Source organism: Dermacentor variabilis, chromosome 3, assembly GCF_050947875.1.
Source record: "Dermacentor variabilis isolate Ectoservices chromosome 3, ASM5094787v1, whole genome shotgun sequence".
Classification (NCBI taxonomy): domain Eukaryota; kingdom Metazoa; phylum Arthropoda; class Arachnida; order Ixodida; family Ixodidae; genus Dermacentor; species Dermacentor variabilis.
This window is the reverse complement of record NC_134570.1, coordinates 131,015,733-131,159,911: the sequence shown is the minus strand read 5'-3', so window position 1 is coordinate 131,159,911 and position 144,179 is coordinate 131,015,733. Positions and strand designations below refer to the sequence as shown.

The 144,179-nt window shown below is 46.2% G+C and overlaps 3 protein-coding genes across 3 annotated transcripts; 2 read left to right on the top strand and 1 right to left on the bottom strand.

Annotated features, from left to right (window-relative positions):
- The first annotated feature begins 44,846 nt into the window (after positions 1-44,846).
- LOC142574758 (signal peptide peptidase-like 2B) lies at positions 44,847-81,169 on the top strand. Its single transcript, XM_075683776.1, has 12 exons — positions 44,847-45,009; positions 47,654-47,788; positions 57,130-57,309; positions 59,466-59,546; positions 62,220-62,371; positions 64,299-64,391; positions 75,778-75,950; positions 76,473-76,569; positions 77,036-77,234; positions 78,492-78,566; positions 79,625-79,781; positions 81,102-81,169. The coding sequence occupies exons 1-12, from the start codon at positions 44,947-44,949 to the stop codon at positions 81,167-81,169; spliced, it is 1,473 nt and encodes a 490-aa protein (XP_075539891.1). The 5' UTR covers positions 44,847-44,946.
- Positions 80,151-86,406, top strand: LOC142574186 (uncharacterized). Its single transcript, XM_075683335.1, has 4 exons — positions 80,151-80,225; positions 81,320-81,474; positions 85,094-85,292; positions 86,014-86,406. The coding sequence occupies exons 2-4, from the start codon at positions 81,328-81,330 to the stop codon at positions 86,397-86,399; spliced, it is 732 nt and encodes a 243-aa protein (XP_075539450.1). The 5' UTR covers positions 80,151-80,225; positions 81,320-81,327; the 3' UTR covers positions 86,400-86,406.
- A 10,208-nt stretch (positions 86,407-96,614) lies between these two features.
- On the bottom strand, positions 96,615-140,373 carry LOC142574185 (signal peptide peptidase-like 2B). The gene is made up of 15 exons (XM_075683334.1): positions 140,264-140,373; positions 137,355-137,483; positions 131,803-131,982; positions 130,128-130,208; positions 127,266-127,414; positions 126,286-126,372; positions 124,093-124,262; positions 121,510-121,606; positions 119,022-119,220; positions 118,397-118,471; positions 117,347-117,503; positions 116,841-116,918; positions 111,145-111,299; positions 101,181-101,376; positions 96,615-97,284 (listed from the first exon to the last, which is right to left on the bottom strand). The coding sequence occupies exons 1-15, from the start codon at positions 140,324-140,326 to the stop codon at positions 96,989-96,991; spliced, it is 2,112 nt and encodes a 703-aa protein (XP_075539449.1). The 5' UTR covers positions 140,327-140,373; the 3' UTR covers positions 96,615-96,988.
- Between the last annotated feature and the right edge of the window lie 3,806 nt (positions 140,374-144,179).

The following is a 144,179-nucleotide window of genomic DNA, read 5'->3' as shown; positions in this document are numbered from 1 at the left end:
TCGGAAAGGGGCAGCCTCCGGCTATTCAGAAGAAAATTCAGTTTTGTTCAGCCTAATAATGCATCTTTAACGCGTACGCGTCTCTTTGAAGCGGTAAGTTTTGCAGTTTTGTGACGTCGCGTTAGAGGCAGGTGAAGTGGGTGCAGTCCGAAAACGTTTGACCAATATCCAAGGGCTAATGACAAAAAGGCGTTGAATAATAAATAACTATTTTTGTTTTGTTCGGTCAAATTATGCATAATCAGTGTGTACACGTCATATCAGAGGGGGAACTATCGCGGTTTTCGTGATGTCGCGTGACAGACAGGTAAAGGGGGGTGGTCCAAAAATGTTTTTGACCAATTGCGGTGGGTTGATTGCAGAATTGGAATAGAAAAGTTTGGAATAGTTTTACGTTATAGCGCCCTTTTTCTGCATCGAAGCTTTCAGAGTATTTGCCTTCCAGCAAACAAAAACCGATACGGAGGGAATATATATCCTTAAAATGTCGCAAAGTAATTCTTGGCAATGTTTTAAAAGCAATGGATGCCGCACAGACTTCAGGTATGATACGTGTTCGCACATGTTCAACCACGCGGCCACGCTCTCACTTTCCTACCAAGACAATATTCCCGATATCAAAGCACACACAGTAAAACCACTAACAGCTATTAGACTTGCCACTTCCAAGGTACTATTTAAAGGCTATGGGCGTCTTGCGCTGGAGTTCGAGGCATAGTAGCGGCGCCTGGTGGCTGCGCACGAAACGTTATCTGGGTAGTACCGGCTTGGGTAGTATTGAGCCCTGGCTGTGGCGAGGCACGTTTGTAGCCCGAGTTTTGCGTCGATTCGCACTTTTTCCTGCCCTTTTGCGAATGTGAAAATGCTCGTCACTTCTCGCAGACCACGCCGACCACGCTGGGAACTAGCCGCAGCCTATAGTTCACCGAAAACGGACTCTCAGAGAGACGTAATGCTGGAAGCAGAAGGAATCGGCGACGCCGATCCGGAGAGACCTAGCTCAGCGTCAAAAAAGCGTCACCGTCCTTACTTCTGCGTCGTGGGCTGCCATGAACAAGAAGGCCTGAATCCCAAGATCAGATTATGCCATTTTCCTTCAAGGCCTCACGAAGCGGAGCGTCGGGCGCGCTGGATAGCTGCAGTTCGTTGCGCTGGGTAAGCGAAACTTTGCACCATGCTGACTGCTTAGCCTGTCTTGACCCGCCGTGGTTGCTCAGTGGCTATGGTGTTAGGCTGCTGAGCACGAGGTCGCGGGATCGAATCCCGGCCACGGCGGCCGCATTTCGATGGGGGCGAAATGCGAAAACACCCGTGTACTTAGATTTAGGTGCACGTTAAAGAACCCCAGGTGGTCGAAACTTCCGGAGTCCTCCACTACGGCATGCCTCATAATCAGAAAGTGGTTTTGGCACGTAAAACCCCATAATTTTTTTTTCGCCTGTCTTGAAGTTTGCTTGATTATCTGCGTTCTAAAGTTCGGCATTTTGCACCTACAGTCCCGACGGCAGACCGACATAGCAGCAGGCATGGTTGGTGATTCACGATTCCAGACCCGCCCTCAGCGACAATTAACCATTCGACTGGTGCGAAGTGATGAAGTGACCAGGTGTGTGCAAATGACCACAAATGGTCGGGCTGATTCGGTAAGAATTACGAACTACGAATTACCCACTACGAACAGCACAGATTAGAGAGTTAAATGTGCTCATCCTTGACCTCATGCCAGCACGTTGAGGCAGCGCAACAAGGTAGTATTGATTGCAACACATCGATGTTCGAGCGCTGTCATTAAAAGCTACATCAAGCGAGCAGCGCACGAGCTCGCGCTGCAGCGTGATTCGCACATATACGTTACTGCGTGCTCATATGCATTGCATCAGTTACTTATCTGTTGCTAAGGGGACAGACGGGCGCTACTACAGTGCATGCATAACTACTTGTCTAGCGGCATGCAGTCAATAAAGATTGCAGGAGGCCCGCCGTTTCGCGGCATATCGAAAGACCGCTGCCGTCGCAGCGCGTACCGTCGTGCGCTCGAGCAATTCCGTACACATGATGTCTGCTTATCGCTGCTGTGAATTCATTTATAGCAAGCATTTGCTCGCGCTTGTGCGCCTAAATCTAGTAACGTACAAACCTTACCTGAAGTTCAGTTTCGTACGCGACTCGCTTCACTTGCGATTGACACCGCGCTAAAACTTCGCCGCTTATTTCTTGAACGGCGTACACGTATTCGGCGTTGCATAATTTATGGCCTTTCCGCAGCGTGCCACCCCTAAAATAATGTTCGGCGCCCGATATTCGCTGCAAACCCTGGAAAAACAAAACTGAAAGTGGCGGGTCCACATTGTAAACGTGCTTTGCGAAGCAGACGACCGAGCTTGGTACTACCCAGTTCAGGACAGAGGGCGCTGTTTAGCTCCATTTTCGCAGCGCCCCCTGGGCATTGCAAAAGCCCCATAAAGACTTAACGTCCCAGCCGGTTGCATGTGCCCCCCCCCACACACACGCACGCACACTCACACACACGCACACACACACACACACACACGCGCACGCATACACAGACACGCACACTTTCAACATGAAACTTCAACATTTAATGCTGGCTCAGGGAAATAGCTCTAGAAAACATTTTCTTTTAATTCAATGGTGGCACATTTCATGGATTCCTTGTTTCCCTTTTCCTTTCATCTAGCCATTCAGTATGCGCAACTGGGAATGTGCCCGTACTTGAAGAATTCTCAAGAATAGGCACGTCCCACGGTGATACAAGAGGTACAGAATTCCTCAATGTTACTTGATACGCGTCATATTTTCATGTGCATACACCTGTCATCACTACTGTATCACCAACAAGCATGCCGCATGGCCTTCGTACTTGTAACAGCCTGAAATTGAATTTGTATTTTGGCCACACCATGTGAGCGATGCAGTGCGTACGCATTTAAACGGCGTGACAATAGGTTGTGACTTTTGTGAGGGATAAACGATACCATTCCATGAGATTACTAGTTGAATAGGATGAAGGTAAAGAACAGTGTTCGCATCGCCGTTGGTTGTAAAACATTTATTTATTCGCTGCGCTAAAGCTTCGCTGCAGGCAGATTCCAACATGTGCGTTTTATCTGCATAACGCTTCGGCTATAGGGTTATTGCACTAGCCATTCTAGGGGCACTAATGCGACACCTTCTTTCCCTAGTCCACCACAAATTCGCGTCCGTCGGTCGGCCTTTCGGTCGGTAGTTATCTTGAATGATAGAAGACAGCACACCGGCTTTTATTACACAAAATCGACCCACGAAATAGTGCCAGGGCGACCACCTAAGAGTGTTATGCACATATAGTAAAACATTAAATCACCACTTAAATGCTGGCGGTGGTATTGGTGGCGGGTTGTAGCAACATGCGGGTTTGGCTATGTTATTATATGTAGAGCATAAATTCTGTATACATTACGTTGGCTCATCTCTAAGGCACTCCGACATTTTAGTAGAATAGCCTCTTATATTGCACAGTTTCTTTAATTTTCTCGTAATTGTGCTGGCCTATTTTGGGGCGATTTGGTATGTGTCACTCCTTACTTAACCATTTTTGTCCAAATCTGGTAGAACCTAATAGGTGCCACTGAGACGCAAAGGGTGAGAAACCTTGAAATGCTTTGTAGATATGCGTCGTACTTCTCTGTACCATTGTTACTCAGACAAGCATCATACATCGCCTTCGTCTTCGCGACATCGCGGCGTAAATATCTCGTACTGTGCACCTGACAGATCTGGCCTTTGATTTTAGGGATAGCTTGCAAACTGCGTAGCGCGTATAAAAATATAAATTGAAGGGGGTTAAGGTAATGAAGGGGGTTAAGGTGCGGTGCATACAGCAACACATGAGGTTACAAGTTGCATAGGATAAATTAAACGGAATTCTGCACGTCGCATTTAGCCCTGTTACATTTAGTAAAATAGTTCGATAAAACTTCGCTCCAGGTAGGTTTCAACAAGTGCGTTCGACCTGCATTAATTTATGGTCACGTGGGAAACATCATTTCGGTACCCCTTGTATATACAGGGTGTCCCAGCTAACTTTAGCCACATCTTAAGAATATGCGAGTGCCATGTAGCTTGACAGACCCAAGATAATGTTGTTTGCCGTCGCTTGGGGATGCTCATATTATTTTTTTTTGATTGTGCCTAATTATATAATTAGGATGAATTATTGAATCAACTTCTCTAATATTAAAGTTAGATGAAAATTGTCAATGAGAAAATTGTAGAGAAGCATGGAAAGCTCCCGATACAGCTTTATGTTGCCCAATGCGTGCTATAAAAGTGTTTTTCGAAAATGCAGCACAGCAAATATCTTCTTTCAGCTTTCTTTTGAAATGATTTCTGACGGTCAGAAAAGCACCGCTGCATCAAGTAAGTGCATCAGCTTCGGTCGCCAGGTCGCCAGGTCACGGATGACGAGCGTGAGCGCATAGCGTGAAAGCGCACCACACATAAAACAAGAGCGCAAAGTCGTCGACACTTACGCTTGCTAAGCATGAACAGTTTCAGAGTGTATACATGACAGGAGTGAGACAGAGAGGAAAGGCGATGCGAGAAGCTCGTTTACATCTCACCGCGTCGAATGTGCACAATGCCCTCTGGAGCTCCCTGGACGTCGCCACATTAGCCTCTCGACAGGTGTAATTATCCTTGACCCTCCTCAAAAGAATTCCAGGAACTGCAGCGGTTTACTTTCGAATAACGTGCTAGTTCAGAGGGGACGTAGATAGAACTGTAGAGAGCCTGAGTGAGGGGAAGAGGCAGTTCCCATGCAAGGGGGGGGGGAGGAAGTGGACGTGCGAAGGCAAAGGAACCCTACTACTATACGACAGCGGTTGCGGGAAAACTAAATAAGCTTAAGTTCAAGGTACGGCACAGTGCGTTCCTGCTATTTATGAAAAAATAAACGCCATGCAAATGCGTATGTCAAGCGGACAAATTTCGCAGGCACGCAGAAGCAGAGGCACAATAATTAAAGCGCACCGCAGGGTTCATGCGACACTACTGAAGCGGTCGACTATCAAATCAACGCTTCTGTACCCGCCGCGGCACATTTGCGGCTATGGCATTGCTAGAGTTCGTGGATTTGAACCCGGCAGCGGCAGGCGCATTTCGACAGGGGCGAAATAGAAAACGCACCAGCACCGTACATTTCGGGACACGTTAAATGAAATCACGGTGTCAAAATTCATTCGCCGACTACCACTACGGCGTGCATCATAAGCTGATTGTGGTTTTGGCACGTACAGCCCCATAATTCGATTCAGGTTTAATACTTCTGCCACGATGCGATGTTGCATTTGAGGTAATGATAATGCTCAACCCTCTGATATTTTCTGACATATGGCGCACAGCAACGCCTCAAGGAAACACCTCTCCCTGTGTGTTATGTGTACTACGCAGGCAGCAGTGATGCAAGCAAGGTAACGTTTGTGATTAAATCACCACTCCCGTGTAAGACTAAATGTTGAAAAAATTAAGCTTTCACCGTCAACATCACCGCTAATTATCGCCAATCAATGTAACCAGCGCAGAAAGCTTCGTTTATATTATAATACCGAGACCGATCAAGTTGTCGAGCGCTGTTTATTCCACAAAAAGGCAACGCCCCAGCTCACGCGCGAAGAAGACGAAGAACAGGGAAGATGATGATGGCTATGTACAAATGAAAACGACGAAGTACGTTAATAGTGCTTACACTAACTTCCCCCCGTCATGGAAGCGGCCAGCCTGGCCGCAGATTAGAGATTATCTAAACGGGGAGTGAAGGGCTTCATCCGCGAGACGTGAACAATTTCGGCATTCCGGCGGCGCCGGTCAGTGACGGAGTGTACTGGGCGGACGAGATAGTTCACTGCAGATGTTTGCTGCACAACGGTGTATGGGCCAATGTAGCGTGGAAGGAACTTCTCACAGAGGCCTGGGGTGCGGAGTGGAGTCCAAAGCAGGACTTGGTCTCCAGGGTGAAAACGTAGGTCACGGCGTTTGTTGTCGCAGTAACGCTTGCGCTCAGCTTGGGTAGCTTCTGTGCTTTTCCGGGCGATTTGACGGCAATGTGCAACTCGGGCAGCAAAATCTTCTGGAAGCGACGCGTTAGGCGAAGAAGGTGCGAAAAATAGTTCTCTGTCGAATATGGTGGAAGGAGATCGTCCATACACAAGGAAGAAAGGGCTGTAGCCGGTAGTCCGTTGAATAGCAGTATTATATGCGAATGTCACAAAAGGAAGAATTTTATCCCAGTCAGTGTGGTCAGGACGGATGTACATGGAAATCATGTCAGACAGCGTACGGTGGAAGCGCTCAGTAAGGCCATTGGTTTGCGGATGATAAGTAGAAGTAGATTTGTGGACGGTATTAGTGGCTCGAAGAACTTCCTCGAGAACTTGTGAAATAAACGCCTTGCCACGGTCACTGAGAAGAACGCGAGGAGCCCCATGGCGCAAGACGATGGCGCGCAAGAAAAAGTCGGCGACCTCAGAAGCGGTGCCGGATCGCAGAGGGGCAGTCTCGGCATATCTTGTTAAATGGTCGACCGAAGTGACAATCCAACGGTGACCGGAGGGTGTCAACGGCAAGGGACCATATAAATCAATGCCAACAAATTCAAAAGGTGCGTCTGGGCAAGGGAGAGGTTGTAGTAAACCGGCAGGAGGGGATGTCGAGCGTTTGCGGTGCTGACATGACGCACAAGAGGCAATGTATTTGGCCACCGTTGAGGATAGGCCAGGCCAGAAGCAGCGGGTCTTTATGCGGTCGTAAGTCTTGTGGAAGCCTAAGTGGCCAGCCGATACATCGTCGTGAAGTGCCTCTAATACCCGCAAACGAAGGCAGCGAGGTAGAACTGGGACCCACCGGTGACCTGTTGGGTGGTAAACGTAGCGGTGTAGCACTCCACCTTGAAGGCGGAATTGTCGAAGTTGGCGTCGCAAGCGGCTGTTGGGTGGTTCGGCGAACCCACTAAGGCGATCCATGAGAGCTCGACAGTAGGAGTCGGCCCGCTGAAGCGAGACGAAATCAGAGCGTGATGAAAGCGTAACTTGGTCCAGGGGCGTTATCGAGAGTTGGTGAGAGGCAGGCGTAGCATCGGAACGACGTGGTTGGGAAGACGACGGCGCCTTACCTGGAGAGAGTGAGAGTGGGCAGCGAGACAATGCGTCTGCATCATGATGGTGTTTTCCAGACTTGTACGTTATAGTGAAGTCATATTCCTGCAAGCGGAGTATCCAGCGGCCTAAGCGTCCTGACATGTTTTTCATTGATGACAGCCAACACAGAGCATGATGGTCGGTGACGATGGTGAAGTGGCGGCCGTAAAGGTATGGGCGAAATTTCTGAATCGACCAAACGATAGCCAGGCACTCTTGCTCTGTAATGGTGTAGTTCTGCTCCGCTGGAGAAAGTGTTCGGCTGGCATATGCTATGACTTGCTCTTTAGATGCTGTATTGCGTTGCAGAAGTACTGCGCCAATACCTTGTGCGCTTGCGTCAGTATGGAGTATGGTGGGGGCACGATTATCGAAGTGGCGAAGCACTGGTCCAGAAGTAAGATGCCGCTTAAGAGCTTGAAAAGCCGACTCGCAGTCGCTAGTCCACGTGAAAGAGGCACCGGTAACCAGCAGCTTGTGTAGAGGAGCTGCTATTGCTGCGAAGTTGCGTATAAACCTACGAAAATATGACGCCAAGCCGAGGAAACTACGTAGATCTTTCTGTTGCTGGGGGCGAGGAAACTGAAGAACGGCACTAATCTTTTCGGGGTCAGGCTGGATGCCATCTTTTGAGACGACGTGACCCAACACTTTTATTGTTTTGCATGCAAATTTGCATTTTTTTGTATTGATCTGGAGACCAGCATTCGCAAGGCACTTGAGAACTTCGTCTAATCGATGAAGATGTTGGCTGAAGTCAGACGAAAAGATGACAATATCGTCCAGATAACAGAGGCATGTCTTCCATTTTAGACCACGAAGTACGTTGTCGATCATGCGCTCAAATGTGGCAGGAGCATTACAAAGGCCAAAAGGCATCACGTTAAATTCATAAAGGCCATCCGGTGTAGCGAATGCGGTCTTTTCTTTGTCAGTCTCGTTCATCGGAATTTGCCAATATCCTGATCGAAGATCAAGGCTGGAGAAATACTCCGCCCCTTGTAGTGTGTCCAAAGCGTCGTCAATTCTAGGTATTGGATATACGTCCTTGCGTGTGATCTTATTGAGCGCTCGATAATCCACGCAAAAGCGAACTGAGCCATCTTTTTTCTTTACCAGGACCACGGGAGACGCCCATGGGCTAGATGAAGGTCGTATTATCTTCCGCGCAAGCATGTCAGCGACCTGTTGTTCAATGACCTTTCGTTCGGACGGCGATACACGATAGGGGCGTCGTCGTATTATAGCGGAACCATCGGTTTCAATGCGGTGTGTAGCCGCAGGAGTTTGGCTCAACACAGGGGAACAGCTATCGAAACAGGCTTTGTGTTTTGCCAAGAACACCATTAAGGCTTCGGACTGCGCGGCTGTTAGGTCAGAACCAAGAACGGCTGGAGGAGGGAAAGAATCATCCAAACCTGAGGTTGGTGCTGGCGATGAAGAAGGGCAAAGCGTGACTAGAGAGATAGGTTGAGTGTCGGCGAGGGTTGCCACAGTCATCCCTTTGGGCAGCATCACAGGATCTGGGGTCGTGTTGCAAGCAGACAGAAGGGCGCGGCCGCGTGAAAACCGGACGAGACAGGTGGCAATGAGAATTCCGCGAGAAGTACAGCGGGAAGAAGGGGCGACTAGGGCATCTCCGTCGGCGATCTGAGGGGATGTTACGGCTACAACGTCTTCGTGACCAGGACGCAGAACGTAGTCTGCAGCGATGGCCAAGTTCACGCATGAAAGTGATGAGTCCGCAACAGGGTCAAACTCTGTATCCGTGATCTGGACAACTTCCTCTCTACATGAAATGACGGCTGAAGCAGAATGTAGGAAGTCCCAACCAAGTATAAGTTCATGGATACACGTTGGAAGGATGATAAACTCGATGTGGTGGCGTATGCCGTCGATGAGAACACGAGCAGTACACTGTCCGTCAGGGTGAATGAATGCATTATTAGCACCACGCAAAATAGGTCCAAGATAAGGCGTTTTTACTTTACGGAGCCGGGAACACAGATCACTCCGAAGAACAGAAACGGCGGCACCAGTATCGATGAGAGCTGACGCGGGAACACCTTCGACAGTCACAGAAAGCATGTTGGCGGGGCGAACAGGAGGAATTTTTGAAGACCGATAAGAAGCAGTTTCCCCTCCAAAAACTGCAACAGTTAATTTTCCGAGTGATTCCCACAGTGCGTGGGATCATAATCTAATACACGGCTATTATACCCGCCGTCGTGATCTGTGAGGAGCTCTCCAATTAATGCTGATTATTGAGACCTATGTCGGAGTGCCGTAGTGAGTTTTTGCGAAACAAAATGTTCTTAAACTACTTGTTGAATGAAAGCACCGACTAAATGAGTACATCTAAGCAGCCTTGTATTACACGCTGCTTTCTGTAGCTAGGTTATCGCAGGGGCTACTATGCCGCCGTCATTCGCTGCAAAATAGAAAGCTCAGCGGCTTACGGCACTTTAGGAATTAAAACACTGTTTTGGAAGCAAGAAGCAACGGGGAAATCTACCTACAGCTTATTTGTACAATTCAAAGTGACAAGCATGTACAGAAGGCTAGTCAGCAGCGTCGTCCTCCTTAGCGGCGAGCTCGACCTGTGTCTTATTGCTTGTGCAGAGCGTCCCAGCTATATTTAAATGGCACTGTTAGGAATCTCGTTTGCAGATCCCATGCTGTGTACTGCTCGAAAATCGCTGGAAAGATGTCGCGTCGCGGTCATTGCCCAGTTCGACCACGTGGCACAATGAGTGACCAGGAATAAATACAATGTCATAAAGGTATAGTTAGGCGATAGTCGCCGTATGTGAAATCCTCAAGTTTTCCGCCTTCGCTGGTCAATCGCAACTTTGAGTCAATATATGTTTGCAGCAAACCCGTAGAAATGTGTGTATGTAACTTGAGTTTATTCACTGTGCACTTTAAAGCCTTTATTTCTTTACTTCTCATCTCTATGTGGTTCTGCTAGTTCTGGGAACATTAGGAAATTCTCGAGTTAGATTTTTTCTCAAGGCGGAACAATACATTTCGCTCAGCGATGCATTTAGTAAAGGTAAACATCCTGATAATGATATGACGTACGGAAGTGCCTGGCTCAGTCTGAATGCGCACATGCCTAAGTGGTTTCCAAGGCGTATTGATCTGCCGTCCCGATTATTCGGAAGACTAATGTTCTTGCACACAAATCGCCGACTACCGTTCGTGGCGAAGCCCAGCATCGAACTGTTGACGAAGCCGCCGTTGCTCAAAATAGCATTTTTCTTAGTGATACTATCTGTCAGTCCAGCTGAGCTTGGATCGAAGCCTGCAGCAAACCTTTCGCAGGCACGGGCGAACATTAAGCGAGGAAAATCAATCCTTAATCAGATGGTCTCATTCTTTTCTCCCATGGCGGTCCCTTTGTGTTCTATGTGCGTTTCGTACTAGTGGTTGTTAAGCTTGCGGCAGCCTTGTGGTGCTCAGGAGTTTGCTGTGAATCACAGGAGTCTGCATGCGGCATTGTCACCGTTATGTGGAAGGTCCATTAGCACGGTTAGATCTGTTAGGTCGTTGTTTGGCGTGTGCTCTCACTTAGACCGAGGCTACAATAGCAATGCTATTAGAAGCCCAGAACTTTTCTCCCGATGCACAAGGAAGGAGAAAGATCCTTATATAAATGCAGTTCTTTGTAGTTAAGCGCCTGCTAACTACTCTGCATATAGGGAAAGGGATGAGTGTACGAAGGGCCCTAGGACTTTATTTAATTCGGCTATGAGGTCTGCCTCTTCACCGCTTACACCGTATTCATATTTAAAGGAATATAAAACGCAGAATATATTAGGATTGTATTAGTCCCTCCTAACGTGAGAGGAGGCTTGGTAAGCCAAAAAGGTGAAAAATCAAACACCTGACATACACGCGTCCGGTATCTGACATACAGACGTCTGGTACCCGTGACCCAAGTTGCCCTGACGATTGGTTTCGAACCCGGTTCCATTATCAACGCGCCTCGATGATATGACCATTAGACTACTAGACTACTAGACCACTAGACTACCCAATGACACAGGTTGGCAGGAAAACGGTTGCCCACAGACAGACAGACAGACAGACAGACAGACAGACAGACAGACAGACAGACAGACAGACAGACAGACAGACAGACAGACAGACAGACAGACAGACAGACAGACAGACAGACAGACAGACAGACAGACAGACAGACAGACGCGACTGACTGACCGATTCGTGATCATCGTCATCAGTCAAACTCGTCGTCCCATTTCATGCCCAATGTAGGATGATGGCCTCTCCCGGCAATTTGCACTGACACCTGTCACGCGTTAGCCATCTTGCGGAGACGGCGTGAGAACAACAATACTACTACTACTACTACTACTACTACTACTACTATTACTACTACTACTAATAATAATAATAATAATAATAATAATAATAATAATAATAAAGTCCTCTATTGACACAGAGAAGACCATCAGTTGCTGATTCGGGAGGGGAATGAATGAATGAATGAATAAATAAATAAATAAATAAATAACCTCTGGTGGTGCTAATCGTCTGTCTACAAAGAAGTAGCCATTCCTACGCCCGCTGGATAAAGAAACGAAAAAACAAAAAAAAGAAAGTGCGGCATGCCACGCCAGGCGGCTGCAATGGGAGCGAATGTCTCAGCCGTAGTTGCATTCTCAGCCGCTTGGCTGCTGTTAGGGTTGGCGTGGGACACCACGGGCGACAGGTCATTCACCCTACCCTCTGGGACGGAGCCCACGGGCGACAGGTCATTCACCCTACCCTCTGGGACGGAGCCCACGGGCGACAGGTCATTCCCCCTACCCTCTGGGCCGGAGCCCACGAGCGTCAGTCAGCTTGCGCACAAAGGGCCTTCTACCAGGATTCGTCGAAAAGAGGGCTGACTTCTTCTGCGAGGGTCAGCGTCAGTCAGCTTGCGCACAAAGGGCCTTCTACCAGGATTCTTCGAAAAGAGGGCTGACTTCTTCCTCCCGTGCTCGGTAATGCAGGAGGAGGGGCCATCTCTCTGTGCCTGTCACGTGACATCGACGGAAGCAAGATCCCGCCCACACTTGTAGAGAGCCTATTTAAGGGGCTCCGAAATGTACTTTGATATACTTGATACTTCATACTTCATGCTCTTCTTATTTCTTTCAACTACCTTTGAATAAACAGTGCAAGTTTCGCACTAGCAAATCGTCTCACCCTTGCTCGGTCGCCATGGTCTACCGGATGCCTGCAGCCCGCCGACTTCGCCACGCTACCCAATAAGTAATGTCGGTCGAGCTTCGATAGACAGGCGTCGCTACTTCTCGGCAGCAGTACGGAAGGCTACCCTGGAGTACGCAACAAACTGTCTGGCAGCGATTGGGATACGGAATCCTGGAGACCCCAACTTGGAAGACAACTACGAGATCGTAGCCTCTTCGTCCCGGCAACAACGTTCGGAAGGAAGGTGTCTGGATCATGACTGCATATGGTGAGTGCACGGCTTTTCTTCACTGAGATATCACTTGGCTTTTACGTATTTTTTGGAAAGTACATTGCAGTGATTTTTCTTTAAACCGTTGACGGAAGTTTGAGTAAGTCAAGGTTGTATAGAGTGAAGGTTTAGCAGCACTAAGGGCAGCCATGAACTTGAAGGCACTAAAGAAGCCGGAATTGTTGAGCTTGGCCAAAAAGTTGGGCCTCCAAATTGCCGAATCAAAGAGAAAGCCGGAGATCATTGAGGCGATCGAAGCGACCGGGGCAGACGACGAGGAACTGATGGAATGCCTCGAGAGCATTAAAGAAAAAGAAGAGCGTAAGCGCCTAGAGGCAAAAGAAGAGCGTAAGCGCCTTGAGGAAAAAGAAGAGCGTAAGCGCATAGAGAAAAAGAAGAGCGTAAGCGCCTAGAGGAAAGAGAAGAGCGTAAGGGCCTAGAAGAAGAACGTAAAAAAATGCACGAGAAAGTGGTAGCGGCATTGAAAAAAACAGATACAATATTTTCAGCAGGTAAAGGAACAAAGACAACGCCTGTCTGAAAATTCTGCAGGCAGTACAGAGCAAAAGAATGAGAATGTATCTTGAAAGACTTTCGCCAAAAGCCGACGAGAAAAGTATTGCCTGTGAGATTAGCGGCCCATTCATACACGAACGGAAAGGGCTAGCTGCTAACGATGCCTTAGTGACAACAGAGGCCTTTAAAGGCCACAGTGAGAGCGACGAGGTGCTGTGCCAACAGAGGACTGTAGAGACAGCTAGGCCAGCTGCGAACAAATTGGCACAGTTACCGCCGCGCGTGTGCGTAGCATCTCATGGTAGCGAGGTCGTTAGCGAGGTACAGAATACTGCGGACTTGACAGACACGAGCACCCATGTCGAGTCTGATCTGCGTGCCGAAGTGAGGTGCCAGCTGGACGATGCAGTTGAGAGTAGTTCTCGGGATGGCGAGCTCCGTAGTTCACGTGAGGACAACTGCATGGTTCAGGGATCGGTGCGGCTCTCCGCCAGTCTAGGTAGTCTAGAGATGGATGGTTTAAATAGGAATCATTCGGACTGTGCACGTGAGGCAGCGCTCGAGACCGACGGGCTGTGTGTCGATGCACAGCGTGAGCTGGGCAATGCAGCAGAGGGCAGTTCGCAAGAGTGCGAGTTGCATAACTCGAGTAAAGCCTGCTGCATTGTGCCAGAGTCGGTTGAGCTGTCCACCAGTCGAGGCAAAGATAGAGTCGATTTAAATTATAATCACTCAGACTGTGCGGGCAAGAGACCGATCCGGGCCGATGAGATGTATAACGGCCAGCACGAGGCGCCAGAAGGCGACATGAAGGAGAATTCAAAGAGAAAGCGACGCAGAAAGAAGCGCCCTAAAGATCGGAATGCGGTGACTAATGTAGGGCTGCCGAAGACGGCGAGAGACCCAAAAGGGCAGGGCGCGAGGACAAAGGTGCGGTCGTCACTGACGATGTTGAGGCATCCAAAACATTCGAGCCACCGGTCAAAGGGGGACCGCGAAGCATGTTCTGCACGGACGCGGACAAAGGGCACGGGGCTGTAAACTCCCCGTCATTCCGTAGTTCTTTTCGAAGCTCAGCGTGCAGTACGAAGAAGCGCAAGGTGGCAAGACGAGACCAGGTTGGGAGTAGCGACGCGGTCAATCGAGGTCATGGTGAAAGCCAGGACGCAAATTGGCAGGGGACTCTAACGTCTTGGGGGAGCCGATAGTGAGTCAGCCCTTTTGTTGTTCCTCTAGCTAGAGTAGCTTTCCGACCGCGACCCCCTCGAGTACGGCTCAAAGTATGAGTCAGTCAAAAACATTTGACACGGGAGACCAAGGGAGCTTCCGTAGAAATGAATTGTTTTGTTTTATTTTTTGAGCAACGGATAATTTTCGCGATTTGAGACTAAGGATTTCTTTCAATATGTAAGGTATGAGCTTTGTTTGTGTTTTCGTTTGAAAAGCTCCGAGATTGGAAAGATGCCTCTTAGGTAAAAGTTTAGTCTCGCGAGGTGTTCATTAATGAGTATATAGGCTTTCTTTTTTGTATGTGAGTAACCTGAGTGTCAAGGTTATCGATGAGAGGCCTATGGTAACGCGTGTGTGTTCCAGTTAACCTTCTTCTTTTTATGCGTTTTTATTTTCTAAGGTTAACCGCATAAGTTTTCAGTGAGTGCATGATTTGCACCGAGAAGCGTTCTTAGTTCCATTAGCGCGTGTCCTGTGTGGACGGAAGGAAGCAGAATTATGACTGGGTTGCTCGTGTGTGTTGAGGGCAGCCGTATTCTGACTTCTCTAGTGAGCGTGCATAGAATGAGTTATTAGCAGACGCAATTTGTTTAACGGTTCTGCGGAGTGCGTAAGTTACGCAATTTTAGTTGCTCGTTTAAGCTACGTGTCCTGTAAGGACTAAAGGAAGAAACGCGAGTAGGCGTAAAGAAAAGTTTGCCTACGACGCAAGTACGCGTTCTGAATAGTGACCACAAGGCTAGCGCGCTTGTGATTACGTACTTGTGAAGATGGCCAGACTGTTCAGTGGCACCAATACGTGCGATAAGTACGCCACTGCGATAGGTTGGAAACATGCGGTTCGTGTAGTTTGGGCGGTGCAGAAGCTAGCCGGCTATATCGCTACAAGAAGGGTAAGCTTAAAGGGAAGCTGAAACGGTTTTCAATTTCCATGAATTGCTGGGATTGGGAAGAACAGACCTAATAATTTACGGTTCCGAAATATTTTTTTCGTTTTGTTAATAAAAGGGGCGGAAATCGCTTTCTAAATCACCCGCGCGGACACGCCCCCATAGCTTCCCGGAGCGCCGGGTGAGGTTGTTGCCAGAGGAGAGAACCGGTGAGAGCGGCGTCATGGGCGGAGACCGAGCCAACCGAGCTGCGGACCGGCGTGCTGACATGTGCTGGCATGCCTCCTTCCGTCCTGCGCTTTACTGAACGACGCTACGAGAGATCTGCCGCCGCCGCCGCTCACGTTTGTTTTGCGATTTTCGTAAACTGTTCTTTCCTTTTGTGCTGCGCGAGTGCCTACAGCAAAGGGCGCCCAACATGCCCTCGTTCTGTGCAGCATTCGGCTGCGCGAACACAGGCGGGCGAGGCGATGTGGTGTTTCACAAATTCCCGAAGGAAAAGAAGCTTGCAGCGCAGTGGGTACGTGCGGTGAGGAGAGATAAGTTCGTGCCGACGAAATCAATTGTGCTGTGCTCGGACCATTTCCGCGACAGTGACTATCATCGGAGCTTGACAACGATGCGGGGCAATCGGTATTCCAGTTAAATCGGCGCGACTGAAGCCCGGCGTTGTTCCGTCTATATTCTCCTACAAGAGAAACACCGCGCCACCTCCAAAAGCGGCCTTCGCCAAGAAGAGAAAGCGTGAGGTAAGGGTTTTAATGTGCACACGGGCAATGTTTTACCAGATGATCACCTTAGTGTCGAACAAACGGTCTACGACGAAGCGAGGTGGAGGCACAGCCGGCAATATGCACCTACGTGCAAAGTGCTTGCCGTTTTCATCCTGTTTTGCCTCTCCACTTTATCACGGAACACTGTACTACAGCTGTTTGTTCGGCGCTGTTCTGATACGGTGAAATAACTGGCCGGGGGTACGCTTGCGCATTCAGTGATATTTGTTATTCGTCCTACCTCGCGGTGCCCGCAGATTTAGCTGTTCAGCATTCGTTTTCAAATCGCACGACATGAGGCGTTACGGTAATATTTTCATGCTCGCGTAAGAGTAGTTGAACTCGGCGTGTAAAAACTTCGTTCCGTAGATTTCGCACTCACAGCTTGTTACCAGCAGCGAAATGCCGCAATAGCGAGCGTAGGCACAGCCGCGCCCGTGGCAAGGCGAACAGGCTCAAATAATGAAGTAACGTTGTGAGGTATTGAAGTTATCAGCGTTCGACGTGGTCTAGCCCAATACAGGCATCGCTGCTTGGCAAAAAAAATTTTCTTGGCCTTGTTCCTAGGAAACTAGCTATGCATCACGCATGGGAAAATTATTATTTGAAAGTAATTATATTACATTACTCATTACTGTCTTATTACGCTCATTGATTTGAATTACATTACCAATTACCGCCTTAAAGGGAAGCTGAAGAGTCTGTCGAATTCAATAAGACGCTCATATACGGATGCGAGAACCTTATAAACCATGTAGGTAAAATTTGGTTTTTTTTTTTTCAATTAGGAGCGACGTAATCGTCGGTTAAAATTGCGCTGTAGCTCCGCCCCCCGTCGAATGCCGCGCGCTGCTGCTGACGCTGACGATGCGAGCGGAGACCGGAAACCGCGGTGTTGTGACGTCAACTCTAGTGTTTTGTTCCTTCGCAGCCTGCGCGACCGTGCCTGACCGTGCTTGTTTCTGCGTGCGTTCCATCGTAATCTGCTTCGATCGACCCTGCATTCCTTTGTTGGTGCGTCTGCGTGTATGTAGAGTGGTAGTCAACGCGCGCAGCATCAACTGAAGTGGTGGGCCGATCATGCCGGCTTTCTGTGCAGCCTACGGTTGCACGAGCACCAGCGGCCGCGACGATGTTGTCTTCCATTGCTTCCCACAAGACAAGAAGCTTTTAACGAAGTGGGAGGCTGCTGTGAAGCGAACGAATTTCAAGCCCTCAAGAACAACAGTGCTGTGCTCCAACCACTTCCGTGACGAGGATTATCACGAGAATTTATCATTAAAACGTGCGTTGGGTTTGCCAGTCAAGTCGGCTCGTCTAAGGCCCGGCGCAGTGCCGTCAGTGTTCGCGTACACAAGGAGCTCGTCACCGCTGTCAAGGCTGCAGCTTTCGCGAAAACAAGGAAGCTTGAGGTAAGAACCTGACTGCGCGAACCATTGTTCAGTGTAGTTTAATACGTTTAAGCTAGTGATTGCTACAATGCTTTTTTCAGATAAATGGAGTTTGAGCTGGTGTACCGGTTTTTGTAACAGTGAGGCGTTACGCCTGAATTAACCGACCGTCTCACGTAGCCGACGGAATTCGCCGCCTTCACGACTTTGGTTACGAGTAGTGTGCGGATGGCGCACAGATGAAGGCCACTACACGTATTGCATGAACCGGGAAGCTTTTCACGCGTTTAAACCGTCTTTGTAGATTGCCGACAGCTTTGGACAGCGCACAAATGCCGACGATCGCATCCCCACTTACGGTCCACGAGGAGGCATGCAGGAACACAACACTACAGTTGTTTGAGCGGAAACGAGCTCACTAGATCGGCGAAAGATCGGCGAGATCACTAGATCGCTTTGCAAAAAACATACTCACCAAAGAGCATTTCCAACACGAGGAGATCCCAAGACTTCGCTTTCGTTAGCGTCGAAAGCACTGCTCGCACCAGCATCGTTTGCTTCTTCGAGAGGCCGGCTCTTCGCAATCGGCTCGTACATGTAGGGAGTAACGCCGAACTCCCCAGAAAAACGCAGTCTCTTTAAATTTTCCATTACCTCTTAATTTTCCATTACAGCACCAAACTACCTGGCACCTTGCTTCATGTGTAACGGCAGCGGTCGGTCACTAGAGTTGACGTCACGAGGCGCCCGACCAATCACAGGCGGAAACGAGACGCGCGAGCTGGGCGTGTCCGCTGCTGCACTTTTCGTCGAAATAAAATATATTTGCGCTTTCTTTCGCTCAATTTCGATACGATATTCGAATTCGGAGGGTTGAAAACCTTTATGTACACATGTTCACTCATTTTTTCTGGAAAACCTTTCAGCTTCCCTTTAAGAAAGTGATGGTATTACTTTACGATTGCTTCCAAAAAGTTTTCATGCACACAAGAAGCAAAAAGCAAAGTATAAAGGGACGCCAACCTTTCTTTAAGGTAACATACACTTTCATGCCCTCCCCCCATGTTTCTCAACGACACCTCACCACATTACCAACGTTCTGACGCCGTACACAGCTTACTGGTGCATATTTAGCGCAATTACTAAATTACTTTAGCCATTAAATTACAGACAAAATATTTCACATTACTATCACTAGACAACTAATTCATCACAAAAATTACTGAAAAAGTATTTCAATTATTGTAAGCAATCCAGCTGCTGTCATGTGTACTGATATGCTGAAATTCATGACATCCATGCCTTGCACTCTTTCAGATACAAGCAGAGCTCCTTGAGAACCGAGCCACTGATGAACCTGTTCCACTACCATCACCAATCGAAGATATTGAAGCAGCCAGTGTGACACAAGCATATAATGAAGAGTTTGAAGCTAAGATTTCCAGCGCGCGAGAAGGTGAAAACATCGCTCTCGCTGTTGGCACACTCAACATCGTCATTGCCGCCGTTGCCGCCATCGTTTTCCGTATTGGCTGTGGGTTCAAATATGTACGGGGAAAATACAAGCTGTCGGAGACAGCGAGAACGTTCCATCTTACAACTCAGCTATGAAGCCAGAACAGCAGAACCGCGTGCTACCAGAGAGAAAGGAATGGTGCTACGCTCTGAAACGGAGACATGCGGCGGCGCCGACCGGCGACTACCGCCAATGACGTCACAGCGGCCCCGACCAATCACGGGCAACAGCGGCGTTCGCGCGATGCCCTGAGGCGCTGGTGCGCGTTTTGTTGAAAAAACAGCCGCTTGCGTTTGTTTCCGCCCTTTTTGAACCAGATATTCGTGTTCAGGGGACTCAAAACTGTAGAATGCCGCAAAGAACTCATTTTTTTCGAAAAGTGTTTCAGCTTCTTTTTAACGGCAATGCCCACGGTTTAAGTCGTTGCCCCTAGAGTATCGGAAGCCTCATGCTCATCCGGGTTTACATGACATTTTTTTCGTTCGTTCATATGTTTTCCGAAGTGACGCCGATTGTTAGCTGATTTTAATAACCACGTCTTAAAGCTTTCAAGAAATGGCTGTTTTAAGTGTTGAGGGGGGGTGGACGCGCGTAGGAAATGGGAAAGGTGTAGCGGGTTTTCTTTTTTTGTTAAAAGCCGGGTGTGTTTTGGGGGAGAGTGGCCTCGTGCTCGCTGCTTTGTGGTTGTGGGCCCGGTACTGTTCTGGGGTGATTGCTTGCCCACGCAGGAGACGAAAAGTTGCGAGACCTGCTTGCAAAGGCCAATTTCACCGGACCGGACCAAGGAGAAAAGTCACAAGAGCGCCACGAGGACGGATGACCACTCCCCAGAATCTACCTGCTACGAACGAAGGGTTCATGACCTCTTCGGGGAATCCTGATACCGAAGCGCCGATCCCTCGTACAGCGGCTGCTGGCCCCTACACGTCGGGATCTTCCTCCCCCGCCGGAGATGCTGTTAGGGTTGGCGTCAGACACCATGGGCGATACGTCATCCCCCTACCCTCTACATGGTCGGAGCCCACGGGCGACAGGTCATTCACCCTACCCTCTGGGAGGGAGCCCACGGGCGACAGGTCATTCCCCCTACCCTCTGGGCCGGAGCCCACGAGCGTCAGTCAGCTTGCGCACAAAGGGCCTTCTACTAGGATTCGTCGAAAAAAGGGCTGACTTCTTCTGCGAGGGTCAGCGTCAGTCAGCTTGCGCACAAAGGGCCTTCTACCAGGATTCTTCGAAAATAGGGCTGACTTCTTCCACCCGTGCTCGGTAATGCAGGAGGAGGGGCCCTCTCTCTGTGCCTGTCACGTGACATCGACGGAAGCAAGATCCCGCCCACACTTGTAGAGAGCCTATTTAAGGGGCTCCGAAATGTACTTCGATATACTTGATACTTGATACTTCATGCTCTTCTTATTTCATTCAACTACCTTTGAATAAACAGTGCAAGTTTCGCACTAGCAAATCGGCTCGCCCTTGCTCGGTCGCCATGGTCTACCGGATGCCTGCAGCCCGCCGACAACGCCACGCTACCCAATAAGTAATGTCGGTCGAACTTCGATAGGCAGGCGTCGCTACTTCTCGGCAGCAGTACGGTACGCTACCCTGGAGAACGCAAGAAACAGGTTGCTAGCGGTGGGATCGCCTACAAACGCAACACTGGGCCGAACGGCGCTGCATCTCTGGGACGGGACGCGTCGGTTTCCACGGGCGACAGCACTTGAAGCGTGTTGCACACGCGCTTTCTGTACTGATCCCAGACAAGGGTGCCCGACTGGTGGCCGTATCCAGCTTTTCTGGACATCAGGGTTTAGTTCGTGAGAGTACCCCCACGGGGCGAAGTCACCTTCAACTTTTCAATCTTCCCGCGGTGACGCAGTGATGACGTGAGCGAAACAAAAGTAAAAGAATCAAAAGCTATCCCTGCGCACTGAACTTCCCCACAACGTTTTCGCGCCGACGTGGTCAGTGTTCTTCAAAAATTATCATCCTAAGAAGGTTTAGTCACGACGAGGCTAACCCAGTGGTGATTGATTCCAGGCTTTTCGGAGACTTCTGGAAAGGCAGCCTCGATTTGTTTTCCCTTTTTCGTTTTTTTAATGTGCGGAGTCAGCGGGCTGGGATAATTGTCCGAAGCACTTCCCGGCAGTTGTACCTTGAGCCTGTCTCAGATGTCGCCTATTTAAGTACTTGTGAAATGCAGAAACAGTTTTCAGAAATAACCACTGGGCCGCTCTTGATGAAATTTGTTGCATTTGACAGAGGATGTTGAATTCAAGAGAATGTTGGAAGTTGAATTTCGGATTAGTTCTGGATGCTTTAAAAGAAATTTACAAAATTTGGTAAGCTTGATGAAAATAGAAGAACGAAGTTTACAAACTTGCAGCTCTCCACCTAGAATATATATCGCAGTTCTGTAACCTGTATTCATGAGAGCATCCAAAGCGGGCAAATTTGATGCGCCGATTTATATCTTACGTGAATTTGTTACATTCTTTACAACGGTTTCGCAAATATTCTACTCAGAAATTAGTGGTATTTTGAGAGTCATGTACACCATGTCAATTTTGTTCGCTTTAGATGCACCTTCAGGTGCAATTGTCGAAATTGTGATATATTTTTTTTGATTGCTGAATTACAGGTAGTTTTGTTTTCTCAGAATATGCGACTTTTAGAAATTTTTATAAAATATTTACGACCTAAATCAAGAATTCGCAACCAGCAGCAGGTATATTTCAAATTTTTGTTTTAAATGCTACGAACCTCATCAAATTTGATGCTGTAGTTTCCGAGAAGAACGATTTCTCAATTTCTGGGTATTTTGAAAGGAGACCCGAGCAAAAGCGTTGTCAACGTCGCGCAGCGTCTACGAGAGACGCCTTCATAGACGGCTTCTGATTTTCACCTATCAGTTTCGTTAGGACACCCCCTATTATTTCCCTAGCAATATTGCTTTCCGCCGTTGTGGGCTACCGCAGCAGCTGCAAATCCAGAAAATATGCGCTTAGGTATTAAGATGAACGCATGAACAAGTTGCTTTTGCACCTTGGGGCAAAAGGCATGACACAATAATTGTGCGAACTGTTTCTTTGTCGTCGTCAATTATCATGCTATGGCCGAAGCTGCTCACACTATCACGTCACATTTAGCGGTCACCGGGCCAGGCACACCTTTGGGCATGGCATATACAGCACTTGCATTTAGTTGTCAAAGCACAGTTGTCAGCACGGTGTCTCTGTCACGATTATTTACGTGCTTGAAAGATGACTACTATTTAAGATTATTGTGCAGTAATACATGCACGATTTGTCTGTTCTCCATATTGTCTATCATATTGCCGTTCTGTCTTTATAAAATAGACGAAATATGCAGTCTTGAATGTATCAAGCGCCAAAAAGGCTACCCACCTACTCAAAGGCCTCGCGTAGAGCTCCTCACACTTAGTACTTACACTCAAGAGTTGTGCGACTGTCGGTGACATCATTAAGAAATGTTGGCAGTTAGAGGAAGGTGACAGTCGGCACATGAGACAATTTGTTCGCATCCTCATTACGTGAATATCGGTATCAGCCTTCGAAGAATGACACCGTTGAGTGCATTCTAATTAATAAGACGGAGTCCGCGTCCCAAATTTCAGACCTACACCTCACCCTGTAAGGACTCACCCTGCATGACTGAGGACTACGCGTCTCGCTTATATATGTGGTCACCCGATAGTTGCCGGGCGCTGGCGTCGACCAAAGGACCTACTGGCGTTTCTTCAACACTTGCCGAAATTCTCGCCTTATTTCGTACCATCCGGTTTCAGCTGAACTCTTTCAACAGCCAATTTATATTTCTCGAAATATCACTATCCTGCGAACGTGCGTCATGACCTTTATTTGATTGATCTTTGTAGCGCTGTCCCAAGATTTCCATCGGCTTCACTTTTCTCAATATTACTGCATTTTTGTCGGCCTGCGTTCATATTTTGGGGAAATTCTGATAGGCCTTGGAACCATAGCACGGCCCCCTGACCATGATGCTCAAAAAGTCATTTTATTTTCTTGACGCCGTCTGCAAGCTTCTGCGTTCTTGCCTTTCATCAACTTCCTGAATTCACTATATATGAACTGTCCCCAGTTTTGAAGACTACCGTATTTTCCGGTGTGCTAGTCGCAATTCTTTCTGAAAATTTCGTCGGTGCGTCTTATCCACCGGTGCAACTTATGTATGGAATAAATTCTGTTCGTGGCGGGCTTGCGTGCTCCGCACTCGAAAAGGGGCCTTCTGTGCTGTGCGATGTCCGCGCACATCAGGAGACACAGCTGTACGGTCTAAATGAATCCGAAGACCGTAGATAGAACTGTAGAGAGCCTGAGAAGACGTAGATAGAACTGTAGAGAGCCTGAGTGAGGGGAAGAGGCAGTTCCCATGCAAGGGGGGGGGGAGGAAGTGGACGTGCGAAGGCAAAGGAACCCTACTACTATACGACAGCGGTTGCGGGAAAAACTAAATAAGCTTAAGTTCAAGGTACGGCACAGTACGTTCCTGCTATTTATGAAAAAATAAACGCCACGCAAATGCGTATGTCAAGCGGACAAATTACGCAGGCACGCAGAAGCAGAGGCACAATAATTAAAGCGCACCGCAGGGTTCATGCGACACTACTGAAGCGGTCGACTATCAAATCAACGCTTCTGTACCCGCCGCGGCACATTTGCGGCTCTGGCATTGCTAGAGTTCGTGGATTTGAACCCGGCAGCGGCAGCCGCATATCAACGGGGGCGAAATAGAAAACGCACCAGCACCGTAGATTTCGGGACACGTTAAATGAAATCACGGTGTCAAAATTCATCTGCAGACTACCACTACGGCGTGCATCACAATCTGATTGTGGTTTTGGCACGTACAGCCCCATAATTCGATTCAGGTGTAAGACTAAATGTTGAAAAAATTAAGCTTTCACCGTCAACATCACCGCTAATTATCGCCAATCAATGTAACCAGCGCAGAAAGCTTCGTTTATATTGATTCCCACAGTGCGTGGGATCATAATCTATTACACGGCTATTATACCCGCCGTCGTGATCTGTGAGGAGCTCTCCAATTAATGCTGATTATTGAGACCTATGTCGGAGTGCCGTAGTGAGTTTTTGCGAAACAAAATGTTCTTAAACTACTTGTTGAATGAAAGCACCGACTAAATGAGTACATCTAAGCAGCCTTGTATTGCACGCTGCTTTCTGTAGCTAGGTTATCGCAGGGGCTACTATGCCGCCGTCATTCGCTGCAAAATAGAAAGCTCAGCGGCTTACGGCACTTTAGGAATTAAAACACTGTTTTGGAAGCAAGAAGCAACGGGGAAATCTACCTACAGCTTATTTGTACAGTTCAAAGTGACAAGCATGTACAGAAGGCTAGTCAGCAGCGTCGTCCTCCTTAGCGGCGAGCTCGACCTGTGTCTTATTGTTTGTGCAGAGCGTCCCAGCTATATTTAAATGGCACTGTTAGGAATCTCGTTTGCAGTTCCCATGCTGTGTACTGCTCGAAAATCGCTGGAAAGATGTCGCGTCGCGGTCATTGCCCAGTTCGACTACGTGGCACAGTGAGTGACCAGGAATAAATACAATGTCATAAAGGTATAGTTAGGCGATAGTCGCCGTATGTGAAATCCTCAAGTTTTCCGCCTTCGCTGGTCAATCGCAACTTTGAGTCAATATATGTTTGCAGTAAACCCGCAGAATTGTGTGTATGTATCTTGAGTTTATTCACTGTGCACTTTAAAGCCTTTATTTCTTTACTTCTCATCTCTATGTGGTTCTGCTAGTTCTGGGAACATTAGGAAATTCCCGAGTTAGATTTTTTCTCAAGGCGGAACAATACATTTCGCTCAGCGATGCATTTAGTAAAGGTAAACATCCTGATAATGATATGACGTACGGAAGTGCCTGGCTCAGTCTGAATGCGCACATGCCTAAGTGATTTCCAAGGCGTATTGATCTGCCGTCCCGATTATTCGGAAGACTAATGTTCTTGCACACAAATCGCCGACTACCGTTCGTGGCGAAGCCCAGCATCGAACTGTTGACGAAGCCGCCGTTGCTCAAAATAGCATTTTTCTTAGTGATACTATCTGTCAGTCCAGCTGAGCTTGGATCGAAGCCTGCAGCAAACCTTTCGCAGGCACGGGCGAACATTAAGCGAGGAAAATCAATCCTTAATCAGATGGTCTCATTCTTTTCTCCCATGGCGGTCCCTTTGTGTTCTATGTGCGTTTCGTACTAGTGGTTGTTAAGCTTGCGGTAGCCTTGTGGTGCTCAGGAGTTTGCTGTGAATCACAGGAGTCTGCATGCGGCATTGTCACCGTTATGTGGAAGGTCCATTAGCACGGTTAGATCGGTTAGGTCGTTGTTTGGCGTGTGCTCTCACTTAGACCGAGGCTACAATAGCAATGCTATTAGAAGCCCAGAACTTTTCTCCCGATGCACAAGGGAGAGAGAAAGATCATTATATAATTGCAGAGTTCTTTGTAGTTAAGCGCCTGCTAACTACTCTGCATATAGGGAAAGGGATGAGTGTACGAAGGGCCCTAGGACTTTATTTAATTCGGCAATGAGGTCTGCCTCGTCACCGCTTACACCGTATTCATATTTAAAGGAATATAAAACGCAGAATATATTAGGATTGTATTAGTCCCTCCTAACGTGAGAGGAGGCTTGGTAAGCCAAAAAGGTGAAAAATCAAACACCTGACATACACGCATCCGGTATCTGACGTACAGACGTCTGGTACCCGTGACCCAAGTTGCCCTGACGATTGGTTTCGAACCCGGTTCCATTATCAACGCGCCTCGATGCTCTTACCATTAGACTACTAGACTACTAGACCACTAGACTACCCAATGACACAGGTTGGCAGGAAAACGGTTGCCCACAGACAGACAGACGGACAGACAGACAGACAGACAGACAGACAGACAGACAGACAGACAGACAGACAGACAGACAGACAGACAGACAGACAGACAGACAGACAGACAGACAGACAGACAGACAGACAGACAGACAGACAGACAGACAGACAGACAGACGCGACTGACTGACCGATTCGTGATCATCGTCATCAGTCAAACTAGTCGTCCCATTTCATGCCCAAAGTAGGATGATGGCCTCTCCCGGCAATTTGCACTGACACCTGTCACGCGTTAGCCATCTTGCGGAGACGGCATGAGAACAACAATACTACTACTACTACTACTACTACTACTACTACTACTACTACTACTACTACTACTACTACTACTACTACTACTACTACTACTAATAATAATAATAATAATAATAATAATAAAGTCCTCTATTGACACAGAGAAGACCATCGGTTGCTGATTCGGGAGGGGAATGAATGAATAAATAAATAAATAAATAAATAAATAAATAACCTCTGGTGGTGCTAATCGTCTGTCTACAAAGAAGTAGCCATTCCTGCGCCCGCTGGATAAAGAAACGAAAAAACAAAAAAAAAGAAAGTGCGGCATGCCACATCAGGCGGCTGCAATGGGAGCGAATGTCTCAGCCGTAGTTGCATTCTCAGCCGCTTGGCTGGTGTTAGGGTTGGCGTCGGACACCACGGGCGATACGTCATCCCCCTACCCTCTACTTGGTCGGAGCCCACGGGCGACAGGTCATTCACCCTACCCTCTGGGACGGAGCCCACGGGTGACAGGTCATTCACCCTACCCTCTGGGACGGAGCCCACGGGCGACAGGTCATTCCCCCTACCCTCTGGGCCGGAGCCCACGAGCGTCAGTCAGCTTGCGCACAAAGGGCCTTCTACCAGGATTCGTCGAAAAGAGGGCTGACTTCTTCTGCGAGGGTCAGCGTCAGTCAGCTTGCGCACAAAGGGCCTTCTACCAGGATTCTTCGAAAAGAGGGCTGGCTTCTTCCTCCCGTGCTCGGTAATGCAGGAGGAGGGGCCCTCTCTCTGTGCCTGTCACGTGACATCGACCGAAGCAAGATCCCGCCCACACTTGTAGAGAGCCTATTTAAGGGGCTCCGAAATGTACTTTGATATACTTGATACTTCATACTTCATGCTCTTCTTATTTCTTTCAACTACCTTTGAATAAACAGTGCAAGTTTCGCACTAGCAAATCGTCTCACCCTTGCTCGGTCGCCATGGTCTACCGGATGCCTGCAGCCCGCCGACAACGCCACGCTACCCAATAAGTAATGTCGGTCGAGCTTCGATAGACAGGCGTCGCTACTTCTCGGCAGCAGTACGGTAGGCTACCCTGCAGTACGCAACAAACTGTCTGGCAGCGATTGGGATACGGAATCCTGGAGACCCCAACTTGGAAGACAACTACGAGATCGTAGCCTCTTCGTCCCGGCAACAACGTTCGGAAGGAAGGTGTCTGGATCATGACTGCATATGGTGAGTGCACGGCTTTTCTTCACTGAGATATCACTTGGCTTTTACGTATTTTTTGGAAAGTACATTGCAGTGATTTTTCTTTAAACCGTTGACGGAAGTTTGAGTAAGTCAAGGTTGTATAGAGTGAAGGTTTAGCAGCACTAAGGGCAGCCATGAACTTGAAGGCACTAAAGAAGCCGGAATTGTTGAGCTTGGCCAAAGAGTTGGGCCTCCAAATTGCCGAATCAAAGCCGGAGATTATTGAGGCGATCGAAGCGACCGGGGCAGACGACGAGGAACTGACGGAATGCCTCGAGAGCATTAAAGAAAAAGAAGAGCGTAAGCGCCTAGAGGTAAAAGAAGAGCGTAAGCGCCTTGAGGAAAAAGAAGAGCGTAAGCGCATAGAGGAAAAAGAAGAGCGTAAGCGCCTAGAGGAAAGAGAAGAGCGTAAGCGCCTAGAAGAAGAACGTAAAAAAAAGCACGAGAAAGTGGTAGCGGCATTGAAAAAAACAGATACAATATTTTCAGCAGGTAAAGGAACAAAGACAACGCCTGTCTGAAAATTCTGCAGGCAGTACAGAGCAAAAGAATGAGAATGTATCTTCAAAGACTTTCGCCAAAAGCCGACGAGAAAAGTATTGCCTGTGAGATTAGCGGCCCATTCATACACGAACGGAAAGGGCTAGCTGCTAACGATGCCTTAGTGACAACAGAGGCCTTTAAGAGGAAGCTTTAGCTCGGGGGCTCCTATCTAAATACATGTAAAAGGAGAATTCGTTTTTCTCAGCAACCACCGCACCAAATTTGACGAGGTTTGCTGCATTTACAAGAAAAACTCAAAATCTAGTGACTGTTGGTTTCGAATTTTTGAGTTAGGTCGTGAATTCTTTATTAAAAATTGGCAAAAATCGAAAAATTTCGGAAAACGAAACTATCAAGTTTACAACTCTGTAACTCAGCAATGAAACATGATATCACAATTCTGTGAATTGCATCTAATAGTACATCTAAAGCGGACAAAATTGGTATGTTACACATGAATATAAAAAAAATTTAATCATAGGGACATACAACGTTTGCAAAACCGTTGTAACCAACGTAACAAATTCACGTAAGATGTAAAATGACATACTGAATTTGTCCGCTTTCAATGATCTAATGGATGCCGTTTACAGAACCGCGATATCAATTCTTGATGCAGAGCTATGAATTTGTAAACTTCGTGCTTCTATTTTTTTCAAACGGTCAAATATTTGTAAATCGTGTTAAGAAAATTCAAGCCCTAAATCGAAATTCCGCTTCCAACAGTCACTAGAATTTAACTTTCTCTTTCAATTGCAACAAATTTCATCAAAATCGGTGCAGGGGTTATCTCAGAAAAACGTTTTTGCGTTTTACATGTATTTGAATAGGCCGCGTCGGAGTTGGGCCCGAGCTAAAGCTTCCTCTTAAAGGCCACAGTGAGAGCGACGAGGTGCTGTGCCAAAAGAGGACTGTAGAGACAGCTAGGCCAGCTGCGAACAAATTGGCACAGTTACCGCCGCGCGTGTGCGTAGCATCTCATGGTAGCGAGGTCGTTAGCGAGATACAGAATACTGCGGACTTGACAGACACGAGCACCCATGTCGAGTCAGATCTGCGTGCCGAAGTGAGGTGCCAGCTGGACGATGCAGTTGAGAGTAGTTCTCGGGATGGCGAGCTCCGTAGTTCACGTGAGGACAACTGCATTGTTCAGGGATCGGTGCGGCTCTCCGCCAGTCTAGATAGCCAAGAGAGGGATGGTTTAATTAGGAATCATTCGGACTGTGCACGTGAGGCAGCGCTCGAGACCGACGGGCTGTGTGTCGATGCACAGCGTGAGCTGGGCAATGCAGTAGAGGGCAGTTCGCAAGAGTGCGAGTTGCATAACTCGAGTAAAGCCTGCTGCATTGTGCCAGAGTCGGTTGAGCTGTCCACCAGTCGAGGCAAAGATAGAGTCGATTTAAGAGGAAGCTTTAGCTCGGGCCCAACTCCGACGCGGCCTATTCAAATACATGTAAAACGCAAAAACGTTTTTCTGAGATAACCCCTGCACCGATTTTGATGAAATTTGTTGCAATTGAAAGAGAAAGTTAAATTCTAGTGACTGTTGCAAGCGGAATTTCGATTTAGGGCTTGAATTTTCTTAACACGATTTTCAAATATTTGACCGTTTGAAAAAAATAGAAGCACGAAGTTTACAAATTCATAGCTCTGCATCAAGAATTGATATCGCGGTTCTGTAAACGGCATCCATTAGATCATTGAAAGCGGACAAATTCAGTATGTCATTTTACATCTTACGTGAATTTGTTACGTTGGTTACAACGGTTTTGCAAACGTTGTATGTCCCTATGAATAAATTTTTTTATATTCATGTGTAACATACCAATTTTGTCCGCTTTAGATGTACTATTAGATGCAATTCACAGAATTGTGATATCATGTTTCATTGCTGAGTTACAGAGTTGTAAACTTGATAGTTTCGTTTTCCGAAATTTTTCGATTTTTGCCAATTTTTAATAAAGAATTCACGACCTAACTCAAAAATTCGAAACCAACAGTCACTAGATTTTGAGTTTTTCTTGTAAATGCAGCAAACCTCGTCAAATTTGGTGCGTGGGTTGCTGAGAAAAACGAATTCTCCTTTTACATGTATTTAGATAGGAGCCCCCGAGCTAAAGCTTCCTCTTAAATGATAATCACTCAGACTGTGCGGGCAAGAGACCGATCCGGGCCGATGAGATGTATAACGGCCAGCACGAGGCGCCAGAAGGCGACATGAAGGAGAATTCAAAGAGAAAGCGACGCAGAAAGAAGCGCCCTAAAGATCGGAATGCGGTGACTTATGTAGGGCCGCCGAAGATGGCGAGAGACCCAAAAGGGCAGGGCGCGAGGACAAAGGTGCGGTCGTCACTGACGATGTTGAGGCATCCAAAACATTCGAGCCACCGGTCAATGGGGTACCGCGAAGCACGTTCTGCACGGACGCGGACAAAGGGCACGGGGCTGTAAACTCCTCGTCGTTCGGTAGTTCTTTTCGAAGCTCAGCGTGCAGTACGAAGAAGCGCAAGGTGGCAAGACGAGACCAGGTTGGGAGTAGCGACGCGGTCAATCGAGGTCATGGTGAAAGCGGGGCGCCAGGACGCAAATTGGCAGGGGACTCTAACGTCTTGGGGGAGCCGATAGTGAGTCAGCCCTTTTGTTGTTCCTCTAGCTAGAGTAGCTTTCGGACCGCGACCCCCTCGAGTACGGCTCAAAGTATGAGTCAGTCAAAAACATTTGACACGGGAGACCAAGGGAGCTTCCGTAGAAATGAATTGTTTTGTTTTATTTTTTGAGCATCGGATAATTTTCGCGATTTGAGACTAAGGATTTCTTTCAATATGTAAGGTATGAGCTTTGTTTGTGTTTTCGTTTGAAAAGCTCCGAGATTGGAAAGATGCCTTTTAGGTAAAAGTTTAGTCTCGCGAGGTGTTCATTAATGAGTATATAGGCTTTCTTTTTTGTATGTGAGTAACCTGAGTGTCAAGGTTATCGATGAGAGGCCTATGGTAACGCGTGTGTGTTCTAGCTAACCTTCTTCTTTTTATGCGTTTTTTATTTTCTAAGGTTAACCGCATAAGTTTTCAGTGAGTGCATGATTTGCACCGCGAAGCGTTCTTAGTTCCATTAGCGCGTGTCCTGTGTGGACGGAAGGAAGCAGAATTATGACTGGGTTGCTCGTGTGTGTTGAGGGCAGCCGTATTCTGACTTCTTTAGTGAGCGTGCATAGAACGAGTTATTAGCAGACGCAATTTGTTTAACGGTTCTGCGGAGTGCGTAAGTTACGCAATTTTAGTTGCTCGTTTAAGGTACGTGTCCTGTAGGGACTAAAGGAAGAAACGTGAGTAGGCGTAAAGAAAAGTTTGCCCACGACGCAAGTACGCGTTCTGAATAGTGACCACAAGGCTAGCGCGCTTGTGATTACGTACTTGTGAAGATGGCCAGACTGTTCAGTGGCACCAATACGTGCGATAAGTACGCCGCTGCGATAGGTTGCAAACATGCGGTTCGTGTAGTTTGGGTGGTGCAGAAGCTAGCCGGCTATATCGCTACAAGAAGGGTAAGCTTAACCGACGGTTTAAGTCGTTGCCCCTTGAGTATCGGAAGCCTCATGCTCATCCGGGTTTACATGACATTTTTTTCGTTCGTTCATATGTTTTCCGAAGTGACGCCGATTGTTAGCTGATTTTAATAACCACGTCTTAAAGCTTTCAAGAAATGGCTGTTTTAAGTGTTGAGGGGGGGTGGACGCGCGTAGGAAATGGGAAAGGTGTAGCGGGTTTTCTTTTTTTGTTAAAAGCCGGGTGTGTTTTGGGGGAGAGTGGCCTCGTGCTCGCTGCTTTGTGGTTGTGGGTCCGGCACTGTTCTGGGGTGATTGCTTGCCCACGCAGGAGACGAAAAGTTGCGAGACCTGCTTGCAAAGGCCAATTTCACCGGACCGGACCAAGGAGAAAAGTCACAAGAGCGCCACGAGGACGGATGACCACTCCCCGGAATCTACCGGCTACGAACGAAGGGTTCGTGACCTCTTCGGGGAATCCTGATACCGAAACGCCAATCCCTCGTACAGCGGCTGCTGGCCCCTACACGTCGGGATCTTCCTCCCCCGCCGGAGATGCTGTTAGGGTTGGCGTCGGACACCACGGGCGATACGTCATACCCCTACCCTCTACATGGTCGGAGCCCACGGGCGACAGGTCATTCACCCTACCCTCTGGGACGCAGCCCACGGGCGACAGGTCATTCCCCCTACCCTCTGGGCCGGAGCCCACGAGCGTCAGTCAGCTTGCGCACAAAGGGCCTTCTGCCAGGATTCGTCGAAAAAAGGGCTGACTTCTTCTGCGAGGGTCAGCGTCATTCAGCTTGCGCACAAATGGCCTTCTACCAGGATTCTTCGAAAATAGGGCTGACTTCTTCTGCGAGGGTCAGCGTCATTCAGCTTGCGCACAAATGGCCTTCTACCAGGATTCTTCGAAAATAGGGCTGACTTCTTCCTCCCGTGCTCGGTAATGCAGGAGGAGGGGCGCTCTCTCTGTGCCTGTCACGTGACATCGACGGAAGCAAGATCCCGCCCACACTTCTAGAGAGCCTATTTAAGGGGCTCCGAAATGTACTTTGATATACTTGATACTTCATACTTCATGCTCTTCTTATTTCATTCAACTACCTTTGAATAAACAGTGCAAGTTTCGCACTAGCAAATCGTCTCGCCCTTGCTCGGTCGCCATGGTCTACCGGATGCGTGCAGCCCGCCGACAACGCCACGCTACCCAATAAGTAATGTCGGTCGAGCTTCGATAGGCAGGCGTCGCTACTTCTCGGCAGCAGTACGGTACGCTACCCTGGAGAACGCAAGAAACAGGTTGCTAGCGGTGGGATCGCCTACAAACGCAACACTGGGCCGAACGGCGCTGCATCTCTGGGACGGGACGCGTCGGTTTCCACGGGCGACAGCACTTGAAGCGTGTTGCACACGCGCTTTCTGTACTGATCCCAGACAAGAGTGCCCGACTGGTGGCCGTATCCAGCTTTTCTGGACATCAGGGTTTAGTTCGTGAGAGTACCCCCACGGGGCGAAGTCACCTTCAACTTTTCAATCTTCCCGCGGTGACGCAGTGATGACGTGAGCGAAACAAAAGTAAAAGAATCAAAAGCTATCCCTGCGCACTGAACTTCCCCACAACGTTTTCGCGCCGACGTGGTCAGTGTTCTTCAAAAATTATCATCCTAAGAAGTTTTAGTCACGACGAGGCTAACCCAGTGGTGATTGATTCCAGGCTTTTCGGAGACTTCTGGAAAGGCAGCCTCGATTTGTTTTTCCCTTTTTCGTTTTTTTAATGTGCGGAGTCAGCGGGCTGGGATAATTGTCCGAAGCACTTCCCGGCAGCTGTACCTTGAGCCTGCCTCAGATGTCGCCTATTTAAGTACTTGTGAAATGCAGAAACAGTTTTCAGAAATAACCACTGGGCCGCTCTTAATGAAATTTGTTGCATTTGACAGAGGATGTTGAATTCAAGAGAATGTTGGAAGTTGAATTTCGGATTAGTTCTGGATGCTTTAAAAGAAATTTACAAAATTTGGTAAGCTTGATGAAAATAGAAGAACGAAGTTTACAAACTTGCAGCTGTCCACCTAGAATATATATAGCAGTTCTGTAACCTGTATTCATGAGAGCATCCAAAGCGGGCAAATTTGATGCGCCGATTTATATCTTACGTGAATTTGTTACATTCTTTACAAGGGTTTCGCAAATATTCTACTCAGAAATTAGTGGTATTTTGAGAGTCATGTACACAATGTCAATTTTGTTCGCTTTAGATGCACCTTCAGGTGCAATTGTCGAAATTGTGATATATTTTTTGATTGCTGAATTACAGGTAGTTTTGTTTTCTCAGAATAAGCGACTTTTAGAAATTTTTATAAAATATTTATTACCTAAATCAAGAATTCGCAACCAGCAGCAGGTATATTTCAAATTTTTGTTTTAAATGCTACGAACCTCATCTAATTTGGTGCTGTAGTTTCCGAGAAGAACGATTTCTCAATTTCTGTGTATTTTGAAAGGAGACCCGAGCAAAAGCGTTGTCAACGTCGCGCAGCGTCTACGAGAGACGCCTTCATAGACGGCTTCTGATTTTCACCTATCAGTTTCGTTAGGACACCCCCTATTATTTCCCTAGCAATATTGCTTTCCGCCGTTGTGGGCTACCGCAGCAGCTGCAAATCCAGAAAATATGCGCTTAGGTATTAAGATGAACGCATGAACAAGTTGCTTTTGCACCTTGGGGCAAAAGGCATGACACAATAATTGTGCGAACTGTTTCTTTGTCGTCGTCAATTATCATGCTATGGCCGAAGCTGCTCACACTATCACGTCACATTTAGCGGTCACCGGGCCAGGCACACCTTTGGGCATGGCATATACAGCACTTGCATTTAGTTGTCAAAGCACAGTTGTCAGCACGGTGTCTCTGTCACGATTATTTACGTGCTTGAAAGATGACTACTATTTAAGATTATTGTGCAGTAATACATGCACGATTTGTCTGTTCTCCATATTGTCTATCATATTGCCGTTCTGTCTTTATAAAATAGACGAAATATGCAGTCTTGAATGTATCAAGCGCCAAAAAGGCTACCCACCTACTCAAAGGCCTCGCGTAGAGCTCCTCACACTTAGTACTTACACTCAAGAGTTGTGCGACTGTCGGTGACATCATTAAGAAATGTTGGCAGTTAGAGGAAGGTGACAGTCGGCACATGAGACAATTTGTTCGCATCCTCATTACGTGAATATCGGTATCAGCCTTCGAAGAATGACACCGTTGAGTGCATTCTAATTAATAAGACGGAGTCCGCGTCCCAAATTTCAGACCTACACCTCACCCTGTAAGGACTCACCCTGCATGACTGAGGACTACGCGTCTCGCTTATATATGTGGTCACCCGATAGTTGCCGGGCGCTGGCGTCGACCAAAGGACCTACTGGCGTTTCTTCAACACTTGCCGAAATTCTCGCCTTATTTCGTACCATCCGGTTTCAGCTGAACTCTTTCAACAGCCAATTTATATTTCTCGAAATATCACTATCCTGCGAACGTGCGTCATGACCTTTATTTGATTGATCTTTGTAGCGCTGTCCCAAGATTTCCATCGGCTTCACTTTTCTCAATATTACTGCATTTTTGTCGGCCTGCGTTCATATTTTGGGGAAATTCTGATAGGCCTTGGAACCATAGCACGGCCCCCTGACCATGATGCTCAAAAAGTCATTTTATTTTCTTGACGCCGTCTGCAAGCTTCTGCGTTCTTGCCTTTCATCAACTTCCTGAATTCACTATATATGAACTGTCCCCAGTTTTGAAGACTACCGTATTTTCCGGTGTGCTAGTCGCAATTGTTTCTGAAAATTTCGTCGGTGCGTCTTATCCACCGGTGCAACTTATGTATGGAATAAATTCTGTTCGTGGCGGGCTTGCGTGCTCCGCACTCGAAAAGGGGCCTTCTGTGCTGTGCGATGTCCGCGCACATCAGGAGACACAGCTGTACGGTCTAAATGAATCCGAAGACCACCGCTATGGCGTCTCTCGTAGCCAGTATGTCGCTTCGGGACGCTAAACAAAACAACTGCCGCTTTTCGTAGTCAAAAAGATGATGATGATGACGTGCCACAACCGCGCGCCACCTTCTGCCACGCACAGTAACTACATTTCGGAAGAAATTCAAAGTAACATCAAATTGGCTTCCAAAAACGAAATGCGATGACACCTTCGTTGCACTAATCGTTCCGGAGGGTTTCGCATGTGTAGCATCTGTCGTGTCATATCTCTGGCTAACCATGGCGCTGCCTGCACGGCGAAAAAGTTACGACGCGAAATTCAAGTTGCGTGCCGTTGCATTTGCACAAGAACATGGAAACCGGGCTGCTGAAAGGCAGTTTGAGGCTAGTGAGAAAACTATACGCGACTGGCGCAAAGCCACCAGCGTGCTCCAGACAACGAAATCGACTAGGAAGGCCAACCGCAGCAAGAAAGCACACTGGCCGGAGCTCGAGGATCGCCTGCGCGCGTGGGTACTCGATCTACGAGCCGAAGGCAGGGTGCTGTCTACAGTGCAGCTCCGTCTCAAGGCGATGACCCTTGGAACAAAGATAGGTACTGTTGGATTTACGGGCGGTCCGTCGTCGTGTTCTCGGCTTTTTTCCACGGAAGCTGGCAATGATGCAACGGCCATTTGACAGAAACCGTTTAAATCAAATTTACAGTGAACACGACAGCCGTTTTTCCCACTTCGAAAGTAAGTTTTTCGCAAGTCAGCGTGATCCCTAAGCATAAAACTTCAGAGCCTAGAAAATTATGCGGATCCCACGCACTGTGGGAATGGATGTAAGGAAAGTTCTCTGTGCTGTTTGCTTTGGTTGACAATATTTAGCGGTGACGGTGACTGCGAATGTTTCATTTCTTTAGCGTTTGGTCGAATACGAGAGTAGTGAGTTCATGACAAATGTTACCTTGCCTGTACCACTGCTGTTTGTCTGCGTAATACAGAGAACATACAGGGAGACGTCTTTGCCTTAGAGGTGTTGTTGTGTGCCATTGTCTATAACCTATGAGAAGGTTGAACATTGTCGTTGCCTCACATGGCACATCGCATCACGGCAGAAGTGTTGGCAGAATTATGGGGCTATATGTGCCAAGCCACAACCGGATTATAAGGCACGCCGTGGTGGCGGACTCCGGAAATTTGGGCCACCTGGTGGTTCTTTAACGTGCATCTAAATCTAAGTACACACGTATTTTCGCATTTCGCCCCCATCGAAACGCGGCCGCCGTGGTCGGGGTTCGATACCGCGCACTCGAGCTAACCGCGCTCTTTACGCAGCCCTTTCGTCTTATGCATGGTTACGAACCGGAGTGAAGGGCAGGAGGGTAGCATGCCTTCCCGAAATGAAACATTCGGAATAGCTCTTTTTTCCATGGTTAGATATATGTCAGGGACCACGATACGAACCACCTTCATGTCACTATCAGCTTGCAAAGTCGGAACTCAGCTGAAACCTTTTCAAGCGGATAGGCTTTTATTTACGATAACATTTCTATTGAAATTTGCTTCCCTGCCATGAGGGGAAAGCTGAATAATAAGCATTTGAACTTTCTTTATTCTTAGGACCTCCTGTTAATTTGAGGGCACTGTTTCTTACAACCTCCTAATTTAAGAGGTACGTTACGAATAATTAATTATTATGTTAAAAGTTTAAACGCACGCGCAAAAAAAAAAAAAGAAACCTAGTCCCCCATTTCCTAGTACTCACTCAAGTAGCACGTCTCTGCTGTCACGTTGTAGCGATGTGAAGAACAAGGCAGTTCCAAAAGAGTGAGTTACGAATGTAACTCAATGTTAGGCGAACTTGCATTGAAAAAAACTAACACTCAAAGCAAAATGATCGCTGCGCGCAAAATACTGCTTCCTCTGAATCTGATCTACGGATCAAGGCATCGGTTCATCAAATTGGAATGCTTGTACATTGCAGCGCAATCTCGGGCGCTCAAATGTGATCCAGAATGTACGCCAGTATTCGCTTCACGCGTGCAATCTGATTAGATAACTCACTTCCGCTATTGAATCTGTGACAACATTCCGGATATTAGAAATACATGCAGGCGCGTCTTTAACTAACCGATAACCCTGGAACATTGGTTAGACGCTAAAGACAGCTCACTCAAAAAATAAAAGAACGAAGATACAGTTTCTTTGAATATTAGCTAAAATATAGTTCTCGTGGTAAACTGAGACTGCCCAACACTGCACAGTAGCACCGACATACCGAAAATTGAAGACCTAACACTTTCCGATTACTGGTATTTATCAAACCAGCATTTGGTGTGCCATTTAGCCTTCTAGTCCAGGGGCTAGTTCCACCACGGGAACTGTGTCAGAGCTCATATTTCACGTGACAGTACGTATGTCAGCATTAATTGTCCGAAAATCACAGTATTTTCTTCTTTAGGTCTTAACACTAGACAGTCAAAATATATGCAGCAAAACCCTCATTATAATACTACAATATTTTTCGTTCTAACGTACATGTCCGCGCTGATCTATATGTTACAAAGTATTCAAAATTTATCCAATGCTTTCCCCCAGACAGCTGTATTTATTTTTAATGACGCCATGAAACGGAGCCTGATGGCAACAACGCTCAGAAATCTTATTGGGATTGCGCACAATGTTCTCGCACACCTTGTGTAATATACCGTAGCAGTGAGGTGCATCTTGTATAATGTACGAGAATCGATTGCAAAGGTGGAAACGCATGGTTAGGCACATGCGTTTAAGTTCACGAAGTTGATTTGCACCAAGAAAGCCTGTTTATAGAAGCCTGCTTTATAGGTAGCCTACTGCACCATCTATATGCCGGCTGCTTTTAAATGTACCAAATTAAGCTATTAAACCCATCCAAATATTGGTGACATCATATTATCATTCGAGTGTTAGGGCTGGCAACCTCTAGATGCTGAGTAAGTTGAGAAGTTGTGTGCGCAATTTACGAAGCTGCGTTAATTAAATTTTCAATAATTGATCTTAGGTAGCTAAGGCAAATGAGTGGTTTGGATCCCGTGCTCGAGATTATTTAGTGGAGCGACGAAGTTTTGTTAAACATGCTTTTGTAAGATCTATCCGAACAAATATTTTGCAATTAAACGCTCTGATAAAAGGTAACCGACGCAGAAGAATCACGTCCGTAAAGTAAACCTGACCGCACTTAGCGTTTTGAGATATGCCACCAATACTATAGCTCCGTGATCATGTTCCTTGCGACCAGTCCGCATTCCATTTCATTCACGTAGTTTTTTTCAAAGGCAAGCAGATTGAAGTTTTAATGTAATGTAGCAGTCAACGTGCGCCGCCGAAAGTTTGCCTGGTCGCACAAGCGATAAATGACGCAATGTTGGTGCATATTTAGAGCGTCATTGCCCTCAAGACATTGCGCTACCGCCAACTGGAGCAAGATAACGAAGGGGGACAGTTTAGCAGCTCCTCACGGGGCCGTGTCGATCAAGGACGGCAATACTGACCGCACTGAAAATGCCCTGCCGCCGAGGCAAGGAAGAAAGCGAAGGTGAACAGCTAGGTAGCTGCTCACGGGAGCCGTGCCGTAGGCGACGGTGACATCGTGACGAAATCGGGGGTGGGGATACTGACGGCTCAGGCGCTTTTTTTTTGCGTTGATTTTCCTTTCAGAAAGACATAATGCTATAAATGCAGCGTCATTCGTTCTTGTCTCGTAGATATAAATAAGGGTTTAGATAATGTCTATATCCCATTCGTCCCGCAGAGTAGGTGACAGTGACAGTGAAAAGAACTTTGTTAGAGTGTCCTGAGGAACTTGATTGGGGGGAACCGAAGGCTCCACAATCAAGTTGGTGGCTCCGCCCACGACAGGGAGGTGGTGACTGCGTGACGTCGCGGGCCCTTTGGACGGCCTGTAGTTGGTTTGTGAAATCCGAGCTGTAAGCAGGGAAATGCTGGCTTGCTCGCTCGCTCGCTCCCCCCAACCCACACACACACACAGATACGACACATGTTCGCCCGCATACGCATTAACGCGCGTCCACGCATGCATTCACGCACAAAAATGTACGCATGCACGCACCCGGAAATGCACACACATAAAAACGCGCGTATACTCGCACGCGCATACACGCACTCATGTAAGCGCAGATTGAAATACGGAGACACAAACACGCGCGCATGAGCAAACGCAAGTATACACACGCACGCACGCACGCTCAAGGCGTCGCGTGTGCTATCTATCCTTCCAAGCTTCCCCAGAAAAACATGCGCGTGCAAACAAACAATGACACTCGCTCTGCCATTACCGTTCTAACTCCAGCTGAAATAAATCGTTTGACGGTTTAAATCCGCGCTTCTTTAGGTCAATGTGCCCTCCGCTGAGAGGGTGCAAAACCATTTGCTCCTGTCGTGTGACATCACCGCCCATCCCTGACCAAAATACTGCTAGCGCCAATGTTGATGATGATCTGTGGTGTTTAATGGCGCAAGGGCCAGCTATGGCGAAAGAGCGCCTTGGCAAATGGTAATTTTAACAATGTATTGTGAATGGCTTGGACGGTGAATTCATCATGGTAGGTGTGACATGGCTGTAAAATGGCGTAAAAACTGTCGCTGTAATTAGCGTAAAATATACAGGTACTAAAACGATGACACTGACTAGTTAGGGACATGGGCGATGGCAATTGGGTTTCATTAAAAACATTAAGGAAAGAAATACATAACAGTGACGCGAGAGCTTTAAGAAAGCCTGTGAATAGGATGGCTGTTAGTCGTGTGCTAAAAATTACCTGTCCAAATGATTTTCAGAGATCTGTTTCACCTAAAAACCCTAAGACTAATTTCAGGTTAAAAAGGGGTTCATCTCTACGAAAAAATGCAGGGTGAAGAGGTATATTTTCACGATATACAAAAGGGAAATACCTTTTCCTATCTGTTTCAATTGCAGGGCCCTGAGTAAGAACATGGACTGTCAAACAATTGCCGCACTGCCATAAATGCATATGTTGTTAGAAGGGACTGCGCTCTCGGCGTGGTTAGCTTAAACTTGTTGATACTCGGGTTCATATATTGAAATAAAATTTTCTAACATTTTGCCCATTCAATTATGCATGCGCATTGCCGTGAAGTTCTACAGAACGGTGAAGGCGCATTCTCCAGAATTCCCTAGTATGTCCGTGCTTTGTTACAAAGCACGATAGTTCTTTTTTAACGTAACACAAAGACATGCGCATGCTTGTTGTTATGTTGTCGAAGGAATAAAATCTGATTATAAAAGGGATGACTTAACAAATGAGCAACACATTCCTACCTCTTAGCAAGAAAAAATCGAAAATAAAATATTAGAGGAGCACCACTGAAAAACCAAAACCAAGTCTTGAGGTTCGTGTTATTTCCATCTAGTGGGAGAATGTGGAATTAAGTCCTACGTGGTTTAAAAGAAATGCGACGGACACGGTATTGAACTACTGGCAGCATGATGCGGGACGATAGGTCCATGCGATAAAACAACTCGGCCGCGGCTTCCGCCGTTTGTGCAATTGTATGCTTGGATTTATGAAGAGAGCATGTGAATTCTCACGAGTGTGTTTCAAAAATCGCTTTTGCGAACAGTGTTACGCTTTGTGTAGAGAGTCGAGATAGGCTTCAATCGAAACCTCAGTATCCGAACTACACATGCTGTAGCGGCTATTACGATAGCAGGTGTAATTTTATCGTAGCTAGCGTTTTCTTCTTAAAAATTCAGTACAAATTTTGGTCGTTTCCATAGGCTTCCATTGCTGAATCTTTAAGCGCTCTGGGAACAAAATGCCAGCTTTCCTCGGCATGATCAAGGCTTTTCCCTGGTGTGCATTCTCTTCTACAACATGTCCGTCCCTTGCCTTTTTCAATATTGGACCTGTGTATTCGCGAAAAACCCACTTCTTCCATTGAAAATGCGTTACCTTCGTGCTGCGGCCGCTTAGGGCGCTAGTTGGTACTTTTCCAGAAAAGCTGGCTATGGCCGCGGCGGATGAAAGCGTTTTCTATGCACACGGCAGGCCGCACATTTATATTTTATCCAGCGGCCATGCCAGTGCTATCTCTACCACTTGAAGGCTTTCGAAATTTAGGTGGAGTTTCAGGTTGTACATCTTCAATTTTTACTTGTATTTACCTATTTGGTAGCTAAGTAAGCACAACACTTTTTGCTCGATGTCTTCGAAACGTCAGTGTGGCACTGGTATTTCGATTGCGACAAATTCAAGAGTCCTTACGCGCTGCTCAATCACACCACACTACAGATGCAGCCTGACAAATTCCCGCAGGCACTTTTGAGCTGCGTGTTCAACACTTCTCTACAAAAGTTTAGAAGATGCAAATAGAGAAACGCATATACCATCGGAATAGGAAATAAAGTCGAATGAATTAGCAAGAATTAAGATAAAACTCTCGGTGCATTCAGGGAAACTAGAATCAATATAACTATACAGCAGGAAGGAAACACGAGTTGTCCGGATCAATGTAAACACACACACACACACACACACACACACACGCATATATATATATATATATATATATATATATATATATATATATATATATATATATATACAGCATCGCACACGTAACGCGAAGACTTGCGATTGGTCCCCACCTGCGGCAAGTTGTTTATTCATCCACATTCATTTTGCATCATTTTATCATTTCTTTTTTGTCAATTAGTACGTACAAGTAATTTCCGCTAGGTTGTCCTTGGCGTCTTTGTTTGTTGGCTTCTCGTTATATATATATATATATATATATATATATATATATATATATAGGTAATATATATATATATATATATAGGTAATGCACTCCAATAATAAGGTACAGGGTGTTACAATATGTAGCGTTGGTCACGTATACAACGATTTCTCTTTTGTTTGAAAAGCTCGCGTACTGTATCCCTTTTCTCGAAGCACCTTCTACGGCCTGCTTGCAGGCGGTGAAACTGATAAAAGTTTCGAAACAAGCCTTCCTGAAAGTGAACTGCTTTAAAGCATATTGAGCGAGGAACAGGGAGCGGGTAAAGCCCGCACACAATAGAATTTTGTTTAATGCAGCTACTAACCTAAGATTACTTACGGACTGATGGACATGCTTCAGTGTTCGCAGTAACGGGATCCTATGCGGTAAAGTTTGTTAAAACAACTAGGTCTGTGAGCTCACTGGCTAAACAGCGATAAGAGTTTGCTAAAAGTCAGAGCCTGTACCCGACCTTAGTACCGCGCGCAGTTCTTCGTAACACGGTGAAGACAAAGCCACGTCACCGCTAGGCCGGTGAATGTCCTGCGGGACATTGTCCGAGGACAGCATGCATCCCAAAGCTTCTCGCGTTGCATCTCACTCATGTGGCAGCATGACGAACGCCTAAATTATTTGTGAGTTACCTGCTTAAGCCCACGCATGCAACTACGTGTAGCAGCAACCGGATGGGCTGACGTTGAGCACAAATAAGCCGATGCCGCAAGTAAAAGTCACAATTAGGCTATTCCCCGCCCCGTCCGGGAGACGCTGACGAGGCATCTACAAGGTGCAGCAAGTACGGCTGTGGTTGGACCTTTATTAAGGAAAATAACTATTGTGAGTGCAAAACACCGATTCCTAGAACGCTATTGTGTTAGAAATTATACCTTTTCATGAATCACAAGAAGCGCAGCACGCCCAGTGCCTTAAGTAAAAGAAGAATATATGGGGATCACGTATAGAATGATGCAGTGTTTGAGGCAACCAATAACACTAGCATAATCAACATCATTGCGCCTAGATACAGGCGGTTTTCGTTGGCCGAAGACAGCTGATAGCCTCTCTTTAGAAAACTCTACGGACTTTATGCATCTCTGTGTAGTGATCATCAATTTCATCTCTTCGAAATCACCTGAAATAATTATTCTTGGAAGCGACAATGCTGTCCTAACAGACAATTGGAAGTATCATTTACAAGTCTCGTTGTAAATGATACTGGAAATGCAATGTAAATGAAAATGAACGGCAAGACGGCATAATTCCACTTCTTATTTTTTTTTTTTTGAACATCGTATTCCACCGCTTAGTTTCTACTTGCACAGATGTGGTCTGGCGGTATCCCCTTTAAGATACCTCCAAAATGAGCCGGAATCCATCGATCACTTTTTACTATCATGTCGGTGGTTTCCTAGTCAAGTAAAAGGACGTTTCGAAATTCCGCTGCGTAGTATAGTGCTGCCTTTATGCGGTACTGTTCTACTCTCATTTGGAGCAACGATTTTAGGGGATACAGCCCCAGGAACTTGCTGAGCCATCTATAGTTACCCCTGTGACACATAAAGATTGCCTCCACAATATTTACCTTTTCCTACCATTGAAATATATCTCTTTCAATGAATTAATAGCTTACAAAATTCAGAAAGGAAGAACGCAAATTCACAGTAGTCATTAATCGTATTATTCAAAATTTAACTGATTCTTTCTTTACGTATACCCTTCTTTACAGGTATTTTTAATATTAAGGCCATGTTACTATTCCTGTCTGTGCAAGGCTGCCTACTTTACTGTAAACTATTTTATTTATTTTATTATCAGTTTCTTTCTCATCTTCGATTATTAATTGATTCTGTCTCGTTTTTTTTTTCCTATTACCAATTGGTTCGTGGCCTGTCCCACGCAGTGGGCTTGTGCCATTACATGAGGTATCATGATCATCGTCGTCTTCATCAATTCCCCACTACTCGAATGCGCCAGGACCACTCAGGCAAATGTCAACAACAAACCTTTCGTAATCTCCGGCTGAGTTAATGTGGTACAGTCGGGCTTTCACTGGGAGCATTAGTGGTAGGCTTCGGCCATGGCCAGTCTATAATTGCCTCTGCGAAACGAAAAAGGTTAGCTCTTGTATCCTTACTATATTCATTCGCTACTACATTTCCGCTATTTTTTCCTCTTTCATCAAATTATCAAGTTCAATTACCAAGCAGATAAATATGAAATTGAGTTCAAATTAAATTTTTAAGGTTGCTTTTATTATTTTTTCAATGGAAGATGCGTTATTGTATTACGGAATATATTAATTTGGTATGATTGGTTTCGTTTGGATTTTGATTACCGTTTTCGTCATCATGATACCACCCGGTCCGGGGCATGTTCACTGCGTTGGGCTCGTGTTCTCTTTGAAGGTATAAATTCCTGTCCTTGTTCTCTCTCTCTCTCTTCGAGGTACAATCATCATAATCATCATCTTCCTTTTCGGTACCTGCCATAGCTAGGATCATCACGATTACCACGTGCCGCGCGCGCCAGCATTCTGTCCGGCCGTCGCCACAGGAGCAGGACTCCTCACCAAACGCAGCAGCGACTGTTCCGCCTTCCCGCGAAATCTTCTCCGAAGCGCTCACTGGGCACAGGAAAGAATGGCCAGCAGTGACATCCTGGTTTCCATCTGCATACAGGCGCTCGTGGCTGCCTTCGTGACTGTGAGTATAACCACCTCGAACCAACGGTTCTCAAAGTAGTGGATTTGACGCGAAGGGCTCTGGATTTCAATTGCAACCTAGTTGCGGCGCACAGCGATGCTATACCGTGGCTGGGAAGCCGTTCCGCAGTGCACTTCATAGGCGAAACAGTTGATTTTTGCCGCTTGGGTTTCGTCGACACCTGCGTGAAGCGCGTGCTGCCATAGAAGTGCAATACGCAGCAATAGGCCTAATGGATTTTTAATCTGGCAAACATGGTGATCTAATAGTGGTGTAATTATGTTGCTCCGCAGTAAAAGAACACCGCCACATTTGCTGAGATCGTTGCATAGGCTCGCAATGCTCGCCGGCCTGCTTCTGTACGAGAACCGATGATGATAAACTTCGAAAAAGCGAGCAACGGGAAGGAATATACGCTTTACATATACATGAAATAGGAAAGCCTGTGTTAAAATAATTATTGTTACGCTGAAACGCGAACGCTGGAAAAAATCCCGTTTGGTAAATTTGGCTTAGCCAAGCATTTTGTCTGGTTTCTATTTCTTGATTAGATAGCAGTCGACCGAGCAATTACTCTATGGAGGCTCAATTATTCCTGAGTAGAACAAATAATTAATTAACCTTTTAGCATGAACCAATGAAAAACGCGCTCGACGTTGCAACTCTGTTTCACACGGGAAGCAGGAGTCTGTTCACGTCATGGAAATTGGAGGGGGCAATCACGTGTTACTATATATAGATACCACTGACACATTTAAGATTTCAAAGCGTATAGTTGCGCCAATTCTACTACAACTTGGGGTGAGCGAAGTTAAGAAACTGATCATAGGCTTAATTGTGAGTTATCGTAGCTGTAATTCGTGCCTCTTTAGTATTATTTCTTCTCACTCCAGAATCGACGTTTGAAAAGTTACAGGTATACAAACCGTATAAGTACATGCCGCGTTAACCTTTATTTATTATTATTTCTTTTTTGCGCTGGCGTTCCTTCAATCGACAACACTGCGGAGCTCTTGCATCAAGACGGGTGTCAGAGCAGCACAGTATCTTTTACACTACTTTTTGAGCACTTGACAGATGTATTTATTCAGCTTTGCGTACTGCATTAGCAAGCGCTCCATGCTGCCGAAACTAGCCTACGCAATTACAAAGAGAGAAATGTTAGTCGCATAATTAACCTTTGTTTTACCAGTGAGATTCCTTGTATAGGCATGTATATTCCGCATGGCGAGGTACCGCAAAATCATAAGCAAATTGTTCCGCCTATGAGACGGCGTTTGCATGGCCGCGACCGCGTCGATATCGAGGTGGACCCGTTTCAAACGAGTTCAAACAGCGCGAACGATTGCGTCGCTAAAGAACCGCAGTGAAGTGAGCGTGCCAGACGAGCATGATTCGCGACGCTACCGCGGCTTCAGAGAGTAAACTAGTACGGTGCGAGAGCTCGGCATTTCGGTAAATAAGCGAGTTGGTCCACGTGGTATCGACATATGGGAGAGCGATTTCGCAATGACTTATTCATGTGCGAATACTTTTCGTAGCGGCAAGCTAGCGAATGTATAATTAAATTTGGCAACACGGCGAGTCGCGATTCTCTTTCGAATTATTTTTTTAGCTCTCTCGAGCAATTGGAGTAGTGTTCAGGGCAATGCCACTGTTGAAAGAACGCCTAATTTCTACAGAGGTCAACGTGTGCGGCGAGCGCTTTAGCGAATAATTTGGGCAGCGATACTTGAGGCTTTTGAAGCATCTGAGAATTCACGGACTTCGTGAAACTCACGTCGTAGCCTCTCAAGGAACCGGGTTATTTGAAAAGCAGCGATATAGGGTGGTGAGAATTACCACCAGGCCACTGTACATGCGCTGCTATCAGCAGCTCCAGTAGCAGTAGAAGTAGTAGCACTAAATGTCGTAGTAGTAAAATTAGCAGTATTAGTTGTAGGATAGTAGTAGTAGTAGAAAAGTCGAAGGAAGAGGCAAAGAATGCTTCACTCTAAAATAAAAAGTACCCGGTGCAATATAACGTCGTATAGTGAAGGTGAGACAGGGTCGTCGAATCTAGATTCACGGGCCAATTGCATTCCCTATTGATACATCTATCACCATTCGTTCCAGAGCAATCGCTGATGCTCACGTGCATTCTAGAAAGTAAAACACTATCCCCTACTCACGCGCAGTCTGTTTAGACAAGGCTCGCAGTAGACTCGGTGCCATTCAAGAAACTTCGTATGCGCGTCTTTCGTCCAGCGGTAACTTGACAGCGGTAATTCGCTCATAAACAGTCGCGACACAGACAGCAAAAACAATGTGCAGGCAGGGTCAAAAGTGTACGAGAAACAGAATGTGGGGAAAAGAAATTGAATATTTTTTTAATCTGCGCGCGCAGCCGGAACTCGCAAAATACGCAAAGTGCAGTACATTGTACGCATGCGACATCTTTGTGTTTGTGTCGCATGTATGCTTCTACTGCTTTAGTGGCTGCAAGCTTAGTCTGGACTAACATTCGGTTTTTTTTTTAACGGAATACGCCTCTCGCAAACTCTTGACTTTATCTGCACGTGCGAGAATAACATAGCAGTCTTGGTCATGGTGATTCGCTTTCTGACTTATTCATTTATATATTCACTTGTGCATCACGACGCAGCACCCGGTGCATGGTGCCAATCCCGTGGTGAGCTCGGTGCTCCTGGTCAAGGCGTCCGACGCGTCCGACGTGGAGGCGCACTGCGTGTGGTACGTGCCGGCCATCAAGGACGTCGCCAAACGGGAAGCCGACGCTGTGAGTCGTCACCGCGGCCACGTGCCTTTGAACGGCGACTGCCTCCGACGTCACTACACGAGCGAGCTTCGAGGTCACGAGGGATTCTATGGGCGTTTGGTTTGCTCCAAGATCATGCTGAGCGCCTGCCATTTTATTACGCGGACCCGGACAGGAGCATATATACACGTTACGGCGTTTCGCGCTTGTGCTACTGAGCGTAGTTGAGGCAGGAGGGACGCATAGCACTCGCTGCCGCAGCACGGAACCAGCTATCCCTCGACTTCGTTTATATACCCAGCGGTGTTGTCAGGGGTGTCAGTGCAATAGCCGACTGCGTCAGAGAAGGCGATAAAAATTTGTGTCTTCGCACGCGCGCGCCGTGCGCGCTTTGCGTTTCGCGAGCGTGTTTTCAGTAGTCATTACCGTACGCCCGAAATTGAGAAACTGTTCGTCAAGATGGATTGCGGCACTACTTATTTTCAAGAACGCTGAAGTTTGTGAGAACGAGTAATCAGAAAATGCTTTACGCTAGGAGACAGTGAAAAACATTATCGAGCCCGAAATGAAGGATAGGCGTGGCAGAAGGCAATTCTCTCTTTGGTCGATAACGCGTGTAATCAGATGCAAGTTAGTGTTTTTTGTGTTTGCTTCTTTTACCTCGGTCTTTGTGTTCGGTTTGCAATCAGTAATATCTTCAGTACAATATGCAGCAACTGTCAATCAATCGACCAATCTTTAACCAGTAATCAGTAATTCTTTACTAGCACTAGAACAGAAGTGATACGTTGGGAAATACGCAGGTGGGAAATCCCAAGGTCACAAAGCGCAGGCGGACTTCCTATGTTCATACAATGAAGGAATATTATAAGGACCATAGAACAAACACCAGAGACAATATGTAAAAAAATAACAAAACCAGAATAGAAAAAATCTGACTGTTCACGCTGACGTACGCACAGTTAAGAAATTTAAAGGAAAACGATGGTTACACAACAAATCAAAGCACCTTCAACTTTTTCTTACACGCATGTATGCTCTGCACTTTTTTCAGTTCAGCTAAGTGTTTTTCTTCATGAAATCGATGAAGAAACAATGCTTCATTTCCCATAATTACTATGTGTTTCAATCAATAGAATCTTATTAGAGATCAAAAATCAAGTTCTATTAGAATTAGGTACCACGACAGCCGGAAATATGTTCACTATAGATCAGTGATAAAAATCTTAAGCATGGAAATGCAAAAGCTGTGAAAATGAAGGTCAAAGGTATAAAAAATGTTTACTTCGATGAAAATGGGACGAGTCAGTAATAGTCGCGTAGAGGAAGTGATAATTGCCACTGCTTGGTTTTGTAGTTTCTTCAAAGGCCAAAATGAACGGTTTGTAAGTAATTAGGTGACCATCTATCAATGCATAATATAGAGAAATAAGGGTGTTTATACCAAAACACATTATAGATTTTAACAACGCTCTAAGGCCATATGAAATCTTTTTACAAATGGAAGTGATATGACGGTGAAACTTCAAATGGGTGTCAACTATAACTGCTAGAAAGGATCTATGATCATTTAAAGAAATGGCTTTATACTTGATACTAAGGTAGGAAATAGCTCGCAATTTTTTTTCCAGTGAATGGAAAGCAGACAGCTAGTTTTGGATCCAATGATATATAATCTATTACAGTTCCACCACTCTTAGAGAGAGGTTAAGATAGTTTGTAGGTTAGAAAGGAGAGCCGCAGGGATCGGAAAGATTAGAAAACGTATCGTAGAATCCGCATAAACATAAAGAATATTTAGGGCAAATTGGTAAGCCAATGATGTACATAAAGATAATGATGCGCTTACTACCCAGACTCGAGGAACACCTCGGTCAATGCAAGCAGAAAGGTACACGTATTAATGGAAGCGATATGACACCTATTGTGCTCTGCAAAAGTGTGAATGATGAACCAGTTATGCCTAGTACTCTAATTTACAAGAAAAGGGAGCTTATGATCAATCATGTCGAATGCTTTTGAAAAATCAACAAAAGGAAATCCTGCGAAGTTACCCCTATCAATGAATCATCCAATTTTGTCAGTAAAGCATGCGTTCGCTGTGTCAGCGGACATACCTGCTCTAAACCTAAAGTGGCATGAAGAGAGTATGTTAAACTTACTGAAATGCTTAGATAGCCTTTTTTCAGGTAGTTTTCTAAGGCCTTATGGAGGAGTGGAAGCACCGATATCGGCGTATAATTTTCAATGTTCAGTGGGCCACGTTTTTTAAAACAGTTTATTACCTTTGCCAATTCAAATTTGTGTGGGGAGATGGCAGTTTTCAAGCAGGGCCTAAATATATGGCTTAGAACACGGACAAAAAAGGAGCTTAGAAGCTTAATATGTGTAGAATGAACCTTGCGTATTCAAGGTTTGGTAGCTCTTAAGCTTTAAGTAACAGGCAAAGCATTGGTGGCTCAAGTAGGAAAAAGGAAAAAAATATTCGGAGGTACTGGAAAACCGAGGTGAACAGCAGGAAGGGGTCGAGGTGGTCAACCGGCAAAAAAAAGTGGTGGTTTAAAAAGATTGGCTACCTCACAGAACAGGGTGATAATGCTTTTAAGACGAACTGATGTCACTGTACTATGTGACTTGGTGGCATTTAAAAATTCGTTAAGGAGCTGCGACTTCCTTTTCGTGCATTTTCTCAGAGTTGAAGTTTACGTTCATGATAGTTTCTTTTAACTTTGTTTATAACTAAGGCTAATGTGTTGGAGTATCTTTTATAGCGCAGTTTCAAACCTTCATTGAACGGTGGACGTTTGGGGTTTTTATATGGTTTTTTCCGTCTTTTTTTTCCGAATTGGTTTACACAATATGTTTTTTTAAGGAACAGTACGGGTCAATTGGACAGCCAAGGGCAACGTGGCGCGACGTAAGGTCTTTTCGAGTAGTGCGATATAGTTGAGCGTTCCGCAGCTTAATAAATCACATCGTACAACCTGATTAAACTCTCTTCAAGATCATTAACAGCATACATATTTAACCAGACTGTTTAGGTCGCGAGCTCACAGTACTGCTCCGAATTAAAGAAACACATTTGACGTTATATGCTACCATGAATGAGGGCCTTTCAAAATACAAGAACACGGGAAAGCGACCAGTTACATTTGTTGCGATTACGCCTGCGTGGTTGGGGTCATCAAGGTTCGATAGAATGGGCTCGGTTAATAAGTGCGATCCATGATAAGTAAAGTGTATTGGTACATATAATAGAGAGTGAAACCCAAGCTTAAAAACAGATCTTAAAACCAAGGTTAGTTTGGCTGGAGACATCGAGCAAGTTAAAATTGGATCAGCCATGAATAACGGCAATACGTTTTACAAGTGTAAGGAGGCAGGAGAAATCGGAAGGATCTCAGAAACGGGAGCGACAGATAGCGACAAATGAGTTTTCCGTTGATTCTGACAAAGAGCTGATGATTCAAGTTCTATTAAGGCGGACTCGCATTTCGCGGCATTCAAGCTTAAATCATGACACCTCTCATGGAGAATATTGCTCAGAAGAAAGATGGCTGAGCCACTGCGAGTATCACAGGCACGATGACAATATTCACTGAATATTGAATTATCTTGCTTTACGTGCCGAAACCACGATTTGATGATGAGGCACAACGAAACTATGACCACGAGGTAACGTGCTCGTAATGCAGAGGACACGGGCGTTCTTGCATTTCGCCCCCATCGAAATGTGGCCGCAGCGTCCTGGATTCCATCCCGCGACCTCGTGCTTGGTCACAAAACACCTTAGCTTCTAAGCCACCGGGGCGGGTTGTACTCACTGAAATAACCAGGGAACCCATATAGGTCACCGTGACTGGCTGACAGCCAACTTTCAGAGAAGCAAATAATGGCGAACTGTTGATTAAGGGAAGCCAATGAAGCAGACATACTGTCATGGTTTTTAACAATACTAATTTTGAAGTGTATAGAAGAAAACTTTGGAGGACGCTTAAGCTTCGTTTTTAAGAGTGGAACGCGATAGCATTCAAATATCCCTGACTGCTTCTGACTCGCTTCTGACTGCTTCTGCTTCCCGGCAACTGCAGTTTATGTAACCGTAATGTTTACCGGGAAACGCTGGCGGCAAACGCAATGCATGAAGGTGAGCGGGTACGCTTTCTGGTAGAAACTCTTGCGCAGGCCGCGCAGGCAAGCACCATCTCGATGGTGTTGTTGCAAGAAACCGAACGCTCTATGAATGGTGTAAACACTGGAAAAGGGGTTCAAGTTTGAGTTTTTCCCCGTAACAGATTTATGTTTTCCGGCACATTCAAATTAGAATCCGACGCTATCGTGTCTGTAGGCTATGTTAGGCGGTACTTTACGATTTTTCCGACGCATGCTACGTAGAGGAATTCAGTTTTAGTTGTGGTTCGGAAATGCGGTTCCCCGATATCTTCCTTTTATGCGACACGGAGCACTTTAAGGCTGTTTACGTGTGGGAATGCGAAAGCGTTATGTTTGCTTTGGTGAAAAGATTCCGTCTGTGCGTTCCTTGTTCACGCAAGCTCTCGCCCGAGTTTTAACTGCGCTTCGGTAAGGCCAACTGAGAACGTGGCAAGCGTCTCAACGAGCTTGCTTGCCTGCGAGAAGTTCGTAACTTGAAGGACCGCTCAGCGGCATTCTATGGGACATTAATACACTTTATGCATTAATGCACGTCGTAAGTCGTAAGTGCATTATTGCACTTACGACGTGGCGTCACCTCCTACCAGTTGGCTGTGTCGTCACGTGCCCAACGACGCGCGCATTAGGCCACACATTTAGTCAACCAGTACCGTGGAGCAGCCGTGGCATCTGGGAAGCCTGCTCGTCTTGCACACTGGAGGCCAGGGTTCCATTCCCACGCATACCAAAATTTACTTAATATTCCTTTCAAAGGATTATTTTGCTTCGTTTACAGTAACCTCGCTGGGATATTTGGACTGAATTCGAGTCTTCTTTGATGTGATTTTACTCTTTGGTCATCGGCCATTTTTGGTACATTCATTTGGTCATGCCGCCAACTGCAACGCCGGATTTTCGCGTAATGATAATGTGATGCAGCGGAGTTAGGGGGAAGGGAAGGATCCATCTGTTGTTTAGTGGCTATGGTGGGCGACTGCTAAGCACGATGTCGCGGGATCGAATCCTGGCTACGGCAGCCGCATTTTCGATGGGAGCAACATGTCAAAACTTCCGTGTACTTAGATTTAGGTAGAACCTAAAGAACTCCAGGTGGTACAAATTTGCCGGGTCCCCCGCTGCGGCATCCCTCATCCTCAGATCGTGGTTTTGGCTCGTAAAACCCCATATTTTTCTAGAGTGGGTGTTAAATGAGCCGAAGCAAGCTGATATATATATATATATATATATATATATATATATATATATATATATATATATATATATATATATATATATATATATATATATATATATATATCATTGCTCTGCTTTCATGAGGATAGAGTTTGCATCATTTGGAAGCAGCGCTTGCGAAAAATACCTCAGGTTTGGCTCGCCGTGTTGAAAGACAGGTATGTTGTCATGCGCCTATTTTTTGCGGTTTCTTTCGAGCGTTATGGACATTAGCGTTTAAAAAAAAAACGAAAGCAGGCTCTATACTTGTAGAGATTGTGGCAGACATTATTATACACTTTCTCTTGAGCAGGAAGTACGTACACTCTAAATTTGACGTCATCTCAATCAGGTGAGGTTGCCACTGCAAACCATGCTACAAAAGTGAGGAAGAACTTGACAATCACTTCACTATACGCTAAAGAGGTTGAAGGGGAATACCTGTGCGCTCACGAGACATTCGTTAAATTAATTTGACATTCTGGTTCGAATGCGCTGTTACTTCCTATTTTGTTCTACTTACTTGTGTCTATCTTAACTTGTTCTATATTTAGGTCGCCTATACATCGCCACTGGGTCTACATGGTTAATGGTATGTTACAACGGTCGTGGAAAGTCTATGAAGTCCAGTAAGACACGCACGCAGGTTCAATGATATAATTATTTTTATTTTAACACTTTAATCGACGAGGGCAGCTACATGGGCTTCTATATATGATGCTTTCTACTTTCTTATAGCGCGGGCAGAATGAAAGGGACAGGGAAAGGCAAGTTAGACAAACACACCGCAACAAACTTTCCTCAACAGGTTTATTTCCAGTTCTCGCAGGTGTACTTCTACTCCTCAAAAGATCATAAGACACTTGTACATTGTTCGGCAAGTAAGAAGAAAACCGGTCATAACCACACCCAGACACTTTTGTTCCCACACTGATTATTAAGACGAAAGCCTTAGATGGCTTATGGGTCCAAAAATCCGACGACCATCTGGTCTTATGGCACCAAGATTCAAGCGCATGTGCCAGTAAGCCATCACTTTCTTTATCAATAAAAGAGTTGTATTATCTCTGTTTGCGCTGAACGGACAGTTTTCCAAATAATCAACGTGACCACAAGAGTTTCAGCGTGTGGGTTTCCCGGTTTTGTTCATATTTGCCGAGCAATGTACACGTGTCTTAACTATGACGTTTTGAGAAGCAGTGACCCATTTCGCGGTGATCCCGTGGGCACTGCCATGTTTGATCATGTGGTTACGCGTCCATTCCTTGCCTGAACTGCCTCCATTGCTTCCGTGTTTACAAAGGATACGTATGACGCCGGTGCGGCATAGCAAACTTCTGTTTCGAGAAATATCGTAGACGGTGACTAGGTGGACAACATGAAGCTTTGGCTACAGGTTCAGATAACATGCAAAAGAGCTTTCGGGGCTTATTAAACTATGTCCGAACGGTATATGGTGCTTGTTTTAAATATGGGGCTTAATATGTTTTTCAAGCTATCCAAACTTTGCACTTATGAATTGCATCAGCACGGAGCGTATTTTCCTCTTCGTTCTTTATTTCACAAATACTTTCAAGCAGTGGCTTGTCACGTTTCATACGCAGTAGTACTCCTCAGTGCAGACACTATTCGATTATTTTCTGTGTAATCACTCGCAGGTGGGCTCAGTTCTGATAGACTTGTTCCTGCTGCGCACAAGGCTTAAAGACTAGTTATTTTATGCATTGTCATACATTATAGCAAATATGTATTATTGCTAGTAACCCGCTTACTTTTGTGGAGCTTCACGAAACATTCACGAAACTTCATCAGTCAGTCATTTATTGCGCATATACGGTGCGCATATATTCACGTGTGCTCCCATTCACTTATTCTTGACACGTTGGCGATAGAGTGGGCGTAAGTTTCCGCGCCACTTGGGTAGATGTGTGTAGATACTGTGCGCGAAACTTACTATGAAAGGAAGTGGCGCTAGTCCCTTTGTCATTGCCTAAGCAGCGGTACTCACTATTGCTGACGTTGCGGCGCTGAAGTACTTTCTTTGGAGGTTAGCGATACAGCGCTGGCGAATGATCGTATTTTCTGTATCATCGTGGAAAGTCATATACATCTCAATATTCCCCTAACACGTACCGACAGTTGCAGCAGTGGTCCACGAACTTCGCCACACAGCTTCTTCACATTAATACACCAGTCACTATTTTTGCAGCCAACTACTACACACGTCTTCGATCCACGTAAGTCGATTCAGCATGACTGAAGCATAGTGCGTTGGCGAAAACTCAGTTAGTTGCGACTGCTGATTCCACAGAAGCAAGGTGGAAGCGGTAATGGTTTTCGTATTCGTCCGCTATCGCTGAGAGCATGAGCGGCGCGCCGCCGAAAGCCCCATGTCGTTTCTCTAGAACAAACTGCTCCGCGAAAAGGGTCGATAAGTACGTCTGCGAGGACTGCGAATAAACCTGTTGTTGAAAGTAAGCGCTGTGTGGTTTGTCTAGCTGCCTTTCCGTGCCCCTCTCATTCTGCCTGTGCTACAGGAAAGTAGAAGGCATCGTATGTACAAGCCCGTGTAGCTACCGTCGTCTATTAAAGTGCTAAAATAAAAAAACAAAAACGTTCACTTAACCTGTGTATTTGTCCAAATGGTGTTCACAGACTTGCGACGTTCGTTCTAACGTGCCATTAACCACGCAGAAACCGTGGCGATGTCTAGGGAACCGGAAAATAGAACAACAGAAGAATAAGAGGAAAGAAGTAATAGGAAGTAACAAGGCATTCGAATGACAATGCAAAAGTAATGTAAGGAAGGTCTCGTGAGTGTGCGAGCTTTCTCCTTCACCCTCTTTGGCGTAAGCTTAAGTGATTGTCAACTTTTTAGGAGGGTGTCCGTTTAGCGCGAACAGAGATAATCGAGATCTTTTATTGATAAATAAACTGGTGGTTTACTGGCGCGTGCGCTTGGATTTTGGTGCCATAACGCGGGACTGTAGTCGGATTTTTTCACCCCTGAGTCATGTGGGGCTTTCGGCTTAAAGAATAGTTCACTGCCGTATACTATACATCGCTCACATCACACATCCAAACATGTGCGCTGGCGGCCCCTTATCTGATGACTCAAAGACCACAGGTCTGGCATGATATTAAAATCATGCCAGACCTGCGTGATCTGTAAAAGCGGTTTTCTGATGCTGCTGTATAGGAGGAAATGCTGATACAATGCCCTAGATTCGCAAAATGGTACGGCATACTTCGGTTCTACAGCAAGAAGCAATAAAACCATTTTTCCTGACCATCGGTAGCATATCAGCAAACGGTTGTGTTCTGCGAGAATTACAGCCAACCTTGTCTGTATCCGCGTGCCACCTTTACTCGAGGAGACGGGAAAATACGGAGTGCTGTGCTCCTCAGCGTTCCCTTATGTTGTGCTCGTTCCTTATCGTACAAAGACATCTTTAAGAGTAAAAGGCCTAGTGCTCAGCTCTTAAGCCTACGCAATAGCGATCACATAGATATGGTGCCGCACAGGCGAGCACACAGAACGTCTGTCACGCTAGCATCAACCAGACTAACCTGCCTACGTGTATCCCACACTAGGCAGAGGCTTGCTGCCCCACAACATACAAGTCGCTTTTACAGGGGGCACAAGCTACTTGGTAACACTTTATTTTATACTGGGGGAAGATGGAAAGGATATGCGGGAAAAGCTTTTTTTTTTCGACAGCAACATTCACAGTGGGCTAATATGCGATACTGACATTCCGCATACCCGAATATATGGTATATACCGAAGCACTTGAAGAAACTTTAAGACCACCGCAATACACAATTCAAGTCCAGAGCCACGAGCATGTGCTTTATGTATGTAGCAGGTTTTTACATCAGTTATACTATACTCGAAGCTACTTTTGTATAGCATGCTGGAACAAGGACACCATTGGCTGTACATGTTTGAAGGCATCTTCGCCTGCACTTCGCAGGAGTACCTGCCCCTGCTGAACGTACTGAACGACACCGAGTGCGACTACGAGCGGCGTAGCTTCGAGGGCAAGGTGGTGCTCCTGGAGCGCTGCGACAACACCTCCAATGACGAGATCATCATAAAGGCCAAGAGTGTCAAGGCGGCCGCCATTGTCATGACCTACAACGAGAAGCGACCGGTGAGTGGTCTCGAGACGGCGTTATTTGCTACAGAATCTGTTAGTCTATCTGGCGCGACGGCCTACTGAGCAAATCCAAAAGACAAGTGCCAGGGTGATCAATTCGGTTGGCTGAGTGACTCATTCGTGTTCTCCCAGAGGCATACGCTCTGCACTGCATAAAGCCGCTGGTTTTCGTCAGTCACTGACGAACCGCCGAGGGTTGGCAACCAAGGGGCCAACGCTTGACGGTAAACTGGACGCGAGCGTGGTTACCGATCGATCGCGATATCGCTAAGTTCGTTCGTATTTGGTGTAAGTCGTGTGTCTTCGCTCCTACCGCTTTGAACCCTAGCGAGAAAGTTCCATAACGACTCAGTGGAGCCTTGGAATAGGGGCCCACCCTTGCTGAAGAGAAGTCTCAAGTCGCCAGCGCCAAGAAAATGAAGACGACGGAGACCTCGTAACCGCGAAACTGTAAAAAGACTCAATAAAAGTTTTCACTCACTCACTCCATAACCTCACACTGCACATGACGAGCACTTGTTTAAGCGGCTAAATTGTACGCATGTAGATTCGCCGGGCAACGCACGTATGTTTGCAAAAATTAGCATGTTAGAGAGATTTAGCGCTCCATGTGAAGAGAGAAGGGATGTACATATGCACCAGTATTTTGTCTTCTTGCATTGCTCATGCGTCCCTTGCAAATTGCGCCGTACTGAGCTAACTTATAGAAAGAAAAGAAAAAAAAAATGAAAGTGACAGTTCACGCAGACACCTATAGGTGGAAGTTAAACCATCGATAGCCATTTTGGCGGGCAGTAAAGGCCACGGCACGTGCTCTCTAATTTACGTGGGACGCGAAGGCTATTGGATTTAATCAATTGTAAAACCAAGACAAAATTATTATTAACCTTCCTGTGAACAAATGAAAATGCTATTAGAACTGCTTCATGGGTATCTATATAGAATCCGTCGTGGTAATCCCTATACCACTGAAAGTCTTTCAAACTAGACTCTTGTCTTCATCTTATGCGCGCGAATAACGTCGGATGCATATTGAGAAGATGCTGGACGAGTGCCAGGGCTGCTTCTTGCGACCATAGTGACAACTGAATGAAGCATTGTGCGTATGTAACCGCAAAGACCATGCGCTTGCGCATACGCCGACAAGGAACTCCTCAGAAAGCTTTGTCAATGCAGATACAGAAGCACGAACGACACAATGGCGAGAACCTTTCTCTTTAAAGGTTTATTTCTTATTTCATTCGAATTCTACTGTAATATATTATATTGTACTTGCTTATTCGCGTAAGTTTGTTTAATTATGTGACATCTATGCTTTGTTTCTTCCGTTCAACTGTATACGCGTGTGCGCACTATTGCACGGCAATGTTTTTCTTGAAGAAATTGTGGCGGGGCATTATTAAAGATCTCACGTAAATATACATACCTCATGTAGGTGATCCGACTGACCCGCGATGTTGTGACCGGAAAGCCACGTAAGCATGACCAAATAATTAAACTAAACTTTCAGGTTATCTGTTCTATATTCAGCGCCGTATGATGCATGCATTCGCACGCCAACGTCATGGGCATATAGGTACCTGGCTATGCCTACCACTAGCGGCTACATCTATCGCGAAGTGGGTGTATACGTGCACGAAACTTCCGGGACGGCTGCCTCCCCCAAAATACTTATACCTTACTATGGTTAAAAGTAAAAAATGTTTCTTTTCAGCTGATATACTTTGAAGGCATTGAGAAGAACCAGTGCACGAGGCGAAACGACCAAAAAACTAATCTGTAGCGTCAATTAGCCGTTCTTGTTTGTTGTAAATAAACTGCCAAACTGCATGTCTGTAAATGAAAGTTCATGTTTCGTTCGCATTTTCGGTTCGCCGCATTTGGCAACAAACATTTCAAAGTTTGACCACGGCTGCTTTCTTTTTTTGCTTTCCGAGAAAATTCAACCGAGTACCGTTCACATTTGCTTAGTTCAGTTGCTTCTTTATGAGCCAGAGGAAACGTGATGGTAGCACCACCATTTTTCGTGGCATCTCTGCAGAATATCTGCAGCTTCTCTATTGTTTAAAGCTGCTGGAGAACTGCAAGAGCAAGTCTAACTTCTCAGGCCCACTGTCAGGTGCCGACGGCTATGTCTTGTGTCTTTTCAGATAGTGGAGACCAGCACCGGCATAAAGAAGCTGGACATAATTGTCGCTTTCGCGAAGAACTCGACAGGACGTAAAATTGCGGTGAGTGCGGCTTGACTGTGACAGTTGCCGTCGTACAGATAGTATGAAGTTTAAAACAATACAAGCTGGAGCACGCGGGTATTCAGTTTTAATGTTTAGACACAGACACAAGACAAAAGACACAGACACAGTGTGGACGGTCGTAGACGAAGCGCTCACTTCCAAGAATATTTCGTGTTCGGAAGCATCGCACGTAGGTAAACATAGCAGACGGACAACCAGCTTGTGCAAGCGCATTTGTGCAATTGACAAACCATAGCACGACGCATGAAATATAGTAGAAGAGCAAATTATGATAAAAGCAAGTTGACAAAATGTTAAGTTTAAAGATTAGGAATACGTCTGTACTGCTATCCCCAAAGAACCGCTCTTTGCGTGTGGTTAGGATAATCCTGCACCACCTAGTTACGTTTCCCTCAAAGAATTGAGTTGTCTTAAGCGCAGGAAAAGAGCGGCTAGGCTGGGATAGCAGTGTAGATTGATCTCATAATCTTGAAGATTATCGATTTCCCAACATGGTTTTATCATTAATGTTGTTTTCATTTACTTCACGCTTCAAGTAATGCTTTATTATGTACAAATGCTCTTGCACAAGCTGGTTGTCTGTCTCCTATGTTTGTGTGAGATGCTCATAAAAATAAAGAATTATTGGAAGTGAGCGGTTCGTCTACGGCTGCCTACTCTGTCCCTTTGTCTCCTGTGTGCTAAAAGGTAGAATATTGAGCTTAGTTTTGCGTACGAGTATTGTGTAAGCTTTTTCGTCGGTTGGCATAACAATCAAAATCCCTAAGATGCAGCAGTTTGGATAGCGAGAGACAAGCACAGTCGTTTTATTCCTAACGCGTTCGCAAACACAGAAATTTGAGATAGAAATGAGAAACGCCCCTATATTGCTTGCGAGCTTAAGAGAAGAAGGGTGTTCTACTTAGAAGCGTCATTCTTCGCAAATAACCGATCACACGCAACAAACCAAACGATGCCTAAGTAGATTCCACTTGCGTAGGTGCGTGGTACGACAGAGCGGTGATGTCTTTTTCCAGCACAAATGGCGCTGCAAATCTTCTGCGAATTTTCAAGTGTGGAGATCTGCGGGAATCGTTCAAATTTCGAAGCACGCATGCACGCACACCTAGCACGCCGAAGCGCTGGCACATAGAGACCAGCACAACCGTGTGTCGCGCTGAGCTTTAATGCGGTAATTCGATGCGCATGCTATTAATATATTTACTTACTTATTTCATTTGTGCAGTTACAAGGTTTGCTTGCACTACAAAAAAACATAGAACAGAATCCTGGCTACCATGAGCCGTCGCTTTTGAAGCAGCAGAAGTAGCAATTTCCATCTAAACGAAAAAAAAAGGATCGTACAACACAATGCAGACACATCTAGCTACATACGAACATCCGTTATTAGCCACAAACAACTTACTGTACAATGTTACATTGATGGCATCGTTCATAGATATACTGGCCAGTTCTGAGAAGACATTAGGCAATTTTCGAAAATCGCTTGGGGCAGATAGCACAAATCTGAGCCAAACGTTACTTATAGGGGAAATAGAAATGCAGATTTTACTAAGAAAAAGATTTCTCTAAGTGTTGGATTAGTTATCTTACGGCACATATTGCAATGTAGAAATTGTAGCCGGTGAGACTGCAAGGCATATCCACTTAATGCGAATTCTGCGGATGACAGCATTTTCAAATTATTCGCCGTCACACTTGAGGTAAAAATGTCGCTCGTCTTGGTTCTTTAACAAACCGCTGCTTGACGCATCTTTGTCATCCTCATCACCAACCATCGTCGTTTTATGTATTTAAACAACTGGATCGCCAATGCATTTCTTCTCGAAGTTCGGGAATTAATATCTCGAAACTGGCTACATCCTGAGAATTGGTTCAAAGTTGATCCACGTTGTCAACTATCCGGTTAAAATTGCAATATATAGTCACGCTATTATGCATAACAAGAACGTAAATTTAATCTCAAGATTCGTTGAGGTTCCGTCCGACACCTTAACTGAAAGCGCGTCCACGACGTCATGGGCCTTGAGCTCACTCCTTCGTCCTCAGCTTCCGCAGAAGCGGCAAGCCCACAAAACAGCCAACTGTTATTCACGTGGTAATATGCCGCAAGGTAATTGGTGGAAAACTTATTCAGTGATACTATTTGAATTAGTAGATTATTCATTTCGGTTTCTGATGCTAATGATGCCGCTTCTTCGAGTAGACCAGCTAAAAAACTAGACTGCAGCCACCTGCCACAGGCAGTATTTAAAAACTGCTTAAGGCCATTTCAGAAAAACCTGGTATGTACAACGCCACCATTATAGCAATGAAAAATTTATCAAGCGATATTGGGTACACAAAACACATTATACAATGCCACGAATGCAACCATGAACGAATTATTTAAGGAGTATTGCTTACATCAAGCAGACTCGCAAAACGCTTCGCAATCAGACTAAACACTGTTTCGTTTTGCACACTTGAACGTGCGGGTGGTTTTGCAGTTTTTGGCTCGGTCAACAATGCCAGGGTGCACGTTGCATAAATGCATAGTTTCGTATTAAGCAACCCGTCACTGTTGCGATGTTTGCGGCATCTGCCTCCAGGCAGTTTCGTATTGATTCTTTTCTTTTTCTTATCGAACACTCTCTCTCTCTCTCCCAGCGCTACGAGGAGAAGCACGCGAACAGCACCGTGATGGCCAAGCTGTTTACGCGCGCCACTGCCCTGGACTGGAGCTTCGTGATCATCTGGCTGATCGCCGTCGGCACCGTCACCATGGGAGCCTATTGGTCCGGCATCGCGCAGTGCGGCCTGTGAGTGCGAAGTGTTTTTTTTTTCTTTTTTTTCTTCATTGAATAATTAGTAATACCTTAAAGCCACGTAGGCACTGCAGAAAAGAGAACTAGAACACGATAAAAAATGCAGAACAATAACACCAGTTGGCTTGGTAAGTGTCGTGGAATGGCGTGAGTGACGCAGGAAGGCGGTTCCAGTCGATGCACTTGCGGGGGCAAAAAAAAAAAAGAGATTCGTACGCGATTTTTTACGACAAGATAGGGCCCCAACATTGTGCATATATATATATATATATATAATCAATTCCTGATAGAATATAGGAAGGAAAGTTAAATATTTGTTATTTAGTACCTCTACCTGTTTGCTAGTACCGGGGAGACGACTGCACTCCGTCATTGTCACTCTATCAAAAGTGGCGAGCAAGGTCGCAGGTGGAAGAACAGGATATATTCCGTTCGGGTATCCTCGCCTGTCGATGTGTATTCATTCGTCGAAGGCGATTAAATGAAAATAAGGTATAATTATGGGGCTATTTTTCTTTCAGCATCTTCGTTTAAGCATCGTCTGTAGACAACTTTCCGCATTCTTGTCCGAGTTAGGGCGTGCTCACCTGGTGTTTGTTTCCACGCGGATAAATTCAAGGTTGCCTGAAGCACTTCACATACTGGGAGTTAGTATGTATGGTGGGCCTCTTCCCGGGCGGTTTAAATGGGTGCGTAAAAACGATACAAAGTGTTGTGTGCGGACATTTCTTAATAGAGATGGTAACCGCTGATGAATACCACCCTGTGTTTCTATTTTATTGGTGGTAGTCCAGAGATGTATAGCGCTCATAATAGACGCAAAACCGGAGGCCGAGATGTTGGCTCTCGTTGTTGTGGGATAATTTTTTGAGTGGAATAAAAAAAATGACTGTGGCGTTTTAATGTCCTAAGGCAACTCACTACAGCTATGCGAGGCGACGAATAGCGGGAAGCACCAGCTTAACTTCGAATATTTGGAGTTCTTTAATTAAAGGTCGTTTAAAGCAGATACAGAGAATCTTCGCGCTCCGGCCCCCTCATAATGCGACCGCCTTTGCCTAGGATCGAACCTTTGACCTCGTTGCTAGCAGCGGAACGTCGTAGCAGCTAAGTCACCGTCCGCGCCGGTCAAGAAACGCGATGCGAGTGTCTTTGATGAAAGTCGAGGAAATACTAAACAGTTGTTAAGGCCTCTGACGGAAAAAAAAAGATTCTTTGGAGCTGGTCACTCGATCAATTGCACCGAAACGCTCCGACACCGGCATGCTGAACATATAAATATCTCGGAAGAGTGAACGCCCTTAATAGGAGGCTCGAGAATTCGCGAAAACGTGTTGTGTATAAAAAGCCGTAGTTAATTTCTCAAAGGCGGTTATCTTGTCATCTCCTTTTCTTTTTGAGTGTTTATGTAATGCCAAAATGTTTCACTGCCAGTAATTTCTGGTCGTTTCCTTTTTTGTCTCATGTGTATACGGGATGCGTGCAAGCAAAATATTGCTGGATATTGCGCCTTGCTTTGCCCAAATACTTGTCTGTTACGTTGCTATCATTTCCGTGTTGTTGCGGATATTTGATTCTGTATTTAAATAACTTATCTCGCTTTCAACCCCTCTGCCTGCACAGCTATGGCATTACAGTCTCTTCGATACTCATGTAAGTCTTTCCATTAAACGTTGCTTTTTGCCTCATCTTGTCACGTTGATAGTTCAGTGCTCACCTTTGCTCACTCAATCTCCCATCCTTTTTCACGCTTCTTCCTGGAGGACTCGGCCCAGCACTTTTTCCGTAGATGTCAGGTATTTATCGCACTAACTTTGCACTTCATTTAGCAAGCGTCCCTTAGCAAGTTCCTTGGTAGCAGGCTATTGCGCAGCGGCTTACGCCAACCGCCTTGCTCGCTACAGGGTCTTTATCCTTCTAGGTACAAGCAAAAGGCCAACCAGCCCGTCAAGCCCAGCAAACCTAGGGGAACCAGCCGTAGCCTGCGGAGACCCAGCGAACCTGATAGGAAGGCGTAAGCGCAATATCTTGTCGACATCAAAAGAAATCTAAGGCTATGCGGGTGCGTCGTGCTATTGCTCGCTCATATATTCTCCGATTTGTTTTTGACTGGGCAGAAAAAGGGTGAAAAAGCCTTTGCCACGCGAGATTAGGATCGCTCTAATCGCTCGCTCGCTCGTTGGCTCGCTCGTTGGCTCGCTCGTTCCGTCACTCACTCACTCACTCACTCACTTACTCACTCACTCACTCACTCACTCACTCACTCACTCACTCACTCACTCACTCACTCACTCACTCACTCACTCACTCACTCACTCACTCACTCACTCACTCACTCGCTCACTCACTCTTTCGCGCGCTCGATATGACCAGGAATTTTGAATCCTTCCTTGTATTAGCCTTATCAGGATGTTGAAGAAAGTTGTAGTCTCACTGACAATTTCTGTTACAGATATTTTATTGAAGCCTTCAATTTTTCAATTTAGTTTAATGAAGAAGTGTTGGAAAGGCAACATGAAATCTAGACGTACGTAATTTGGCAATAAAACCAGATGTCGAGCAAGATGCTTTGCTGGGCTAGTCGTCGGTCTGTCGACATGACGTCAAGCAGCGCATAAACCAAGGGAAATAAGAGACTGATAAGTGCAGGAAGTTGGGCAGGTCGGTGATGGCCCAGGTGCGGACGTGCGCAAGGTGAATCGCGTCGCAAATAAGAGTGTACGCTGAATCCGCACGAGTGGATCGCACGCGCGCTGCGAGTGCACGAAGCGAAGTCTGTTGGCAGCTGGCAACTACGTTTACCTGCAGACGACACCTGCATATTCGACACCTACGAAGGCGCAAGCAGTGCCATGAAGGCGATGGTCATTATGAGAACGCTAGCATGATCAGCGTATGCCAGCTGTGGAAGAATACGATGACGAACTCGTGAACAGTCGCACTAGTGCGAGGGGCAGTATGAGAACGCTGTCATGATGAGCAACGTCGCACCAGCTGTGGAACGCTGTGGAACGACGACGACGAACGTGCGAGCGCTGGCACGAGCGCGAGGAGCAGTATGGAAACGCTGGCATAATGAGCGCCATTGGAGCCAGCTGTGGAAGAAGGCGCAAGCTGTGGCACAAGCACGAGTGTCAGCATGCGAACGCTAGCATGATAAACGGCATCGGAGCCAACTGTGGAAGAAGACGATGACGAAGGCGCTAGCAGTGGCACGAGCGCGATGGTCAGCATGGGAACGCTAGCATGATGAGCGGCATCGGCGCCAGCTATGGAAGACGACGATCAGGAAGGCGCAAGCAGTGGCACGAGCTCGAGGGTCAGCATAGGAACAATTGGCGTGATGAGCGTCATCGGAGCCAGCTATGAAAGAAGACGACGACGACGAAAGTGCGAGCAGTGGCTCGAGCGCGATGGTCAGCGTGGGAACGCTAGTATGATGAGCGGCATCGGAACCAGCTGTGGAGTACAACGACCATGAAGGCGCAAGCAGTGGCACGAGCGCGGGGAGCACTTGGGAATGCTAGCATGATGTGTGGCATCGGAGCCACACGTGGAAGAAGGCAACAACGAAGGCGCAAGCAGTGCCACGAGCGCGAAGGTCATCATGGGAACGCTAGCATGATGAGCAGCATCGGAACCACTTGTGGAAGACGATGACGACTAAGGCACAAGCAATGGCACGAGCGCGGAAGGTCAGAATTCGAATGCTAGCATGATGAGCGCATGCCAGCTGTGGAAGAAGACGATGAACTCGTGAACAGTCACACGAGTGCGAGGGGCAGCATGGGTACGCTGGTATAATGAGCAACGTCGCACCAGCTGTGGAAGAACTCGACGACGAACGCGCGAGCACAGGCATAAGCGCGAGGGGCAGTATGGGAACGCTGGCATGACAAACGGCATCGGAGCCAACTGTGGAAGAAGACGATGGCGAAGGCGCAAGCAATGGCACGAGCGCGAGGGTCAGCATGGGAACGCTGGCGTGAAGAGGGACATCGGAGCCAGCTGTGGAAGACGACGAGGACGAAGGTGCGAGCAGTGGCACCAGTGCTAGGGTCAGCATGGAAACGCAAGCTTGAGTGGCATCGGAACCAGCTGTGGAAGACGACAAGGACGAAGGCGCAAGCAGTGGCATGAGCGCGAGGGATGAGAACGCTAGCATGATGAGCGGCATCGGAGCCAGCTCTAGCAGACAAACGACGATGAACGCGCGAGCATTGACACGAGCGCGAGGGGCAGTATGGCAACGCTATCATGATGAGCGACATCGCAGCCAGCTGTGGAAGACGACGACGATGAACGCGCGAGCATTGGCACGAGCGCGTTCACACGGTTACACCGAGGGTCATTAATGAGCTAGTTGTGGTAGAAGACGAAGAACGCGCGAGCAGTGTCACCCGCGCGTTTACGCCGACACTCAACCCAGGAACGGGCGCATAAGAGCTGCGCTGTAATATGATTGATTGATTGATTGATTGATTGATTGAAAACTTAATATTACACCGATCTGGGGTGCTCGCCTCTTAACCTACACCTAGGTAGGGGGGGGGGGGGGGGGGAGGACGAAGCAGTTCTCGCGCGTTGAGGACGGTGAGTCTTCACGGCCTCAACGGCCAGGCGGATTGCTCGACGCTGGTCGTCTTCAGCTTCGCTCTGGAGCAAGGCCTCTCAGGCTTCTCTACTGTCAATGTTTTCCTTGGCCCCTGCGGAGCCAACACACTCCCATATTACATGGTCTAGCGTACCTTTTTGCTAAGCAGTAGCATGACAGGCATGCTCCTTCTCTCAGCCATAGAAACAAGCAAGGGTGATCAATTTGAGGCCATTTGATGCTTTCAGAATCACCCATGCGGGATTTCTTTTGTTCTTTTCCCCTATATAAATATTACCTTGCACAGGACGCAGATGATCAGTGAACTATTGTAAGCTCTACTCGGGTTATTTTAGTGAATTGGGCATGGGCTGGATGTTATTATGTGGTAACAACCTAGCTGCCTAATGCACAGCCAGATTTAAAAAGAACATAACCACGTGGGAAGTACCTGTATTTTATATGAAAGCGAGCAAAGATTATCGAGTGACTAAGTTTCTCAATGAACTCGGTGATCTCGCGATGTTTGAAAAAGCTGATGGTCATTCGTTTTGCGTTTGGTTTTCTTAATTAGTAGCTTCTTTAACAGGCATAAGAAAACAAAATGAAGTGCAGGCCCATATGGCGCAAGACAGGGCAGAACAAGAAAGTGAGGAAACATTTGGTAGCATTTTTTTATTTTCATGATAAACCAACGCATATTTCTTTGGGTGCAGCTTTGTGACTAATCCGCAATATGTTCTCCGTAAATCTGCAAGATTCTTGTGTTCTGTCATCATCTAAGTCACTACTAGAGTTATCAAAGAGATGGTGCCCCCACGACCACTTGAAAGAAAGCACTAAAATTTGCCGTCAAAATGCCACAGTGCCCTCTGTGCCAAATATAACATTGTTCCACAAAAAAGCACGGGTAGTGGCAAATTGGGTATGAATTCACATATATGTAATATTAAAATCCACACTTTACATGTAATCTTTCATTCCTTCGTGCATTGCTCACCATTGTACAGAACTCATTGCAGGGCTGTGTGTTCGGTAAAATAACCTGGAAAATCAGTGCTGTGTCAATTCAGTGCATTGAAAGCAACTTTTCATGTGTCTTAGATAATGTAAGGTTACTAGAAATGGTGCCCCTTATTATCAGCCGCTTTCTTTACTACTCGTTCGCGATTTTACATCTGAACTATACGGTGCCGCCAGGGACTGCTGTATTCCTGCAGGCTCGCTAGAACAGCATGGCTTTGAATAATTTAGGTATCGTTTTCCATCACTCTGAAAAGAAGGTGGTGCACATTTATTGTCAGAATATGCTTATAAGCATAAATATCTATCCTTCAATAAAGCCTAGGAAATGTAAGGGTTGAGGGTGTGCTTTGTTGCTGTGACATTTGACATTTAGAGCGCCAGGATACGCAGATGGGCAGGAAGGACATAACACCTACATTTGCATTGTAGCATCCTAGTCACAATGCATGTAGCTTTCTGTGGTTTTCTCTGTGGCTTACAGCTATAAACATGCGAAGAAATCGGTTATCGAAGTAATATAAAGTAAACTGAGATACCATGAAAAGCAACATATTACTGAGGTGTGCACTTTTCTCAAATCAGCGCCTTGTACTGCAGGCTGCAGGTCATGTATATATATATATATATATATATATATATATATATATATATATATATATATATATATATATATATATATATATATATATATATATATATATTTGTCTGACACGTTAGAAATCCTGTACACTGTTCAGGCTGGGCTCTGAATGTGCAATGCATGCTATTGGCTGCCAGAAATATATATATATATATATATATATATATATATATATATTTCTGGCAGCCAATAGCATGCATTGCACATTTAGAGCCCAGCCTGAACAGTGTACAGGATTTCTAACGTGTCAGACATTCGTATGGTTACCAGTCGAATACATTGCATACTTATGGCTATGCCTTGTGCAACTTTATTAGCGCATTCACAATGGACTACTACACACAGCATCCGTTTTACACCTATCCTTTGTTATTCTACTCCCCGATACAAAGGTCAAAATTCCAAACTGGAATATTTGTTTAAGTCAATATTCAAAAGGCATGCAGGTTTACTGTTTTACACGTTTCCATTTTCCAAACATCGTGCTTATTACGTATTCTGAATATACATGTATTACCGGTTGTGTATCCTTCGATGTGAAAATATATTGTTCGATGTATTTTGCCTTTATGTTTACGAACTTATCCATAAGTTATCTCAGCTCTACATGTGCAGGTATCTCCTTCAGTGAATGTATGTGTGCCGTGCCTTCATTATACCAATAAACGTTATGAAAACTGTGAATTCATAAAGTAGAAAGCCTACTAAATGCAAACCAAAAAGCTACAGACAAGTGCATCGTCACAAACAAGCTGAGATGGTAGGCCTACTCTAAAGCTTAGTTCCCACTTGTGCTGTTGCGTGGTTCTGAACGATAAGTTCGTAAGATTTGCCTCATTCACATTTGAATTGATTGAAACGGGAAGCAAACTCCGATGTGACAATCGATAAGTCGTCTTGACCACTCTAATAAGCGATGATAAAGGCTAAATAAAAAGCTGCTACATGAAGCACTGTCATTGGTTTAAAATACGTATTCTCAAGTTCAGCGCGGCTGCAGTACGTAAGTTGGTTTACATAGAGGTAGCAAATATTTTAACTACGCAACGTGATAAAGTCTATATAAGACAGCTAAATACTGTATAAAACATGTTTGGTGGGTTCTAGCTTCTACGACGTCTTTTTAGCATAAGTTGTCCTGTTTTATTTACGCATACATACACGTAAACCCAAGGTCTGCATACATTTCATGTTCACGTGTTCTTCTGTCTGTCCAATGAACATCCCATTTTATGCAGTCAAGACACAAGTATGCACTGTGTTTTGTACAGAACTGATTCCTATTCAACGATTTCTTTTTCTCACACGCAATGAGTCAAGTGCATGCATAAGTTAAGCTAATGTTATAGTAGGAATAAAATACAGAACGTCGACTAATATGGGGTTGTCGAAAAATTTTAAGCGTTTCGGCTTCCACACGGAAACCTTGTTCACTGAGCTGAGAGGCAAGAAACCTTCAGCTTATATATATAAACTATGTAAACTTCTGTAACCCCGTGTGCCACAATCGGTCCGTGGCTTTCTCGTTAGTACAGAGAGCCCAAAGAATTTGTGGCAAGCCAGAACATTTGGTTTCTGCTTTCGCGTGCATTTGACGTGAGCTCGGCGCTTGCAGCTACCCAAAAAGCTTTATTGCTTCTTCGGGAAACAAAGCCTTGCGCCCTAGGGAATCACGGGATGCCTCCGGCCAACGCCGCGCCGCAATGCCGTACGTTCCCGGCACCAGCGAAGCTTTGGAACGTGTCCTGCGTAAATATAACGGACAAGTCGCCCATGTTCCCAGTCGCAAGTTACGAAACGAGCTTGTCAACGTCAAGGGAAAACTAAGAAAGGAACGGTTTCCTGGCGCTGAATATAAAATGCCGTGCGGACTGCAATTATGTCTATATTGGTAAAAGTGACAAATTTGAGCGGACCCTAAAGGGGCACATGAACGATGTTCAAAAGAAAGTCATTTTCAGTGCACTCGCTGAGCACGCAGAAGCCAAGCAGCACGATTTCAACTGGAGCCAAGCTTCAGTCATTGCCCCAGAAAAGAACTGGACGAAGCAACAGTATCTGAAATCCCTGACTATCCAAACAACAGCACACACGCTTAATCGAAACGATGGCAATCTCCAGCCAACATACGTAAGATGCCTGAAGCGATCATTTACGCGGATTTATTTGCCTCTCAGCGCACTGACGAAGACTTCCGTGGGGAAGCCGAAACGTTTAAAATTTTTTGACTACCCCATTTTGGCCGGAGTTCTGTATTTCATTTCTATTATGCCGTTGCTTCCCGGCCAGACGAGATTTCGTCAAACCTTTAACTTCATTAAGGTAATGTTGTTGATGTAAGCTGGGCTCAGGTATACCTTCCAGGTAATGAGGAAATAAAAAAGTTTCCGTGCTTATGGCTCTGCAATTGATGGTGTGACAAATTCTTATGCTGCTGGGTAGCAAATTTATGACAATAAATACGTAACATATTGACCAAAACAGTGTGGCTAATGTAATAGAGGGAGCACATGATCTGCCTGCAGAGCCAATTAAATTTTGCCAGCAGTTCGTCCTCATTGCCTTTCTTCGATCACATAACTAATGCTGACATTTTTTTGTGAGAATTTGTGTTCCGAATATCCTCACGACAACAAAAAGACATTCTTTATATTGTGATAGGAGCTAAATCCACAGGCAGAATACACCATGGTCATGAACATGCCAAAGAATGCAAAGAGGTTACGCATAATGAGTGGCCGCATAATGAGTGGAAGCGTGGCCTGTGCAAAATAAAGATAAACGAGGTGGGCCGCTTCAAGAATCCTGCATCTTACGCCCACGAATGATTCGTGGCACTACGCTTACAGCTGGATGTAGGAACACAAGAAAAATACTTTGTAGACATATTTTGCCAGCACAAGTCATCTTAAGGCACGTTATTTGACACTGACTGTCGGCAGAATCGTGGGCCGCTTCAAGAATCCAGCATCTTACGCCCACGAATGATTCGTGGCACTACGCTTACAGCTGGATGTAGGAACACAAGAAAAATACTTTGTAGACATATTTTGCCAGCACAAGTCATCTTAAGGCACGTTATTTGACACTGACTGTCGGTAGAATCAACGAGAGGATAAAAACTAAACCACTTTCCAGGTGGATTATACTAGTAGTAGAGGCACAGTTTGGTGGAATTAAACTGAAGGCTCGTGTGAAAACGGGGGACACGAACCACAGAATCAATTAGGGTGTGTCTACACAGTAACGCCAAATTTTCCTTTTGCTTACTCTGCCTGCATTACTAAGGCGACCATGGCAAGCGAGTTGGCAAGGACTGTCGGCAAAATTTCATTCATGTGATTCTGCTAGCTGCTGGCAGAATATCGTATATGACATACCTTTGTTCAGTCTTACCCGTTTATATTTACATGCAGATTGCTTTTTGTCAGGTAAGCGTAAATTTGTACAAAATCAAAAGGAAGCATACCGTTCTCACTTATAAAATATTTATCTACCACGTCACTAGTTTCGGCGCAGATAGCCTATGCAATTGGTCACCAGAAAAAAAAAAAGGAAGCAGTTAGGGTTCTTGGGTATGCAAGCGGCTTGCATCTCGAAATATAAAGCTTTTATTTCATGCAATGGAGAAATTCCTGCTCTTAAGACCAATGTTCACATGAAAACAATGAAGACTACCAGAAATTTACATTCATGGCACTAATGCTCTCGGCTTTGCACATTTCACAAAAGCGGTGTGTGTCTTTACGTATGTTATTATTAAGAGGCTCAATAATTTACCTTCGCCGGTAGCAGTAGCTTCATAAGTGCAGTAACAATTCTGAAACAGATGATAATGTCGCAGAAAAGATCGGTGTGACAGGACGTCTCTATCGGGGTACTACATAAAATGGCATCGGCAATACTTATGCTCTGGTAACTTCTGAGAGCGCGCACACCGCACAAAACGAGCACTTTTACGCCTTACACCACTGCGACTCATCGCACATATATATCATTCGCATCTTGCGAACACTTCTCGCGATTTCTATCTCACAAACTACCGAGAGCTTGGACGTTGCGGCCACCGCGGCTCTTCGCAGCATGAAAATGGTTCACACGAGTCTCACGTAGTAGCACACGAGGAATGACAGCAATAACAAGGCAATAAAACTTATTGCCGCCGATCCTATCATCCGTTCTGAAAGTTGTAATGGACTGGCGTTCATCACTTCGCGGCAACGAAACGCATACACAGAAGACATACAAGTCGCGTACGCTGGGTGGGCCGATCGGGCACTCCTCATTTCGCCACGCCCTGAACACGTGCCATTCTTAGAATTGCACGTGCACGTGATGGGCATCTTGTTTGAAATGCATATGTGCAGCACGCCACAAAAGATCACGAAGTCGATGGCTTGAAATATTTCTTCCGACGCTCGCGAGAACGCAACACACTTCCTGTTTGTCGGTGTCTGTTTCAGTCGGCGATCGTACGCACCATAGAGTTTCATAAAATAATTGCTAGAGGAAACTCTAGCGCTGCGATCGTTCAGTCCCCAAGGGAATGATGGGCAGTACAATGATTTGTCTGATTTAAGTGCTTGTGGATTCAGACGCTCTTGTGGCTTTGTTTATTATAAGCTTCATTGGCCTTCAGTGTCCTAAATTGTCCTAAAATGTATACTTTTCTAACTGCAAAATAATCTGCGAACAAACACGATTGATACTAATTGCAGTCTTTCAGCCTGTCGAGGTGGCCAAACAGAAACGCGCCGACTAGCCCGCGAGAAATTCATAAGGGCATCCTATGCCGCTTGTCGATGCATGCGTCCGTGGCGTAATTCAGACGCATGCATCGCACTACTGCTTCATAGGTCCTCTGTTCGAACAGTTTTAATAAGGCTTACTTAGTTTAGTACTTTGTTTATTACTCATTACTTTTTTTGAACATGACGAGTTTACGAAGCTGTGTGAAGCCAGAAGGACGAAGCTTAGGCAAATTCATTTACTTCCCACGATTGCCATGCTGGCTGGACCGCCCCGTTTGCAGCACCCGTAGACGCTAGGGCCAGAGTTCACTCTAGTAATTAGTGTATGAAACTCTATGGTACTCACTGATGAGGTCTGGAAGGGCAGATTGACCTGCTGCCTTCGATTATTATTTCCGTGGAGGCTGATAACTGATTACAAATCACAAGAACGAGAAAAAATTACTGCTTCTGACGCGGCTGTAGCTTAGGTTTCGCGGCCCCACTTCGAGCAAGCGCGATGTTTGCCGTGGTGTCATCACATCCACCTCGGACCAGCCAATGAGAGACGACCAGGCATGTGCATGGCAAATTTGCGAAAGTTCGTCAATACGACACCACAGCCATCCGCAAGGCAGAGCAGAGCACCGAGGCGGAGTGCCAATCGGCAGGCGGGCTGAACGAATTTGGGCCATAAAGTTCCATAATTACAAAATTCCTTTTCTTAGTTTGCCTCCTTCTTCCGTTGCCTATTCATCATTATGAAAAAAAGAGGTCGAAAAAGGAGAATACGATGTGTTCTTCCACACTTCCATTTTACATCGAAGCTGTTAGCCTCTCGGTGGTCGGCATTTTTTTGTTTGCGTCCGTTAACAAATTATCACCTGCAGTGGCTCATGCCCCTGTAAGCGAGCAATAAATGCAGTTGCTCTTGTACCCACGTAAGTCAGAGGCTGGAAACGCTCACCAAAGTGAAGCCAACAGTGCTTACATTCTTTGGAATCACGCATACAACATACAGAACAGTATACTTTTGCACAAAGAACAAATAATCCGAACCACGTAACTGATAATATGGTTCTCCTGATTACAATGCGAAGCACGTAGCGCTCCCCCTTACCTTTATCAGTAAAGATTAATGTTGCGCAAGCTGCCGCTGTCGAGGTGAGGAGTGACGTCCCCAACCTATCGTATATGAAATAACCAGCCTAGACACTGGTTTCAATGTTGTCACAGCACCGCTATGGGCAGCGGCGTGCTGTTAAAATTACCATTATTCCCATTACTACCATTACTCTAAATTACCATTAGTGACATTACTCTAAAGCAATAAAATATTGCATAACCCCGTCGGCCGTTTTAGTGGTGGTTTTAAACAGCTTCGCTATACGTCCACTTCCGCAGGGCAGGAATGACGAGTGAAATGTTTCCAAACTTATTGCACTGATTTACATCCTGAAAATGGATATCGTGATACTGTGAAGTGCATCAATTAGTACATCGAAAGTGGACAGATTAAAGATGTGTTAGATCACGCTCACATTAGAAGGATGTTTAAAATGGAGCATAGCGAAACTTGCACTGTCACTGTAATGAGTTTCGAGGAAGCCATAACCTAATGAATTATATTTTAGCTATGTAAACACATAAGTATACTTTGCGTACTCGCGTTATTTGTATTTGGTGCTGTGGGAATCATGCGACGCGGGAATTATACAAGACGTACACGAAACGTTGTCCTAATTGCTTTCCATTGTCTTGTTCTTTTCCTTATGTGACCGGGAGCTGTTATTGAACTTCAACTTTTTCTATGGGTCTATTGTTATCAGTGCTAGCTTGAGTCAGATTTTCTTGGTAATTTTTTTAACTATCCTATGTTTAACAAGGTTCCAGGTCTAAAGTCGTCATCCGTATCATCTCTGGGACCCCTGCCTTTGTTCAAGCTATCTTCTCGTCTACATTTTCAATCTGCATTGAACTTCGCGGACTATTGCCGTCCCTTGGAAAGATTGTATCAAGGATACTGGTTTGTGTAACCAACGTTCAAGTAAAAAACACGAAGCCCCCACTTTTACTTCACCAGGGAATTGCGAAAAACTGTGCTACTTTCCAAAGCTTGGTTGCTCCGTCACCATCACTCGTCCTTTATCTGCTCAGTATACAGAAAGTTACATCATAGTAAACGCAGCTTTGCTTTTTTAATAACTTTTCAGTATAAGTCGTTGAATTGCACGTATACTCGCTTGCTCTGCTTGCTCCTTTACGAACTCATACTAGCACAATGCTGCGGATTCATATGCTTCTGAAGTGTTTGCTTTTATTTCATTTTTAATAAGGAAGTTGAATTTGATTCGAAAATATAGTGATTCGTTGCTAGCTTCTCTGTTGGCGGTGTTGCTCCTGCTTACAGGCGAAACTCCAGCGTGTCCGTGGGCGTGCCCTTGGACCGCTCGGACTTCACGGAGAGCATGAACGAGATGGAGGAGGAGTTTTCGGTGGCCGTATCTCCGAAGCTGATCGTCATGTTCGTCATGCACATGAGCGTCATGCTGCTCGTGCTCTACTACTTCTACCGCTACCTGGGTGAGCCCACGTCTGGAGCATCACAGTATACAGAGCTCGCAGTATACGGTGTGCCAGACGCACTCCTGAAATAAATTTTGAGTGAAATGGAACAATCAATTATATGCGCGCGCCAGCAGTCATGCAGGCGTTGAAGTTTGAGGGCGTTGAGTACGTACAGTGCGGTCCATTGTTAAAGTCTTCACGGTAAAGTGCGGTTGCCACATAGTTGTCGCTGTAGATGCAAGTAACGGCTGAAGCTCTATGTCTATGCAACCCACAAGTGTGCAGAAAGGTGCCAGAGCTACCAAGCACAAGTCACCTGCTGCCAAGCTTAGCGATTATCTATTAGCGAGAGGGAAATAATCGCTCGTGCTCTACATTCTTACGTTCCTTGCAACTGTGGACAGTGCTCTGCAGTACGCAAGTCCAGTGATTTGGACATTGGCAGATACTGCGCTACTCCTTCGCAAAAGAATAATAAAGCTACGTAAATTCCTGCGTAGAAGGCCAATCCCGGTGCCTTTCTTTCACACACTGCAGTGCATTTCATGGTGGTCATGTTCGCGATGGCGTCAGCCGTCGCCCTGATTTCCTGCCTGGAGCCACTCGTCAGCCGAATCAACATAGGAACATCGCAGTGAGATATCTTCCCATCTATCTTCTCAGGAGCTGTGCAACTCAAATTCATCGCCCGATGCGAGTTATTGCGGAACTGTTCCGCTGGTACGCGTTAGGTAAACTTCACTTCTGCGTTATACTCCAGCCTTACCAGATCTAGAAGCATGCGTGCCTATGCGTGCGTGCGGAAATAGACACCATAGTCAGTGTACCCTTCATTTCTTTTCTTGCGTGTTGAATAAAATGAATACTTTCGCTTGCTAGGTAATATCATTAGATTATATTAAGCGATCACTTTTTTGTATAAAGATGTGCGCGGGGTTTCGTGCTCACATTTATGAGGGGTGCAGTTAAGTTCACGCGGAATGTCGCCACGAAACGAGGTTAGTGCACTTTAATGTCGGGCTGCCTCATTTTGTGGGGTACACGCTGCTCGTCCGAACTGCTTTAAATCGCCCCCTACTATCCGTTTCACAATGCTTCAGGGTGCCGAAGCAAGTGGCGGCATGCTGCCAAACGCGCATGGAGGTGAGGCAGGTGGCGCTGCTGGCGTTCGGGGTGTCCGTGGGCACTGCTTGGTTCCTCTTGCGCCGCAACGACACCTTCGGCTGGATCCTTCAGGATCTACTCGGCGTCGCCTTCTGCATCAACATGCTCAAGAGCTTCCACTTGCCCAACCTCAAGGTACTCGCATGCACGAGTCATGCTAATTAAACTGTTTTGGACAGTGTAGAATCAATAACAAACAGAGCTCTTTCACCAACAGGAAGCTAGGCGGGCATAAAGTCGACTAGACGCTGAACTCACTAATGGGCCGACAATGAACTCGGCCTCGTTTCCCCGCATCCCACGGAGACTCGGCATTGATGCCGTCTCAATAAGAAATTGTGTTTGTACACGGTAACAGTCTTCGCGCTTACGTCTCCTGTATGCAAGAAAGGTAGCCGTGTCTCCTTCAATGGATATAACTTTGAGGAAACGCTTGCGCTGTTCTTGGACAGGCAACTATCGCCCTGCAAGTGAAGTCTATGCGCAGTCATTTGATGGAAAATGCTAGATTCGGTTATTCAAAAATGACAATGGACGCCTCGTCGCCGCATACATGAAGCGTTTCCACCATGGGCTAATTTTCTTTGCCTCACTTTAAGGAGGGCGCGTTTAATGTTGTATATCGGGAGCCATGTCGCGTGTTGCCTAAATATAGCTTTTACGCCTCATGAACGCCGCTTGCAGGGAGAATACGCTGCGCTGCGGTTTTGTATTATGCGAAAAGGCATTGCTTTTGCAGCATGTGAGGCAAACCACCGACAAGGGCAGCAAGGTTCGAAAAAGAAAGATAAACAATGAAAATAACGTTAAACTTTAGCAAGCACAGCTTTTTTACCAAAAATAATTTCCTAATGCAATACGAAGGTATGTCAATTTCTGAAATTTATTACTATCTAAAAAGAAGTCTTATGCTCTCCTGGCTATAGCCCCTTCTCAGATGTTAGAGAGATAAAAAACTCCCCCGTTGGTTGCAAGGAGCTCTTTATTTATTTATTTATTTATTTATTTATTTAGTACTTAGTAACCTACAGCCGCCGTAAAGTAATATTGTTCGGAAAAAACAACAATGTAAGACATTTCTAAAGAAATCAACGATCACAAAGGCAAACTCTCTCGAAAATTTTCGGTGCAGCGACATCGTAGAAAAACCCCAAATGAAAAATCTAAGAAACGTCAATCCACCGTATACAGCGAACAAATCCGAAAGTAAAGGTAATCTACTATAGGACATCCATTTCCGTTTTGGCAAAGATCGACTGACTGCTCCTACTTCGCCCGTTTTTAAGACTGTGCTTCCGCTCCCTTCACAATTCGTGCTCCCGCAGTGTGCGCCTCATATTGTCACCGTGATGCTTGAGTGCGGAAGTGTCAGCTGGAATTCAATTCTTGCAGCTGCTGTCCTTGCTCTTGACGCTCCTGCTGGTCTATGACGTGTTCTTCGTCTTCATTACGCCGTTCTTGCGCGCGGTAAGACAAACTGTCAAGCGCATTGTAATGTGTGTGTGTTTTTTTTAGTTAGATGGGTCTGGTATCAGTTGGTATTGCACACGCCTGTGTTAAATGGTGCTGAGCCGTGCTCCCGCAATGGTTGCGAAAGATAGCGCCACCCTTTTCATTTTGCATACGAACCGCCTCTGTTGCCCTTGCTAAAAGGGAAAAAAATTCGTATGGTACGATAGCTAATGTTGCCCGTCTATTCGCGAGCATGTATTTTTGATGCGAGACGTAAAATACCCATACGTATGCGTGACTGACTGCTTTCTGAGAGTGCGTGCAGTAGGTTCTATATTCAGATGAGTGCATGCTTGCCTGCCGAATTGTGCAAAGAGCCAGCTTCGTTTGTATCATGCCTTCATATATCTGTGCAATTAGGTAAAACTTTTGTAACTGTAACTTAGAACCGTATACGGCGTCAGTATGACGGGTGACTGCCATGGATAAGAGAAAAAAGTGTAGGTATTAACGCGTCTTGACTTAAAGCTGGTTCATTTGCCAGTGCGATTCTGAAAGCTAAATACGATAGTTGGATTCAGTGATCTTTTTTAGTGGTACTCGAAGTTGATATGCATGGCAGCGACACCAGTTCGAATTGAATAGTAGCACTTTGCTCACACGTTTCGAGAGTGGAAGGCAAAGTGCAGCGCATGGTACTTAATCTGTGTTTTAGCTTCTTGGAGTTGTTAAGCAGCCTGAAATCAGCCTCTGATTTAGGCGTATCTTTTTCGTGCAATTTTATTATTTCATTTTCTATTGCTTTCCTAAAGAAGAATGACCCACTCTGATTATTTATTTTTCATCGGATATTACTTCGTACTGTACAGCTATGCGAGGGCACAAATCGCTTCTGGGCGACTGACACTTGATTGCTTCGAGAACGGGTTCACTTACAACTTAACTGCACGTATTCAACTTGACAGTCAATGAAAGTATGGAAACAATCAAACATAATGGAAACGGGCAGACGAAGACGTTACAACAATATGGAAAATCGCAGTCTAGGCCAACCTTGACGTTCGCATTCGCAGAACCGCGAAAGCGTGATGGTCGAAGTGGCCAAAGGTTCCGGCGTCAAGGAGGTGCTGCCAATGGTTATCAAGTTCCCGAGGATTTACCGGAGCATCTACTCGAAATGCTTCCAGATGAAGTTCTCCATTTTGGGCCTCGGGGACATACTGGCGCCAGGCAAGCAACTTGGACGTGATGACAAGCGTATTCCGGCGTTTTGGTTGCGGCTGTCAAAAAGTCTAACGCATAAAAAAATGAAAACTTTTGATCGCAGGCTATTTGCTATCGTGTGCCTGTATTCTCATATGTTTATGCAATCTGTAAATATATATACGTAGTCATATGTCACGGCGATTGACTTCCGCCCAATTAGTGGCCGATCATTAGCGAGAATTCCTGCTGTGTTCGCCGCTGTAAAAATCGATACTGAAGAATGACATCAGTGTGCAGTCGGGGGATTTTGGGGCAACATGGCATTCTGAAATCATTTTCCCCCACTATTTCAATCTCGGGTTGTTTTCCATGTTTCACTGCCTCCCGCAGGTATGCTGATATCCTACTGCCACACATTCGACCTATTCGCGCTGGGCAGAAGATTTTACTTCTATATTGGTTGTTTTTGTAAGTACCACTTCCACTGGTAAGCAACCTTTCACTGGTACCTATTTGCTTAGCAGAACCTGTTCTCTAGTTGGCCCGTTAACACGACGGACACAAGGATAATGACAAGATAAAACGCTTCCTGCTGTTCGTAGTGTCACCTTCCTTGTATCTGGTGCATTCATGTCACGGTGGATGCTTCGAATCTGATTGTGTACAGTTGCTCAGACAACATAACTTAAGACGGCCAACTGGAACAATGGCTTATTCTCGTAAACATAAACAGGGACATCGTACCGTTGTCACTTGCAGTTGTCATGCGTCCTTAGGAGGTCGAAATGAAATCCAATTACGCTGCATAACGTACTGCACAGAAGGTAGCCAATAGGTTGCGAGGGACTCGGTAATGGAGGGTCGTGGATTCATTTTGGACTCCTGGAGCGCCTTGCACGGACACTTAATAATGAAAGCAATAACGAGTTTAAGGACGCGTTCCTAAATGTTCTATAGACAACGCCTAGTCCTCGCAAGAACGCGTTCTTAAACTGGTTATTACTTTCGTTATTAAATGTTCGTGCGAGCCGCCCCTGGTGCTCCTTTACGTCCTCTCAAAGCACGGAAGACGAGCGATTTTTGCATTCCATCTCCATCGGAATGCGGTCGCTGCACGCCCGGGTAATTTAACCCGCCACCTCGTGCTGTGCAGCAGAACGCCGTAACCTCTGAACCATCGCAGCTGTTGTCTCTTACGCTAGCTCCGACCGTGTACCTCTCGCATGGACCCTGAATCGAAACTTCTCCACCAAGCTGGCAATGTCTACGATTCTCGCGATATATGTTGCGACTTTGTTTGCCATATGCATCAGTGTCATGCTTCCATTTGTCTTGTATATACAGTCTTGCTTGATATTAGGGAGGCAAGGAAGCCTTACAATCACTTCAACGGAGGGGGCAGTGGGAGGTGACTGCTTTGAGTCAGGAAGTGAGGCGCAGCGCTGTAGACGACAGTTTGAGATAAAAATAGTCGCCTACGGTGAATAGATGAAAATGGATATGCACTCAAAAGTGAGTGTTTGTGAAGAGGTGGTCATGTTCAATGCGCGCCGTCGCTGCAGCTTACGGCATGGGCATGGTGACCACGTTCCTGGCGCTGGAACTCATGCACAACGCTCAGCCGGCGCTGCTCTACCTTGTGCCCTTCACGATCATTCCGACGGTGACCACGGCCTGGTACAAGGGACACCTCTTCGCAATCTGGAACGGAGTCAAAGTGCGCGCGCCACTTCATTGCCAGCACTTGTAGCGCGTTCGCGATTAGGCTGCGCGAATGGCCGCCCTTCAAAGCGTCTCCGAAAAGGCTCAGAGCGACCTGAGATCGTGGCTAGCGAGAATGCAGTGCTAAGTTGTGAGGTCAAAACCTTGATTCTGTATTGAAACGTTACAGGCGTTACGTTTCACGTAGAAAAACAGAAAATAAAAATCGGCGGATCCCGCGCTTTTGTGGTAACTGATGTCATGGAAAGATTCCTTTGTTTGCACAAATGTTAAATGTGCGCGTTGCGCAAAACAAAACTCTCCAAAAGGAAATGTTTGTACAGCATAACGCAAATAGAATGTTCTCCGACGCACTACGCTCCATCCGACTTACAAACTCAATTTTGGGTTGCCAACTTGTCTACTTTACTGCAGCTCAAAGCTTCTGGCTCAATCTATGCTCAGGCTTTAGTTTTCTTTAACTGCAAGTTGCTGCTCCACACTCGGCTGCTCCTGTTGCCGGCTTCATGTTCACTTCACGATAGCCAACTTCAATGTACTGTTGCCGACTTCATCACTTCTTGCTCTCTTGCCCTGCTTGTGTACACGAATACATACTCATTATGAGGCATTGGCCACGATAGAGCGCATACCTAGTGACATATACATACTGCCACAAGTCTTACTGGCTATGGTCTTGCGGCGCTAAGCACGGGGTCGCTGGATCAAATCCCGTCCTTGGCGGCCGCATTTCGATAGAGGTGACATGCAAACACACCCGTCTACTTAGGTGCACGTTACACAACTCCAGGTGTTCAAGCCTAATCTGGAGTGCCCCACTACGGCGGGCCTCATAATCAGATCGTGGTTTCGGCACGGAAAGCCCCATAATTTTCATTTTTGAAGTGTAATAATAGTGCGGCCGTAACAATTTTTTTCTTCATGGCCTACCACATTTTAGAGGGTGTTGCTTTCTCTTTAAGTCTGGTCAGGGCTTTTACGATAATGCGAACCCATTTGCGATCTTGCGTAGAGCGTTTTCTCACTCTCCTGCATTTTTGAGCGCCCGCCGCTGACGCTAGCGACGCTCTCCGCGCAGCGATGGGTAATTCTTCTCGATCGTAATTCTTCATGTCTACAGAGGAGAGTTCTCCGGCCTGTTTGGGTAGTTTACGGCGCTAAAAGGGAAGAAAAGGAAGGAGATAATGCCGAGCTCCCCTGCAGGGAAAATGTAGCTGCAATGTAGCTGAGCGCCAACATCCGGGACAACACCGTTTACTTCGGGGACACGATTGGTCGAGGGCGATCCGTGGGCTATCCAGACCTCTAAACGCAGTGTATGAACCATATGATTTACTGCGAGAGCGGTTCTGGACCGACGTCTGATCGACGTCAGCTAGAGGTTGAGTCGACTTCTAACTTTGTGATCCGCTATAATCATCATGACAATTATCATCATCAGCGCCATCAGCATCATCATCACATACCGAATAACCCAGCTGCCCCACTGGCGCCCAGTGGCCCCAGTGCACTTGCAAACGTTTAAGTGCACAATCTCAGGGATCGGCTCACAAAAGAGGCTAGAAACAGACGTCAGAACCGACTTACCCGACGCGGAAAAGTGGCCATAACACGCCACATTGTCATCAGAAATTTACCGTTCTCCGACGTCGAAGCAGCTCATTCATCCATGTTCATTTGAACAGCGAATTCAATCACCACCCCTCGAAAGCCCTCAACAACTGCCCAATCCTATGTGCTGGGTCACCAAGAGGCATATATCTCTCATTGTGCGCTTGAATTCCTGATTTTGTTTTGAGCAAAGTAAAGTTTCGACAACATTTTTTAGCTCTTTCGAGAGGCGCAGTTAAGATGGGCTGAATGCAGAGTCTGTGAAGTTGGCGGCGGCCACATTTCCAGGGAGCCGAAGCACAAAAACGCTCGTGTAGCATACATTTGGTGCACGTTAAACAAATCCGCTTGGTCAAAATTAATCCGGAGTTCCTCACACGGCCTGCTTGTCGTATAATCGTATCGTGCTTTTCGCACGTGATTTCCCCAACATCATTTTTTTTAAGCTGCTAAGAAGCACTAGTTGTTGATATTCCTAATTTCTGTGGGCTTGCCGGATAATCGTGTTCTCTGATTATTCCTTGGGAAAGGTGTTCTACTTTACAAAGTCTCTCCTGTGTTCTATTTATTTAGGACAGCACCTAACGTTAATGGCGAGGTTCCTAGAGTGGTACAGAATTGCTGTTGATGGGCAATGGTAAAATCTAATTAAAGAGAAAGGTGGGCCTCAGCTGAATTTAATGGCGAAGCTGCAAAGGAAACGCACACGGTTCTTGGAAAACAAAGCTTTGCAGTTATAGAAAATCCGACCTTGTCCAAGACTTAAATCACCATTTTGAACTTTCTCGGGGGGTCAGTTATCATGTGAGTCAATTACGCGTCAAGTTGATTAGCTTGCCCTCGGCCTAACATCTGCTCCTTGTGCTGCTTGTACAGAGTTTGTAAGAGTGTGCACAGAGGTAGTACAGTGGCTGATTTTAAGAGGTTGTGCAAATCGTTGGTCATTGGTGATGGCAAAGAGATAATGACACTGAAAAGATGTTTCGCAAGTAATCATGTGCTGAGCCACAATTTATTATTATGTAAGCATACCAGTTCTATTCCTCAAGTATGGCTTTTCTCAAAAATTTTCACGTATTAGTTATTTTCTGTTTTATGTGCCAAAACCAGGATATGACTATGTGGCAAGCCGTTGTGCGGGACTCCGAAATAATTTTGATCACCTGGGTTCTTTAACCTGCACCCAATGCAGGGTGCGCGGAGGTTTTTGCATTTCTTCCCATCGTTATGCGGCCCCCGTGGCTGGGATTCGATCCCGCGCCCTCGGATTTACCAGAGGAACGCCAAAGTCACTACGCTGCCCCGGTGGGTGGTGGCGTAGGGGCTTTACATTAGTCGTACACATGGTAATCATCAAACACGAACAAGAATGATAATACTCGTGGTAGAATTCTGTCCGTAAGCATAAGATGACGTACTATGCGTACTCTCGCGCAATTAGTAATTCATTCTGCCAGTTGCACTTTGTGTGTCAATACTTTCGTCACAGCTTGTTGTGCTCGATCAATTGATCAGCGTGCGCAGGAAGCCATGTCGGTGAAAGCCATCAAGGGATCCGCCATTAGGGATATGGACCAATGCATTAGAACAAGTTATCGAACGAAAAAAAATGGGAAAGTAACCTTAGACAGTTTACGAGCATAACTAAACTTGTTTAGCAGCGTGAGGAACGAGAAAAAAAAAGAAAGGCCCACACGTTACCCACGGCGCACTAGTGTTGGCTACGCCATTTGTCGGTGCCGTTCGCACAAAAGAGAGCATTAAGAGAGTGACATTCAGCTAGCGGCAATCGATATTAGCCGCAGTGAAAACGAAGTTGCGGCAAGCGCAATACGTAGTTTTAGGTCGTATTTTTTGTGGTGACAGGGGCCTTTTCCCGCAAGCTTGCGCTTTTTTAATGTTGTTAACGCAGTTCTTGGACTGGTCGCTCTTGTACGATTCCATTAGCGCAGTCGTAACTGATCTGCCTGGCATTTTTCTTCGTTCTTCGATTCGCGTAACAGTTGGGTGAGAACGGTCGCAAAGACGGGGGCGACAGCGATACGAAGATATGGGCACCGCAACCCAATCATGGCGGACGCGAAGCCAAGGGCGGAAATTCAGCTGCTAACTTCGCATCGGACAACCCTGAGGGTGCCGCCGACATGGGCACCAAGGGGCGTCAGAGACATAGACCGAAGAGCAAGAGTCCAGAAGATCAAGGTAAATGAAAAATCTGAAGGAGTGCATTGATGTGAGATTGTTCAATTATTTTATTATCATTATTATTATTTGCGTCAACTGAAGGTGCTCGATCTCGAAACACCAGAGAAATCGAGTAGAACTTGTTGCTGGGCGAGTTGGTTGGGATCTAACGAATACATTGTTGCGCTAAAAAAGGAATATAAAGACTTGGGAAAGAAGAGTACGAAAGCGCTCAATCTGTCGTTTCGTACTCTTCCTTCCCAAGTCTTTATTTTCCTTTTTTTGGCGCAACAATGTATTCATTAGACTAGAGAAATCACTGGCAAGCTTTGGAACGCCACAAATAATTAGCTCTATAGTAGCTTTTCTCTGAACCACTCTAGCTTTCGTTTCACAGGAGCTGTATCAGTAACGAAACCAAGACTGTGTGATAGAAGGCTATTATGGTAGATTATTCAAGCTGTTAGGTTGCTATAAAACTGTGCTGTTAAGTTCTACCTTTATGCTCTTACAAATACGCTGGTAAGTCATGCACTCTAATGTAGTGGCTGATATTAAGTTTTTCCTTCTACGTCTCTTTTTTTTTTTTCCTTCACAATGACTGAGTGTCTCACCCAGTGATTTTGTTTTGGCGCACCACTGCTCTGTCTCCCTTCTTGCGTCTGTTCCCTGAGTGCTCATCCTAAACGTTCCGTTCTCGATGCTCTTCCCATTAAGGAAAATCTATTCGTGTCTCCAGGGGACGAACCGGGCTCCTCCAAAAACAGCAACCTGCCGCTTGACGAGGGCAGCTCGCTCATTGGCGGCGACGGCCACGGAGCCGCCGATGACGAGGAGATCGCGGCGTCCCCACACGGCGTCGCGAGTCCGAACTTCGCTGCGGGCACGGGCGAAGCCGAGAGCGTGCGAGCCGGGACGCATGCGCCTTGCGCCGCCGTCTTCGCCTCCGACGAGTGCCCGGCCACAGACGTGGTGCCGGCTTCGCACAAACGCGTCCCGCTGCACCTGGGCTACTACAGCACGTGGGAGGATCGCCTCTCTCGCTTTGTGCTCAGCAACCAGAGGAAGAACGGGCTGCGCCGAGACGCCGCGAACGCGCACCCAACCAGCCCGTCAACCGTGTAGACCAGCACAGCGGACTTTCCGCACGGCTGGTTTAGTAGTGTACGACAAATTCGAAAAAAAAGCTATCTGTTCATTGTGACCAGTTTACGCACTAGCGGAGAGAAAAAAAAAATGCCTTAGAAAAGTTATTGCGCGCCGAAACGGCTCAAACACGCGTGAAGTACTCCGAAATGTATGACGTAACAATGGCGTATAGATGACTCAGTTTGCACGCGAAATTCAAAATGGAAACGGAATACAACCAGCAGGGAATCCGAGTAACAGAGCAGTAACGTACCGCTTTTATTGAGCATACTTACGCTGCATTCTGGGTGGTATTGACAGCGCACCGGAACTCTCTTCGGTCTTTTCTTTATTGTGTGTGTTTGTGTGTCTGTGAGATATGATTCGATGACCTAGAATACAAAACTTTTAAGAAATGTTGGGAGGCAGCTGCACTCAGAGTCGCCATTTAGCAGTTACAGAAAGACACAGGGCTATTGATGTCTCACTTTGGATTATTTGTGTTGCGTATTGGACGGCTTCTTAAATATGTATTGCATTTAAGTGTATGTTTGAGTTCTGTACTCATTGTATTAACTATAAGCCGGTATTTTGATCTTATACTCCATTTATCTGTATCGTCATGTTACATTGAAGGTGAAGAAAACAGTGAATCTCGAAACTAACTCCTTATTGAACGAACCTGCCCCCACAAAAACAGCTACACTCAAAGCACAACGATAGCGGCGAGCACAGACGGCGATCGTTGAAATCTCATATCGGGTCAAGCGCGTCGGCTTTCATGCATGACACGTCGAGCGTTCCAGTGTAATCGCAGTAGGACACATGCCTTTGAGAAAGTATTACACAATTCGCATCATGGACACAATAAGATTACACAAGGTTAAGCTCGGTGACAACAGGCAATGAATAGAGCCATTGATAACATTACAGAAACTTTCGATACATGCAGGCGCGTCCTGCGTCGAGCAATAAATTTTAAAGTTTGTTAGCCGGTCAACGGCAGTCGCAGAGGAAAAATAAGTTCACGTGTCAGTATTATCTTGCATGGTGTAGAAAGGTATCTAGGTTAAATAAGCTTAGTTTCTATTCATGTTCACGGAGCTCAGCTTCAGTTAGCAGAAATTAAAAACACATATTACGCAAATACAACACACATGTTGGGAAAATATTCCATTACATGGATACCCGCGTGCGAATCTGTCCTATGCAATGAAACTGAACACGAGCTGGCCCGAGCTCTCTACCACCGTGCGGCTGCGGAACACCCCGAAGGTGGGGGAATGAAATATCGTGTAATCACATATCATGAAATCAGTGAACAATAACAACTTGAAAAGAGAAACCTCCCACCTCAGGATCTGTCTCTCTCCTGCAACAAGGCGCGTATATTGAGGCGATTGCAAGCCGGTACATATTGAGTCAATCGTACGCAGACAGGGGACGAACATGACGCCGTATGGAAAGATTGCGGCTAGAGGGGTGTGCTAGACCACATAATCTGGGAATGTGACGGTTCCCCATGGATGAGCCAAAACATAGATAGTAGAAAAGTTTGGGAGGCCTGGCTGCCGAGCGAAGACTCCAACGTCCAGCAGCAAGCCATCCGCCTGGCGGCTGAGGCCATGAAGAAGGAACTTCACTAGTCCTTATTCTGCGGGGCAGTCTCTGATCCCCCTCGGCCTGCGTGCCGGGCCGGGCTCAGACAGCCCGTTTTCGGTGTAAAAAAAGTTTTTCATTCATTCATTCAGTGGCATCAGTAAAGTTTCGTTAGTTCTCTCGTCCTCGCCTCTCCGTTGGAACGCGAAGTTTCTCGGAAGATTATCGGCAGTTGTTGACCGAGTGCAGACAGGAAGCGATGGAGATCAGATGTACAAGAAATATTTATAGCTAAACTTTTCTATATAAATGGCAGGTAAAACAAATGCATTACAAGCTTGAACAATCGAGAAACAGTCTCACTCTTCGACTGTCTCAATGACTGTCAGAGCCCAGACTTGTTTTAACGTACATGGTACGGAACCTCACTGATCTATCAGCAATTCTGATTTCATCCCACTCTCACGTACATGGTACGGAGCCTCACTGATCTATCAGCAACCCTGTTTTCAGCCAAGTCTGAGGGACAGCATGTGTCCTGATTATTGTAGCCCCAATAGACCATGAAAAACGGCGGTAGGGCCGTTGGCCCGTCCCGCAGATTCAGTTGCCAATGAGAGTCCAAAATTTAAGCCACTACCCAAAGGGTTGGATTTACACTTAAAAGTAAACATATCGGAAAACTATGCTCTTTTCCCTCTTCCCCGAAACTCCGTTGACCTCTCATTTCTACGTAGTCGGTGACGGCCTCAGCAAAACATGCCAGGCACGCACAATGTATTGCTAGGCCGCCTCAAACCCCGATGGCGTCACTAGACCGCAAATGTCTCGGAAGCCGGGGCTTCAACACCGCGTACTGCAGCTGCACTCAAGGTTTGTCCGCGTGGGAGATTTACGACCGTCCATGGCATCCAAACTTATTGTCTAAAAGACAAAGTTCTCCGAGTGCTTATTCAAGACGACGCCGTCCAAATGTGCTCCTCACATGCGCATTGCATCTCTACAGCGCACACTGTAAGCTGTTATTCGACACCACGCGGGCTTTTCTCCGCACCCAGCATCAATAGCCACCGATTGCCTCCCGGAGGCGTAGAAGAATAGACCCCCGCTCCGTATATGCAGCACGTGGTCAGTGTTGCTAGGCCGTTCTTAACCTGAACGGCGCCTCCAATTAGCGAGGGACTCTGGAGCCGGCGCCACAACACCGCGTACAGCAGTCCTATTCAAGACTTGTCTGTGTGGACCTATATGGCCGTCGGCGGAATGCCAACTCCGCCTCTCCCGAATCCACACATCGCCCGCCCCCTGGCATATGCCGTGGCTCGTCACCAGACACCGTGCGGTCCTTCTGGCCCTTCATAAAACACAAACAGCTGTCCCGCGGACATGGACGGAAGTGGACCCCTCTCTATACACAAAGCACGTAGGCGACTCGCGACACTTAATTACACAAAACAATCAAAGCGGCATTGGCGAATCTATGTGAAGCGAAGCTTTAGCAAGCGATATGTTAAATGCAGCTCAGCTAAATGCAATGGGTGCAATTCGCGTCGACGCAGTGGCGTCATGAGTACTAAGACGATGTATGATGTTTATTATGGAGTCGTTGTTCTGTTCAGCAACGCTGGAAACGAGTTACAACAAATGATTAAGCACCGTAACACAGAGAGTGTAAGAGTGGCGTTGAAGATTAATATGCAGAAGACAAGGATAATCATGAATAGCCGGGCAAGGTAACAAGAGTTCAGGATCGCCAGTCAGTCTCTACAGTCTGTGATTGAATACGTTTACGTAGGTCAATTGTTCACAGGGAACCCTGACCATGAGAAGGAAATTCACAGACGAATAAAAATGGTTAGAGCCCTTACGGCAGGCATTGTCATCTTCTGACTGGAAGCTTACCATTATGATTGAAAAGGAAGGTGTACAATCGGTGCATTTTACCGGTGCTGACATAACGGGCAAAAACTTGGAGACGCTTGAGAACAAGTTAAAGACCGCGCAAAGTGCCATGGACCGAAGAATGCTAGACATAACGTTAAGAGACAGAAAGGCAGTGGTTTGGATCAAAGAGCAAGCGGGTATAAGCGATATTCTACTCCAGATGAAGAGAAAATATGAAGCTGAACACTTCATGTAATGCATAGGTTAGGTAACCAATGGACGACTATAGGATTACCGAATGGGTGCCAAGAAAAGGGAAGCGCAGTCGAGCACGGTAGACGACTAGGTAAGCCGATGAAATGAGGAAATTCGCGAGTGCTAGTTGGAATCGGTTGGCGCAGGACAGGGGTAATTGGAAATCGCACGGAGAGGCCTTCGTCCTGCAGCGTACATAAAATAGGCTGCCGCCGCTGCCACCGCTGCCTGCAGTGGACATAAAATAGGCTGCCGCTGCTGCTGCTGCTGCTGCTGCTGATGATGATGATAGAGGCAAGAATATTGACGATAGGCGACTGCACTCAAGTATATAGGCGACTATGGCGGCGTTGCATAATATGCCAATTTAAAAACCGCCTTGTACATGTGAATACATTTAGGATCGATTCTGTATCTGCTACGTGCTCAACAGACAAGAATGGGTAGTCATATATAACATTGGCTATCGTGCGCCATTCCATTCAGAGATAAGGCAAGTATTTGCGCCTGTGATAAAAGAGTGGGTGGTATGTCGGCAGGAACATGATCAAGACAGTGACGACAACAGTAAGACAGCGATGGAAGGACAGCTTACTTGTCGCACTGCTGCGAAGCTGCTTGACAACATGCTCCGTTACGACCTTCCACAAATCTCTGTATCTGAAAAACGTGGTTACGGAACGGAAGAAGACATCGAGAAAGCTGGCGCCTGAGTAAGTGGTAACTGGTAGGTCAAGCAGAGGGGCAGCTGGCATTAAAAAGAAAGAAATACTGACGGTAGGATGTAAAGGGTAGAAACAAAAAACACACCATGGATTTTGCGATGAAAGCAAGCAATAAACAAATTACGCAGGTCCAACGCACATGCTGAAGTTACTCACCGTGCAAGTAAATGTGTTGTGTAGGAGTGTGTTTATTTTTATCCTGAACAAAGTGCAAATTCATGCAATGTTTGCCTAAATCAGGCGGATGCATTCTGCGAGACGTCACTGCTGCGTTGTCACATGAACGAAGGCGATGTATGATGTTCATGGAAAAAGAAAAAGCATATGCATATCCCACGCACTGTGGTACTCGCTGTACGCGAAGCATTCATGAGCCATCAAGGCAAAACGGCGCGCTACGACAAGAGGCGCGCTGCAGATTTCAGCGACGAGCGCGTCTCTCAGCCACTTTGGCGTACCTTTTAGAGGAAGCGGAACTTTTATTCAGCATTAAAACGTGTCGAATCGCAAGACATAACTTCTTAAGCTCGTCGAAGCACACCACAGAAGGATGAGAGGCGCGCAGCCAATTTAGACGACGAACTGGTCCGTAACTTTTATCAGAGTCCTTTAATGTTGTTTTGTATATTAAAGGACTCTGCACACGTTTCATAAGTACACTGTTGCTATGCGACTCGAATAATGCGCCAAGCGGGCCAAAGCGCTGTCTCTCACCGCGGACGTTCGGAGATTGCTCAGGGCACATACTCAGTGGCGCGAAAGCGGGGTGTGCAAAATATAACAAAGATCATAGCAGCAGGAGTTTCTCGCGCTGTTTCATTAAAAGGCCGGTGGGCTTTAAAGGCACCTACACAAAAAGAATATATGTGTCGTATGTGGACTGAATAGCGTAGAAAAAAATCACTATCATCATCATCATCACCGCTTCGACGTCTATCAAGGATAGCTAGACACGAGCGCATGACTAATGGAAGGACTGGCTGACCTTTACAGCGACGCTCTTTACCTGTATACTATAGCCCCCGTATGGATCCTCCGCATGCGTTCCCAGAAGGATACTCTGGGCGGCTGGTGTCCGTATCGTGGATAGGAATGCGCGCGCAGGCGACTATTTGGGGGAGAGGGGGAAAGAGTGCAGCGACGGTGCCTGCGCACGTGGCCCGCGCTTCTGCAGTTAAAACGTCACGCGCGTCGGAGGTTGCAGCCGGCGCGGTTGCAGCAGCGGTTGCAGCAGATGCATGGAAGGTTTGTTAACTGTAGGAGCGCTTGTGGCGGCATTGCGTTGTGCCGCATGAAAAACAAATGTATGGTATAGTGTATGCCACCCATGTATGCAGCCTAAACAGCTTCGCTAGTAATTCGTCCCCATAAGAATGTTGCCGCCTTGCAAATTTTTCAGCATGGTGAGGGCCTCGTGTGTCGTCGCCTTTCGGTGGAGAGAAGTGACCAGTTACACCATTATTCTGCCCACTTCTCGTTTTAACTGCTGTCAGATGTCGTCGAAACGCCTCGTTTTCCTAGCCGAGTTCACGGCCACCTGGGTACGTGAGATTCCGGAACTACGAGGTCAGGACCATTCAGAAATCCTTCTATATTGTGTTACCCATCGTGATCAGCAAAACACACCTTCCGAAGATAAATCAAGGAAGTTTTTAGGCAAGTAAGATTCACGGAATGGGCTGAAATTTTCCACCATAAGACAGCCTCACGGCCAGCAGGGTTATAGGCCCGAGCTAGCTGGTATGCTCGGATGTCTTAGTTAAAAGTTCAAATCCTCGAGCAGGTTCTCGTACCTTATTTAATATGCGTCCTGTTTCCAGGTCGTTCATCCCTTCACTCCTTTACACGACAGTATATGGAAGAAATAAATTCAGAATTATTCCTTACGCAGTGGTGGTAATCTGTCGACCAACATTAAGGGCTATATAAAGCGTTTTGCCGCTCCGACGAAGGCCTGTTCCACAGGGGCAATCGCAGATAGCTGGGAGAGGCCTTCGTGGTGCCGTGGGCACAAAAATTAGACTGATGATGATGATGATGATGATGATGATGATGATGATGATGATGATGATGATGATGATGATGTAACCAGTTTAGTGAAGCCTGGCTCGCATGTCCAAAACCGAGGAATTGCATCTCACACGGGATGGCAACAAAGAAAGCTTCGCTTTAAGATTTGTACAATAACACGAAGAACAGTTCCTTGCTTTTCTAAGCCCGTGTTGGGTGTCTGAGGAAAAAAACGTACCTACAGGACCAAATCGCAGGGAGAGGCACGTGTATACTGCGGGAAATATACCAAGACGACTCGGCCCATCGAAGTAGAATGCCGAGATATGCACCCCGCCAGAATCGCACAGTACATTCATCTTCCAGAAGCATTACGGTTCAAAGCTGAATGAAGCTTTATCTGGCTAGCGGTGGAGATAAGAAAGAGGCATTTAGGATACTAGAGTAAAAAAGAAAGAAGTCCGACGATTATGATACTCCCTAATGCGAAATTTGAGCCCAGCTGTTTAGGTGCTTTGATTTCGTGATAGTTTTCGTGATGATAATCTGAGACCGTAATCGCCATGCCGACTGGCAGTGGGCCAGTACCGTCAGCACCTCCATGGGAGGGGCAGCATGAGAACGCTGGCATGATGAGCGGCATCGGAGGCAGCTGTGCAAGACGACGACGACAAACGCGCGAGCAGTGGCACGAGCGAGTTCACGGGTTTACGCCGAGGGACGCCGACGCTCAACCCAGGAATTGGCACTTGAAAGCTGCGTTCTGAAAGAAAGCCGGGATGATCAGGGGCGGGATGGGCACAGGCATAGGGCATTTGACAAGATAAAGGAAGCGGAAGGAAGAGCTTTGGATTACCAATACTCCACCTAACTGTGGTAACATACAAGTATAGCTCACACAAGTAGCTCATGTCCGGTGGCTTGCGGGTTAAAGGTTGTTAAAACGACCTGTATATTGAGTCATTAAGACGTGCTAGCCCGAAGGACGCCTCCCTGTGATTAGAGGTGGGTCAACGCGAATAATATATATGCACCATATCTTGAAGGCAAACAATATTGCAACTTCTACCTTCGGTGTAATGGGGAGGATCAAGCGCGATTAGTTTTTGACCCTTTTCACGGCGGTCCCGTGGGCGCTGCCATGTTTGATCCCATGGTGACGCCTCCATTGCATGCCTCAGCTGCCTCCGTGTCCCCTGTGTTTACAATGGATGTACGCTACGCCGGCAAGACTCTGCAAACCTCTGTTTCGGCGGATGTCTTAGAGCGGTCGCCGGGCGGACGACCCGCGAAGCTTTGGCTACAGCATCAAAGGACATGTGAAGGCTTTCGGAGCTCGTTATGCTTTCTCCGAACGGCGTGAGCAGCGTATACGGTGGTTGTAATAAAAGCAGGGCTAAAAATGTATTCCAAGCTATCCTAACTTTCCGCGCATGCATTGAATCGGTATCAATGTTCTTTAACCCTTCGTTCTTTATTTAGCAAATACTTTAGGGCAGTAGCTTGTCACATTTTTGACTTTGTGAAGATCCCCGGGTGGTCTCTATCCGAATGTTTATTTTTCGCGGGCGTGCTCAGTTGTGATATATTTCTTGTTGCTGGGCGCAAGGCTTGAAACGTAGATGCTCTGTACGTTGTAATAGCTTCAAGCAAATGCGCTTTATCGCTAGTCACTCGCTTACTGTGTGGACCGTTCAGCTTCGAACATTATTGTGCAATTGGGTAGTTGCTGTCACCCATGCTTCGGCACATTGATTCAAGTGTGCGACCGTTCACTTATTCTTGATGCGTTGGCAATAGAATGGGCCTAATGTTGCGCGTGAGTTGGTGTGGACGTGTATAGATAACGTGTGAGAAACTTACTATATGCCAAGAACGGGCCCACTGCCTTTGCCACCGTATAACAAGCGGTACTCACTCCTGCAGGTGTATGGTTGAAATCCTTTCTTTGCCTGTTAGCGCTACAACTCTCGCGGTCAAGTGAACGTTTTTTATCCTCGAGAGAAGCCGTGCATCGTGAACAGCCGCCAACATACGCAGTCTTTATGTAGCAGCGGTCCGTGAATGTGGACCACAGTTTCATTCCATTCCTTAATGTGCCAGTCACAATTTTTGCAACTAACTGCTGCACACGTACTCACTCCACCGCTACATATTTTGCAGCTTGAATGGAGCGCAGTGCGTTAGTGAAGGCGCAGTTGCATTTCCGACAGCTGATCACACAGAAGCAGGGCAGAAGACGTAACGGCTCCGGATTCGTGCGCTTTCGCGGTAGCAAGGTGCAGCGCGCCGCCGGAAGCGCCATCTCGTTTCTCTAGAGGAAACTGCTTTGCGGAGTGAGAGAGAGAAACGAAAAGGGAAATGTAGGGAGGTTAACTAAGGGCGTGCCCGGTTGGCTAGCCTACACTTGGGAAAGGGGAAGGTGAAGAATAGAGAACGAGAGAGAAGAAAAATAATTCAAAGTCAGTCATTCACAGAGTCAGTCGTAGAGGAATGTCCACTGTCACAAGCGCTCGCACAGTCCAGTAGCCTTCAGGAAGTGCCGAAGGGCCTTCGCGGACTTTCGCATGCAAGAATGCTTGGGCCATGGTCCCAGGATGTTTTTACTGCGAGAGCACTCTATTACCCAATGGGCTGAGTTTAGCTTGTAGAGTACGTCGTTGAGCGTCAAAGTGTGGGCAACGACGCAGAAGGTGCTCGAGATTCTCAACGCACTCGCAGAAATTGCACGCCGCACTGTTGGCAGTTCCTGTTAGGAATTAATGGGAGTTTGTAAATGTTGTAAATGTTTATTTGCTTAACCACACGCGACACAGTAAAGTTGTTTCGAGGCGGGAGAGTCCAGCTGGCAGGCGAAGTCGCAAGTTATTGTCGAGCGAGTGCAAGCGCGAGTTGGTGAAACCCGCCAATTCCATCGTAGAAACGTGATGTGACGAGCAATTGCTTGAAGTTGCCGCGCAGCATCAGTTTTCGAAAGTGGTACAGGCACTCGCTGATGTTTTTGATGAGCCCAGCGAGCAGCCCCATCTGCGCTGTCGTTGCAGATAATTCCGCAGCGGCTCGGAAACCATGGAAATACAATGTCGTGTCCTCTCTCGAGCGCGTGCTATGCGCATGCCTTATTTCGTGCTCTAGCTGATCGTGTAACCCATGTAGGGCAAACTGCAGAATTTGTAGGGCTGCTTTCGAATCGCAGAATACGACTCAACGATTTGGTGGCTGCTGGATCACGTAATTGAGTGTACTTTGAAGATCCGCAAGTTCTGCTGTTGTCCGTGGTTCGATGGAACCACAGCTCCGGTAGAGCTGTTAGGATTGGTGAAGCCGTCCGGTGCAAATGTGCATACCGTCAATACAGCAGTCTATGGTAGCAAAAACTAACTTAGGTGGCGTCAGAGCATGACCGCTTGTTTATGTACAGAGAAATGTTTATCGCAAACAGGAGCTTCTGTTTGCGCTAAGGAGAGTGAAGTGCATTAAATGTACTCCCCTGAGCAAATGTACTCCCCTAGAACCCTCCTCTCTGTAATGCCCTCGGGTCCTGAGAGTGTAAAAATAACTAACTAACTAACTAACTAACTAACTAACTAACTAACTAACTAACTAACTAACTAACTAACTAACTAACTAACTAACTAACTAACTAACTAACTAACTAACTAACTAAATAAATAAATAAATAAATAAATAAATATATAAATAAATAAATAAAGAAATGCAATCGGAGCAGGGTTGCCACCATAAATCCATTTTTATTCTTCGTGCATTTACATGCCATGAAGTTGAGAACTGCCGTTCATACTTGGCATTGCGAACTTTCGAGTGCATTTTAATTTGTACACACTCACGAATATAATTAGTAGTTTCGGCCAGCCTGCGGTACGTGTGCTTTTGATCAGTGGTGTACACGTAAAAAAACACAAAGAAACTTCAGATTTCAGTTGACAATTAAATTCAGTGCAGCCTGCACAGATCTGCAGTGCGTAGAGCCCTCGATTTTAAAGCAGTTATACAAGATGGACTGGAAAGTTAGCATGAAATTCTATATTCTCCGGGAGCTGTCGAGCGTAATCGATGACAAGTCTCCCGTGAGCCGGTTACGTAATCGTAACCCTAGGCGGGCGGGAACGGACTGGCGGTGCCCTTCGGTGGCAGATCGGCCACTTGCACCGCCTTGCCGCCCTGCGCGCAGAACAATGGCTCCTCCCAGTGAAGGGTTGCGGCGGGGGAGCGCTTGCGGACGCCGGCGACGTCTTCGACGCCGGCCGGTGGACTGGCTGGCAGCGCGCTAGGCGACGGCATGATGAGGCGCTCGACAGCCACAAGCAGCTCGGCATCGCGGGCCGCGTCGTCGCCTTCGGCTGGCACGACTTCCTTCTCGGTCCCGCGAGGAGGGCTTTTCGTTGCACCTGCGTACAAGAGCACACCGCAATGCTCAAAGGCTCGCTGAAATGGCCTGGACATTATTTGTAGGCGCGGAGGGTACACCTATAGAGTAAAAGATTCGCACCACAGTTTAAGTCAAGCGTCTGGTATTAAAAGAGCTACGGGTAAATACAAGTTGCCTTCCTCCCTAGCCATGCCTTTCCTCGTCAACTCGTTCGCCGAGCGCTCGGGGCTAAGTTCCGCTTTCATTGGCGTTCCATCATGATGTGACATCGTGTAGCCTACTTCCCATGTCTTGAAGCCAGAGCGCGAAGCCGCTTCGACCTCTTCGCATAGCCGCATGGCCGTCGATCGCCGAGCCAGGCTATTCTGGTTGTAATCCTCCGGTGCGAAATGACGGCCGAAAACGCGTAGATGGAGGTACCGGACGGACACCGATAGCCTGGTGCGCTGCAGCTATTCTGCTCGCACGTCGCCTTGCAGAGGGACCCGATGTCGCAGCTGGACAGGTAGCCCATCGCTAGATTTGCAGCGCACCACGGCCACAAGAGTGACCCCCAGCGGTGGCTCAGCGGCTACGGTGTTGCGCTGCTAAGCACGTGGTGGCGGGATCAAATCCCGGCTGCGGCGGCCACATTTCGATGAGGGCGAAATGTAAAAAACGCCCATATCCCGTGCAATAGGGGCATTCTAACGATCCCCTGGTGGTCAAAATTATTCCGGAGTCCCCCACTATGGCCTGCCTATTATTAAATCATGGTTTGGGCAAGCAGAACCCGAGGATTCAATTCACTTCAACTGACAAGGGTGATTCATGGTACTCGCGAAAAGAAGCCTCGAGACAAACACTGACCACGCGGTTCGCCTCAGCATGCGCAGCACGTTGTCACTCAAGCAGATGACACTTGCTCTGTGCCGGAAGTGCTTGAGTCTAGTGATAAATAGTCCTTGCGTATTCTGTTTTTTGTTGCTTTATTATGGAGACAACTTAAGCAGCATTCCAACTATAACGACCAGCGTTTATTCACCATATTGCTGAGAAAATTACGACGACGCAGCATTGGTAGCGAATCAGATAGCTCGCACTACTGACGTCACACGCGACCACTGTGTGGCAGGCTACGGGGTGAATGAAAACTCGGGGAAACGACGCCGCTGCGATCGGTAACGATGTAAATTTTGAAAAACCTTATAATAGATTACAAATTTTAAGCAGAGGGCTTAAAAGTGTCACTAATTGATCAGAGGGACCTACCCTAAAGATTCGGTACATTTGTACAAAATCGTCGAAGTGTTTTAGGGTCCCTTTAAGATTATGCGACAGTTTTGTCATAAAAAGGTAGCGGTTTGGGCTCCTTCCTATATCACAATTGTCGAGTTTCTCGTTGGTCTACCTATTGCCGCGCTCTGGCGCAATAAAGCTCAGTTGGAAGCAGAACTGATAGTTTGGGGCGACATGGTACGGATTCATAGTAAAATATTTTTGCGCGCACTGTGTCCTTGTCACTGTGTTTCACTGTGTCCTTGTCAATTGTGCGCGCAAAAATATTTTACTATGAGCTCAGTCGGACGTTTAGCGCTTGTGTTCGTCTGTTGCTTGGCACATTCGCTCTTTGCTTAGCTCTATAACTCTCGCTAATTGTGGCTTTGTCTTCTTTTCTGCCCTGACCGGTCCTGTCCTTTGCTTCGCCTTGAGCAGCACGTCATGCCCTAGGTATCTGAAACATCCGTTCACGAATGGATTTCCAGTGAACTTAGGAGCTTGTAAATGAGGACGCGATCGTATGGGGTGCACGACGGCAATGACGGCAATAAAGCGCAGCCAGATCGTGTCACTAGATAGCTAAGGAGTAAAGTGTAGACATTGTCCTAATTGTAGGTGAGCAGATGAATGAGAGCACTATGTGACTACCGTTCTTGTCTGTGCACGGTCGAAATGGAGTAGATGTTTTGTGCGGTCGAAGATGGAGATGTTTCGTGCGTACTGCATGCAGGTAAGACATACAAAATCGACTTCTACAGCATTTCACGTTTCTTTGTATAAAGTCGTCCTATGTTTTGTTGCAACACAGAACGCACTCTTACATGAACATGCCTACTCCAAGTGATTTGAGAGACCATCGCGAAATCATTTTTAAGCTCAGTGCACCTGTACTTGGAATAGCATAACTTACACGGCGTATGAAATGGTCCAGAGGGTAAGACTAGATCTCACTTTAAACACCAGTGTAAACCGTACCTAGAATTTAGTTTCTGTTTACGACCGACAAAGGGAAAATTTTTTCAAATAATGTCTCAAAACGGATGGCGTTCTTAAAATCGGCTAAATTGCTTTTCTTTTGCTGATTTGCGACGTCCTGCGCCAATGCTACCACTGCAACATTAACGTTAAATTTAGCAGTTAAAACCAATTCAACAGTTTATTAGCAAATTGCCTGCCACGGCTACTCGACCATCTATGTCGGCCGTGGTGGAAGGACTATTACTGAAGAAAGCAAAAGCGCATCAGTCAAATGTCATTTTCTGAAAGCCTTTTTGTATTAAAACAGTTCATACGGTACATACAGAATACTAAGCTTCTCTAATGAACCATTTAACATGACTCTCCTTTCTAATTATCACAATAAGCAGTCAGGTTGGATTAGGTTGCATGTGTATAACGATATGAAGTTTCCTTTGAAATCCCAATAAAGATTCATAATGGAGAACATCGGTAATTGATATAGCGAAGTAATCCTGACTCCCTCTTGAAGTTTGCTATAACGAGGTTTTATTGTACACTCGCCCACAAAATATTGCGGGGTGCGCGAGCACGTGGCGAAATGACCCTCCTCCCCCACTATCCGGGAACCCCTGGTGGCGAGACCAGCGCCTGCACGCATGCGCGTCCCTCCGAGACTGCAAGCGTGTATGCTTCCGCGCTTCCTCCTTGCGCGCCGGCGATATCCGAATGCAGCCGCGAGCTGCCCCTCTTGCGATTGGCGCTGTGGCGGCTTCGACGGGCACAACTATGTCAAGCCTGTTTAGAAGCCTGAGCTTGCGCGCGCCGCTGCGGCCGCTTTCTGTCGAGTCACGAGCGCTGACGCATAGGGCCCGGTGGTTAACACGTCTTTTTTTTTTCTGCGCTGCACCTTTTCGTTGCCAATCTTCGTTGTTTCTTTCTTTATACGAACGCGGGGCGTTCTCCCGCAGAAGAGCGCGGCAGAAAAGGCACTCTATAGGAGACAGGCAAGACGAAAATGAACTCTTGATTTCTGTTGTATAAACGAAGTTTTGCCCGTCGAAGCCACCACAGCGCCAATCGCAAGAGGGGCACCTCGCGGCTGCATTCGGATACCGCCGGTGCGCAAGGAGGAACCGCGGAGACATGCACGCTTGCAGTCTCGGAGGGACGCACATGCCTGTTGGCGGTGGTCTCGACACCAGGTGTTCCCCGCTAGAAGGGCAGGAGGGTCGTTTCGCCACGCGCTCGCGCACCCCGCAATATTTTATGGGCGAGTGTACATAACTACTCCTTAAATCGGTATGGCGAATTTCGCTTTGTCCGGAAGATTAAAAAAATGACACGAAGATAAAGAAATCATTAACGCTTCAATAATTGTGACGGGAAAACTTCTAGAACATCAGCACCTTTGTAGTTTGAGAGTGCAGTCCCGTGCTCTGATACTTTCATCGCGTTTCGCTCTCGTCGCGATTGTAGAATCAGTTTAGAAGAGGGTAATGTTACACATAATTTAAGAGTTCTGCTTCTTGGACGTGTTGGAATTACCTATACTGTGATGGGGTGCGCTTTTAATGCGAGGACAGAGTTAGGCGCACAGATAAACAAGCGGGAGTGCTCGCGCTTGTTAATTTGTGTGCCTTACATCTGCAGCTATTTCAGTAGCAACAGTCCCACCACAGCTGCGTAGAGACTTACTTTCGGAGGTGCGTCGCGACCGTTTCCTGCGACGGGACTTCTTCTGCCGTCCTCCGGTGTCCGCCTGGTCCGTGGGTTCCTCAGGGATTAGCTCCTCGGTCTCCGACTGGTTGGGAGTGCGGTCACGCTCATTCTTGGGAGGGGAACGGCTGTTGTCGGGCGCCCCCGATGTCAGCGGTGGCGGCGCGGTGGGAAGCTGCGGGCGGAACGTAAGTAAGAAATAACGCATTGCTGAGCTTTACTTAGCGCATCAATGTAATTACGTAGAAGCCGAATTAAAAATAAAAACGTCTTCGTAGTGGCTCTTTGCCGTTGTCCGGCCGCCTTCGATTATAACAGTTTGTCCAGCGTCAAGGTTGCCTCAAATTTTCTCTTACGAATAATAGTAGCAAAGCATGTTTTTTGTGTTTAGCTGCCTAGATGACTTCGCGAAAAGAGGACGACGAAAAGAATATCCACACACACAAAGAGGATCCCGTCTGTGTGTGCGTTCCTTTTGTGCTCCCCTGCCGCGCAGATCAGTTTATATATTGACATTGCCTAAAACACTAAGTGATACACAATATATTCGAATGACAAAAAAGAAAAAAACAAACACACATTGTGTAGAGAGAGAGAGAATGAAACCTTTATTTGAAGCAATGACTTGTCAGTCGAAGTGGGAAGGTCCCTTATTCAAGGAACCCTCTGGCTTGGAGTAAAATAAGTATATTAAATGGACCAATCCTAAAAAAAATGTGCGGTAGGTCTTTGTTTTACTCCTCATGAAAATTTTTGTGTATATACCGTTACATTTTAGTGCTATTTCGCATTATAGTCAAAAGAACTTGCTAGCAGTTCTTGATCAAATTTCTTCGTCTACCTAACGTGTTTCAAAAGGAAATCGATCACCGTGTTACCGGTTGGTAATTGACGTGCAAATTTCTGTCGGCTCATTCTAATTCTTAAGGAATGTTCTTTTGAGTACTTAATGCGTTTCGAATGGGAAGACGCGGCTGTAGAAATGGAATTGTTATCGCACGTGCGAATTTTCTTTCGCGTTTTTACTTCCTTCGTGTTTGAAATGATCAGACTTTTTTGCAGTGCTTGAAGAATTTATTTCCGATTATGCAACGTGTCGTAAGGGGGCATACGTCACCCTACTGCTAAGAAACCATTCGAATCAAGGAAACATCTCTGAGTAGCTTCACTGCACTGTACAATTGTTACACAGCTATAAACTTTATAAAACGGATTATCTGACGAACTAAAGAAATAAACGTTTTTGTATGGGCCTATCATGTGCTCAACGAGCAGCAATGAGGGTTCCTTCATATCTCACAATGTGCGACCCGCAGGTCTTGTGCGCTGTTTCGATGGAATGCTGGATGCTTCGTTCACATTGGCTTGCTGTCAAACGGTACAGTCATACAAAGCGAACGTATAACGTGACTTGAGACAACACGTCCAATTCGGCCATTTGTTTAGCATCGCAGCGATGCCAGGATATTAAAAAAAACTAAAATGCAGCCATTACTCTTGTACATCTTCACAGTTGCCGCATGTATACCAGTTGGTCGCGCGTTTAAATGTGTGTAGTAATTTAAGACGAAAGGGGCCTTAGAACTCTATGTTTCAAGGTCGCGTTGTGAAGTACAGAAAATTGAAGCGCTGGTGCCTCTGCTCGTGCGTTCGGCGTCGTCTTCTTCGACATCGCTGCCAGATCGTTGCCACTAATTGTGCAAGAAGAATCACAGTTAATTATATAGGTAATTAGGGCACATGAACCCACGATCTTTAGTGTTAATAAGGGCGAAGTTGATTAAGGCACTGTTAATTATTATAGAGTCAATAAAGCACTCGAACCCATGGCCTTCCACGACATTTGGTGGGAGTTGAAGCCTCGACCTTCGATCGGAGTCGAACGCATGGTCTTTGGTGTTAGGGCCAAGCTGATTAAGGCACAGTTAATTAGGATAGCTTTAATTAAGGAACTCAAACTCATGACCTTTAGTGGGAGAAAACAAGTAATGAGAAGTAACAACGCATTCGAATGAGAATGTCAAGTAATTTAATGGATGTCTCTTGAGAGCGCTGGCTTTCCCCTTCACCCTCTTTGCCATATGCTAAAGTGACAAAATTTTTCGATGATCACGTGTGTTTTGTTTCCGCGGAACTATGTGGATCATATACAGCCCCCCCCACCCCCGACCCACCTCCCTCCAGTCCTTAATTTTTCTTTTGCGATTGTATTCTTCCATGGAGAAAAATGTCGTTTATGCTGGGGACAAAGAACTGACTGAAAGTGATATAGTGGCCATACTGACCGGCCTGACGTTCGCATCCTACCCCTGAACTGAATAAAAAAAATGAAAAACACATGGGACCCGTATCAGGAAGCAGAGAAAGTTCTTTATAAAAAATTGTGGTACCCTCAGGTCAGCGAGTGGAACAGCGGAATAGGCAAACCATCATTGTCTGGCAAGGCGCACAAGTGCATTTGCAAATTCGCGAGTTTTCCACTTTTCCGTCGCTTCCACGCGGGACGCAATATGTCGCCATCTCATGCAGTGAACGAGCGTCAGCACTGCGAAGTTATCTGCAAAAGTGTGGAATTATTTTTCTAAGGCTTACAATTCGCATCTCAGTTTAAGTTCGCAAATAGGATTGTTTTCTACCATAGTTTCTAATGTACGAATCATCCTTCACGCAACATAAACGTTTAGCAGTTCGCTTGAAGCGTGTGTCGTTATCGGATTGTTTGTGTCACTTATATCTAAAGTTGCATCTTCAGCACATGTCCGGGTTTCGTAAAATATCCCGAACTTTATGTCAGTTAAGTACATACATATGCTAAACCGCTTGCACCTGGCTTTCAGCAACTTCGGTGTCCTGCAAAGTACCGGAATTACATTAGGTGTCCAGAAGAATTACGGATTGTCTTGGAGGTCCAGGCCTTCTACAGTGTTTCCAGATGTTTAATAAACGCGTTCGTGCTCACAAAGTCAATACATTGCATGTAACACATGTAACATGGGTTTTAAATTAACTAGAGGCATAACATATAGGTTTCAGTCTTGTCAGGGAGCCCCAACTGTTTCCTCAGCCTATGTGCCCATGGCGACTGAATCACCTGCGCTGCGAACTCTTTGTAATTCCTTCAAAATACGAAGAACTATGAAATTAGCATATTTATTTAATCTGCGTCAGGTGTCATGCCGAGCCCGCCACAGTGGTTAATGACGGGTGTGCAATTCGCTTTCAGAACGACTCTTTCAGTGAAAGGTTGAGTTATCCCCACACATAGTTGCTTTTTCTTCCACGTACTCACTGAAGAAAAGTCGGAGGTCTGCCGTGAATCTGTCAAAGTGGCTCATGACGGGCATGCATTCGCTTTCAGAACGACTCTTTCAGTGAAAGGCTGAGTTATCGCCACACGTAGTTGCTTTTCGATCCACGTACTCACTAAAGTCCTGCTCAGCACAAGGCCGCGGGATCGAATCCCGGCCACGGCGGCCGCATTTCGGTGGGGGCAAAATGCGAAAACACCCGTGTGCTTAGATTAAAGTGCAGGTTAAAGAACCCCAGGTAGTCGAAATTTCCGGAGTCCTCCACTACGGCGCGCCTCATAATCAGAAAGTGGTTTTGGCACATAAAACCCCATAATTCTACTCACTAAAGTCGGCGGCCTGCCGTAAATCTGTCCGACTATTGCACCTTGGCACGCAGTGCCTTGCGTGTTTTGTGTACTGTAGTGTATGTTGCACGCAATACTACTCTACGAGGGCCTGAAGTCATTCAACGGCTATCGATGGGGCTGGCTATCATGTCCCGCAATTTTGCATACACTGAGCCCGTGCAAGAATAAAGAGCGGAATTTGTTTGGGTCACTTATGTTCTTAGCTCCTACCCTGCGTACATTATATGCTCTTGACACGTGCGGGCACACTCATGCTGTCTCGAGATTCATTGATAACTATGCATTTATACCAAAGCGAAGCTCTTGTTCCCCAGCTAAGTTCAAGAATATCTCAAAGGGGAAAAGAGACGAGTTTTATCGAGAAGCCGCCTGTGATGGTCTTAATCATTTATGTCAGCGGTAGAGAATAAAGTAGCATGCGTTTTGGTGGCCAGGACATCATAAACATTTTGATGACAATAAAAACAAACAACGTAGTTTGATTCTTCATCCACTGTCACAAAACGTGCCCCTATTTCTTGGTGTTTTAAGTACAGGGTTTGTCCAGGTTTTGTGAGTGTTCTTGTCCAGGTTTTCCCAACTCTAGTTAGGCCATGTACACTCGGAAGGCAAAGTAAACACGATTTCTTGGGTTCATCCTCGCATTTCTGCGCATCACTTCAACTTGAAGACAATACGATCTACACAAACAGTTTGCTTTGTCCGCAAGTTGTTGTCCTTAAGGACATCTTGAAGAGTCCACTCAATTTCAAAGGTGCATCAGCTGTGACAAACTGACTGAAGTCGAAACGGTGTTAAGGTGACTTTATATCATGCATTCAAAGGCGTAGCCAAGGGAGCGAAATGGGGGGAGGGGAGCACCCGAAACCGAAATTTAATTATGGGATTTTACTGGCCAAAACGACTTCCTGATTATGTGGCATGCGAAATGGAGGCCCACGGAAATTTCGACCACCTGGGGTTCCTTAACGTGCACCTAAATCTAAGTGCACGGATGTTTTCGCATTTCACACCCATCGAAATGCGGCCGCCGTTGCCGGGATTCGATCCCGCAATCTCGTGCTCAGCAGCCCAACACCATAGCCACTGAGCAACCACGGCGGGTCCCCACCCTCCTCTGCCGAAATTTTCGCACGAGAGTGCCTTGCATAAAACGACGTTCGACAAACCTGCCTGTCAAGCCCCTCACCTCTCCCTCTACCAGTGAAATGCATGCCAAGGTAAATATACCTGGTAGCGAAGCTTCCATAGGAGCCCATACGTTCAAAACATGGCGGTCCATCGGTGGTTCATGGGGCTTAGCGCCATCAGTATGTGGTGGGAACATTTCCGGCGGAAGAAAAAATAATGTGACGCCTTATCCGGTAGAAGCAGAAGTGACGTCATTTTGTTTTCGAAGGCGCGAAATTTGTTTTGTTGGCCTTCTTTTGGAGCTATATATTCAAATGCCCCGCCATTCGACTTGACGGGCGTTTAGAGCTTTCAGCGCGGAAAGCGATGCAGGAAAAGCCATCCGTACGGATGTCCAAATCGCACCCCTGCACATAACATACTTTCTTTGGAGGCCGACGAAAGCTTTAGGTGTAGCGTGCTGATCGTATCCTCGGACGCCAAGCTCGTCGGCCGGCGCAGTCGCACGAAAACAACTACACAATTATCTGGCGGTCGTAACTCACTACTTTTGACTGAACAGATTAAAAAGCGATGAAGCTACCCGCGTCACCAAATTCAGACAAACTTTGACAAGCAAGAAAGCACAAACTGTGAAGGGGGCGTATTTCAACAAGTGAACTTTACGAGTGCGCCTTTCTGCCCATTTCAAGACGTGCATTGCATTGCGAGTGATAGTGGCGAGAATGCTCTGTAACGGTGGGCGCCGAAAATAAATGCATTTATTATTAATAACAAAATTGAATAAGCTTGTATTTCCTTAACTCGTCACGAATATATAAAATTGACCAGGAATTTTATTTTCGTTGAGTGAATCTAACTGTGTCTCGCTTGAATTAAAAAACGCTCTTTGCTTTCCCCATGTTTGTTCCCTCCAAACAAAGTCGCGCTTCAATCGCTGCTCCCATAACACCCCCTTGCTGATGTCGGTGACAATCTGTACTGAACCGCTTTTCGCCGCTTCGCTACCTATTTGGATCGACCTTGTGCATGCCCTCACCGGAAAGAAAAAAAATTCTTACAGCAGTGGCTGAGATGAAATCCTCGCAAGTACACTGCGACTGAATTTCACTAAGTTCGGCGGGGGTTTATACCATAGGTACACTTCATGACGTAGCTTGTGTGTCGATTAACTGTTGGCAGGCAGTTCCCACGAAGAGTGGCCAGTTAAGGTATACATGCCGAAACTGACTGGCTTCATCGGCCCGACTTTTCTAAGTATTAACTTCATACAAATTTAATTAGGTGTGAGAGGAGTAATAATATACGACTATGTTTGCAATACGTAGAATATCGATTATTATTGGCCACTTCTTCACCCATGCGTGTTGCAAGTCAAGAGCAAAGTGTGCAATCAAATCTGCAGCTTTTGTTTCATTGGACAGCTACGAGGGCAAATATTAGGCAGAGCATCCGAACCTACGAAGTTTCAGATTTGTTTGAGTAAATAATAATTGTTTAATGAGTAGTTATATGACAACCCAAATAGCAACACTAGTGTACAAGAAAAGAAAACAGGTATACCAGTAATCGGGAATCGAAATCATGCAATATCTTACCCCCATATTGTAGGGGAAAAAGACACTGCGCAAAGGCCGTACCAGTCAGCGCGATTGCTTCGCCCTCTGAGGAGAGAGGCTCGCACCACCACCCCTTATGTAGCGCAATTTGCCGTTAGGTGGCGGCACCTGCACATATGCTTTATGGTGTCATTTGCTTGTCTCCGCGTGTAAGCGATGTAGTTAACTGATGAGGCAATTTTTAAATATCGAACAACGAAAGTCGCACGAAGGGTGCTGCCGGATAAAGAAAATGAAATAAACATTGGCTCGAGAGCACAGCGAGGCTAACCTATGTAGGCTGACTGCTTTACGCATAGTTTCATTTAACGGCAGAGCGACAGTGAAACAAGTGAAACCTCGCCGAGAGGTAATACCGAAATTCGAAAATCGTCAAATCCATCCTATGAGACAGTCTGCCCAGCATGCTTGCATCCAGTGCTTTATTGGCTTTGCGGTGTTGCCTCTGTTCGGCGTGATCGCTTGCGGGTTTGCTTGCTTTGCTCGCTCCAGGCTGCGGCGGCCGCATTCTGTTGCCGGCGCAATGCAAAAGCGCTCGTGTGGTAAGCATTGGGTGCGCGTTAAAACAGGGTCTCAGAACGATTTTTTTTTCGTTCTCGTTTTAATTTTGTTGCGCTGAAAAACCTTCCATTCCGGTTTTGCTCCAGAACGAAAAAAAGAAATAATCTCTTACGGTTCATAACCGTTTTCGATCGCAAGCAAAAATTTCCGAAGCAAAGTGACGTTAAAAAGACGGGGAGGACGCTTAAGCTCCGCGTTTAAGACCGGAACGCAATAGCATTAAAATATTCCTGACTGCTTCTCACGCTTCCGGGAAGCTGCAGCTTTTACATAACCGTAATGTTTACCGCGATGCGCTGGCAGCGAAATCTATGCAAGAAGGCGAGCTTACTGGCAGAAACGTGGCCTCTTGCGTGGTTCGACCTTTCGTTATTGTTTTGCAGTTTTGATATTTAGTCACAGAAGATTTAACATAAGAGACATGCGTTATAGGTGTTTTCTTTCCTGGCATTTGTTTGTGGGCTGTGATTCTCCAAATTCTGAGGAATAACATTCTAAAGAACGTAAAACAACATTTGAGAAACTTCAGTGATAGATGAAGAACTTCAGTGTCTTGTAGTTTATGCGTGTTTCGGGAGCATTTTCTCTGCCGCGGACCTCGGCGCCTACGCCGACACCGGATATTCTCCGACATGGGGCCCTTAACTCCTCGCTAAAACATAGTATTTATTTTTCTCAAGAAGTGAATGATCAATTCGGAGATTATGCTCAGTGCTTTGAGTCGAAGCACTGAACATGACCTGAGAAGAAGCACGCCATCGAGTGTACTCGCCAAAATGGAAGACAGCTGTTCCGATAAAACGACCTGAAGCGATTTAACAAAACTCATTGCTAAGCTAGTTGGTTCACGACTTAAAAACAAAGGTTACGGCGCTAAGCAGACGAGGACGAAGTGAGACAGAAACGACACATACGGGCGCCAACTTCCAACTGTTTATTCACCAGAACATACGGAATTTTGTACCAGAAACCTAAGTCAAAACAAACCAGAGTAGAGATAAGCAGGGCTGATATGAGCTAACAGTGGTCGTAGGCCAGTGATCTGTACTGAATTAGTATGCCCGGCACTTATGAGCACGCGTCCTTTACCGACGTAATCCGAGAATCCAACAAAACGTGGCAGCTGCACGTTCTGATCTCAGCGGCGATTATAGGCTGTCATTTATGGATAGCATTTCTTTGTCACTAAATGCTAGTGACGGCCTGATAACGCACTTATTTCCTGCTCTTTTTATGAAGAAAGCCTCGATTTTCTAAATCCTTTCAGTGCAGAGTCTTGCTTTCCTTAGAAAGGTCGTTCTGTCGAGGATTGGCATACAACCACAGCGCAGGCAGCGGCCTGCGAAGTGCCAGCCCATGTTGCTGTTGGCCGCCAATCGGTGCTCTCACACTCGATCGTTGAAGAATCGTCCCGCTTGTTCAATATACACCTTGCAGAAATCAAGAAACAGCACTGCAAGGGGGATAATCGAGTCTTTCTTCATAAGAAGAGCAGCAAATAAGTGCGTTAGCATGCAGTCACTAGGATTTAGTCGGAAAGAAATGTCACCCGTAAATGATACCCTATAATCGCTGCTGAGATCAGAACGTGCAGCTGGCATATTTGGTCGGATTCTCGGATTACGCCTGTAATGCACACGTGCTCATATGTACCGGCCATGATAATTCAGTACAGATCACTGGCTTAAGAGCAGTGTCAACTCCTATCACCCATGCTTATCTCTACTTTGATTAGTTTTCACTTAGGTTTCTCGTATAAGATTGCGTGGTTTCTGGTCAATAAGCAGTTGAAAGCTGGCTCCAATATTTGTCGTTTGTGTCTTGCTTCGTGCTCGTCAGCTTAGCGGCTTAACCTTTGTTTTTAAGACCTTAAATGAATATAAACGAACGATAAAGCTTCAGTAACGAAACGCTGTATCCGCAAAAAAAAAAAAAAAAAACGAAACGATAAGCTCTTCAGCGCGCGTGCACCGGGTTTTGCTACGAAACCGATCGGCTAGTGCACCTAACCTAGCGCCAAACTCAGATTAGTGGAGCGCTCGATCTGCTATCGCTTGCCCTATCCCTGCTTCAAAATATGCGCGTTAATTTTGACGCTGCCTGAAGTCGGTTGCTTCAGATTGTCGAATTCGCCTTGAACAAAAACCAATTGAAAATATTTCGGTTTCATTCCAAAACAAAATAATAAAGAACGTTTCGGTTACGTTTTCGTTTCGGGCAAAATATAGCGCTTTCTTTTACTTTTATCGTTTTGGTTTTCTTTTCGTTCTGACACACTGCGTGAAAGCATCCCAGGTAGTGAAAATTATTCCAGGGTCCGCCACCAGCGCCTACCTCGTAATGAGATCGTGGTGATGGAAAGTAAAATTGGATAATTTATTGTAATCTTAATTTGCATTGCTATTCTGCCATGAAAAGGGGAAGCACGGAGCGCTTACGCTGTCTACGAGAATTGATGCTATATGAAATCGCGGTGGTCAATTGAACATTTAAGTACAGAAGGAGCTTGGCGTTCTAGATACATATGCGTCATTGATAATGACGCAGTGTGTCTGCGGTGTCCGAACTTGGCTGTTTCAAAGAGAAGGTGAAATTTGAGAAAAAGATGGAAATCGATATCGTCATATGATTTCGCGAAGCTTATTCGTGGCATTTGCGGAATTTCTTCACTGCTACCGATTCAAAGGACTGACAATTCTCGAGGAACCGCGCTTTTATGGCCTCTATGAGAATCCTACTTCGGCCACAAAACACTTACAGAAAAAGTATAAAGTGAGGTAACAGGTACTCGAAGGGCATGCAAGAATGGCCAAGCCAGTAATTACACGACTTGTTCTTGTTTTGTTTTTGTTCGTCTCAGTTAGTTCGGGCAGATTAAATCAATGTTGCATATAAACAAATAAACACAGGGAATACAGGATGCAAGCATAAGCAACGCATAATGAGGGATGCGTCGACCCCCCCCCCCCCTCACCCGTAGACCATTCCAAATGGCGAAGAGGTGTCCCTTGTACCAGGCGGTGACAACGGTAGGCAGGATCGTGCACGGCACCAGGTAAAGCAGCGCCGGCTGAGCCATGTGCATCAGGTGCAGCGCCATGAACGTCGCCACCATGCCCACGCCGTATGCTGGGAGAAGCCAGACACTTCCTGTGTCATGTCTATACGTCATGCAAGTGCTTTTTTTAGCTTGTGGGCAAAAGTTGAATACAGTACAACTAGAACGTGTTCTTTCTTTCGGGGCGTCGAGGCCGCCCAAGTTAAGGTTGGATCTAAATAGAGGTAATAACTACCGTAGGAGAAGAAATTATTGCGAAAATCAGCTATTGTACAGATAGCCGAAGGAATGCGTGGACTGCTGTACCCCGCAGGGGGGTCTGCGTCAGGAGGCGTTTGGTGTAATGCGACAGCACGGTGCCGAGAACAAGGGGTTTGGCCCTTCCCATGTTTAACCGTGCGCGGCTTAGCCGAGTCCGGGGAAAAGGGCGTTCTTGTGCATGAGGGGATGCCGAGTGTTTTCACATCTATGGCCCCTCGGCGGAGGCAACACACCCCTTTGGCCTCGGCTTCACGTAGATCGCACCCCCGGACTGACTCATCCTGGGAAAATGGCTAGTGGCCTTTTCCTGTCCTCTCCAACCTTCGTCTTTCTCGCCCACTTTCAATCTTTCCTGTCTTCTCTCTCCTATTTACTTACGCTCGACCTTCTAGGCAGCGTGCTTCACCGTGTGCGACGTGACCAACGTAAGTTATATCATATTAGGTTATAGCAGTAACGTACAGCTGGCATTTGCAGAGCTTGCTTTACATGTTTTGCGGCGTCTTCTTGTTGGGCTCCATGGAGAATGGCTGGCGTTACTGCAGAAAAGCACACGCCCACATATGGCTAGCAGCTTTCCACCACTCCCTGATCGCCCCCAGCAAAGGGGGCGCACCGAAGGAGTATTGAAATGTTTTGGGAGCCAAACCGAGATTTCCCCCACTATCATGTAATCAACAGTGAAGACTAGGAAAAATAGCCATCTCACCGTTCCTTGTAGCGAAATATCTCTCTGGTGCTACTGAACGAGGCCATAAGGTTACGAAATTGGCCAGCGGTGACTTCCTGTGGAACTCCGCGATAAGAAGCAACACGAGAAGCTGCCAAATATAGTCTCCTCTGGGGGCACTCCACCGACTATTACCGCACACTGCACACTGAAAACCACACGTGGTGTCATTTCGGACGATAACTTGCTAGGACTCACCGAGACGGAACTTCTAAAGGCTTGAGCGACCAGAACCTAATCAATGCCAAGAGAATCGAGCTTAGCGGCATGGCAAAGAAATCGCAACAAACCACCTTATTCGGCTCAGGTTTGTGTCCCGAAACTATCTAAGCAAGCTATATCAAGATCCGTGTCACGCCACACGTGCCAACCCCCTGAGATGCTTCAAATGTCAAAGATTTGGCCATATTTCCCCCAAATGCCAAGGTCGGGTTGCCTGTGCTGCTTGGCAAAACAAGATGACTTCCCTCCTCATGTCCCTAGATGGAAACTAGCCTCTACCGATTGGACACTTTTTAAGAAATCGACTTTTTTATCCCGAGCTTTTATCGGCGAATTTAGTACAGATGACGCAGCAGCGTACTTTATAGGTTCTATTATTGACGCAGCATAGAAACGCATTCCCCAAACTAGTCACAGCGCGTAAAAATGACGAATTCCTTGGTGGAATGAAGATTTCAGCCAGGCGCGCACACACACAAAAACAAACGAACAAAATAAAGCATGGGGCATACTCTGTCAGTCGCCGACTGCTGTAAATCTGATCTAGTTAAAACACATTAAATTCCTGGGAAGACAGACGCCACAGCAAGCTGGGAACACAAGCTGGGAGAGTTTTCCTTGAAGCATAAATTCCTGCACAGGGAGGCGAAAGTTTGTAATGGGCTTGGAAGGCTGTACCCCTGGTAGACGATCAAGGCAAGACTATGAAATCAGGAAGACACCCCTGGGAAGCACACTGAGCTCAATAAGTTGTTGTCAGCCGTTTCTTAACTATAACGAAATAGTGGAATGCAGAGCACTGGATCGGAAATGCAAACCGAATCAATCTTTTAGCTGTCCTTTCAGCGTTGGCGAGCTGAAAGCCTCATTGAATGCATGTTAGAGCTCTGCACTCGGAGCTGACAGCATCGTATACGACATGAACAAGAGTTTGCGCGAATACAGAAAAATAACACTATTTGCACTTTTTGGGCTGTCGGATACCTCCCTTCAACATGGACAGTGGCCATTGTAGCTTTAATATTGAAACATCTTCAAATAATAGTTAACGTCCGACAGCGCTTACAAGTTGTCTTTGCAAGCTACGCGAGATGATAAATCGTCGTATGATACATTTCCTCGAATTTACCATAATCGTTGAACCTCATCACTATGATTTCAGGGAGGATAGCTCTACAACCGACCATCTCGTGTGCACAGAGTTCATTCACAAGCAATATGTTTCGTCTATATTTCTCGACATAAAAAAGGCGTACGACACGACGTGGCGCTACGGGATACTGCAAGATTTGTCAGAGATGGATATTCGTCTAACGATGCTTAAGGTTATAGCAAGCTACTTATCTAACCACATATTCCATGTCAGAATTGGTAATGCTTTCTCCAGGCCGTTTCTCCAAGAAACTGGGGTCCCACCGGGTGGCGTATTAAGCTGTACCCTCTTTATTGTAAAAATGAATTCATTACGCTCATGAATTCCACATACGATAGCTTCATCAGTATACGTTGACGATGTACAAATAGGTTTCAAATCGTGTAATCGCTCAGTTTACGAGCGACAGGCTCAGGGCGGCCTGAATAGGGTGTCGAAATGGGCGAATGAAAAGAGGCTCAGGTTAAATCCGCAGAAAAGCTCCTGCATTCTTTTTACGCGGTGTAGAGGCTTGGCCCCAGACGCTAACATTAAACTCCATGGCCAACGCATACCTCTGCACATCGAGCACGTATATGTGGGTGTCGTACTTGACACCAAACTATCCTTCATAACCAACACCAAATATATTAGGAATAAATGCCTAAAAACAATCACTATTCTCCAAGTTCTTTTCTTGCAGAAAACATGGGGTAATCATAGCAAGTGTCTGATAAACCTGTACAAGAGCGTCATACAATCCCGTCCGGATTATGGCACTGTGGTCTATCACTCTGTCGCGCCCAGGGCGCTAAAGATACTGGGCGCTGTTCATTTGGGGATCTGCCTTGTCACAGGCGCCTTCAGCACAAATCCTGAACCAGGTCTCTACGTGGAATCATATGAGTGGTCACTTGAACTTCGAAGATCATGTTGTAGTTTTACGTATTTCCTGGAAGGGCATTCGAACCCCGAAGGTCCTTTCTACGCAACTATAAACGACATGACCTGCGCTACTCTATTAAATAATCGTCGCACATTGAGAGAAGCCTTCTTGCTGAGCGTGAAGAAATAGTTAAGAAATAGGAGTATCGCTTCTAGAACACCGTCTGAAGACCTCAGGAAGAACGTTACCGCCGTGGCACTGCGAGATCATGGAATCTGACATGTTTTTTGTAGTTTTCGAACACGCTCCACAAGAACGAACTCGAATGCACTTTCTAAACTACAAGCGAAATACTCGTGCACGGAATTTCACACGGATGCATCGAAATCACATGCGGTCGTGTCCTACGCCGCAGTTGGACTATCATTCTTGGAATGAGACGTTATGAACCCACTTACTAGCGTCTTTACGGCTGAGGCCTATGCGTTATTGTCGGCTGTAACGCACATTACACAAATAAACTTAGAAAAGACAATAATATTTACAGGCTCATTGAGCATAGTTAAGGCATTATTGTCTCTACGAAAACACAGAAATCCTGTAAAAATTCACTTCATTTACTTTTGTGAAACAGCTATGGAGCTGAACAACGTGTCGTGATATGCTGGGTTTCTGGCCACAGAGTCATTCAGGGTATTATATTCACCGATGAACTAGCTACATCCACAGCCACGAGAACTCGCAGCGCTCCCGCAGCTGTCGCAGCAATAGATTTGAAATCTTTCCTGTGGAGAAAACTAAGTTATTGGCCACACCTCCGGGATGCTAAAACGTCTAATAAACTCTACCTAATTAAACCAAAGTTCGGCATTTGGCCATCAACAACAAAAACACGGAAAGTCGATGTCCTCTTAACTCGTCTGATACTAGGACACACGTACGGCACACATAACCACTTGTTTACCATCGATGAATCTCCCATCTGTGGCAAATGTAGTGAGAGTTTGGCCGTCATCCACGTCTTACAGGAGTGCCAAGAAATAGACGCTGATAGGAAAAAAAAAAACTTCCCTCTGCTTACAGAACACCTTTCCCTCTACATCCAGCAATGTTTCTTGGTAACGAACCACTGTTAAACAAGACAACAGCATTCGATTTTTCAATGAAGTCCGCTCACAACACGTTATCAGCCTCAAGAATTCGACGAATAGCGTGGCCTTTCTTGAAAAGCCGCTGTCGCGACGGTAGCATCTGGTACAGCGCACGCCTTCAGGCCGTTGCTCTCGAAGGACCCTAATAAGGCAGTAGTGCTTTCGATAATCGTATATTTATGAATAGCACCTCTTCGTAGTATATCGTTTATTTTTGTCCAACATGTCTACGTACATATGAGCAACAGCACGAACAGACGACCACAGGAAGGAAACATGTACGCACAGCGCTTGTGTGTACGTGTCGCCCTTCTTGTGGTAGTGTTTGCGCTCTTACCCATATGTTTCAAGATGGACCAACTCGCCCAAAAAGAAGCACATCTGTGTATGCCCCATGCATCACTGTCATATCTTTATTTAAACGTATATCTTACGCATTTTATTTTTGTTACATTTTACTTTATTACGCTTTTAGGCCACTTTATAGCCCCGTAACATGCGCCACTTAACATTGACCGCTACGTAGAATACATCATGCCATTATCTGGCGCTCTTTGGCCTCCGTGGCCCTTGCGCCATTAAACCCCGCTGATCATCATTATCATCATCCTTGCTGTAAAGAACATCCATTCGGATAGCTGGTAGTATCGATAGGACGTCAAAACACGTGTTCTTGTGCAGCAATGAAACGCAAGGAAGTTAAATTACTGTGCACATTTTTTTGCGGACTGTTTGCAATCGACCCACGTGGTTAATTGCAGTAATGCTTCAAAGCGAATGACTAATGCACTCTCAGCAGAAGTCTGCGGAAGACGATGCATAATGGATTTGAGCAGTCGTAAAAAGCGTGCTTTCGGTCGCTCGGCACTCGGTACTGCAAAGCGTTCCTTGCGCGGGGCGCACAAAATGCGGCAGTCGTTCGAGGGACTCACCGAGGAACGAATGTGTGCGCCCACCGTTGGCTGTTAATGGCAACAATGTCGGTGGCTACAACATGTGTTAGAAGAGTGTGTATTGCTTGCTAGTTTGTTTTCTTTTGTTTGCAGCAGTTCTTCTATGAAAAACTGCGAAAACTTTATCATTTTTTTCCCGGAACTTCCGGCAATTGCACAAGCTTGGTTGGCTGTTGTGAGGATAGATTTTGCGGTGATGCACTGCTGATAAATGCACCGTCAGTCGATCCACATAAGGTCGCACAGACATGGGAGTTACATTTGCACTTCCACTTACCAGCAGATGAAATGTAGAAGTAAAACCGTTTCCCGAGGGACAGAAGGTCGAATGCGTGGCAATAAGAGAGTAGAAGCCCTGCAAAAAGAAGTGGTCGGTCAAGTGTTTAATTACCAGTCACAGAATAGAGCCGAATGGAAAGTGAATTTGTGAGAGCGATATAGATGTTGCATACGCAGGGACAGTATTACTATTATCGCTTAGAATTTACAAGGGCGCTATTGCGGTAATTTCACGACGGAAAAGCGTATGATGCCTCTTTGCGTTTTATTTGTCCGACACAGTATACAGTGCGCCGCAAAAAGAAAGTTTGAAAGTCCCCGCTATTATCGCCGATGCGCGTGAGCTTCTGGCACGGCGCAGATGAAGTTGCCATCGTAACGCGATAACAAGAATTTTTGTCCTGCCTCGCTGCAGCCGAGCAGAAAGCAAAAAACACGCTTTTGCAAGGAACCGCGCGCAGCTTTCTCAGCGCCTGTTGTCAGCGGATGACGGCGGCCCCTCACCGGGAGCCAGGATGTCCCCCAGGCCGAGCATGGAGTACTTGCGCGGGAAACAGGCGTGGTATTTGCCCTTGACGAGCCTCGGGAAGCGCACTACCATTGGGAGCGACTCCTGGAGGTTGCCACCCTTGGCCACTTCCACCATCACACTCTCGCGGTTCTGGAAGGAGAAAGGCGGAGGGCACATTCAATACTCGGCGGATACACTTCATACAGAGCCTGAACTCGCAAAGGCATTGACCTCCACTATAGTTATTGATTAAATTTTTGCGCAAAACGAAACCTTTACAGTTTTCAGAGAATACTGACAAGTTTTACGTGCAGGCTTAATTAGACATCGAGAATTGGTGGCAGCTGTCAGGTTATGTGTTACGGCAATACTATGTAGAAAGATTTCATATAGTGAAGGAAGCCCGCGTGACTGAAAGCCTTGGTAATTTCATCAATGGCATAGTAAAATGTGCCGTTTTGCACCTTTTCCACATATTAGGGCTCAATCTAAGTCGAAATGCTTCGAATAAACCGGGCGTTTGTTCAATTATGGGAGGCCCGAGTGCTGTATGAAACACCAGATTGGTACAGTTTCGGTTTCGACTTCGTTACGTTTGGTGTGCATCATACAGAAAATTACGAGAACAAAAATGGGCGACAGGTAAGCGTACTTTGCACTACAGCGTAACGAAATCTCGGCTGGCGCTTTCGCCACTGGCCGCGTCCCAATCACCAAGAAACGTCTTACTGTTCTTTCTCATAGGGTGCCAACAACAAGGGTGGCATTACTGTCGTTTCTCGTTCGAGTATAGCGTCGATTGCCACGATCTACCATTGGGGCTGAAATCTTTTCCACGCCGTTTCAGCATAAAGGAGACAGCCCGTGGCACGCACTGCAAGCGCATTTGGGTGGTAAAGGACTACAATAATGTAGAGGCGTCGATGCTGAAACGGCGCTAGACAGGAAAAGGCGCAAAAAGTAGATACGTTCTCAACTAATGCTTCCTTAGCCATTCATAAGTCGCACCGTGCCGATGTGGTAGCGTCGCTAGCATCGCTTACCGCGCGAAGGAAAGGCGTGATGAAGACGAAGAACACGTCGTACAGCAGCAGCAGGGAGAGCAGCAGGACCAGCAGCTGAAACAATGCCGGCGGCAGCGCGCGTACTCAGCTCTTCTCGAAAATTTAAGAAATATTTCAGTCGAAATAAATACTCGCAGACCGAGCAGAACGGAGGAAAATGGGGAGACTGAGCACCAGCGAACTCGCAAGGAGCATCACCGTTGTACAATTTTAGTTGGGGTATTTGATGTTCTAAACGTGTACATTGACAGGTTGACATATGAGGAATGCCATAGATGGAGGGCTCCGAAGTAATCTCTACTACCTGGGTTTGTTTTACGTGCGCTTAAATTTAAGTAAGGGTGTGTTATTGGGATTCAGCACCCATCGAAAAACCATTACTTAATAGTTCACAATATGGCAAGCCTATTTTTGCTGAATATTGCTCAACACTGCTTATTTCGGACACGCTATTGGCGGCACACGAGGATGAAAGCGGCATCTCCTGAAATATTAGGCGCCAAAATCGGTGCGAGCCGTAGCCTTGTCATAAGCCAAGCACCCTTCTGCCTCGTTCTTCAACGGCACTGAACCCGCACTGATAAGCGGCAACGGGAATGGGCACCTTGAGATTCGGCAGGTGTATAGACTTGAGCATGTTGATGCAGAAGGCGATGCCAAGCATGTCTTGCAGGGCCCATCCTACGGCGTCGTTGTGGCGCAGTACCAGCCAGGCTAGCGCCACGCCGAACGAGACCACTATCAGCGCCACCTCTCGTATCTCCATGGGCGCCTGGCAGCAAAACGCCAGCTGCTTGGGGACCCTGCGAGTTCCGCGTCACACTTCGCGTTAGAGGCGACATTCCGAGGCGATTAGCTTTCGTCAATATACATGACTTTTCCCTCTTGATGGCTTGGTTTATTGTCTTTTGTTTTGAGGTGAAAGCTTTATATGGCCTATTAAGCGGAAAATCCGGCGAGCATCCGGCCTTAACATGGGGTGGCAAGAAAACCCCCGTTACCAACTGATGACGCCACATCCCCGATGATGGGCCTGTTGTGGCTCGCCCTGCGAAATCCCGTGGCCCACTTTCGAAATTGAAATATAGTGAATTAAGTTGTGGTAAAGTGGATTAATGTGGATTAAGGTGCGTTGAAGTGGATTACGTTAGATTTAGGTTTGTGCAAATTAGAGCAGCGTGGATTAAGGTGGATGAAGGTTAAGAATGAAGCAATTTAGAGCAAGGTGGATTGAGCGTGTAGGTTTAATATCAGGTGATATCTTTGACAAGTCCTAAAGTTTTCGCATTCAAATCACGTAAGGATACTTATGCGACTGTCATTTTTAAAATTCTTATTCGATGTTTGCCCTTGTAGCTATAGCAGACCTGAATTAGGTTTGTCCCAGTTCATTGAAACAAAGCATGTTTAAAGTTTATTTTGCCGTGATGCGAAAACGGCTTCCATGAAAACTTTTCACGTTTCCCGATTGCTCGAGTTTGTCAAACTTGTAATGGAAAGCTACGCGAAATAAACAAAATCTGAAGAGAGCGCCGAATAGCGCTCCCTTGTAATTCCACTACTGTTGGTTACTGCGCTCTTGCTTCCGTTCGAAGTTACAAGTACTAAAGCTTTGCTAGAAGGGATGTTAGAATGCCGAAAATTCTGAATCCAAACGAATACAAATATTCTGGAGCAACGACAACTGCATATCATATCGTATATGAAACATTTTCGAATTTGAAAGCAAACTGGAGATATAGTGTCATTTGGTTAGTAGACGAAGCGGTTTGCCGCTTCGGCTGCCAGACGGACAATGTTGGCCTGTGCCGCCGGGTCTTCGCTATGAAGCGCGGTCTCCCATGAGTCTTCGTCCTTGAATAAATTTTATCCCGTGTAGTAGTTGCACTCCCATAGGATATGTCCTAGAGTTCCTATTCTATCGCAGAATCTGCAGAATTTGTCCTCCGGTTTTCCCGTTTGCGTGAGGTATCTCCATCTGGGAGACATGTGGTTCTTGGCTTGAAGGTGGCGCCAGCAACCCCTGCCCCTTAGGGTGACATCGGCCTCCCTGGACGCCTGCGAGCAGTACCGGAGCTCCGGTGCCCCCACTTACGGACAATAAAAGTTTTTACACACACACGCACACAGTATCATTTGGTAACACAATGAGGCTGATACACATTATTTGACATATATCTATAGCGCCCTTCGCAATCGGACGTCCGGGCAATTTGAAGAGCTTGTAAATGACAAACAACGGCTCTCAGTTACCTGGAACACCATGGACATGGCAGTAATGAAACAAGGAAGCAGACGAATGCGCGTACATCTATGTGCTCTCTGAAGGAAGAAAGTGCGATAGTGCAACACGCTTCAATGAGTTAAATGGATACAAATATAGTGAGACTGGCTCAAATATAATCTGAGACAACAAATTTGTATATACATGCTGCCTAGAAGTGAGCTATTTCTATTCAATGACTGGGAACTGTCGGGCAGAAGTGTTCGCTCTGCGACTGGTGAGGCTGCGCAACGACAATGACTCTCCTGCAGCTGAATGATACAAAACAGTTCTCACTTTGTTGGTTCTCCCTGCATCTAAACTTCGATAAGTGTTGTAATTGCTTACATATACGAAGGAAGCCAATGCTTGGTAACTTCGAATAGGGAGTTCTAGTATCAAATGCAAATCGAAAAGCGAAAACTATTCGATGCGTATATGAAATATTTAGTAATAGCACCCCCTGTATACTACATTCTGCAAAAATTTGAACAGCCACGTAAGAAACCATCCTCACAGTTAAGATACAGCGGAATAATAATAAAACAATAAAAGAGTGGTCATAAAGCTAAAGCTACAGCACACACAGTTCATAGTTGCAAACCGGTGTCATGTGTAACTTGTTACCTACTGTTTTTACAATTTTATAAGGAAAGGAATTGAAACCATAAAACTATAAGACCCATTAAGATGTCTTTTAGAGGCAATATCTTTTGTATAAAGGTAAGTAGAGGTGTCAACGAAATTCACAGTCTATCAGCTACAGTTGCCTGTCTCGAGTAAAAGTTTTGCTGCAATGAAGCGTAAGAGTAAATTGGTGATCTCATACTTGGACGTTCCAATGTTGATCCGGTTGACGAGAGGCTCCAAGCAGGCGAGTAAGGCTGCTGCCGATGCTAAGGCGAACATGATGACGATCAAGTGAACTACAGGAAAAAGGAGATGAGGTTTCAGGGGGTTGCTGAATTCTAGAATCCAATATGCTTAAGCAGGATTTCTGATAGCTTGAAATTGCAGTACACCTTCTATTTTTGATCTAGACTATACTGATTTTGACCTATAGATGCGCGCGCCGGCGCGATGGGTGTCTTGGGGGCCATAGAGTGGTGCGCCCGGTTCCTTGCATTAACTACAGCTGGCGGTCGCCTCCGTCGCATCGCGGCCCGCGCAAGAGGCCGTGGTTCCAACACAAAGCTCGCCTTCGTGCATAGCGTTCGCGGCAAGCGTTTCCAGGTAAATTTTACGGCTGCATACGCTGCAGTTGCCAGTAACACAAAAGGTACAAAGAACAAGGGATGAGCAATAGGGACAAGCGCCAAATTCCAAGTAACTTTTTTTGGTCCCGTTTGAGTATGGAAACACCAAAATATGAAGGAATAAAAATGCAAGACATATATATCAACACAAAAAGAAAGAAAAAAAAACAAACAGACCAAACGGAACAAGTTTTCCCGTAGCAAGTCATGTTAGAGTGAAGACGCACATGAAAGCCACACTTTGGGAAGCATGCGCGTTGAATTATTGTTAATTCGTTTAATACCCACATATCACAATTGTTTGACAGCGATACTGACGCCACGTTTAAATATTTTTCTGTTGCAACTGCACTTAATGGCCAGAACTGCACCTAATGGCCACTGACTTATATAGCCTGCGCAAATGTTACTGATACCCTCAATCTAAAAGAATATCTCAAAATCAAATCGTTGAAGGATGCCATTCAGGGAATAAATTGAGTTCACTGCTGCAATAGAGGCATTATCGATCGATTATTGATGCAAAGCAGTTGAAGAGAAGCGCCAACAAGAGCACTTCGAATTGGAAGATTATGGTGCAGTTCGAGCAGAACCGGCTGCAAAGGTATCTTCTCTCGCTCTACGCTAGTGGGAAACCCTACGTCTTTGGAGATTACCTTTCGCATTTTTACTCAGCTACTACCGCAATGTCGAGGGAAGTTACCATGCAGTACCTTATGGTTCTGGTGTTTCAGAAGATTGGGCGCACCCTTGCCAATTTACTATTATTTGCTTCGTCACCTCAGCGGACGTAAAGAAAGAAGTAGGAAACACCTCAGGATGGACTGCCGGCGCAAACGCGGTTAGCATTGAAGCAATGTAGCGCGACACACCACGCTGCCGCCACCTTCATGTAGGAGGCATCTGCTGCATTTCGGGTGCTCTCTTCTGGTTCCCTCTGGACGCGCTGTATGTACAGGGTGCCCCACGTAAGTTTAGCGAAACCTTAAAATATGCAAATGTCACGCAGCTGGACAGGACAAAGGAAATGTTGTTTGTGGTCGCCTAGAGATGCTTAAAATATTTTTAACCGTTCCGCCTAATTAGATAGTTTTAATTAGTCAACTTATCAAATACATTAATTAAACGAAAAGTGTGAAGGAGAAATTAGTAGAGCAGCATGAGAAACTCCCGATACAGATTTCTGCTGCTCAATACTTGCTGCATAAAAGCTTTTTTTTTCGAGCGTGAAAGTAGCCCGAAAATAGATGCAAATTGCCGCGCGGCTGGCCGCTTGAGGCACTTTGCGTGTATTCACGGATTTCTTTCACACTCGGAAAAGAACTTTTATGTAGCACGTATTGAGCAACAGAAAGCTGTATGGGGAGTTTTTGATGTTGCTCTACAATTTTCTCATTCACGCTTTTCATGTAATTATAATATTTGGGAAGTTGATTAATTAATTAGGACTAATGACATAATTAGGCCGACTGAAAGAAAATCTGAGTACCTCGAATCGATGGCACAATGTTACCTTGGCTCTGACCAGCTACGTGGCAGTCGCATATTCTTAAGGTTTGGCTAAGGTTACGTGGGGACACCCTGTACAAACACGATTATGTCAATATATATTTTAACACAAGAGTGTTTGAATATATGTGACGCGCCTTCGATTCCGCCCATCACCGTAGAACATTTAACGAAATTTTTTGTGTAATTGAAGAGCGGCGCATACCCAGTGAGCCAAGCTTGCTCCAAAGGAAAGTGGTTATATACCGACACAGATATCGGAAAGCTTGCGAAGTATCGCAAAGATGCTAATAGCGTGAAAGCCGCAATTGGAGCCATTCGCGCTTCACTTCACCAGGGTTGCGATGTGGGCTTGTTGGTAATGCATCTTCAAGGGGTCAAAAGACGGGACAAAAGAAGACACACAAGTACACACACACCGTGTACCTGCGTGTCTTCTTTTGTTCCGTCCATTCATTGCGCTGCCGTACACCCCTTGAAGATTCACTTTACCATTGCGTTATGACATTATTATTGTTCCTGAAGGATAACAGCGCTCGGTAAGCCGATCTCTACCAGAGCGGATGATTAAGTTGCAAGGCGCACTTCACGAGTGCGGAGGTGATGCATTCGGTAGGAATTTCCAAGTTCGTGTCAAGCGCACTCACCCAGGTACCGGTAGAAGTAATACAGCACGAGCAGCATAACACTCATGTGGATCACGAACATGATGACCACCTTGGGTGAGAGTGGCACCGCGAACTCCTCTTCCATCTCCCCCATGCTCTCCGTGAAGTCGCGGTCAGCGGAGACGGGCCCGAGAGACCCGTTAGATGCGCTGTTGTAGAAGGAGACGACGAATGAAGCATGCATGTATGCGGTACGTGAGGGCAAAATGCTAGCAAAATGAAAACACCTTGCTAAACTAGACAGTCGGATTACAGATATGAATATTCGAAAGAAAAATAAATTCTGTTTACAGTTGACTCAGAATGTGCTGCGAAATGAACTTTCCACTGCAATTAGGATATTACCGAATCATATGGCACAAAAGAGACAAACATGGGCTGGTGAATGTCAGAAGGACGCAGCTCGTCTCATAGATGCGCAAGGAAAGGTAGTACTTCTAAATCCTTATATTTCGCATAATAGTCGATGATATTGTATAAGATGTGGCACGCGTACTATATCTTCCTGCGTGACTATGAAATGAGAAGCTTTCTTCGGAGGCTGATTTCTGTGTTTACGCACGGCGTGTTTAGTTCATAACGTGCCTGCATAATACATAATTTTTTCCTAGCGTTGCCTGTTCATCACGTTAGTGTATGACTAAAATAAAATGGCAGCCCGTTCAAAGATGTAGCAAGTTGCCCAAACAGACCCTTTATGAACTCCTAATTTTCTACATTGGGCTGATTTCTTCATTCGCTATCCTTCTCAGGCCGAGTGGACCATTGTGACCAAAACCTTTACTATGAATTCGGCCTTTCAATTCTCTGGTGGTCTTTAAGTCTTGTTTCCTGGATACCTGTATATAGCCATTAATACTTTTCAATTCAGTTTATTTCTTTTTTTTACAAGAAGGAGAAACAATAGCAAAAGGCCAAGTGGCCTCCCAGAGGCTCTTGCTCCTGTTACCAAAACCGTTACTATGAATTCGGCCTTTCAATTCTCTGGTGGTCTTTAAGTCTTGTTTCCTGGATACCTGTATATAGCCATTAATACTTTTCAATTCAGTTTATTTCTTTCTTTTACAAGAAGGAGAAACAATAGCAAAAGGCCAAGTGGCCTCCCAGAGGCTCTTGCTCCTGTTACCAAAACCTTTACTATGAATTCGGCCTTTCAATTCTCTGGTGGTCTTTAAGTCTTGTTTCCTGGATACCTGTATATAGCCATTAATACTTTTCAATTCAGTTTATTTCTTTCTTTTACAAGAAGGAGAAACAATAGCAAAAGGCCAAGTGGCCTCCCAGAGGCTCTTGCTCCTGTTACGTTCGGCAAGCTGGTACATTTCACGCAGGTGTGCTTACGTGCATTGTTCATGCATGAACGTAAAGCTGCGTGGTACTGGTCATTTTATGACCATCAAACGTGATGGTCTTAAAACGGCCACTACCGCGAACACTTGTAGTTTGTTTTCTTCGTGCTTGCATTTATTCTAACGCTAGGAAAAATGAATTTAAGGAGCTCTGATCGCCTTCCGTGGAATTAGCTGCTCCATTTCCTCCTGGCATCTCTCTACATTTTTCGTGACCTATATTTAGGCGCATTAGGCGCAAAATGTACATTGCATGGGATATTTGACTGCGGTGCTTTTTTATGCTTAGTGACGCAATCCTCATGAAAACCACAACATAGGAATACGTTAAATATAAGAACTAAACTTCCATAAGTTAGAGCGTAGTTAGTTCTCGCGTTCTGTGTTTTGCCACTGCCAACGCGAACTAGACACAGTGATACACATGTAGGAGCTTTACTGCGCCGAGCATTTATATTTACTTGCAACCGACATGCAGCGTCTTTAACGACAAGCTGAGGTGCAGCCACCGAAGTGCATCATTTACACAGTTCTTGCACGCAGGCTCAGAGGATTTAGCACACTGAAAGTAGAACAAGTGAAGGTTAACTTTGATATATTTCAAAGTCGTGGAAAAATTAGCATAGTCCAGAGCCTAGGTGAACCTGCAGTATTCTAAGGAGCAGGGGCATTACACTTGCGTTCGAACGAACTGATAAATCTAACTACGCTGGAAAGAACTTAAGAATGCAAAATGTATCCTAGTTCATGTCTAGTTTTCTTTCTGGCCGAAGAGTTACGTCCTCGAAGGAGAAATGCCAAAAATATAAATAAATATGCGCACATGTCCGCGTTTGCTTCGGAAGCTTGGCGGTGGCTTTTGGCGGCGCGCCGAGATTTTTTCTTGGGCTTGGTGACCTTGGGCTGGTACCTGCGGTAAGCCAGGCGACAGAGTATTAAGAGCTCGCACTTTTCAAAGACCATCTAATTATTTCGAGTCCCAGTGAAGAGATACATCCAGGCCATTTTGTTTTTATATCTGGCGTTCCTATGGCTTGAATGCGTACTACCTACAAAAGTTTCCTTGAGGACAGCCTGAAATTTCTTGCTGGTGGCAATCGATAACAGCCATGGAAAAGTCCGAGCGAACAACAAAATGGTCACTTTGTGATATCCCAGAAATTCCTTGCCATCAACTACGACAATTCAGTGGTTTCGGATACTGTTTATGGAACCGCCTAATTCTCGCTTCTTAACCTTCGGTGCTCAGGCTTCTTTCGCGTCGCTTCCAAATCCTGGCCTTCCTTATTATGCAAGCCAACAAGACGAGGCGACAAAAATATTGAATGCCAGTGTCATCAGAGAGAAAAAGAAAGACTAGCGAGGGCGAAAATCTTGGAAGACTAGTCCTAAAAGGGAGAAAAAAATCGTGGAAAGATATTTGAAACACGTCATTGCAGACTCTTTTTGCTCGTCGGCTGCGATGGGTTTGTCGCATGCTTGTTTAGTGCACCACTCTGAAGTTGTAACAAGCAGGTAGTAGGGCCTGTGCATCAAGGCCAATAACATATAATTTATTTTATTCATTTATTCACCACACCTTCCGATCCCCTAACTGGGACATTGGGTAAAAGGGGATGCGGTATAAAGTAATCTCAAGAAGAACTCAAATGAACGAAACAAGTAAGAAATCCAGGTACAATGGTAAGGAACAAGGAACATAGAATTGGATTCGAAGAAATGCTGAAAAGGGATGAAACGTTGACGCTGCGCTGTCTTTGCTGACGCACTAGCGGCGTCAGCGAAGACGTTAGGTATACCCACTGGGAGAGTTGCGCCACGCCGGACCAGTAGGCGCCCGCGACGACTGTGCCCATGGCGATCAACCAGATAACGAGGAAGCTCCAGTCGAACGACGTTGGCATCCAGAAGAGCTTCACCACTAGGCTCTCATTGTGATGGTCGTCATAGCGCTGCGCACGAAGAGGAATAATACACGAGCAGGCTAACTGGCGCAGCTCGTGTGGATGTGCGATCATTAACCGACTATGCCCGATAATGACACGCCCCGTGCTTTAATACTACCCTCGCAACTGATTCAGAATCTATACATATATATATATACCCGCCGTGGTTACTTAGTGGCTATGGTGTTGGGCTGCCGAGCACGAGCTTGCAAGATCAAATCCCGGCCACAGCGGCCGCATTTCGATGGGGGCGAAATGCGAAAACACCCGTTTACTTAGATTTAGGTTCACGTTAAAGAAACCCAGGAAGTCGAAATTTCCGGAGTCATCCACTACAGCATGCCTCATAATCAGAAAGGGGTTTCGGCACGTAAAACCCCATAATTTCCTTATATATATATATATATATATATATATATATATATATATATATATATATATATATATATATGTATATATATATATATATATATATATATATATATATATATATATATATATATATGTTTGCCAACTGGTGAACGGTGTTTAATCATCCCTTCCATCCCACTTAGACTACCGCGTCACGTTTCTCATCGAATGAAACACGCTTGGAATTTCAATTCGCAGCTCACTACATTGAAAGCTGCACACACAGTCTACAAGCATATCTTACCAGGTGGTACAAGCGACAATGTACAGAGTTGAAGGGCTCCAGTTAAAAAAAAAATGATGTCGGCGTCGGACGTGGTTTGGTGAAAGATCATTCCGAACCCCAACCACGCGGGCCATGCGATAGGCGCAGGGGTGTTACTGAACTATTTGAATTCCTCAAAGTAACATCCGTCACAAGAATAGTAAAGTACAATCTAAACACAATATAGAGACAGGTAGCGCCGGATTGTAATTTGCGTAGACAAGAAGACGTATTTATGTTATGCGGAAACTCAAAAAAACCCTTTTCCAGCATTTCTACTATTCACAGACCGGCCACGACATCCGAGATATGGGCTCGCCGGCTCGCGCAAATCTCGTAGCGCGACAGAGCGGCGCGCCAGGTTCTCTGCAACACCTCCGGAGGGTGTTCGCCTCCGACGCATCGCGGAGCACGCAAGAGGCCGTGTTTCTACCAGGAAGCTCGCCTTCGTGCATAGCGTTCGCCGCCAGCGTTTCCCGGTAAACATTACGATTGCAGGAGCTGCAGTTGCCGGTAAGCGTGAGAAGCAGTCGGGGATCTTTCAGTGCTATCGCTTTACACTCGAAAAGGCGACGGTTGACCGTCCTCGCAATGTTTCTTTTTTTTAAGTGATTGAATTCAATCATGGGGTTTTACGTGCCAAAGCACTTTCTGATTATTAGGCACGCTGTAGTGGAGGACTCCGGAAATTTCGACCACCTGGGGTCCTTTAACGTGCACCTAAATCTAAGTACACGGATGTTTTCCCATTTCGCGCACATCGAAATGCGGCCGCCGCGGCAGGGATTCGATCCCACGACCTCGTGCTCAGCAGTCCAACACCAAAGCCACTGAGCAAACTACGGCGGGGCTTTTAACTGCTTGCACATTGCACGAATGATGGACAGGACACACAGAAATGCAAGATTGTTTGTTTGAAGGGGCCAGAATTCGAAACATGATTTTTGCGACTAGAGCACAGGTATAGAGAGGAGTTACATGTCCGAGTCGGGGACGTGAGCTGTCTGTGTACTTTTTCATTATCAGGCTTGTCACTATACAAGTGCGTTACAGTGCATGATAATCGGAATTATAGTGAAGGTAGCAGCCTGCACAGAGAAGTAGAAGTTATTGGGGAGTACTATTTGTGTTCATTCGATTTGTAGACGATTGCAAAAGTCACTCTGTATTTGTAAGAAAATATTTAAAGAGTGGGGCATATCCGTCTTCATTGGAATTGCAGTAATAAAGCACAAAAGATGAAAAAGAAATGTTGTGACATGATGAGTAACAGTTCATTGCAACATTCTGTCTTCCTGTAGCCTTAACAGAAGCACGCTCAGAGCTACGGCTCTTATTCACAGGTCTTCACAATCAATGCACAGGCTTGGAATCAAATGAAAAAAAAACACAATATGTGTTGTTTACATTCTTAACCATGGATAAGTGGGCTGGTTGGTGATGCATTATTATAAAAATTTTGAGTGCTATAAACACACCGGACGTAGGAAAAGAACCACACACCACATGCGTGTGGTGTGTGTCTCGTTCCTTATGCCCTGTGTGTTTATGGCCCTCAAATTTTCCTAATAGTACTTTACATTCTTGCTGCATTTATTGCTACTTTCAAATGGCTAGTCAGAAATTAATTTACCCCTGGAAGCTAGTTAAAACTGAGTGACGCAAGGAAAACGAAAAGCACGAACGTAAAATGAACGAATATACAACTATATGCTTGTGATGATTGTGCCAGAAATAGCCACTTGCTATTCATTTTAGCCATTACATTCTCACTACCATCCTGAAGGGAACTTCTTGGTGGGCAAGTTGGCATTTGTTCATCATACCTATTTTTAAGGCGTCAAAAAAAAAAAAACATACAGCAGACATTGTCCGTTGTCCGGTTGCCTCTCATGTGTGTTGTGTTGGTTTTTGGCGCCCTAAAACTAGGTATGATGAATCACTACTATCCCTTTCTAATTAGTGGCAGTATGCCTATGTAGTTCATTGAATGGATAAAATTGGATAAGTTTGATTGTCGCCGTTTACCGCCAAGTGACTTACCGCAATCCTGTGAGCAGTTTCGTTGCTGACAAAACCCACAATGATGTCGAGCTTTTTGATAGCCGTCTTCGATTCTTCAGCCTGCGAGAGAAGATTCATGAAATTACTGCGCGCTGCTCGGAATCGTAGTAGCAGCGTAACAACGGTTGATTCAATTCATAGCCAGTTGCAGCGCAATTATAGCCTATTAAAACAAAGCTCACCGAATTCTCGGCAGAAGGGCAGTTAGAGCGGTAATTATAAATGCAGCACCCGCACTTACACCCTCTGAGGTTTCACTTTCTCAAAATTAGGAAGTAAAACTGTGGATTGGACGGCTGACTTAGTGAAGGTAGGTAGCACCAAACATGTTAAGTTGGACCTCACTTTTCGTTGTGACCGCGCTAGTGTCGCTAATAATGAAGGACAGGCCAGTTTCATTATCATTGGTCTTACATGTTGTTGCGGCATTGAAGCAACACGTTGGTGTCGTAGTGCATTGTCTGCGGCTGCTGTAAAGATGTGATGTCGCTTGCTGCATTATGTCAGTTGACAGCGTTTTTCTACGCCATTAGTGAGGATCACTTGCAGAAAGGGAGCCTTGATTGCTTGAATGAAACAATTTAAGAGCAAACTTTACCTCAAGAGGAACGGAGAAACTTTCCTGTTCGCTTTGCGCTGCACCAAATTTGACGACGTTCGTGGGGCCTAAAAGAAAAATTTAAGGTCTACTAGCCGCAGGGAGATTTTCTGTAGCAAGAAATATTGGACACAAATAAGTTAAAGGAAACTGAAGAGCAAATTTTACAAACCTCTAACCAGGCAATAAAGAAAATATATCACAATTCGGCAAACCCCACATTCTGAGATATACAAAGCGACCGAACTGATTTATTATACAGCCTTCCGAAATATATCAATAATTAGTAAGCAGGACATTGAAAAAACTCCCGTAAATAGTGCAACATCTCCACGTAAGCTATAATCTAGTACGTCACAATTGTACGTTTGAAATTCTCTAACATAGTAAGTTTACAGTACAGACATATCTGTTTTTTATGCAGTTATGAAACGTGCTTCATTTCTTTTAAACTGATTAATTATAACCAATTTATTAACAAATGTAGCGGACCTAAAATAAAATTCAGGTTCCTGCGCATGGCACAATTCAGTTTTCTCTCTTAAACGCAAGTGATTTTATTCAAACCGGTTCGGCGGTTGATAGCACAAAGGTGTAGTGTGCACTTCTGAAGTAACGACGTGGCATTTACTCCCTGAGGGATCGGCTAGCGTTCCCCACGTACCGTATTCATCAGACCCAGCTCCATGTGATTTAATTTCTTCCTTTAAAAAAGAAAATTCAATGGGAGAATGAAATTTATCAGCGCGAGCAGAAGACAACTTCGCACGGACCATTCGACAGCATTAAGGTTGAGGACATCCAAGGTAGCTTCGAACAAAGAGATAAAAGTTGGACAAGCGTATCTGTCTTCATTAGACATTACTTTCAGGGGAACTCAGGGCTTTTTGTCCCACATAAAAAATTATTTTGTGTTTGTATCGGAGACAGTGCGGCTTTTTTTCACGAACCCCTACATATAGGACCTTGAAAATCGGAGTTGGCCCCTAGTGCCGATCCTAATGGCGCCTGAAAGCCCAAACCCACAGACCGGCGGATTCAATTCGCTTTGCGTACCGCGCGGCTGGCGTTGACGGAAACGAGGACGCCCTTGGCCTTGGCGCTCTTCGCTTGCTGGATCAGCTCGTCGTTGGAGGTGTTGTCGCAGCGCTCCAACAGCACCACTTTGCCCTCGAAGCTACGCCGCTCGTAGTCGCAGTCCGTGTCGTTGAGCGTGTTCAGGAACGGTTGGTACTCCTGCATGTAGGAGGCGAGGACCATGAGAAAAATTGGGCAGTTTCGCCCAGGCGGTGAAAAATTGAAAGCGATGGCAAGGTTTAGGGTTCCGTCACAGCTACTCGGACCGCCTCCAACAATACGCGGAGGGTGACGTGTTGACGCGACACGGCGCAGGAGGCAACAGCGCCCTGGCTACACTGGAAACTCTTAGGCTTCTCGCAACACAGTCGGGATGAAAACTGACACCGGTGTTTCCGGCGTGCGCCTGAAGCTTGCAAGAGAGCACAGGTAGGCTAAACACTTAATAGTGTGAAAGCACTATACGGCCCCATTACGCGAAAAACCGGCGTTGTAGTCAGCGGCGTGACCGAGTGACCGTACCAAAAATGGCCGACGACGAACAGTAACAACAAGTGAAAAAAAAATGTAAACGCTTTGCCAGAAAGGCGTAGCTCCGATTGCAACAGCAAATTAGTGGATAGCTGTACGAAGTAGGGATACTTTTAGCGGCCATATAAACCTGTAAAGATTCGCTTACTAGCTAAATTAACAATGATAGGATATGTGGGCATGACTCAACGAGGACCTAGGAAGAAAGAGACACACAGAGACATCGCTGTCGTGGTGAGTCTACTTTTTTTCTACGTCCTTGTTCAGTCGTGCTTATGCATCCTATAATGGATTCAAACCAACTAGCGCGCTAACGTTTTTAACTAAATTAACAAGCATGGCGTCACGCGTACACACGTGAACATGAACGCATCTTGCTCAATGAGCGCGGTAACCCCCTGTCAAAATGCTTGAGTGAGGAATCGCGGCACCAGCCAGCAAATTGATCGTCGTGCATATCTCGCTTAAGCGCGAACGAAACATTGAAGGCAGAGCGCAAACAAAACTATCGGCCCTACGCGCACTCTGCACAAATTGTAGATTGCTTTGAATATGACGCCCGCATGGGCGCGCACTTTAGCTACGTCGCAGACCGCTTTCAGGACCCACGCACGTCGGCAATGCTTCCCTACGGCGGCCGCCAGTCGCGTGCCCACCGCCGTAGTAGACGCCGCGGTTGCCCGCGCTCTGTGCGGAGCGGCGGGCGAGGAGGACATCGAGGCACCCTAGCAGCCGCCGGAGAAGAATGCCCCTCCTCCCTTGCCTAACCAGTTGGTGTTGGCCTGGCCCCCCTGCTTCGCGCGCGAAAGGAGAGGGTACGCTTCCTGCCCGCGTTCCTCGCTCGCGCACGCGAGGTCGAACCGCGTTCGTCGGCTCACCCTCGCACTCTTTCACTCGCACATACAGCATACGGCCGACACCCTCTAGGAAAACTACGGCACGCGGCGACGGTTTTATCGCCCTTGGACTTTATACGGAATGTCACGGCGACGCCGACGGCAGAAATGCGCCCGGGGTGTCCATAGAACTGCTATCGCAATACAATGCTCTGTTCTGCTTTAAATTTTGAGGCAGGTTCCTGGAAACAAAGTAAACTAGTGCCTTTGCAGAGAACACCAGGTGAATTCCGTCTGTGCAAAAAAATCGAACCCGGGCCTCCAGGGTGCGATACGGGCTCGCTTCCCGGACGCCATGGCGGCTCCAGGGTTCTCTCTGACTAAAGCTGTGCCTAGTGCGTGCGCACGCCACATCGCAGCCATCTGGTTGACCAACCTTGTAGCCTATAGTGCGTACGTCGTTAGGCACGTGGCGGCGCAGCCAATGGATAGGAAGTGGCTCTACGTCGTGAAGGTATAAAATGAGCGTATAACAAAAAAGGCAATAATGTCCATTTCAACTCCGCTAAGCGGTCCTTCGAATTATGAAAGCCTCGCGGGCAAGTGAGTGCGTTGACGTGCTTGGTGCGTTTTCATGAGGTGCAGTTAAAACGCAGGCGAGAGCTTGCGCAGACGAGGAATACGCAGGAAAAAAACGAACATTTCTCCAAAAGGACTATAAAGATTTCGCATTCCCACACCTAAGCACTATGAAGTGTCTCTGCCGAATCTTATGTACGAGATGAGGAAAAAATAAAGACGTCAGCCTTTCTTGCTTGATGTGTGCTGTCAGTCCTACTCAGACCGCTGTATGCACCGGACCGTATTTGGGGCTCTGAAGATTCGCCACCTCCAAAATGTAAACGCGGCGGACAACTAACCAACGCAGAACGCGTACTCTACTAGCACTGCTATTCCACCCCACCCCGCCTCCCTACAGGAACCGAGCTTTCGCTGCCGCAGAAGTGTTTGGGCGTGAGCTAGTAGGTACGGATTATTCATTCCAAAGAGCCCCAAAGACAAGGACAAGGAGAAGCTGGTCCCGTGCTTTTCTTCGTCCGTGCTGTTTGACGCTGTTTGAAATGAAAGCATCTCCCTGCCCCCCAAGGTCAAAGATTTCTTGCTGCGTTCATCGCAAGGACAAGGAAAAGTTGGTCCCGTGCTCTTCTTCGTCCGTGCTGTTTGACGCTGTTTGAATTGGAAGAATTTCCCTGCTTCCCAAGGTCAAAGATTCCTTGCTGCATTCATCGCAAGGAAGAGGAAAAACAAGGACAAGGAAAAGTTGGCCCCGTGCTCTTCTTCGTCCGTGCTGTTTGACGCTGTTTGAAATGAAAGAATCTCCCGGCCCCTCAAGGTCAAAGATTCCAGCTGCGTTCATCCAATCGGCATTGGCGAATGTAGCAAGTGAGACCCTGAGCGGTGGGTCTCCTGCTAATTGACCGCCTCCCTCTAAAAAAATTCAATAACGTTCTCTCTGTCTCTCTCTCGGTGTATTACGCATACACCTGCAAAGTAGGCTAGCGTCTGTGCGCTTGACGTTCATGCCACATCTCAAGGCAGAACCCCGCTCTGGCTCCGCTGCAGAACCGCAGCTGAGCTGCACTCTAAGTTTTGTTGTTATGGCAACCAAACGTACGGCGCATCGCTCGCACCTCCGGAGACATTCTGGTTCTCCAAGTGAGTGCCACACGTGTGATTACATGGCGGCGGCGGTAGTGACACCAACCGCACGAGCGTGCTTCGAGTGGTTAAATTACGGCGATTCTTTAACTACACTGGTTACACGACTGTAACTATTGTAGGAAGTCAAAATTTTTTTACTTGGTGCAGAAGAGTGTAGCCGCCTGCCAACACGAAGCCATTTTTGATAGATGTAGTGTAACATGAAAACTACACATTCTACACTGCAGTTTCGATGAGTGTAGGCAGCAGACAACAAAAAAGCAGGCTGTCATTCACAAACGCGCAGTGCCATTTCGTCTGTGACTGTCGACTCTGACATTGCGACGATAGAGAATATTTGCTAGAAGGACGGTAAAGAAGTGGTTGCGTCACGATGAGTCACAGACGCAGGTTATTTAATCTTCCCAGAAGATAAAATTACAATGCTAACGCATGGTGCGAGCTGTTTCAGACTTCGCGCTGTGTCTACGCATTGTCGGGTCGTCATCGTGCACTGCGCATTCGCGGCATATTTCGCTGCAATATGTCTAGATTTGCTGATGAAAGGAAGCCCTTACATTGGCGTTTAGTTTCAGGCCAAGGACACATACTCAGTCTAAGGGCGAAGTCAAGGTGAAGTGATGAGCCATGTGCTTTTCGTCTGCTGATGCAAAAGACGACGCGCAGTCTGCTCTGATTGGCTATAGCCTAGCGAACGAACTGCAGCACACGACGTAGCGGACACTGCCCAGCACTACACTCGCCTACATGAGGCTGCCCGAAGTGTAGGTTAAAGAAAATAGGCCTATTATTGCTACCGCAATAAAACAATGCGAGCAAGCTTTTCCCGGCGGCTCAAGACTTACCATTGCAACGAGAAATCTTGTATGAACGAAAAACGAGAATCGGGGAACACAAACTGAGAGCTAGGATGAGAGTGTGGCATTTTAGAAGGCAATATTTGGCTTATACCAGCTTGGAGAGCATTAGCATACCCACATTGCATTCAATGTGCTTTGATGCCAAAGCAAGCGTCGAATTACCCTGGGCGAGAAGGCCAACGTCTGTCGTATGTAGCAGTGAAACAACAGGTAAAATCCTTTTAGCTGCGACGCCTCACGAGCGCGCCTCGACGGAGCACAGCGGCAGAAAGGGAAAGCCTGCTGTTGCCTTAGCGCGCCAGGTGTTTCCTGAAGGGCGAGGGCATCGTGCGACGTCACATCACCTTCGCTCTCGGAAGCCGGCGCACGCTCCGTATCTCTCTCCCTCACCCCCACTGGGCTTGGCTGCTGCTAAAGCCCCTCCATACACGTTTCCGCTGACCAGGTTAAGTACCGCCAACCTGCCCTCCTCCTCCACGCTCCTCTCCCACTCACCCCCTTAGCTTCGGGCTTCAAGCGGAACTTACGTAGCTGCAGCTTCCTGTTCCGAGTGAAAGTGACGCTTTGTTTTTTAGCGTTGTTTACTTTCGCGCCGCTGGAGAGGCTTTAATTGCACGAGCTGCGGTTGAAACTGTGAATGCGATTTCATCCAAGAACCACCGCCTACTGTTAGCAGCGATCTGTTCGTGTTCGCTGCTTCGCGTCAACCTGCGACGGGTTGTGGCACGAGCGACAACGTACAGTGGAATGTAGTGCCTGGGCGCTTGGAGACCACTGCCGTTTTTCGTGCATTTGGACAACAGCGACCGCGAACTACTACTTCAGCGGAATACAACAGCTTGTCCGCTTTGCATTCTTCTTATGTTGACTGCCACAGCTCTGCTAAGCACGCGCGGGCGTCTCACCATCGTCTAACATCATTCAAAGCGGAAAGTTCCGCAGCGCAACTCCAGGATGCGGAAAGGCCGGAACCGGAAAATTTTAAACCGGAAATGCCGGAACCGGAAATACCGGAACCGCATTTGGTGTGAGGGGAAAAGCGGCGCACAACAAAGCTTGTCGCTACTTAAGAAAGCGGCGGTGGCGCGTAGATGCAGGGGCTTTAGCTGCTGCGGGCGCTTGCCGGCTCTGGTGGCCGCTGCTGCTTCCTCGGTCTGTCGTCGCGCAGGACGTCGGTGCCAAGCGGCGTTGGCATCAGAGGCTGCTGGCGCTGGCTGGCTCGGGCGGCACGTACCACTAGGGTACATTACTCGCAGCACAAAACTCGAAGGACCGCTCACCAGTGTTCAATTGGACATTAACGTTCTCGCATTCTCAACCCACGAGAAATGCTTAGGTGTCCTCAGATTCTTTTGTAAATAGACCTGCTTGTGGAGCTTTGCGTGCCCGCGCGTTAGCTACTAGCACGCGCATTCTAACTACGAACTCTGCAGACCAGGAACAGAAGCTTAAGCTATGCAGTGTTTAATCGTATAGTAAGGCTTTCGCGCAAGGCGACTGGTTTTACGCGTTACCATTCATCTGCCTTGACACGGAATTTTTTTGTGTCTACATTCGCGGCGTCGTGTGAAGTTCCACTCACGGCGTCCTCTTCCTTCTTGGGAATGTCCTTGATGGCGGGCACGAAGGCGGCGCAGAAGAACACCGGGCTCGAGTTCTCCGCCTTGAGTAGGATAACCGCGCTGTCCAGGCGGTTGCTAGCTCCGACAGGCTGCGCAAGTTTCAGTGCTCAGACTGGGATATGCGGCCATGGCATGCATATGGCGCGATATCCACGGCCTCTCATATTCTGCGATCGTGCGGGCTAAGTTTTTGTGAGTTAACGTGCAAAGAGGGTTATGTCATCTTCTTTCGGAATTCTAAGCGATTTTATCCGCCCATGTAGCATTCATTCCTATAAACCACTGGGATATAAGGATGCCTACCATAAATAAAGGCAAGCAGGAGATGCCTATAGGTGGAAACACGCTATAAATGATAAAGATGGAGCTACATATGAAGACTATCCAGGAAAGGCGAAAAGTCTTGCAATAGTCGTTATAGAAAGTTCTAGCACTCCTATTTATATTTTGTTGCCTTCATCTTGCTTTGTGTTGCGATGTCAGAATGGTATCGTAAGCAAAACTTCCTTTTGACAAACATAGATCTATGCATCGCCACCATGTCTGGATCCATCGCTCCTCATTCAATGTCATTTCCATGAAAAAAAAAATAAGTATACTCTGAAGTGGTTTATCATACAACGAACCTAACTCTTTTGCAATACATGTGCGCGAATGATCCAACACAGACAGACTTGTTGAGAGCAGGCTGCCAATTGCGTTATATTGTTCGCTGTTCGAACTTCTCAAAACTAGCGCAAGTTGCACCACATCCAAATCAGTGTAGATGTTACATAAAAATTTTCATCACTTTAGCCAAGTCGTTACGGGATCTATGGGTTATGTACAAAGCTCCGTTCGAAATAAAATGAGTCTCGGCGACTTGTAGCCACGCAGGCGCCGTAATAAATACCCCTGTGTATAGGCTCGAAGTGGTTCTCAACATGCAAGCGAGGCACGTCTGCGGCATGGCGGAACATGTCGAATATACGAAAAGCTATAGTAACTTGGTTCGTGCACCCATCGTCAGATGGGAGCTACAGTATAAGTACATATTACTTGGAGGCAGTGGGGGGGGGGGGGGGGAGTGCCCCTTTTTCCTTCACGGTATGTTACAACAACCGCTTTCATCTGCCACATTGCAGGCGATTTCAACAATTTGGTAGTTATTGTGAACGGCGGCAGCATTTCGAAGGAGTCGACATGCGAGAACGCCCATATACCGTGCACTGAGTCTACGTTAAGGAACCGCAGGAGGGTTGAGATTAATCCGGAATCCCCCACTACGGCGCGTGTAACAATCAAATCATTGTTTGGCAAGTAAAACAGAAGAATCTAAATTTTAGTTATTGTGATGAAATACTGTTATCTCTTTATGCATGCGTACATTTATCAGGTTGACTATGGGTTATTGCGTAGCGAGTTATTACATGGAATGGGTTACTTTATGGGCAGATTCTAAGCACGTCAAGAATCCAACATGTAGACATTTCTAGCCCAAAGCAAATGAGGGACAAATGTAGTCAAGGAAACACTGCACTCAAGATTTGCGTTTATTGCTAGTACGCGCATTGTCTTGGCATATATTGAGTTGCCTCAGTAGAGTGTTCTCGGCCTCGATAATTTTGCTCAACAACAGCGAGCACGCCCGTTGAGTCCGACAATATAGCAGAGGAGGCAAATGGTTATTGTAAACACGCATACCTCATTAAGGCATACTGGAAAAGCTAGAGGGGCACGACTGAGTGCGAACGTATCAAACTATGTCGAACTTAAACATGGAAATTGCTACTCCACCTTAAGTAATAGAGGTACCGGCGTAAAGCGATTCTATGACTGCAGCTTTTCAATAGCACAACAAGAGTACTTATGGCTGCTCGACGAATATTCCAATAATAATAATAATATAATAATATTTGGGGTTTTACGTGCCAAAACCACTTTCTGATTATGAGGCACGCCGTAGTGGAGGACTCCGGAAATTTTGACCACCTGGGGTTCTTTAACGTGCACCTAAATCTAAGCACACGGGTGTTTTCGCATTTCGCCCCCATCGAAATGCGGCCGCCGTGGCCGGGATTCGATCCCGCGACCTCGTGCTCAGCAGCCCAACACCATAGCCACTGAGCAACCACGGCGGGTTGACGAATATTCCAGATAGCGCCAGTCACGGTGGCGACACTGCGCATGGTGCAAACATTTGCCTTTCAGCGATAGTTGTCTTCTCCAGGCACTACCTAGGGTCGCTTCTGAACTGTTAGCGCTCAATGTCTCGTGTCTCGTCGCATGCTGTACAGTTCCGATAATTTATGCCCCGTCTTGAATAACCATGCTGGTGTACTAGCAGATGTCGTTATCAGATATTATTAGATATAGAAGTAAGGCTTCCTTTCAACGAAATCTCTTTTACGCGGGGCATACGTGGTGGAACTCAAAGAAACTCTAATGTCATATATCTTCTTAAAATTGACTACACTTTAGAGGAGGATAGAGCACTGCGTATGCATGAGAATTAGCTTTTTCGTTGCCAGCAATGCCAATTGTGGACACTTTGTGTGGTCGTCCTGGTCGTGCTCGAAATTCCAAGATGAAAGGGACGCGATGCTGGAGAACCTGCAACGGAAGGACCTTTCCGCATGCGTGCCTGCAACAACGTGTGTTCGCCGAAAGATCAGTTATAGTCCGCAACTAAACTCACGTCTCTTTATCGCATTCTTAAGGTAGACTGGTTTGATGGACACGTGTGGTGAAACACCGCAATGGCATTGCAATAGACGCTCGCGTGGAGAAACTGCGCGCCTTGATCGCCAGGCTAAACCAGTCTGTTGCTACAACCCACCAACATCGACAACTAATATTGTGGCCATCACAGATGGTTATCCAAACTCACGTTTACAGCCATTCCGGCGAAGAAGATCTGAATCGACGCAGCGATGAAGAAGCCGGGCGTCATCTCTCTTCGATTTTCGGTGGTCACGCTACCAGCCAGCGCAAAATGGAACCTAACCTCTTCTTTTCGATCGTTGGCTCGTGCCGACTGCACGCAGTTCTTGCGCGGGAATGGCATCATCATCTTTTTCGGCTAGGCACCAGCGGTATGATATCCGCTAATTTTATCATTGCTCTTGACTGTGCAGTCGCAATTGCATTTATATTTGCCACACGTCTTACAGCACATTCTGGGCGTGTCTCAATCCTCGCACTAATCCCTATGTCCTCTCACTCATTTACGAGTATTCCTTTTGGGAAGCCGCACTGTGCAACTCGGATGTCGTAGCCCAACGCTGGGCTGTCCGGCGGACGCAACTCATCGCACCGCTACCCGTGGCCCTTGACTCAGGATTTCTCCCGCAGAGAACTTGCACCGACCTAATTTCAATAAAAATTCGCCCTCTCCTGCAGACATGCTGGGAATTGCATTCGATAATCGAACAACGGCCGCTTGTTTTATATGGAGGTGACAGCTACGTGTAAAAAGACAGACAGAGGGAGAGAGACATAAATTTTATTCCTCAAAGTCACACTTTATGGGTCGTAATCACGACTGGTAGGGATTATTCGTTTTGTGATCAGGAAGAAACAATCCATCACTTCCTTCTATCTTGTCACCGCTTTGCTGCGGCATGAAAAAGAATATTGGCGATTCCTCTTCGAAGACTTGGGCTGGACTTAGCAGGACCTATTATTGTTAATTTGAGGCCTCCACTTTGGGATTAAGCCGCATGGGACATTTTTTCCGGTGTCCAAACATTTCTTACGAAGTACAACCACATGCCCTGATGCATTCTATCTTTCCTTGTGTATTTTTAAATTAATTATTAATCATTCGATCTAACTTTACTCATTTTATTTTAACCGATAACTTGTCGTTCAATAGCGCTAAGTCCATAGATATTAGAAAATTTATTCTTCGTCATAAATTGGAATAATTCATCCATTTCTTCGCCAATACCCCATAGTGGGTAGGAGTCCCATACCTAATAGGAAACAACCACCGCCACCACCATTCAAAGCAGCCACGCACTCAACGTTGGTTTGGTTCGGCTGGCCAGTGATTCTTCCAGTTGTCAACGCGATAAACATAAGTTGAGAGCACAGCGAATAGGAGCACAGAAACCGAATGCTAGAGAATCATTTTCGTAAAGAGATTAAGTGTACCACTTCAGTAGAGAGCGCACTGAAGACATTTAGATGGAGGGAACTAGTTAAAAAAATTGATATATATGTATGGACAAGCTGCTGCGAACAACGCAGCTCTATACAACTTAATCGAGGTAAAATGTACAGAAAACTCGCAATCTCATAGCGAAACAAAAAAAAAATCATGAATAGGAGAAATAAAGTTATCCGTGCGAGCTACAAAAATTTGAAAAGGAGAAGCAAAAGAAAGCATATGCGCGTATACGAGGGCTGCCCTCTAAATTAGCAGATGAATTGATACGTTGGCATGTGTTCACATGTCCAGAAAAAAAAAATCTGCATTCGGTGCCAGTGGTGCTCACATCCACATGGGCGGGAAACGCTTTCTGTGGAAGCTAAGCTATCCAATAAAAAAAAAGGGGGGGGGTAGTACAAATGAGGTATTAAAGGTTTTTCATGTGCAGGAATTTTGCACATTGCCCCTTCCGCTATACGTCTACCTTCGCCGCAGGGCGGCCGTGCAGAGATTCCGTACCGCGAACTACCCCGAGACCACAGAACACGTCCCGTGCCCTTGCTTGCAATGTGACATGCAATGACAATTACTGGTACAACATTTGTTCGAAACTACCAATAAACATTTGCTTGAAAGGGTTCAATTGTGAATTTGGCCGCACCCTTGCGTCTAGCATGCTGTTATCCAATTTCATGAAAGCCATCTAGATTTGAGACTTTGAGGAGTCCTTGAAGCGTTCACTCGCCACCAGCTTCATCCGCGTTTGTCCGATATAGCTGCGACCACAGCTTAGAGGGATGTGGTACGCGACACGTGTCCTGCATTCAGTGAAGTTCTTGTGATGCTGAATCGAACAAGCCGGGCGTTTCTCTTGGTTCATGGCACAAACCTTAGACAATTTGCAAGGCGCCGAGAAGACAACCTGAATATTATGCCTGTTCTCCACTTTCTTAATGTTATGCTATACCTTATGAAGGTACGGAATTACCGCAACAGAACTGCGTGAAACTGGCTCCCGGGTGCTTGAGTTTTTGGAGCATCGTTTCGCAGACAGCTGAAATCAGACATGGCGGGAAGCCTGCCTCTTGTAGTCGCTGCACTTGAGCACTAAAGCTACTTGACGCCAAATGGGAACAAGAATTCGTTAAAGCAGTTTGCAGAGAATTGGTAGCAATTGCACGCTTTACAATCTTGGAATGGGCGCTTTCATACGGTAGCAGGCCTTTCAAAGAATGCGGATTGCACATCCAACAGATACCTTCCTTTGGAAACACTAGCCTGACATCCAAAAACTGGAGTTGACCACTGTTCGGAACTTCCTTGGTAAACCTGAGACCCTGGCTGTGGTTCGAGAAGACAGCCATGGTTCTGTCAACGGTAGAATCTAATTCGTGCTCAGGGACATCCTTGAAAATGACAAAGAAATCATCAACATATCTCTAAATGAACACTACATGAGGATCACGAAGATCATTACTGATCTCAGCTCCTACAACAGAAAGAAATATATCGCAAAGGACAGGAGCTACAGAGAAACCGATGCATATCCCTTTCTTCTGCACATAAAACTTTCCTGCAAACAAAATGGCGGTTGAGTTCAGGTAGAGCGCTAATAAGTAAATGAAATTGCGGAGCCCGTCATAATAGTGTAGATACTATTGTGACGGGCCTCCGTATTATATTGAGTGTAATTTTAAAAAATGACTGCAACCTGCCCGGTATGCTGCCGTAGGCGGGATGTTACCCCACACGTTGTCTGCGTTCTACAATTGGGCAACAACCGTTTTCGAAGATGTTTCTAGCACTAGCCTCGAAGTACCCTCTTCAAAAGCGAAGCGATCCGCGACTAAATAGACGATGAAGCCAGAGAACGCTTATTTACTATGTGTAATTGAAACTTCGTCAATATTACAAAACGAAATGAAATTTGATGAAAAGATAAGTTGACGAGCGTCGAAGCCGCACTCATATTTTCAGCATAACGCATTCGACGGTTTGCCAACTAATTCCTGCCGTCCAGTCAACTTTCTTGATATTTATCGACGTTTATGACGTGAACTATACGGGGCAAAAATTGACGGGCACGGAAAAGAATGTCAGATCGGTAAAAGCATGTACTAGCTACACCAGCAATGAGTACTGAAACTTTCTTGGATCTTTGCGCATGTATACAAGATTAGCAGTGGGAGTGATAGTTATAGCACCGCTTGCAGCCAAAGCGACGGATGTGCAACGTACTTTTAACCATAGACGTCACATAGTACGCGAACTAAAAGGACTTCCTGAAGCCGTTTCTGGTGCATACTTGGCCGAGTGAGCGCAAAAGAAGGAGTAAGCTGGAAAGAAATCGACACGGGACAAGTGCTAGTATGAACCGTGTATTCCACAACGTTGTCAGGAAATGCATGGCGGCATGAAATGTATGCTTCAGGTATGGAGACCGCTATCAGGATTTGGCACATATCAACTTGCCATCCATGATTCACTGCAGTTTTTAGATATTCATTGCAGCTTTTGTAGGGGGCTTGTGTACTGCTCAATTATTGCATAGGGGACATGTGTGCTGCTCATCATTAGCATAGCTGCAGGGAAACAATGAGGATTCTGCCCTCGGACTAGCCTAATTTTAAGACGGTAAAAACTACCACGG

What these genes read in the sequence shown, in the direction of transcription:
- LOC142574758 (XM_075683776.1), top strand. Translation starts at nt 44,947, where the DNA reads ATGGCCAGCAGTGACATCCTGGTTTCCATCTGCATACAGGCGCTCGTG. An exon ending in GGCATCGCGCAGTGCGGCCT is followed by an intron (nt 62,372 to 64,298) that starts GTGAGTGCGAAG and finishes TTATCCTTCTAG; the next exon opens with GTACAAGCAAAAGGCCAACC. An exon ending in ATCAACATAGGAACATCGCA is followed by an intron (nt 76,570 to 77,035) that starts GTGAGATATCTT and finishes ACAATGCTTCAG; the next exon opens with GGTGCCGAAGCAAGTGGCGG.
- LOC142574186 (XM_075683335.1), top strand. Translation starts at nt 81,328, where the DNA reads ATGGGCATGGTGACCACGTTCCTGGCGCTGGAACTCATGCACAACGCT. An exon ending in CAATCTGGAACGGAGTCAAA is followed by an intron (nt 81,475 to 85,093) that starts GTGCGCGCGCCA and finishes TTCGCGTAACAG; the next exon opens with TTGGGTGAGAACGGTCGCAA. An exon ending in CAAGAGTCCAGAAGATCAAG is followed by an intron (nt 85,293 to 86,013) that starts GTAAATGAAAAA and finishes TCGTGTCTCCAG; the next exon opens with GGGACGAACCGGGCTCCTCC.
- LOC142574185 (XM_075683334.1), bottom strand. Translation starts at nt 140,326, where the DNA reads ATGACGCCCGGCTTCTTCATCGCTGCGTCGATTCAGATCTTCTTCGCC. An exon ending in CCGTCAACGCCAGCCGCGCG is followed by an intron (nt 130,209 to 131,802) that starts GTACGCAAAGCG and finishes CTTCTCTCGCAG; the next exon opens with GCTGAAGAATCGAAGACGGC. An exon ending in CTTCTACATTTCATCTGCTG is followed by an intron (nt 111,300 to 116,840) that starts GTAAGTGGAAGT and finishes GGCTTCTCCCAG; the next exon opens with CATACGGCGTGGGCATGGTG.